General features: G+C 48.7%; 1 protein-coding gene across 6 annotated transcripts; it reads left to right on the forward strand.

Moving 5' to 3' along the window:
- The first annotated feature begins 25,327 nt into the window (after positions 1-25,327).
- On the forward strand, positions 25,328-103,245 carry LOC139235030 (solute carrier family 23 member 2-like). Of its 6 annotated transcripts, XM_070866123.1 has the most exons (16): positions 25,328-25,422; positions 27,530-27,832; positions 55,095-55,193; positions 57,401-57,508; positions 65,130-65,287; positions 67,159-67,247; positions 70,479-70,546; positions 73,045-73,226; positions 75,355-75,475; positions 77,093-77,249; positions 80,164-80,311; positions 82,845-82,950; positions 88,517-88,646; positions 91,218-91,355; positions 93,199-93,294; positions 96,502-99,581. In XM_070866123.1, the coding sequence occupies exons 2-16, from the start codon at positions 27,725-27,727 to the stop codon at positions 96,729-96,731; spliced, it is 1,938 nt and encodes a 645-aa protein (XP_070722224.1). In that variant the 5' UTR covers positions 25,328-25,422; positions 27,530-27,724; the 3' UTR covers positions 96,732-99,581. The 6 variants fall into 6 exon arrangements, with proteins under 6 accessions (XP_070722224.1, XP_070722229.1, XP_070722228.1 ...); XM_070866128.1 differs by lacking the exons at positions 93,199-93,294; positions 96,502-99,581 and adding an exon at positions 101,689-103,245; XM_070866127.1 differs by lacking the exon at positions 91,218-91,355.
- Positions 103,246-144,179: the final 40,934 nt, after the last annotated feature.

Here is a 144,179-nt window from a genome sequence, read left to right on the forward strand (position 1 = left end):
GCTGCTCTGGATTGTCCCAGGCAATGGTCCCGCACTTTTGGGAAGGAGCTGGTTAGCTGAGATGAACTGGAATGGGGGGATATGCACACAATGTCATCTGTGGAGCGAAGCTCGTGCTCTCAAGTCTTACAACAATTTGAGTCACTATTCCAACGTGGTGTAGGGACGTTCAAAGGTACCAAAGTAGTGATACGCATCACCCCAGATGCCAGACAAGTGCACCACAAAACCAGAGCGGTGCCGTATGTGATGTGGGAGAAAATTGTGAGTGAATTGGACCATTTGCTGAGAGAGGGCATCATCTCGCCTGTTGAATTCAGCGACTGGGCGAGCCCCATCGTTTCCGTCCTAAAAGCGGATGGTTCTGTCAGGATCTGTGGCGACTACAAGGCCACCATCAATCGGGTGTCCCTACAAGACCAATACCCGCTCCCGAGAGCAGAGGATCTTTTCGCCACGCTGGCAGGTGACAAGCTGTTCACCAAGTTGGACCTCACTTCATCCTATACGACCCAGGAACTGGCCGACGAATCTAAACTACTGACCACCATCACCACACACAAGGGACTGTTCGTTTATAACAGGTGCCCGTTTGATATTCGATCAGCGGCCGCGATTTTTCAAAGAAACATGGAAAGCCTGCTCAAATCCATTCCTGGAACAATCGTATTTCAGGACGACATCCTCATCACGGGTTGTGACACTGAGGAACATCTCCACAACCGGGAGGAGGTACTACGCCGACTGGACCGGGTAGGCCTGCGACTCAAGAAGTCTAAATGTATGTTTTTGGCTCCTGAGGTTGAGTTCCTGGGCAGGAGAGTTGCTGCAGATGGGATTCGGCCCACCGAATCCAAAACAGAGGCGATTCGACGAGCGCCCAGGCCCGGCAACACATCGGAGTTGCGTACATTTCTGGGACTCTTGAACTATTTCGGGAACTTTCTGCCGAACTTAAGCACGTTGTTGGAGCTGCTTCACGTGCTCCTGCGTAAGGGTTGTGATTGGTTTTGGGGGGACTGTCAAGAATGGGTTTTCAATCGGGCGCGGAACCTACTTTGTTCAAATAAGTTATTGACCCTGTACGACCCCTGTAAGAAATTGGTTCTGACATGTGATGCATCGTCCTATGGGGTCGGGTGCGTGTTTCAGCAGGGTAACGCCGAGGGCCAGCTACAACCTGTGGCTTATGCCTCCAGGTCGCTCTCTCAAGCTGAACGGGGATATGGGATGGTTGAGAAGGAGGCACTCGCATGTATCTATGGTGTAAAAAAAATGCATCAGTACCTTTTTGGCAGGAGGTTCGAATTAGAAACGGATCACAAACCGTTAACATCCCTGTTGTTAGACAGCAAGGCTGTCAATGCCAACGCGTCAGCCTGCATACAGCGATGGGCTCTCACGCTGGCTGCTTATGACTACTCCATCCGGCACCGGCCTGGCACCGGAAATTGCGCTGACGCGCCTAGCAGGCTTCCACTGACCACCACCGAGGGGGCAGCGGAACAAAGCACTGAGATGGTCATAGCCGTTGATGTCTTTAACAGCGCAGACTCCCCCATCACAGCCCGCCAGATCAAAATCTGGACAAACAGAGACCCCCTCCTATCTCTGATTAAGAAATGTGTCCTGACTGGGGATTGGGCGCCTGCACACGGAGCATGCCTTGAGGAGGTCAGACCGTTTCACAGGCAGGTGGATGAGCTCTCCATCCAAGCTGACTGCCTACTATGGGGCAGCCGGGTAGTCATGCCCCAGAGGGGCAGGGAGGCATTCATCAGGGAACTCCACAGTGAGCATCCTGGCAACGTTCTGATGAAGGCCATTGCCCGGTCACATGTTTGATGGCCGGGAATTGATTCAGACCTCGAACACTCTGTTCGCAGGTGCACGACGTGTGCCCAGCTGGGTAATGCCCCCAGGGAGGCCCCACTCAGTCCATGGCCCTGGCCCACCAGGCCATGGTCACGTATTCATGTAGATTACGCGGGCCTGTTCATGGGAAAAATGTTCCTCATTGTGGTAGATGCATACTCGAAATGGATCGAGTGCATCATTTTGAATTCATGCCGATATCCACCACTGTGGAGAGTCTATGTGCGGTCTTTGCAACCCACGGCTTGCCGGACATCCTTGAGGGCGATAATGACCCATGTTTCACAAGCTACGAATTCCGGGAGTTCATGTAGGGCAATGGCATCAACCACGTCAGGACAGCACCATTCAAGCCAGCCTCCAATGGCCAGGCGGAACGTGCGGTCCAAATCATTAAACAAGGCATGCTCAGGATTCAAGGACCCTCCCTTCAATGCCACCTATCCCGCCTCCTGCTGGCCTATCGGTCCCGCCCGCTGAGCTACTTATGAAATGAACACTCAAAACTCAGTTGTCCCTCATTCACCCAGTCCTGACCGACATAGTTGAGGGCAAGCGCCAGTCCCAAAACGAGTACCATGACCGAAACTCAAGGGAGAGATGTATAGAAATAAATGACTCCGTATTTGTCCTCAATCACGCCCAAATGGCTTGAGGGTACTGTAATAGACAAAGAGGGGAACAGGGTCATTGTGGTTAAACTTAACAATGGGCAGGTATGCCGTAAGCATCTGGACCAAGTGAAAAAAAAGGTTCAGCATAGACACTGAGGAACCCGAGGAAGATCATGAGATAGGGCTCACACCACCACCAGTGAACGAGCAACAAGAACATTCAGCAGCATGCACAGTCGCGGCAATCAGCCCGGACAGGCCGGAATCACCACAGGTGACAGACACTCACGCCAATGTTCAACAACCAGAGCACCAACTGCAGCGCTCCATGAGGGTGCGTAGACCACCTGAAAGACTTAACCTGTGATCTCGGGGGGGAGATGATGTCATGTATTTAACCTCTATGTAACACCACTGCAATACTGTATATACTTAAGCACACCTTGACCACGGGGGGTGAACTTGTGTGAGACACTCCTTACCTGGTCATCCAGGTGTATAAAGGGGGGTCCCATGCAGGGTCATCACCTCTTGGCCCTGTGAATAAAGGTTCAGGTCATAGAGTGACCTTGTCCATAAAATGTGCCTCATGTGGGTTTTGTGCCATTGAGTAAGGACTTTACAGTGTGTGTCTCAAGCAGCCACGGAAATCGAAGCAAGCTGCCTTTGTGAAATGTTCTCAGTAACTTTCATACTGGGTTTGTTTAGTATGAATGTTTAAATAAAAGACCCGATCCTGCCTTTACTACAACTGAGTGTGTGCAGGTAATTCGACATTAAAAGCAACGAAGTGAAAAATAGCGAGACAGTCGTTTACAACATCCAGATGATGCTCAAACATCGCACCACTACACCTACGCCACGAATATGCCGTCTCCAGAGAATACAACCGCTACACCAGCAAAGACATGCCGATCCAGGCCGACTTGAACAACCTACCACCAACCCGTCTCGGATCGAGAAGCCATTTTGGACCGTCGCCAAAGCCCTTCAGCGATCTCCCCTCGGCCTTGATGACCAACGGCGAAATGCTTGGAAGAACTGCGACATACGGAATGGATTCCTTATAGAGGAACCCACAGTACAACCTGAAGGATCAAACCTTCCTCGCAAACAGAACCGGTCATGGTCGATGCTGCCACCTTCTCCATTGGTGGAAGATTAAAGCCTCCCCATCATGCAACTCTGGAGATCCTAATCAGACCCTGGAGCGTATCAGGACATAAGAATTAGGAGCAGGAGTAGACCATTCTGTCCCTCGAGTCTGCTCTGCCATTCAATTAGATCATGGCTGATCTACTACCTCAACTGAGGTGGACAGAGAACTCCCCTGCTCTTCTTCAAAATAATGCCCTGGGATCTTTTACATTCACCTGAGATAGCAGACGGGGCCTCAGTTTAATGTCTTATCTGAAAGACGGTATCGCCAACAGTGCAGCACTCCCTCAGCACTGCACTGGAGTGTCAGCCTAGATTTCTGTGCTCAAGTCTGTCTCTGCAGTGGGACTTGAACCCACAGCCTTCTGACTCAGGGGTGAGAGTGCTACCCACTGAGCCACAGCTGACACGTACTGATAGAGCAGCCAGCTTATTAATAGCTTGATTGGTCTGGCATGCGGACAATGTGGCCAAAGCAAGCGCTCTACTCAGAACTCCTTCACGGCAAACAAGCCAAAGGTGGGCAGAGGAAACGTTACAAGGGCACCCTCAAAGCTTCCCTGATAAAGTGCAACATCCCCACCGACACCTGGGAATCCCTGGCCAAAGACCGCCCTAAGTGGAGGAAGTGCATCCAGGAGGGCGCTGAGCACCTCGAGTCTCATCGCCGAGAGCGTGCAGAAATCAAGCGCAGGCAGCGGAAAGAGCATGCGGCAAACCAGTCCCACCCACCCCTTCCCTCAACCACTGTCTGATCCACCTGTGACAGGGACTGTGGTTTTCGTATTGGACTGTTCACCCACCTAAGGACTCATTTCAAGAGTGGAAGAAGTCTTTCTCGATGCCGAGGGACTGCCTATGATGATGAGCTTGATTGGACTGGTCATTGAAAAGTTCGGCAGCTCACCTGGGCGTGAGGTGGGTTTTCAGCAAAGTTCAATATCAATGCTGTTCCTGCAGAAATGTCATGTGATTCTGCACTAAGGTGTCAGCTGTGACTCAGTGGGTCAGAAGGTTGTTGGTTTCAGTCCCACTCTGGGGACTTGAGCACAAAAAAATCTAGGCTGACACTCCCTGTGTCGTGCTGAGGGAGCGCTGCATTGTCAGAGGTGCTGTCTTCCGGATGAGACATTAAACCGAGGCCCCATCTGCTCTCTCGGGTGGTAAAATATCCAATGGCAATATTTCGAAGAAGGGTAGGGGAGTTATCCCCGGTGTCCTAGGGCCAATATTTACCTGTCAATCAACATAACAATAAAACAGATTATCTGGTCATGATCACATTGCTGTTTGTGGGAGCTTGCTGTGCGCAAATTGGCTGCCGCGTTTCCCACATTACAAGAGTGACGACACTCCAAAAGTACTTCATTGGCTGTAAAGCACTTTGAGACATCCGGTGATCATGAAAGGCGCTATATAAATGCAAGTCTTTCTTTTTAATGGTGTGTATTTGCTCCGAGACAGGTTTAACTGTTGCTGACGCCTGTTTGACAATCGTACATTGTTGTGCCCAGAGCACAGCCAGGATTTAATTACAGGGTGATTTCATGTTGACATTTAACACACCCAGCAGCTTCTGATTTGACCGATGGGTTTTATTCTTCCAACAAAAGCATTTCTGGGCTCCGAGCACACCTTTCAATCAGCTCGGGCTGAAAAGCATTGCCAGTATGAGTGACACTGCCACACAGAGCACAAGCTACCAGGGCCAAGCCCAGGTGATGGCTGCAACTTTACAGGTGGATGTTATGTTGATCTAAGATAGCCATTTCCTTTTTCAGGCCTCGGCCAGTTTTCCCTGTTAAACCTTGGCTGCGGTGGCCCTTCAGGTTGCCAACACAAAGCATCACCTGTTCACAGTCCACACGACCACAGGTACGCCAAGTGCCACTTTGTTGAATGCTTTTGGTTAAGCTGGGGGAAATCTGCCTACATTACATTTCGATTTGACATGACATAATGGCCCTGAAATTCCGATAGAGCTCCTCCCGCGGGCAAACGAAAGAAAAAGAGAAAAAAGATGCGCACTTACCTATTGCTGCTGCGCCCGTTGGAACTTCTGAGCCGAGGCCTTTGGTGACTGCGCGTCACAGCACGTGCATGTAGGGACATGCGCAGGCCTGGATCTGAAGACAACAGCCAATCAGGTGAAGTATAGATTCTCATTCATAGTAATAGGAGTTCCATAAGTCCATGAGACATCCCCCACCCCCCAAACACCCAAAACACAATAAAAAATAGAAAATAAACTACATATTTAACATTCATTTAAATTAAAGTTGTTATAAAAAAAAATATTTTTCCGACTTTTTAAAACGTTTTTTAATTAAGCCTTAAAATAAACTTACCGTAGCGGGGAGGGTTTTAAAACAATAAAATGTGTTTTTATAACTTTATTTTAAAATGTTTTTATGTATTTTTAAAGACTTGGGCCTGTAAAAGTAGGCTATACACCCGCTTTTTCAGGCGCAAGATTTTAAAGGATATTTGCAGGGTAAGATATTCGTAAATATCGGAAATCTTGCCCTGCAAGTGTCCTCTCTCCCAATATGCATTCGATCTGTCAAGCCAGAATCTTGACAGATCGGAAAAGCCGGTTTTCAGTGCATGCACATTGCACAAACTAATCGGTGAGCACCTCAAACCGGCGAGCAGCATACACATGGCCCGACACAGATTCTATACCCAACGTCGTGAAGGACAGAGCATACCGGACTTTGTTGCGGACCTCCAGTGTTTTGCCAGTCTCTGTAAGTTCACAGACGCCCGCAGGGGGGGAGATATTAAGGGATTTCTTTATTGAGGGCATCGGTCATGCGGGGATTTTCCGAAAGTTAATTGAGACCAAGGACTTGAATTTGGAAGCGGCAGCGTTGATGGCTCGGACTTTCATGGCGGGGTAGGAGGAAACCAGAATAATATACGCGTGCAATTCTGCCTCCAATGCGGCGGGGGATCAGGGAGTCAATATCATAAACGCGACTCAGAGCCCTGCAGGCAGGGAAGGGCAGTTCGACACACCCCAGGCAGCAATAGACTCCAGAGCAGGTTTTCAACAGAGACAATGGCAATCTGAACAGACATTTACGCCATCACAGTGGACAATGCGGTCCGGGATGGGGCCATTGACATCCACTAACAGGGTACTCAAGGGCAGTCAAAGGGACAATCAGCGAGGAATGCCGGGTCATAGCTCCTTTGTTCACAACAATGGGAATCTCAGCTCATGCTGGAGGTGTGGGGACAAACACTCTGCCAGGACTTGCAGGTTTCAACAATTTTGTCTGCAGAAATTGCAACCTCAGTGGCCATTTAGCTTGAATGTGCAGGAAACCTGTAACCAGGCTAATTTACGAGGCGGATGGACCAGAAGAGGGGTCTGTGATGCAGGATGACTCTTGGGGCAAATCAATGGACGCTGAAGTTCAGCGGGTTCATGTGGCAAACATTCACAGCTCATGTACCAATGATGATGAAAGTTTTATTAAACGGCATCCCTGTACGCATGGAGCTGGACACGGGGGCCAGCCAGTCACTCATGAGCATTCAACAATTCAAAAAGCTATAGCCACACTAAGCCAGTAGACCCAAACTAGAACGCATTGAGACACAACTACAGACGTATACCAAATAAATTTGGGAAGGAGCTGGTTAGCTGAGATGAACTGGAAATGGGGGGATATGCACACAATGTCATCTGTGGAGCGAAGCTCGTGCTCTCAAGTCTTACAACAATTTGAGTCACTATTCCAACGTGGTGTCGGGACGTTCAAAGGTACCAAAGTAGTGATACGCATCACCCCAGATGCCAGACAAGTGCACCACAAAGCCAGAGCGGTGCCATATGTGATGTGGGAGAAAATTGAGAGTGAATTGGACCATTTGCTGAGAGAGGGCATCATCTCGCCTGTTGAATTCAGCGACTGGGCGAGCCCCATCGTTTCCGTCCTAAAAGCGGATGGCTCTGTCAGGATCTGTGGCGACTACAAGGCCACTATCAATCGGGTGTCCCTACAAGACCAATACCCGCTCCCGAGAGCAGAGGATCTTTTCGCCACACTGGCTTTCGGCAAGCTGTTCACCAAGTTGGACCTCACTTCAGCCTATATGACCCAAGAAACTGGCCGACGAATCTAAACTACTGACCACCATCACCACGCACAAGGGACTGTTCGTTTACAACAGGTGCCCGTTTGATATTCGATCAGCGGCCACGATTTTTCAAAGAAACATGGAAAGCCTGCTCAAATCCATTCCTGGAACAATCGTATTTCAGGACGACATCCTCATCACGGGTTGTGACACTGAGGAACATCTCCACAACCGGGAGGAGGTGCTACGCCGACTGGACCGGGTAGGCCTGCGACTCAAGAAGTCTAAATGTATGTTTTTGGCTCCTGAGGTTGAGTTCCTGGGCAGGAGGGTTGCTGCACATGGGATTCGGCCCACCGAATCCAAAACAGAGGCGATTCGACGAGCGCCCAGGCCCGGCAACACATCGGAGTTACGTACATTTCTGGGACTCTTGAACTATTTCGGGAACTTTCTGCCGAACTTAAGCACGTTGTTGGAGCTGCTTCACGTGCTCCTGCGTAAGGGTTGTGATTGGTTTTGGGGGGACTGTCAAGAATGGGCTTTCAATCGGGCGCGGAACCTACTTTGTTCAAATAAGTTATTGACCCTGTACGACCCCTGTAAGAAATTGGTTCTGACATGTGATGCATCGTCCTATGGGGTCGGGTGCGTGTTTCAGCAGAGTAATGCTGAGGGTCAACTACAACCTGTGGCTTATGCCTCCAGGTCGCTCTCTCAAGCTGAACGGGGATATGGGATGGTTGAGAAGGAGGCACTCGCATGTATCTATGGTGTAAAAAAAATGCATCAGTACCTTTTTGGCAGGAGGTTCGAATTAGAAACGGATCACAAACCGTTAACATCCCTGTTGTTAGACAGCAAGGCTGTCAATGCCAACGCGTCAGCCTGCATACAGCGATGGGCTCTCACGCTGGCTGCTTATGACTACTCCATCCGGCACCGGCCTGGCACCGGAAATTGCGCTGACGCGCCTAGCAGGCTTCCACTGACCACCACCGAGGGGGCAGCGGAACAAAGCACTGAGATGGTCATAGCCGTTGATGTCTTTAACAGCGCAGACTCCCCCATCACAGCCCGCCAGATCAAAATCTGGACAAACAGAGACTCCCTCCTATCTCTGATTAAGAAATGTGTCCTGACTGGGGATTGGGCGCCTGCACACGGAGCATGCCTTGAGGAGGTCAGACCGTTTCACAGGCAGGTGGATGAGCTCTCCATCCAAGCTGACTGCCTACTATGGGGCAGCCGGGTAGTCATGCCCCAGAGGGGCAGGGAGGCATTCATCAGGGAACTCCACAGTGAGCATCCTGGCAACGTTCTGATGAAGGCCATTGCCCGGTCACATGTTTGATGGCCGGGAATTGATTCAGACCTCGAACACTCTGTTCGCAGGTGCACGACGTGTGCCCAGCTGGGTAATGCCCCCAGGGAGGCCCCACTCAGTCCATGGCCCTGGCCCACCAGGCCATGGTCACGTATTCATGTAGATTACGCGGGCCTGTTCATGGGAAAAATGTTCCTCATTGTGGTAGATGCATACTCGAAATGGATCGAGTGCATCATTTTGAATTCATGCCGATATCCACCACTGTGGAGAGTCTATGTGCGGTCTTTGCAACCCACGGCTTGCCGGACATCCTTGAGGGCGATAATGGCCCATGTTTCACAAGCTACGAATTCCGGGAGTTCATGTAGGGCAATGGCATCAACCACGTCAGGACAGCACCATTCAAGCCAGCCTCCAATGGCCAGGCGGAACGTGCGGTCCAAATCATTAAACAAGGCATGCTCAGGATTCAAGGACCCTCCCTTCAATGCCACCTATCTCGCCTCCTGCTGGCCTATCGGTCCCGCCCGCTGAGCTACTTATGAAATGAACACTCAAAACTCAGTTGTCCCTCATTCACCCAGACCTGACCGACATAGTTGAGGGCAAGCGCCAGTCCCAAAACGAGTACCATGACCGAAACTCAAGGGGGAGATGTATAGAAATAAATGACTCCGTATTTGTCCTCAATCACGCCCAAATGGCTTGAGGGTACTGTAATAGACAAAGAGGGGAACAGGGTCATTGTGGTTAAACTTAACAATGGGCAGGTATGCCGTAAGCATCTGGACCAAGTGGAAAAAAAAGGTTCAGCATAGACACTGAGGAACCCGAGGAAGATCATGAGATAGGGCTCACACCACCACCAGTGAACGAGCAACAAGAACATTCAGCAGCATGCACAGTCGCGGCAATCAGCCCGGACAGGCCGGAATCACCACAGGTGACAGACACTCACGCCAATGTTCAACAACCAGAGCACCAACTGCAGCGCTCCACGAGGGTGCGTAGACCACCTGAAAGACTTAACCTGTGATCTCGGGGGGGAGATGATGTCATGTATTTAACCTCTATGTAACACCACTGCAATACTGTATATACTTAAGCACACCTTGACCACGGGGGGTGAACTTGTGGGAGACACTCCTTACCTGGTCATCCAGGTGTATAAAGGGGGGTCCCATGCAGGGTCATCACCTCTTGGCCCTGTGAATAAAGGTTCAGGTCATAGAGTGACCTTGTCCATAGAATGTGCTTCATGTGGGTTTTGTGCCATTGAGTAAGGACTTTACAGTGTGTGTCTCAAGCAGCCACGGAAATCGAAGCAAGCTGCCTTTGTGAAGTGTTCTCAGTAACTTTCATACTGGGTTTGTTTAGTATGAATGTTTAAATAAAAGACCCGATCCTGCCTTTACTACAACTGAGTGTGTGCAGGTAATTCGACATTAAAAGCAACGAAGTGAAAAATAGCGAGACAGTCGTTTACAACATCCAGATGATGCTCAAACATCGCACCACTACACCTACGCCGCGAATATGCCGTCTCCAGAGAATACAACCGCTACACCAGCAAAGACATGCCGATCCAGGCCGACTTGAACAACCTACCACCAACCCGTCTCGGATCGAGAAGCCATTTTGGAACGTCGCCAAAGCCCTTCAGCGATCTCCCCTCGGCCTTGATGACCAACGGCGAAATGCTTGGAAGAACTGCGACATACGGAATGGATTCCTTATAGAGGAACCCACAGTACAACCTGAAGGATCAAACCTTCCTCGCAAACAGAACCGGTCATGGTCGATGCTGCCACCTTCTCCATTGGTGGAAGATTAAAGCCTCCCCATCATGCAACTCTGGAGATCCTAATCAGACCCTGGAGCGTATCAGGACATAAGAATTAGGAGCAGGAGTAGACCATTCTGTCCCTCGAGTCTGCTCTGCCATTCAATTAGATCATGGCTGATCTACTACCTCAACTGAGGTGGACAGAGAACTCCCCTGCTCTTCTTCAAAATAATGCCCTGGGATCTTTTACATTCATCTGAGAGAGCAGACGGGGCCTCAGTTTAATGTCTTATCTGAAAGACGGTATCGCCAACAGTGCAGCACTCCCTCAGCACTGCACTGGAGTGTCAGCCTAGATTTCTGTGCTCAAGTCTGTCTCTGCAGTGGGACTTGAACCCACAGCCTTCTGACTCAGGGATGAGAGTGCTACCCACTGAGCCACAGCTGACACGTACTGATAGAGCAGCCAGCTTATTAATAGCTTGATTGGTCTGGCATGCGGACAATGTGGCCAAAGCAAGCGCTCTACTCAGAACTCCTTCACGGCAAACAAGCCAAAGGTGGGCAGAGGAAACGTTACAAGGGCACCCTCAAAGCTTCCCTGATAAAGTGCAACATCCTCACCGACACCTGGGAATCCCTGGCCAAAGACCGCCCTAAGTGGAGGAAGTGCATCCAGGAAGGCGCTGAGCACCTCGAGTCTCATCGCCGAGAGCGTGCAGAAATCAAGCGCAGGCAGCGGAAAGAGCATGCGGCAAACCAGTCCCACCCACCCCTTCGCTCAACCACTGTCTGATCCACCTGTGACAGGGACTGTGGTTTTCGTATTGGACTGTTCACCCACCTAAGGACTCATTTCAAGAGTGGAAGCAAGTCTTTCTCGATGCTGAGGGACTGCCTATGATGATGAGCTTGATTGGACTGGTCATTGAAAAGTTCGGCAGCTCACCTGGGCGTGAGGTGGGTTTTCAGCAAAGTTCAATATCAATGCTGTTCCTGCAGAAATGTCATGTGATTCTGCACTAAGGTGTCAGCTGTGACTCAGTGGGTCAGAAGGTTGTTGGTTTCAGTCCCACTCCGGGGACTTGAGCACAAAAAAATCTAGGCTGACACTCCCTGTGTCGTGCTGAGGGAGCGCTGCATTGTCAGAGGTGCTGTCTTCCGGATGAGACATTAAACCGAGGCACCATCTGCTCTCTCGGGTGGTAAAATATCCAATGGCAATATTTCGAAGAAGGGTAGGGGAGTTATCCCCGGTGTCCTAGGGCCAATATTTACCTGTCAATCAACATAACAATAAAACAGATTATCTGGTCATGATCACATTGCTGTTTGTGGGAGCTTGCTGTGCGCAAATTGGCTGCCGCGTTTCCCACATTACAAGAGTGACGACACTCCAAAAGTACTTCATTGGCTGTAAAGCACTTTGAGACATCCGGTGATCATGAAAGGCGCTATATAAATGCAAGTCTTTCTTTTTAATGGTGTGTATTTGCTCCGAGACAGGTTTAACTGTTGCTGACGCCTGTTTGACAATCGTACATTGTTGTGCCCAGAGCACAGCCAGGATTTAATTACAGGGTGATTTCATGTTGGCACTTAACACACCCAGCAGCTTCTGATTTGACCGATGGGTTTTATTCTTCCAACAAAAGCATTTCTGGGCTCCGAGCACACCTTTCAATCAGCTCGGGCTGAAAAGCATTGCCAGTATGAGTGACACTGCCACACAGAGCACAAGCTACCAGGGCCAAGCCCAGGTGATGGCTGCACCTTTACAGGTGGATGTTATGTTGATCTAAGATAGCCATTTCCTTTTTCAGGCCTCGGCCAGTTTTCCCTGTTAAACCTTGGCTGCGGTGGCCCTTCAGGTTGCCAACACAAAGCATCACCTGTTCACAGTCCACACGACCACAGGTACGCCAAGTGCCACTTTGTTGAATGCTTTTGGTTAAGCTGGGGGAAATCTGCCTACATTACATTTCGATTTGACATGACATAATGGCCCTGAAATTCCGATAGAGCTCCTCCCGCGGGCAAACGAAAGAAAAAGAGAAAAAAGATGCGCACTTACCTATTGCTGCTGCGCCCGTTGGAACTTCTGAGCCTAGGCCTTTGGTGACTGCGCGTCACAGCACGTGCATGTAGGGACATGCGCAGACCGGGATCTGAAGACAACAGCCAATCAGGTGAAGTATAGATTCTCATTCATAGTAATAGGAGTTCCATAAGTCCATGAGACATCCCCCACCCCCCAAACACCCAAAACACAATAAAAAATAGAAAATAAACTACATATTTAACATTCATTTAAATTAAAGTTGTTGTAAAAAAATATATTTTTCCGACTTTTTAAAACGTTTTTTAATTAAGCCTTAAAATAAACTTACCGTAGCGGGGAGGGTTTTAAAACAATAAAATGTGTTTTTATAACTTTATTTTAAAATGTTTTTATGTATTTTTAAAGACTTGGGCCTGTAAAAGTAGGCTATACACCCGCTTTTTCAGGCGCAAGATTTTAAAGGATATTTGCAGGGTAAGATATTCGTAAATATCGGAAATCTTGCCCTGCAAGTGTCCTCTCTCCCAATATGCATTCGATCTGTCAAGCCAGAATCTTGACAGATCGGAAAAGCCGGTTTTCAGTGCATGCACATTGCGTGCTGAAAACCAGCTTTTCCGATGCCTTCCCAGGTCCGTAGAAACTTCGTACGGGCCCGGGACATCGGAATTTCAGGGTCAGTATAACCGGTCCACACCAGCCTCCTCTCACCTCTCCTCTCTAACTCCATCAGCATGACCTGTTTCTTTTTGCCCTTGTGTTTATTGAGCTTCCCCGTAAATGCAACAATACTATTCGCATCAACCACTCCCTGTGATCGTGAGTTCCACATTCTCACCACTCTCTGGGTAAAGATATTTCTCCTGCATTCCCTCTTGGATTTATGACGATCTTATATTTATGTTCCCCTAGTTCTGGTCTCCTCCACAAGTGGAAACATCTTCTCTACCTCTACCCGATCAAATCCTTTTATAATGTTAAAGACCTCTATCCGATCATCCCTCGGCCTTCTCTTTTACAGAGAACAAAGAAGCAAACCTGTTCAATCTTACCCGATCGATATAACCTATTAGTTCTGCTATCATCCTCGTGAATCTTTTCTGCCCTTTCACCACTGCCTCTACAACTATTTTTAGTAGAACATTAATTAAAGGGGCACTAAACCAATAAATGAACAAGTTAAACTTTAGACGTTACGTGGTTCAAATTAAAATTTGGTTGCCAGGAGTGATGATGCACTCCAGTCCCTCCAGCGTCCACCTCTCGCGGAAGGCCACGAGCATACCGGTGGACACCGCGTGCTCCATCTCCAGGGACACCCTGGCTCGGATGTAACCACAAAAGAGAGGCAGGCAGTCGGGCTGAATGACCCCCTTGACCGCCCACTGCCTGGACCGGCTGATGGCCCCCTTGGCCATGCCCAGGAGCAGACCTATGAGGAGGCCTTCCGACCTGCCCGCTCCCGTCTGCACAGGGTGCCCAAAGATCAGGAGCGTGAGACTGAAGTGCAACCAGAATTTGAGGAGCAGCCCCTTCAAATAATGGAAGAGGGGCTGCAACCTCGCACACCACATAACCACCGACTCTTCCAGACCACAGAAATTGCAAGTGGCCTGGGAGTCCATGAACCCACTTAAAAACCGATTGCTGGGACTGCCCCATGCAACACCCTCGAGGCCAAGTCCCCAATAAATAAAGGGAGGACTCCCGCGTAGAGAGCACTCCATTGGGAACCCCCGCCTTATCTGGACGGCAAGATGGTGCGCTGTGGCGTGTCCAGATGGCAGATGGCCACTGGCTCTACATCCTTTCACTGACAACATGGAGACCAGAACATTGGCAGCAGTTTATGAGCACAACAAGCAGTGAGAAACATAATGTGTGCACCTGTGAGGATGCTCAGGTGGACCACCAGCTCTGTGGTTTATAGAGCTGGTGGTCCACTGGTACGCTCGCGGCCTTCCGCAAGAGGTGGGCACCAGAGGGACTGGAGTGCATCATCACCCCCGGCAACCAAATTTTAATTTGATCATTAATGTTTATAGTTTGATTTGTCTATGTTTATCAGTTTTAGTGCCTCCCCCCCCTCCCCCCGTTTTAGCCGGGGGCACTTGTATAATTTGTGTTTTTAGTGCCCTCAAAAAAAGCAAAAAAAACCAAGGGGGCACTTGTTTGAAAATGTTTGGAGTGTGCCCCCCACCCCCGCCTTTAACCAGGGGGCACTTGATTAAAGTGCTCAACTAAAATAGTTGTAGAGCTGGTGGGGCATGGCCAAGGGGCCATCAGCCGGCCCAGGCAGCGGGCGGTCGAGGGGGTCATTCAGCCCGACTGCCTGCCGCTCTTTCATGCTTACATTCGAGTCAGGGTGTCCCTGGAGATGGAGCACGCGGTGTTCACCGGTACGCTCGTGGCCTTCCGCGAGAGGTGGGCGCCGGAGGGACTGGAGTGCATCGTCACCCCCGGCAACCAAATTGTAATTTGATCACTAATGTTTAAAGTTTAATTTGTCCATGTTTGTTGGTTTTAGTGCCCCCCGCCCACCCTTGTAGCCAGGGGTCACTTGTATAATTTGTGTTTTTAGTAACAGGGGGGTACTTGTTTGAAAGTATTGGGAGTGTGCCCCACCTTTAACCAGGGGGCACTTGATTAAAATGCACAACTAAAATATTTGTAGAGCTGGTGCCGTGGCCTTCTGTGAGAGGTGGGCGCCGGAGGGACGGGAGTACATCATCACCCCCGGCAACCAAAGTTTCATTTGATTTTAATTTCCGTAAAAATTTAATTTGAAATTTGTGGGTGCGAGTGCCCTTGCCAAAAGGGGGTGCTTGATTTTACGTTCTACTTAAAATAGTTGTAGAGCTGTTGATTAGTGAGTGGCTTAGCCAGTCACGTGATGTTCACAAGAGCCAATAAAACCCCAGCCAGTTGGCTTCGGGGGATCCACGATGAGGCAGGTGGTTGTGAGCCTGGTGGAGGAACTGGTAATGTGTAGTGTGATTGTTAAACCTTTGCTAATAAATCAACTAGTTCTTAATAGTAATGTGCAGCTATGAATTCTTAAGCAAATAACCCATGAAGCAAATACATTACAATCATTAAAGAGAGAACTTGCATTTCTGTAGTGCCTGACACGTCTTCAGGACGTCCCAAAGCACTTCGCAGGCAGTGAAGTATGTTTTAAAGGGCAGTGGCTGTTGTAACGTAGGAAACGTGGCAGCCAATTTGAGGACAGCAAGATCGAACAAACAGCGGATAGTTTGTTTTTAATGATGTTCATAGTGAAGCTGATCCACAGGATACAGATGTGTTGGTGTCCCATGAGGTGGGAGCATAATCCCTGTCTTGTTTTAATCTGTCGGTAATGTAACCTAATCTCAGGGCTGCAGAACAAATTGGACCCATGTAATTTATGTTGTGCAACTTCATTTAACAACAACAACAACTGGTTCTGTTGCACAGGAGGGCAGGAAAAAGAGTGGGAGAGCGATAGTGATAGGGGATTCAATTGTAAGGGGAATAGATAGGCATTTCTGCAGCCGCAACCGAGACTCCAGGATGATATGTTGCCTCCCTGGTGCAAGGGTCAAGGATGTCTCTGAGCGGGTGCAGGACATTCTAAAAAGGGAGGGAGAACAGCCAGTTGTCGTGGTGCACATTGGTACCAACGACATAGGTAAAAAAAGGGATGAGGTCCTACGAGACGAATTTAAGGAGCTAGGAGCTAAATTAAAAAATAGGACCTCAAAAGTAGTAATCTCGGGATTGCTACCAGTGCCACGTGCTAGTCAGAGTAGGAATCGCAGGATAGCTCAGATAAATACGTGGCTTGAGCAGTGGTGCAGCAGGGAGGGATTCAAATTCCTGGAGCATTGGAACAGGTTCTGAGGGAGGTGGGACCAGTACAAACCGGACGGTCTGCACCTGGGCAGGACCGGAACCAATGTCCTAGGGGGAGTGTTTGCTAGTGCTGTTGGGGAGGAGATAAACTAATATGGCAGGGGGATGGGAACCAATGCAGGGAGACAGAGGGAAACAAAAAGGAGACAAAAGCAAAAGGCAGAAAGGAGATGAGTAAAGGTGGAGGGCAGAGAAACCCAAGGCAAAAAACAAAAAGGGCCACTGAATATAAAGGGGCTGCAGGAGGGGTCAAAACTAAAAATCATGGTTTAAAAACTAGGATTAAAACACTCTACCTAAATGCACGCAGCATTCGAAATAAAGTAAATGAGTTGATGGCACAAATCATTACAAATGGGTATGATTTGGTGGCCATCACAGAAACATGGTTGCAGGGTGGCCAAGACTGGGAATTAAACATACAGGGGTATCGGACGATTCGGAAAGATAGACAAGAAGGGAAAGGAGGTGGGGTAGCTCTGTTAATAAAGGATGATATCAGGGCAGTTGTGAGAGACGATATTGGCTCGAATGAACAAAATGTTGAATCATTGTGGGTGGAGATTAGAGATAGTAAGGGGAAAAAGTCACTGGTGGGCGTAGTTTATAGGCCCACAAATAATAACTTCACGGTGGGCGGTGGGGCGGGCAATAATCAAGGGAATAATGGAGGCATGTGAGAAAGGAACGGCAGTAATCATGGGGGATTTTAACCTTCATATCGATTGGTCAACTCAAATCGCACGGGGTAGCCTGGAGGAGGAATTCATAGAATGCATACGGGATTGTTTCTTAGAACAATATGTAACAGAACCTACAAGGGAGCAAGCTATCTTAGATAAGGTCCTGTGCAATGAGACAGGAAAAATAAACGATCTCCTAGTAAAAGATCCTCTCGGAATGAGTGATCGCAGTATGGTTGAATTTGTAATACAGATTGAGGGTGAGGAAGTTGTGTCAGAAAGGAGCGTACTATGCTTAAACAAAGGGGACTACAGTGGGATGAGGGCAGAGTTGGCTAAAGTAGACTGGAAACACAGACTAAACGGTGGCACAATTGAACAATAGTGGAGGACTTTTAAGGAGCTCTTTCATAGTGCGCAACAAAAATATATTCCAGTGTAAAAGAAGGGGGGTAAGAGAAGGGATAACCAGCCGTGGATAACCAAGGAAATAAAGGAGAGTATCAAATCAAAGACCAATGCGTATAAGGTGGCCAAGGTTAGTGGGAAACTAGAGGATTGGGAAAATTTTAAACAACAGCAAAGAATGACTAAAAAAGCAATAAAGAAAAGAAAGATAGATTACGAAGGTAAACTTGCGCAAAACATAAAAACAGATAGTAAAAGCTTTTACAGATATATAAAACGGAAAAGAGTGACTAAAGTAAATGTTGGTCCCTTAGAAGATGAGAAGGGGGATTTAATAATGGGAAATGTGGAAATGGCTGAGACCTTAAACAATTATTTTGCTTTGGTCTTCACAGTGGAAGACACAAAAACCATGCCAAAAATTGCTGGTCACAGGAATGTGGGAAGGGAGGACCTTGAGACAATCACTATCACTAGGGAGGTAGTGCTGGACAGGCTAATGGGACTCAAGGTAGACAAGTCCCCTGGTCCTGATGACATGCATCCCAGGGTATTAAAAGAGATGGCGGAAGTTATAGCAGATGCATTCGTTATAATCTACCAAAATTCTCTGGACTCTGGGGAGGTACCAGCGGATTGGAAAGCAGCTAATGTAACGCCTCTGTTTAAAAAAAGGGGCAGACAAAAGGCAGGTAACTATAGGCCGGTTAGTTTAACATCTTAGTGGGGAAAATGCTTGAAACTATCATTAAGGAAGAAATAGCGGGACATCTAGATAGGAATATTGCAATCAAGCAGATGCAGCATGGATTCATGAAGGGGAAATCATGTTTAACTAATTTACTGGAATTCTTTGAGGATATAACAAGCATGGTGGATAGAGGTGTACCGATGGATGTGGTGTATTTAGATTTCCAAAAGGCATTCGATAAGGTGCCACACAAAAGGTTACTGCAGAAGATAAAGGTACGCGGAGTCAGAGCAAATGTATTAGCATGGATAGAGAATTGGCTGGCGAACAGAAAGCAGAGAGTCGGGATAAATGGGTCCTTTTCAGGTTGGAAATCGGTGGTTAGTGGTGTACCACAGGGACCGGTGCTGGGACCACAACTGTTTACAATATACATAGATGACCTGGAAGAGGGGACAGAGTGTAGTGTAACAAAATTTGCTGATGACACAAAGATTAGTGGGAAAGCGGATTGTGTAGAGGACACAGAGAGGCTGCAAAGAGATTTGGATAGGTTAAGCGAATGGGCTAAGGTTTGGCAGATGGAATACAATGTCGGAAAGTGTGAGGTCATCCACCTTGGGAAAAAAAAACTGTAAAAAGGAATATTATTTGAATGGGGAGAAATTACAACATGCTGAGGTGCAGAGGGACCTGGGGGTCCTTGTGCATGAATCCCAAAAAGTTAGTTTGCAGGTGCAGCAGATAATCAGGAAGGCGAATGGAATGTTGGCCTTCATTGTGAGAGGGATGGAGTTCAAAAGCAGGGAGGTCCTGCTGCAACTATATAGGGCATTGGTAAGGCCGCACCTGGAGTACTGCGTGCAGTTTTGTTCACCTTACTTAAGGAAGGATATACTAGCTTTGGAGGGGGTACAGAGACTATTCACTAGGCTGATTCCGGAGATGAGGGGGTTACCTTATGATGATAGATTGAGTAGACTGGGTCTTTACTCGTTGGAGTTCAGAAGGATGAGGGGTGATCTTAGAGAAACATTTAAAATAATGAAAGGGATAGACAAGATAGAGGCAGAGAGGTTGTTTCCACTGGTCGGGGAGACTAGAACTAGGGGGCACAACCTCAAAATACGGGGAAGTCAATTTAAAACCGAGTTGAGAAGGAATTTATTCTCCCAGAGGGTTGTGAATTTGTGGAATTCTCTGCCCAAGGAAGCAGTTGAGGCTAGCTCATTGAATGTATTCAAGTCACAGATAGATAGATTTTTAACCAATAAGGGAATTAAGGGTTATGGGGAACGGGCGGTTAAGTGGAGCTGAGTCCACGGCCAGATCAGCCATGATCTTATTGAATGGCGGAGCAGGCTCGAGGGGCTAGATGGCCTACTCCTGTTCCTAATTCTTATGTTCTTATGTTCTTATGTACAACAACTTGCATTTATATAGCGCCTTTAACGTAGTGAAACGTCCCAAAGCGCTTCACAGGAGTATTATGAGACAAAAGATTTGACACCGAGCCGCATAAGGAGAAATTAGGGCAGGAAAGAGGTAGGCTTTAAGGAGCATCTTAAAGGAGGAATGAGAAGCGGAGGGGTTTAGGCAGGGAGTTCCAGAACTTGGGGCCCAGGCAGCTGAAGGCACAGCCACCAATGTTGGAGCAATTCTAATCAGGGATGCTCAAGAGGGCAGAATTAGAGGAGCGCAGACATCTCTGCGGGGTGGGGAGGGGTGGGGGTTGGGAGGGATGCTAGAGGAGATTACAGAGATAGGGAGGGCCGAAGCCATGGAGGGATTTGTAAAGAAGGATGAAAATTTTGAAATCGAGGCGTTGTTTAACCGGGAGCCAAAGTAGGTCAGCGAGCACAGGGGGTGATGGGTGAACGGGACTTGGTGCGAGTTAGAACAGCTGAGATTTGGATAAGCTCAAGTTTACGTGGGGTAGAATGTGGGAGGCCAGCCAGGAGTGCGTTGGAGTGGTCAGGTCTAGAATTAAGAGGCACTGTTTTAGGTTGACAATGTCCGGCAGACCTTAATTCCATTTTCTTTTTTACAATTTTGAAGAATTAATTCCTGGGATGTGGGCATCGCTGGCGAGGCTGGCATTTATTGGCCATCCCTAACTGCCCTTGAGAAGGTGGTGGTGAGCCGTCGCCTTGAACCGCTGCAGTCCGTATGGTGTTATTTATAGGTTCAGCGGCCCCCGGCCTGTGAGCACCATTGGAGCAAACCAGGGAGCAGAAGGAGCAGCGTGGCAGCATAACACTCCAGGGAGCAGCACGTGCTGGAGTAGGGAAGCAACGGCAGCGAAGAGGGATGTCACCAAGGTCCAGGTCGGTGATTGGAGCGTGGGCAGGTACAGCAGGAGCGGCGAGGTCAGGGCGAAGGAGCAGCGAGAGATTGCAGAGCGATGTGATTGGGGCCCAGGAGAGGTGTGAGTTCGGGGTCAGAAGAGGCGAGGGCCCAGAGTCAGCATGGATTTATAAAGGGGAAGTCATGTTTGACAAATTTGCTGGAATTCTTTGAGGATGTAACAAACAGGGTGGATAAAGGGGAACCAGTGGATGTAGTGTATTTGGACTTCCAGAAGGCATTTGACAAGGTGCCACATAAAAGGTTACTGCTCAAGATAAAATTTCACGGGGTTGGGGGTAATATATTAGCATGGTTAGAGGATTGGCTAACGAACAGAAAACAGAGAGTCGGGATAAATGGTTCATTCTTGGGTTGGCAATCAGTAACTGGTGGACTGCCGCAGGGATCAGTTCTGGGACCCCTACTATTTACAATCTATCTATATTAACGACTTGGAGGAAGGGACCGAGTGTAATGTAGCCAAGTTTGCTGACGATACAAAGATGGGAGGAAAAGCAATGTGTGAGGAGGACACAAAAAATCTGCAAAAGGATATAGACAGGCTAAGTGAATGGGCAAAAATTTGGCAGATGGAATATAATGTTGGAAAGTGTGAGGTCATGCATGTTAGCAGAAAAAAATCAAAGAGCAAGTTATTATTTAAATGGAGAAAGATTGCAAAGTGCTGGGGGTACTTGTGCATGAAACACACAAGGTTAGTATGCAGGTGCAGCAAGTGATCAGGAAAGCAAATGGTATCTTGGCCTTTATTGCAAAGGGGATGGAGTATAAAAGCAGGGAAGTCATGCTACAATTGTACAGGGTATTGGTGAGACCACACCTGGAATACTGTGTGCAGTTTTGGTTTCCAAATTTACGAAAGGACATACTTGCTTTAGAGGCAGTTCAGAGAAGGTTCACAAGGTTGATTCCAGAGATGAGGGGTTTACTTATGAGGAAAGATTGAGTAGGTTGGGCCTCTATTCATTGGAATTCAGAAGAATGAGAGGTGATCTTATCGAAACAGACAAGATTATGAGGGGGCTTGACAAGGTGAATGCAGAGAGGATGTTTCCACTGATGGGGGAGACTAGAACTAGAGGGCATAATCTTAGAATAAGGAGCCGCCCATTTAAAACTGAGATGAGGAGAAATTTCTTCTCTCAGAAGCTTGTAAATCTGTGGAATTCGCTGCCTCAGAGAGCTATGGAAGCTGGGACATTGAATAAATTTAAGACAGAAAAAGACAGTTTCTTAAACGATAAGGGAATAAGAGATTATGGAGAGCGGACAGTGAAGTGGACCTGAGTCCATGATCAAATCAGCCATGATCGTATTAAATGGCGGAGCAGGCTTGAGGGGCCGTATGGCCTACTCCTGCTCCTATTTCTTATTTTCTTATGTTCTTATGATCACACTGCGATATCTATGTGCACTCGGTCCATGCAGCAGAACTGGTCTCGTCATCTTGGTTAATACTTGCCACTGGATTAAGACCTAGCTCTGTCAAGTCCGTGTGGTGGCTGGCGTGCAACGGCCACCACACGTTAAAAAAATCCAAGCACAAGCATCTTCCACCCTTCAAGATTTAGTTCGGGACCTGGAATTTTAGGTCCTTCATTGAAACACCTGTGAACTTTTTGACGTGGAAGCAAGTCATCCTCGATTCGAGGGACTGCCTATGATGATGAGTTATTCGTAGGGGTTTCAATGGCTTGCTAGGCCAGTGGTGAAGAAAATCGCAGCGAAAGACTTTTGAGCATCACATCCATAGGACATCAATGAAGTGAAAATGAAAGAGCAGTTCTCCTTCTCCAATAATGAATGTTTTGCCAGGCAGTATCCCTTTAATAGGATATGACCCATAACCCATCAATCAATAGCAGTGAAGCATGACCAATTACTTCTGATTTACAACTGACTAATGGCTAATTTGTGAAAAGATTTTCTCTCCAGTTGCCATGGAAACACCTGAAATGAAGGCATGGCCTGAGACCCAACAGGGAGGGGGAGAAAAGACCTGGAAGGAAAAAAGACTTACATTTATCGAGTGCCTTTCACAACCACCGCACATCTCAAAGCGCTTTACAGCCAATGAAGTTCTTTTTTGAGTGCAGTCACTGTTGTAATGTGGGAAACGTGGCAGCCAATTTGCACACAGCAAGCTCCCACAAACAGCAATGTGATAATGACTGGATAATCTGTTTTTAGTGATGTTGATTGTGGGATAAATATTAGCCCCAGGACACCAGGGATAACTCCCCTGCTCTTCTTTGAAATAGTGCCATGGGATCTTTCACGTGCACATGAGAGGCCAGACAGGGCCTTGTTTTAATGTCTCATCCGAAAGACGGCACCTCCGACAGTACAGCACTCCCTTGGCACTGCACTGGGAGTGTCAGCCTAGATTTTTGTGCTCAAGTCCCTGGAGTGGGAGGAGGCTCGTGTGGAGCATCAACACCGACATGGACCTGTTGGGGCAAATGGCCTGTTTCTGTGCTGTCAATACTATACTAATAAGTAAGGTTTGACAGTGTGGCAGCAGTGGTACAGCCACAATGGAGGGCTCTGTACACAAGAGTCCACCCTTTATCTATTGGGGACTTGGCTTGGAGAGTATTGCATGTAGAAGTCCCGTCCAATAAGGTTTAAAGTCGGTTCAAGGCCTCCCGGGGCACTTGCATTTTTGTGCGGCCTGGAGGAGTCCGTGCTCTATGTATATTTACAGTGCGTGAGGTTCCAGCCCCTCTTCCACTTTTATGACGATGCAGCTCCTTGACCTTTGTCTGCACTTCAGTCCCACGCTCCTGATCTTTGAACACCCGGTGCGGAGGGGAGCGGGCAGGTCAGAAGGCCTTCTCATGGGACTGGCCAAGCTGGTCATTAACATCCAGGTAGAGGGTAGTCGAGGGGGTTGTTCGGCCCAGATGCCCACCTCTCTTCCGTGGTTACATTTGCGCCCAGATGTCCCTGGAGATGGAGCACGCGGTGTCTACCTGTACGCTCACAGCCTTCTGCGACAGGTGGACACTGGAGGGACTGGAGTGCATCATCACCCCCGGAGAATAGAATTCTATTTTAATTAGCTATATTTTTCCTTTTATTTTTTGGTTAAGTCACAGTCCTTATTGGTGCTGCCTCTTGGGTCTTTGAATACAGTTAAAGTGCAGATAGACAGATTTTTGAATGATAAGGGAGTCACGGGTTATGGAGAGCGGGCAGGGAAGTGGAGTTGAGACCAAGATCAGATACGATCTTATTGAATGGCAGAGCAGGCTCGAGGAGCCAAATGTCCGACTCCTGCTCCTATTTCTTACGTTCAGACGGGGACCTTGGTTTAACGTCCCATCCAAAAGACAGCATTTCCAACAGCGCAGCACTCCCTCAGCACTGCAGTGGGAGCATCAGTGTAGATTTTATGCACTCAAGTCCCTGGAGTGGGATTTGAACCGCACAACCTTCAGGCTCAGAGGTGAGGGTGCTGCCCACTGAGCCACTAGCTGACATGGAAGTCAGTACTTGTAACTTATTTGTTAAGCTAACTTTAAAGAAAATACTCTTGGCTAGGGGTTTTGAATATCGGAGCAGGGAGGTCTTACTGCAGTTGTACAGGGCCTTGGTGAGGCCTCACTTGGAATATTGTGTTCAGTTTTGGTCTCCTAATCTGAGGGAGTGCAGCGAAGGTTCACCAGACTGATTCCCGGGATGGCTGGACTGACATATAAGGAGAGACTGGATCGACTGGACCTTTTTCACTGGAGTTTAGAAGGATGAGAGGGGATCTCATAGAAAAATATAAAATTCTGACGGGACTGGATAGGTTAGATGTAGGAAGACTGTTCTCGATGTTGGGGAAGTCCAGAACCAGGGTACACAGTCTAAGGATAAGGGGTAGGCCATTTAGGACTGAGATGAGGAGAAACTTCTTCACTCAAAGAGTTATTAACCTGTGGAATTATCTACCGCAGAGAGTTGTTGAGGCCAGTTCATTGGATATATTCAAGAGGGAGTTAGATATGGCCCTTACGGCTAAAGGGGTCAAGGGGTATGGAGAGAAAGTGGGAAAGGGGTACTGAGGTGAATGATCAGCCATGATCTTATTGAATGGTGGTGCAGGCTCGAAGGGCCGAATGGCCTACTCCTGCGCCTTGTTTCTATGTTTCTAAATATTTTTTGTTCGTTTACAGTCTTTTTTTTGTTGAAAAAGAGGGCACATCTTTGAATTGGAGTCAGTACAACAACACCCAGCAAAGGACTACAGGGGGCAGTTCCAGCCAAAAAAAAAGGAAGAGAGCTGCTAAGCCATTGGTGGAGGTTTTTTTTGTTACTGTTATATACGAGTGACGGGAGGCGGAATGGGCGATTCCTTCCGGTATTGGGGATGGCGGCAGTGTGTTGAGCTTGTGTCGGTGGAAACAGAGTTTCCTATTGCAGGACTGGAAGCTGGCGGCGGAGCGAGAGAGGCCTCGCTGCCCAGGTAACAAGTCGCGGGCACAGACACAGCGACGCTCAGGCAATACAATGTGGTTCAGTGCACATTGTCAGAGAGAGAGAGAGAGAGAGAGAGCGCGCGCACGCACATGCATGCAAGAGAAAGCGGGCTGATGCCTTGTTATTGCGGTGCACATTGTTGGGTTATTTTTGAACTCTCTCTCAGACTGCAAGTGATCAGGTCAGTTTCCAGCCAGCGTTGGGCCGCCTTTCTGATTTAAAATAATCGTTTCATTGAATAGAGAGGGCTGGGAAGGAGGGAAATAGATATTTTGGGGGGGAGGGAGGTGGAAACTTTGTTAGATCTAGGGGGTTTGCAGAGCGATTGAGTCGCAGAAAAATTGGCAGTGATTTTTGTTTTATTGCAAGGGCAAGGTGGATTCTGACAAGTTTTTCTTGTCTCGGTCTGGAGTTTTATTGAACCACACGCGTTTTTTTTTTGAGCGGGGGAGGGGGGAAGCGATTTGTAGCCGAAAACCGATGGGTGCCTGGCTGGGAAAGTGTTAATACAACTGATTTACTGCCAACTGGTTAAAATGCGGAGTGGCAATGCGTGATAATGATGGAGAGGGAGGGGGGGGGAGAGAGAGAGGACAATGGCAGACAAGACGCTGACCTTCCACTCTCTCTCTCTCAATTCTTCCCATTCATTGGTGCTCCCTCTGCGTCAGCCCCGAGATGTGAGTGCAGGCGGCCTGTTGTCGCTAAATTTGTCTTCCCCCCAGAAAGAATATATCTCTGGCGGCGGCTTCTGGTGCCGAGTGTGCATTTATTTTTGTGTTTTTTTTTAAACTTTATTTTTCTAGTATGGCGGCTACCCGTTCAGAATGAGCCCCTGTGACACTTGTGGTGATGTAGATCATTAGGCAACACACACATAGCAAGGGTGGCATATAGCAAGTATCTGTCTCCTCTCTATACCCAGGCTCCCATTTTTTAAAACATTTCCACCTCTGCATCGCTTATCGGTTGTTCCTGGTTTGGGAGAGGCACATGGAAAAAGGTGGGGAATCATAGCTCATTCCGCCCCCCACCCCCCCACCCCCACGACTGATCCCCAAATGGTGCAAAGGACACCCCCCCCCCCCCCCCTCCCACACACCGCCTTACCAAGCGGTTTCAAATTCGCAACCGTAGGGAGCTCTTTGTGTAACGCTATTGTATCATTGTTGTCTAACAATACTGTATCCTTGTTGCATAAGCAACATTGTACGGTGTCTGATCTCGCCAGTATCCATTTGAATGGAATTTCAGCAAGGATGGCGTTACTGGCAAATCGGCTTGGTAAAATGTTGCCTCTTGAGAATTTTTAGTTCTGACATGGGGGATCTGACTGCATGCATTGGGGAGGGAGAGGGGAGGGGGGCATTGAAAGCAGTGTGAAGACACATCACTGCCCCCCCCCCCCTCCCCATAGAAACATAGAAAATTGAAGCAGTAGTAGGCCATTCGGCCCTTTGAGCCTGCACTGCCATTCAATATGATCATGGCTGATCCTCTCTCATCACCATATTCCTGCTTATTCCCCATACCCCCTGATATATTTTTTTGTCTAGAAATCTATCTATCTCCCTCTTAAATATATTCAGTCACTTGGCTGCCACAGTCTTTTGTGGTAGAGAATTCCACAGGTTCACCATCCTGAGTGAAAAAATTTCTCCTCATCTTGGTCCTAAATTTCCTACCCTGTATCCTGAGAATGTGACCTTGTTCTAGACTTCCCATCCAGGGGAAACATCCTCCCCACATCCAGTCTATCCAACCCCGTCAGAATTTTATATGTTTCAATGAGATCCCTTCTTTCTTCTAAACTCCAGTGAATGCAGGCCTAGTTGACCCAATCTTTCCTCATATGACAGTCCTGCCATCCCAGGAATCAGTCTGGTGAACCTTTACTGCACTCTCTATGTCAACTATATCCTTTCTTGGGTAAGGAGACCAAAACTGCACACAATACTCCAGGTGTGATCTCACCAAGGCTCTGTATAACTGTACCAAGGCCCTGTATAACATCCCATGGGTCAATTTCATGCTGGGGCTGGTTCTGGAGTAAAAAATATATATATGTGTGTGTATTTTAATTTTGTTTCCAGTTGGAGGTCACCCACACGTCAAAAGCTGCAGTTCACAATGGGCATGTGTCTCTGAACAGTGTGTGACTGTTTTCGTTATGTGGGCCAGTGTGTGAGACCCCTGGTGAATACGCCATCGCCCGCTCCGCCGGCAGGAATTGGGGTCACCTGACTGTTTGCTCACGTTAATTTTGGTCCCCCTCCTCCTGTGAACTGATGGGAATCGGCAAGAACACCATATCCAAGTCCGCCATGGAGTCCAGCAGCACCTCCGACAACAAGTATGATGATGAAAAGCACTCGGCCACTTTCTTCCCAATTCCGGTAAGTAACAACAACATCAGCCTGCATTTATATAGTGCCTTTTAATGCAGTAAGACCTCCCAAAGCACGAGCCATGTAAGGAGCTATTGGGGCAAGTGGCTGTAATGTATTTGCTTCATGGGTTCTTTGCTTAAGAATTCATAGCAACATATTGCTATTAAGAACTTGGTTTATTAGGAAATGGTTTAACAATCACACTACATATTACCAGTTCATCCACCAGGCTCACAACCACCTGCCTCATCGTGGACACCCTGAACCCAACTGGCTGGGGTTTTATTGAGTCTTGTGAACATCACATGACTGGCTAAGCCACTCCCAACTCAACAGCTTGACAAACCTGTGAGCATACTCACTGGTGCATATATTAGTGATCAAAAGCTTGGTCAGGGAGGGGGTTCCAGAGCTTGGGGTCCAGGCATCTGATGGCACGGCCATCAGTGGTGGAGCGATTAGAATCTGGGATGCTCATGACGCCAGAATTTGAGGAGTGCAGAGATCTCTGAGGGTTGTAGGGCTGGAGGAGGTTACAGAGATAGGGAGGGACGAGGCCATGGAGGGATTTGAAAACAAACATTAGGACTTCCATCTTGTTTCCTCATTCATCTGGTTCCTTGCTTGGGATAGGGTTGGAAGGATGTCCCCTTTGCACAAGGTCAACGATGGAGGGGTGGGAGAAAGTATGGGCCATTTCCTTCCCCCTCTCCCTAATCCCATCATTTTTATTATTCATTCGTGGGATGTGGGTGTCGTTGGCAAGGCCAGCATTTATTGCCCTTGAAGATGGCGGTGAGCTGCCTTATTGAACCGCTGTAGTCTGTGTGGTGATGGTGTTCCCACAGTGCTGTCAGGGAGGGAGTCCCAAGATTTTGACCCAGCGACGATGAAGGAATGGCTTACATATTTCCAAGTCAGGATGGTGTGTGTAACTTGAAGAGGAACATTCAGGTGATGGTGTTCCCTTGCGCCTGCTGCCCTTGTCCTTCTAGGCTCAGTGCCACTCCCAGTCTGTCTGCTCAACTAGCAGTGAGGGTCTCATTGAATCTTGCAACACAGAAGAAGGCCATTTGACCCCTTTTGAAAGAGCTGTCCGATTAGTCCCACACCCCAGCTTTTCCCCCATAACCCTGCAAATGAGTCCTCATCAAGTCCATGTCCAAGTGCCTTTGAAAGTTCTTCTGGATTCTGATTCCAGCACGTGCTCAGATAGTGCCTTCCAGATCTCAGCAGCCCTCCTGTGTGAAGACATTTCTCCTCATTTCCCCTCTAGTTCTTTTGCCAATTATTTTAAATCCATGACCTCTGGTTGCCAACCCATGAACCAGAGGAAACCATTCCTCTCGATGGGCTCTATCAAAATCTCATATCACTTTGAATGCCTCTATTGGGTCTCCTGTTAACCTTCTCTGCTCGAAGGAGAACAATCCTAGCTTCCCAAATCTCTCCACATATCTTATCTTGTCTTGTTTTACTTCTAGCTTCTTAAATTAGGCTTTATCTGTGCCCTGCTTCCACTGAATCTTTGAGTTTTGTGGAAATTAGGTCGGTGGTGTAGCCTATTTAATTTTAGTATTTCATGTTTTTGCTTTTCTTATCAGCGAGGGCTGTGCATAAATCCTTTGCGTTGCCAAACAGCCCAGCTGTCCCTCATCCAGTCTGTGTGTGTCTCTCTGTTCCTCGCTCTCCCGAAACTGCTGATTCATAATGTGGCTCAAGTTTGCCATCTTTTACATCTCGATGCTTCCTGGGCTGTTCGGCTCTGGGGGCATCGTTTCTGTCACAGCTCCTCTATCTGGGGTGTGGTCCCGGCTTGTGATTTACCTCCTGTCTCTCTCAATAGGCCTCTCACTGCCACCCTGCCTGAGATCAACTAACTAAACACAGGCCAGGTATCAAATCTGAGTCCATGCTGTTCTGTGAGGCTCAGGACCATGCAGTAGGAGGCAATTACTGTGCTTGTAATTTTATTTTATTACTTATTGCTGCAGGTGTCTTCTCCAGATTTCCATGAAATGTGGGTTATAATGTGCTGATTCATATTTCAAATTGGACAGAGCAATAATTCACAGCTGCTGTTTTTGTTAATTAAAGGGGGAGAGTTTCAAAATATATATTTTAAGAAATACAATTAAATCAACATGTAATTTATCAGTGTGTTGGTCACTGGTCGCATTTACCATTTTTATGAATATTTCTGTATATTAACTTGTGAAACAGCAACTGTATTTATATAGTGCCTTTTTAATGAAGTGAAATGTCCCAAGGTGCTTCACAGGAGTATTGAGATTTTTAAAAATTAACACCAAGCCACAGAAGTAGAAATGAGCACAGGTGACCAAAAGCTCAGGCAAAGAATAGATTTTAAGGAGTGTCTTGGAAGAGAGAGAGGTGGAGAGGTGGAGAGGTTTAGGGAGGGAGTTCGAGCTTGGGGCCCAGGCACAGAATGCACGCCCACCAATGGTTGAGCGATTTTTATAATTGGGGATGCTGAATAGGGCACAATTAGAGGAGCGCAGACATCTCGTTTTGGGGGGGTGGTGAGGGGTTGGAGGAGATTAGAGATAGGCAGGGGCGAGGCCATGGAGGGATTTGAAAATAAGGATGAGAATTTTGACATTGTTTAACCGGGAGGCAATGTACGTCAGCAAGCACCGGGGGTGATGTGTGAGCGGGACTTAGTGCGAGTTAGGACATGGGCAACCGAGTTCCGGATCGCCTCTAGTTTACGTATACAAGGGCCAAGAGGTTCCCTCCAGACTCTCTGCCATTAAGCTGATTTCATTTCCCATGTGCCCGAACCATCTCTTCCTGCCCACCTCCTGGGAGAGGCCAAGGATTGCAGTCCTGCTGCCGATCCAGGGACCCTTGGCAACAGCTGTTCACACATCTGGATTTGAGAAGGTTAATGCATGCAAGAATTAGCTGTTGCGTTTTCCACATTTGCCAACAGCGACTGCATTTCAAAAAGTACTTCATTGGCTGTAATGCGCTTTTGGGATGTCCTGAGGTTGAGAACGGTGCTATGGCAATGCAAGTCTTTGCTTTCAAGATGCAGCATTTGAGAAGGGTTTAGTGTAATCTACACAGCGGGGAATGGATGATAATGTCTTGATCCCTTCATAATTAGCGAGTCACTGGGCTTATCAATGGTACACACACCAATCTCTCCACGTGACATATGCTGGTTCCTTGCTTTTTCTAGTATCTTGTGATGTGCTATCACTAGTATTTCAAGTAAGTAATTTGGCTATTTTTGTATAAACCATTGTATGCAATATATGAATCCAGTTTTTCCAGTGTTGCTGCCTTGCCACCTCTCGTGAGCACCAAAAGTATGAAGATAAAGTGAGTTGCTTATTTTCCTCCCCCGCCCCCGCCAGCTATTTATTTCTCATGCAGGTGACAGGTAGCGTGCTAGTTATTGGCTATCAACCGAATGTCCGCCACATGCAGAAACCCATCACCTCAAACCAGCTTCTGAGAAATTGCTGTCTGGCTCATTACGGAGTGCCCATTCTCTTCCCCATAAGAACAAGCCCCACTTGTATATATTTGAGATGCTAGCTTTGGGCCCCTCGACCGTTGGGTGGGAAGGGACATCAGCAGGGTTTTCTACCCCCGAGTTACTCATTCTCTGAGTTAATATCCCTTAGCCAACATGACTGAAACAGATTATCTGGTCATGATCACATTGCTGTTTGTGGGCGCTTGCCGTGCACAAATTAGCTGCCGCGTTTCCCACATTACAACAGTGACGACATGTCCCATAGCACTTCATTGGCTGTAAAATGCTTTGGGACACCCTCAGGTTGTGAGAGGTGCTATAGAAATGCAAGTTCTTTTCATTCTTTCTTTCAGTGTAATGGTGGCAGTGTGACCCAGAAACAAAGAGAAAGAAAAGAAAAATAAAGACTTGCATTTATATAGCACCTTTCACTCTGGGTGTAAGAGTGTGGGGGTCGTAAAAGATCCTATGGCACTATTTTGAAGAAGAGCAGAGGAGTTGGTCCCTGGTGTCCTGGGACCAATATTTACCTCTCCATCAAAAATAGATTATCTGGTCATTATCACATTGCTGTTTGTGGGAGCTTGCTGTGCACAAATTGGCTGCCGTGTTTCCCACATTACAACACTGACTACACACCCAAAGGTTGGCTGTAAAACGCTTTGGGATATCCTGAGGTTGTGAAAGGTGCTATATAATTGCAAGCCCTCCCTCCCTTTCTTTCATCTTTCATGTTAATTTCAGAACCGTGAAAATAACGCCGTTGAACAAAAATGTGGTAAATGGATTTCAATGTAATCAAATGTGAAGTCATCCACTTTGGACCTAAAAAGGATAGAACAGGGTACTTTCTAAATGGTAAAATGCTAAAAACAGCAGTGGTCCAATGAGACTTGGGAATCCAGGTACAAAGATCATCAAAATGTCAGGAACAGGTACAGAAAATAATTTAAAAAGCTAATGGAATGCTGGCCTTTATATCCAGAGGATTAGAATATGAGGGGGTTGAAGTTATGCTGCAGCTGTACAAAGCCCTGGTTAGACCACACCTGGAGCACTGAGCAGTTCTGGGCTCCACACCTTAGGGAGGATATATTGGCTTTGGAGGGAGTGCAGCGTAGGTTTACCAGAATGATACCCGGACTCCAAGGGTTAAGTTACGACGTGAGATTGCACAATTTAGGGCTGTACTCCATAGAATTTAGAAGGTGAAGGGATGATCTGATCGAAGTGTTCAGAATATTAAGGGAAACTGACTGGGTAGATAGAGAGAAACTATTTCTGCTGGTTGGGGGTTCTAGGACCAGGGGGCACAGTCTAAACATTAGAGCCAGGCCATTTGGAACTGAAATCAGGAACCACTTCTACACACAAAGGGTGGTAGAAGTTTGGAACTCTCTTCTGCAAAAGGCAATTGATGCTGGATCAGTTAACTTTAAATCGCCGATTGATAGCTTTTTGTTAACCAAAGGTATTAAGGGACATGGGGCAAAGGCGGGTATGTGGAGTTAGATCGCAGATCAGCCATGATCTCATTGAATGATGGCACTGGCTCGAGGGGCTGAATGGCCGCCTCCTGTTCTTGTGTTGAATTAACCCATCTGTGTAGTATTTAAGCTCAGCTTACTGTTGCTTTGCGTGCTGTTCCTTGCCTGTGTTCCAACTCTCACCGAGTCCCGGTCACCCATCACCCCTGTGCTCGCTGACCTACATTGTCTCCTGGTTAAGCAACGCCTCAATTTCAAAATTCTCATCCTTATTTTGAAATCCCTCCTTGGCCTTGGCCTCGCCCCTCTATCTCTGAAATCTCCACCAGCCCCAAAACCCCTACCCACCCCCGAGATGTCTGCGCTCCTCTAATTCTGCCCTCTTGAGCATCCCTGATTATAATTGCTCAACCATTGGTGGCTGTGCTTTCTGTTGCTGTTAGATCGCTTAATTTCCAATGAAATACGAACTCCGATTGTAGTTTTAATGTCACTTTATTTTTGGCAACAGTAAGAAGCTCTTGGCTTTAAGCCAGGTCTTTGTCCTTCTGCGACCACATGGTCAAAATGGCTGTACTTATACCTGGATCAATTTACAGAAAAGAACTCGCCTTCTTTGACCTTATTGGCTCAATTAATAGTCTTTTAATTGGCTCGCTACCCAAAGGTCCTAAAATGCCAAGTTGATTGATGACTTAATGCAACATGCTCCCACTCGCGTAGCATCTCTGACTTGGTGTCTGTGAATTTTCACAGCCTGTCAAAATGCAGCCTGTTTGAATTCTCTATCAATCCCCTCTTTGATTCTTTCACAAACTGAATCATAAAACATCAGGTATCACTGGTTAAACATTCTACAAAATAATTTCATACATGTTAATAGAGTTTCCTTCTAAAATTTGTTGATGTGTTTCGCCACATGTCCGGACTAGTAGCTTCCACACAAATTTACACCAACCCGAGTTCCATCGTGGCCACAATGGAAGTCTGGTTTTAGTAGGTTAATTAACCTTATTCCAATTTAATCCAAATCAATATCTTAATTCAACCAGTAAACAACCTTCCCTTAAGCATAACATACCCCTGTGCCACGTACAGACAGTCTGCTGGGACCTGCAAGGTGTCTCACATGCGTACAGCAGCTACAGCCGCCTGGTCGCAACAACATTTAATCAATAGAAAAGTAAAATAATTACAACAAATAGAATTAAACCTTCCACCAATGAAGTTCCTATTGAACCTAGCCATTCAGTGGCTCCGCTCCACAAAGTGAACGATGGGGGTTGCTACCTCCTTTTGGATATGCTCCGCTAAGTGGGTAATTTCTTCGGAGCTATCTGGGATATATGTGCAACACTCAGTTCCGAGTAGGGTGCAAGTACCTCCCTTTTCAGCCAGGATGTAATCAAGGGCCAGTCTATTCTGTAGGGCTACTGTGTGGATTGCTACCATTTCTGCATTGATTTTAACTAGGGCCTCTGAGGTATCATTGGCTACCCGTTCCACAACGGATGCCATGTTAATGGATTCCCTTGCCAGTCTGGCGGTCCCATACCTGGGGATCAGAATGGCAAAGAACCTCTCTGTTTCTGTGATAGCTGTCTTAGGACGGTGTAAATGTTCCAACAGTGACTTTATATGATGCATATAAGGCACAATGTAGGCTAAATAGCAGGATCCCGTCCAATTCTGGGGCAGCCAAGGGTAGGCCTTGTGGCCACACACCCAATAGGTGCCATTATAGGCAATGAATGTTAGCTGTTTCTTTGTCAGCAACACTCCGGGGCCTGTCCAGGCTTTTCCATCTGTTTTATTCAGAATCCCTGTTACGTTTAAAAATTCCCACATCGGCCCAGTTTGGACGGTTCCGTGGCTTGATTATATTATAATTCCGGGAGCAGTTACTATACCCCATATTTTGGCCTCCTTTGATGTTTCTAATCAGACAAACCCATTCCCGTTGTATTAGTGATAACAAAAAATGGGGGCCGTTTGGAATTATTGTAGCACGGTTGGTATCCCCCTTCAAAGGTAGTCAGATTGTAACCTGCTGACTTCCATTTACGTGCCCAGTTTTCCGTATCCTGAAACGCAATGCTTGTTTTGTTTTGATTAATTATCCACTCAGCCATTTCCGAGATATTCAAGGGAACTGGTCTCAAGGGAATCCCTCCCTTTGAGTGAATAGGAATATGCGCACACACCCAAGAAATGTTACCTTGTTTGGCATAAATGTATGACATATATATATATAAAAAGGTATTTACATGTAATTCCCTTGCTACCCTACTATTTCCTTTTGGTGCAGAGGGTCGGCTAGTAAGAAGTAGGCCTATGCCTAGAATACCTACAATCAATAATACAGTAAATGTATACATTTTCGCAAAAATTAATTGTCCTTATTATTTCAGCTTCAGTTACGGGTGCTCGTTTAACGTGTGAAGCGTGGATCCAGGCTTTCTTTCCTTGGACTTTAACAACTGCCTGGGTGGTCAATAACACTTGATAAGGTCCCTCCCACTTGGCACCCAAAGGTTCTTTATGCAATTTTTTCACATACACCCAGACTCCCGGGATGATGTCGTGTCCTCCTTCGGGTGGATTACCCCAAGCTGCCGATACCTGTCGGGAAATAGAACTAATAGCATTGGTTAAGTTCTGACAGTATGATAACAAAAGTGTCACTCAATGGGCCCAAGTTTCCACATGATTCGCGCCTGATTTTTAGGAGCAACTGGTGGAGAACGGACTATTTTAGAAATCGCAATTCTCCACATTTTTTTTTCTGCAGTTCTAGTCGGGTAGAACAGTTCTAGTTTAGAACAGAATTTTTTCTTCAAAAGGGGGCGTGTCCGGCCACTGACTCCTGATTTGAAAGTTTCTACAGTGAAAACGTACTCCAAACTAAAGTAGAATGGAGCCAGTGAAGATTTTTGTAGAACTGAAAAAACCTGTTCTACACATTAAAAAATCAGGCGCAGGTTACAAATTAGGCGTCCAGAACGAGGTGGTGGGGGGGGGGGAAGGGAACTCATAAAATTTGACAATAAATCCTTATTTATACTTATACAAATATTATACAAATAAATCCAACCTGAATAAACATTTATAAGCCAAGAAAAGATTAAATAAACCATCTTCCTACCTGTGTGAAAGTGCTTCAGCCAGGGAGAATTCTGCAGCCGTTCGTGTCGCTGAGCGGGAAGGGAAGGGAGAGGTAGGAAGGGAGAGGTCAGATCGGATCCAGTCGGGGGGGGTGGGGGGCGGCGGGGGGGGGGGGGGGCGGTGGCGGGGGGGGGGGGGCGGGGGTCGGGGAACAGGAACTCGGGTTGGGTCAGTCGGGGGGGGGGGGAAGCGGGTGTCTGGTCTGGTGGGGGGGAGAAAAAGCGGGGGTCGGGTCTTGTCAGGGGTGTGGAGCAGGAGCTGGCCGTGGGAGGAGCCTTATTCACGCAGCCCCAGTGAGGCCATTCAGCCAGGGCTAGGGACTGCGTGCTTCGGGCCCCTCCCACACAGTTCAGCGCCTGGAGCTACTGCACTTGCGTGCCGACTGTAGTGCGCATGTGCAGAGGTCCCGGCACTGTTTTCAGCGCAGGGACCTGGCTCCGCCCCCTCCGCCCCCCCCCCCCCCCCCCCCCCCACAGCTCGTGCTGGCTGCGCCGAGGGCCAGAGGACCTGTAAGTAGGTGGAGAATACCGAGGATTTGTTTAGGCGCGAAAAACGGGCGCCCAGCTCGGAGGGGCGCCCGTTTTTTTTCTTGTGGAAACTTGGGCCCATTAAGTGAACATCAGCTTTCCTTAAATCAATAGTTCCTGGCAGCGACATGGGTCTTCCTGTTATAATCTCAAATGGGCTTAGACCTGTAGTTCTGTTTGGGGTTGCCCAAATGCTACATAGCGCTATTGGTAGTGCCTGGGTCCATGATGTTCCTTCTTGGTGATATTTGGCAAGTTGTTGTTTCAGAGTTCGATTCATTCGTTCTACTTGTCCTGATGATTGTGGATGATAAGGACAGTGTAAATCCCACGTAATGTTCAGTAACCTACAGACTTCTTGGCAGACAGCACCTGTGAAGTGTGTTCCCTGATCTGAGTCAATGCTACTCTGGACTCCCCATCGGGGAATGCAATCCTTACACAAGACCTTTGCAGTGTGATTGGCTGTGTGTCCTTCTGTTTCTTTTAAAATCTCCACGCAGTCATGCTCTTCACATTCTCCCCCCTCTTGCTCCCTCGATTCTGACATCGGGAGCATAGTTGCGGGATTAACCGGGCTGGCCTGGACGATATGGAGATTAGGAGCTTCCAAAACTGCTGTCCAGCAGGTCCATCTAGCTGCCGTCACCTGAGACATTCTATTCATAGACAGCAAAGCATGTACGGTGTGGGGACACTTGACAATCAGCTTTTGGTCGAGGACTAGACCCGCAGTGATCATTACCGCTCGACATGTAGCGTCCATAGCCCTTAGGCAGCTTCCCCATCCAAGGGCTACCACATCCAGTTTTGCCGAATAATAGCCAATAGGTCTTTGCCGATCCCCATGTTCTTGTGTCAGTATAGCTGTCATATATCCTTCTTTCTCATGGACAAACAGGGTAAATGGCTTACCACTGTCGGGGATTCCCAGAGCCGGTGCCGAACACACAGCCTTTTTCAAACTCAGGAAGGCCTCTTGCTGTTCCTTAGTGAGGGTGGTGGCTTCTTTAGAGGCACGGTTCTCCTTTAAAATATCACACAGCAAGCTGTGTGAAGGAGTCAATCCAATTTCTGTTAAAGTTACACAATCCCAAAAAAGACCTTAGTTCCTGAATAGTGGTGTGTGTTTTAGCAGCCCGAATGGCTGCAGTTCTATCCTGGGTAAGTTCTCTTTCCTTGTGAAATCTTTTGTCCCAGGTCTACAGCCTCTTCTTGGGATATTTGTGCTTTGTCGATGCTGGCTTTATGTCCTTTCAGCCGAAGGTGGTCCAGCAAAGCTCGTGAATCTTGTTCATGCTGGTCTTCCGTGTTTGAAGCAAGCAGGATATCGTCTACATATTGGATGACTGTGGATGACGGGAGGTAATTCTCGCAAATGGCTTTGTAAAGCCATGTAGAATACCGTAGGGCTGTTGTGGAAACCCTGCGGTAACCGGGTCCAAGTATACTGTTGTCCTTGGACCGTGAAAGCAAACCACTGTCGAACCTCCGGTGCCAGAGGCACCGACCAAAATCCATTGGCCATATCTATAACCGAGAAATATTTATGTTCCGGTTTGAGGGCATTAAAAATAGTGGAGGGATCTGCGACCAAAGGAGATTTTTGATCAATACACTGGTTAGCTTTCCTATAATCGACAGTCAAACGCCAAGTCTCATTAGATTTCTATACCGGCCACACTGAGCTATTGGAGGAGCTATGCGTTTTAATAAGCACCCCTTGTTTCTCCAATTGCTGAATAACCGGTAAGATTCCCGCGATGGCAGTTGGACTGATGGGATACTGTTTAGTGCATGGAGGCTTGGTCCCAGTAAATGACGCAGGCTCCATCTGGAGTAGGCCACAATCGTTCTTATCTTTAGCCCATATCAGGTGTTCCTTCAATTCTTCTTTCTTCAAAGTTCTAATTGACCATGTCACCCGACCATCCTCGAAATGCAACGATGAATCTATTTGGATTAGAACGTCCATTCCCAAAAGGGGTTGATCTACTGGGCCTATCCAGACTGGTGTTGTTGGTTCATGTGGACCCAGCCCTATAAGTACTGGTGTTGTCCTTTTTTATTTCCATTTTATGGCCCCCAACTCCATAGGCTGTACGTGCTCTACCATCCAACGGCAAAAAGTCTCCATATTGTAGGGGTAAGCATGTTAATTCTGCCCCTGTGTCTAAAAGACAGTCCACATCCTTATCGCCCGCCCTCTGTTATATATAGCCCATCTCCCCTCTGTTGTATTAGTGCGAGGAGGGGGGCCAGGGTGGGCTCTAATCGTTTTTTGCTATCCCAAGTAACTCCTTCTGTTGTTGTATTGTCAGTCGCTCAAATGCTTCTATGAGGTCGTTATCTTGTGACAAGCCTGGTTTGTTGGTTGAATTGTATCCCTGGCTGCGTCCTCTTCCCCAGCCACGACCTTTCTGTTTTGCCCTGCACGTCTTGGCCCAGTGACCTTCCTTCCCACAATAATGACATTTTCCGGGTAATTTTCCTAATGACTGTTTATTGGAATCCTGGGATTTCCATCCCATAGCCTGTACAGCTCGGACTTTAGCTCCCATATCCCGATCTAATTGGTTACATCGATCCACTAATGCTGCAAAGGTAGTTCCTCTACCCTCCCAGTCCGGTAACACTACCTTAAGCATTTTGGACAGTTCTGGCTTTAGACCTGCCACGAAAGCTGCTTTCAGGGGTCCAAACACTTGTTCATCCATTTCCTCATCTGTATTATTCATACCTGAATGTTCTAGCCACATGCATCTAAACCGCTCGTCATACTCCAGGACCTCCTCTGTTCCTTTCTGTTGGCAGGCTGCAATTTCTCCCCAGTCTGTCTTAGCTGGACTGAAGGCTTGCAGCCAATGTTTAATCACCTCCCATCCTGCGTCTAATTCTTGCTCATCCTGCCCCAAAGCTGCTTCTACCTTGTCGTGCAATTTTCTTCCCTGTGTTTTTGGAACCATTATGGTCAAAATTTGCACTCCGTCCCAGGGATGCAGTTGATATATATTTCTTAAGTGGTCCAATTGGTCCCACGTTTTCACTCCCCCTTTCTTTGGATTGGGCAATTCCTTGGACCATTTATCAATTTTTTTCTGGGTCTGCCAGATCATGAACTAAGTATTTTTCGTACACCCTTTTCCTCGTTTTTTTGGTTCCGCCCTCATCCGCAGTCTCCTGATTTGACTACAACTCGTCTTTTTTTTAAACTGGGCAAAGCGCAACCCCAGTTCTTCATCCTCTGACCCTGTATCGTCGGAGGATTCAGAATTCGTATCTATTCCTCGGGTTTGCGCTTTTAATTTATCCAAACATGGGTACCCTGGAAATTGACCGATACAGTTTCGTTTTCCTATTACTGTCTCTTGACCTAATGATTTTTCCATTCTTTAATTTCACCTTTTAAGATCTTTAACTTCCGCTTCCAGCTTTTCAAGTTCAAGCTTTTTCTGTCGCAGCTGCGCACAAACGGCTTGCAATTGATCCTTTGTACTGGTCAGTTCTCGATCATGTTGGGAACACATAATTTCATTCCGGTTTTGGATCTTTCCCATAACGGCTAGGGACCATCTAGTTCGCTCTTTATTTTTCATACGGGTCGTTTTTCCCAGACCCTTTTAATCTCGTCCAAGGACCATTGTCCTTTGGAGGTTCTGTACTTTTGTTCGATCTTAATACAGGTATTAGATTAATTGAATTGTTGCTCTATGCATTCTTTCAACTGTTCGAGAATTAAATCTAGCGAAACTTCAGGTGGTGCTTGCCCACCTTTTACAGTTGTAGGCAATTCTTTGCTCTTATCTCCTGCTGCCATAATACTGATTTCTTTACTGGGGTCTCGAGTCGTAGGCTTTCTAGCCGATCAATAGGTCGGTGATTATTTAACTAACACACCGCCGAAGTTTAGACGTCTATGGGACCTCGAGCCGACTACCAACCGGAGGGTTCGCAAACCGGAGGCTTTTGGAATCGCGTAGAAGGAGAGGCGAATTTAGACTTTTGACCGAGGACTTTTATAAAGAGGAGTCCTTACCTCAGTCTGTAGGTCCGATGTCCAAAATTCAGTTTCTTTCCTCAGCGATCGTGTTTGTGACGCCAAAATTGTTAGATCTCTTAATTTCCAATGAAATACGAACTCCGATTGTAGTTTTAATGTCACTTTATTTTTGGCAACAGTAAGAAGCTCTTGGCTTTAAGCCAGGTTTTTGTCGTTCTGAGACCACATGGTCAAAATGGCTGTACTTATACCTGGATCAATTTACAGAAAAGAACTCTCCTCCTTTGATCTTATTGGCTCAATTAATAGTCTTTTAACCTTTTAATTGGCTCACGACCCAAAGGTCCTAAAATATCAAGTTGATTGATGACTTAATGCAACATGCTCCCACTCACGTAGCATCTCTGACTTGGTGTCTGTGAATTTTCACAACCTGTCTAAATGCAGCCTGTTTGCATTCTCTATCAGTTGCCGAGGCCCCAAGCTCTGGAACTCCCTGCCTAAACCTCTCTACCTCTCATTCCTCCTTTAAGGAACTCCTTAAAACCTACCTCTGAGCAAGCTTTTGGTCACCTGCCCTAATTTCTCCTTATGTGGCTTGGCATCAAATTTTTTGTCTCAATACTCCTGTGAACATCTTGGGATGCTTCACTACGTTAAAGGGGCTATATAAATACAAGTTGTTGTTGTTGTTGCACTATTTACTGGTTGAAACATAGAAACATAGAAAATAGATGCAGGAGCAAGCCATTCGGACCTTTGAGCCTGCACCACCATTCAATATGATCATGGCTGATCATGCAACTTCAGTACATTTTCTCCATACCGTTTGATCCCTTTTAGCCGTAAGGGCCACATCCAACTCCCTTTTGAATATATCTAACGAACTGCCCTCAAACAACTTTTTGTGATAGAGAATTCCACAAGTTCACAATTCTCTATGATGAAGTTTCTCCTCATCTCGGTCCTAAATGGCTTACCCCATATCCTTAGACTGTGACCCCTGGTTCTGGACTTCCCCAACATCGGGAACATTCTTCCTGCATCTAACCTGTCCAATCCTGTCAGAATTTTATGTTTCTAAGAGATCCCCTCTCATTCCTGGAGAGAAAGCAGGAAAGGGATACTGAGGTGAATGATCAGCCATGATCTTATTGAATGGTGGTGCAGGCTCGAAGGGCCGAATGGCCTACTCCTGCACCTATTTTCTATGTTTCTTCTAAATTCCAGTGAATATAAGCCGAGTCGATCCAGTTTTTCTTCATATGTCAGTCCTGCCATCCTAGGAATCAGTTTGGTGAACCTTTGCTGCACTCCCTCAATAGCAAGAATGTCCTTCCTCAGATTAGGAGACCAAAACTGCACACACTATTCAAGGTGTGGCCTCACCAAGGCCCTGTACAACTGCAGTAAGACCTCCCTGCTCCTATACTCAAATCCTCTCGTTATGAAGGCCAACATGCCATTTGCCGCCTTCACTGCTGTACCTGCATGCCAACTTTCAATGACTGATGTACTGAATCTAACGAGTCATCATGTGTGTGCAATTTCCTTGCTTCCCTCCCATCTTGCTTTTCCAATCCCTGGCAGATCTGCTAAGATGCACAATCACCTAACCTTGGCAGCAAGCCCCACATTAAATGCTGATAGTATTGCGCAGTTAAGGTGTGTTGCGCTGCCTGCCCAAGAGCAGGGATGGGTCGGCTCAGTCACTGATTGCAAGAACGTAGTGGTTGTAAAAATTCACATGGCCACTTTATCGAAGAGCAGGGGAGTTCTCCCTGGTGCCGTAACAGGTAGGGCCTACGCTCTTTGGAGTTTAGAAGAATGAGAGGTGATCTTATTGAAATGTATAAGATTCTGAGGGGGTTTGACCGGGTAGGTGCAGAGAGGATGTTTCCCCTCGTCGGGAAATCTAGAACTTGGAGGCATAATTTCAAAATAATGGGTCGCCCATTTAAGCCGGAGATGAGGAGGGACTTCTTCTCTGAGGGTTGTGAATCTGTGGAATTCTCTGCCCCAGAGAGCTGTGGAGGCTGGAATGTTGAATATATTTAAGGTGGAGGTAGACAGATATTTAAATGATAAGGGAGTCAAGAGTTATGGGGAGCGGGCAGGGAAGTGGAATAGAGGCCAAGATTAGATCAGCCATGATCTCATTGAATGGCTGAGCAGGCTCGAAGCGCCTTATAGCCGACTCCTGCTCTTATTTCATATGTTTATCCTTCAATCAACATCACTAAAACAGATTATCTGGTCATTATCACATTGCTGTTTGTGGGAGCTTGCTGTGTGCAAATTGGCTGCTGCGTTTCCCACATTACAACAGTGACTACACTCCAAAAGTACTTCATTGGCTATAAAGCCCTTTGGGATATCCTGAGGTCGTGAAAGGTACTATATAAAGGCAAGTCTTTTTCCAATAAGGTCATGGCTGATTTCTGACCTAACTCCAAATACCTACCTTCGCCCCCACAGCCCTTCATACCTTTGGTTAATAAAGAGCGGGGGTTGCAATGGAAAGGAAATGGAATCTTATCTGCTGCGCTGCAGAAACCTGGGCTGTGATAGTTTATTAACCATCAGTAAAGACTTAATGGTTCCCTTGTGAATAAAGGCATCACTTAGGACCCTGGCTGTCATCGCTTAAGCAGCGCCTGCAATCTATGGATTTTTAAAAATCACATTCTGCTCCTCACCATTGGGGGGGAAAAAAAACACATTTTACATAATTTTGCTGTTCACTTTTAAAAAAAAAAAAAAATATATATATATATATTTAATTCAGTAACGAGCTCATCATAAAAACATAAATAGGAGTAGGCCATTTGACCCCCTCGCGTCTGCTCTGCCATTCAATAAGATCATGGCTGATCTGATCCTGGTCTTAACACTTCCCTGCCCACTCCCCATAACCCTTGACTCCCTTATTGTTCAAGAATCTGTCTATCTCTGGCCTTGAATATATTCAGTGATCCAGCCTCCATAGCTCTCTGCGGCAGAGAATTCCACAAATTCATAACCCTCTGAGAGAAGTCGTCCCTCCTCATCTCCGGCTTAACTGGGCGACCCTTATTCTGAAACTGTGTTCCCTAGTTCTAGATTCCCTCACGAAGGGAAACATCCTTTCTGTGTCTACCCTGTCCAGCCCCCTCAGATTCTTAGACGTTTCAATAAGATCCCCTCTCATTCTTCTAAACTCCAATGAGTATAGGCTCAACCTCTTCATAAGGCAATCCCTTCATCTCAGGAATCAACCTCGTGAACCTTCTCTGAACAGCCTCCAATGCAAGTATATCCCTCCTTAAATGAGACCAAAACTGTACGCAGCACCCCAGGTGTGGTCTCGCCAATGACCTGTATAACTGTAGCAGGACTTCCCTGCTCTGAATACTCCCCCTTGCAATAAAGGCCAACATTCCATTTGCTCCTGTTCCCTTTGGAGAATGTTCAAGGTGACTGATTGGATTTTGGCAGTTAAAGGAAACGTTGTCAAATTTATAGCCTTCAGATTGAACCAACTCGCGGTAGCTGGGTTAAGAGGGACTGGAGAAGGCAGCTGAAGCCTGCCCGGGACAATGTGATACCACTCATGGCCAATAGCAGTAAATACAGAAGGGTTCAAGGGACAACGTGATGCTTTGTGGAGCGAAGAAATGAGGGATGAGACAAGAAGGGTGTAGCTGGATAATCCATCAATGAGAGAGCAACACTGAGAACAGATCCTTGAATAAAAAAAATTCAAGTTTGGCCCAATTGCAACCAGGTGCCTCCAGCAATGTGGAAAAATATCACGAGGAAAAAAAAGCTAGGAATTCAAGCAATCTTGTCCCGTTCAGTTCATTTGTACCTGGACTTGGGTACTTTGGTAACCATTTATTTACAAAAAGGATTAATAATTAATTCAGCAGTGTAGGCAGCTTGCTGATATTGGCATGGAGTACTGCATATGGTTTTGATCTCCTTATTTAAGCAGGGATATACTTGCATTGGAGGCAGTTCAGAGAAGGTTGACGAGATTGATTCCTGAGATGAGGGGGTTGACGCATGAAGAAAGGTTGAGCAGGTTGGGCCTGTACTCATTGGCGTTTAGATGAATGAGAGGTGATCTTATTGAAACTTAGCTGGTCAGGGTAGATGCAGAGAATATGTATCCCCTCCTGGAGGAATCCAGAATAAGGGGTAGCCCAATTTTTCTCGGTCGTGAATCTGTGGAATTCTCTCCCCCAGAGAGCTGTGGCGGCTGGGTCATTGAATATATTTAAGGTGGAGATAGACAGATTGTTGAACGATAAGGAATTAGAGAGTTATGGGGAGCGGGCAGGGAAGTGGAGTTGAGTCCATGATCAGACCAGCCGTGATCTTATTAAATGGCGGGGCAGGCTGGAGGGGCCGAATGGCCGACTCCTATTATTATGTTCTTATGTATGCAACTTGTGTTGCCCACGAGGCAAAAGTTTGAATGACTGGTCGATCAAAAGTTGGGTCCAGTGCTTGCTGCTTGTGATTGCAGTGCTTTTATGTGTCCTTGATGTCAGTACCTTACAGGACACGTGACCCTTGTAGATATTGAGGACCTTGATCAGCAAGGTGTTGCAATTTTTGGAGCACTTTTACTCTTGAGCAGTCCCATGGTGCTTGTATGTTTGAGCAACACTACCCAGCGATGAGGTTAAGATCTTGATTGATGTGAGAAGGCGGGGTCTGTAGAATTTGTTGTCGACTCGCCCAACAGCATAAAAAAACCTATTCTCTGGACTTTCATCTCATTGCCGTGTGGGATCTTTCTGTGCGCAAAATTGTCTGCTGCGATTCCGGCATTGCAACAGTAACCACAATTCAAAAGCCCTTGATTGACTGTGAAGTGCTTTGGGACGTTCTGAGATTGTGAAAGGCACTTCCGTAAATGCAAGTTTCTTTTTTCTCTTTAAAAAGGTCACTCCAGGCCACCGGTCTGTTGGATGTTACGGGATTAGATTTCCGCAGGGTTCCCCCCCCCCCCCCCCCCCCGATCAGGGGTTTCCGCGGATCCTCGGCTGTACTGGATGAGAAGGCATTTTCGCCAGTTGAATATCGGTCCCCGCCACAAATTCCGTTCACTAACCACCGAATGTGTCCCTCTCCCCAACTTCCATCTGAGGCTGAACCAGACTGTGTGCAACCTCGGTGTCATATTTGACCCTGAAATGAGCTTTCGACCACATATCCGCAGCATAACTAAGACCGACTATTTCCACCTCTGTAACATCGCCCGTCTCTGCCCCTGCCTCAGCTCATCCGCTGCTGAAGTCCTCATCCATGCCTTTGTTACCTCTCTACTTGACTTTTCCAACGCACTCCTGGCTGGCCTCCCACATTCTACCCGACGTAAACTGGAGGTGATCCAAAACTTGGCTGCCCGTGTCCTAACTCGCACCGAGTCCTGCTCAACCATCACCCCCTGTGCTCACTGACCTACATTGGCTCCCGGTTAGCAACGCCTCAAGTTAAAAATTCTCATCCTTGTTTTCAAATCCCTCCATGGCCTTGCCCCTCCCTATCTCTGATCTCCTCTAGTGCCGCAACCCCCCAAGAGCCCTGCGCTTCTCTAATTCTGCCCTCTTGCGCATCACTGATTATAATCACTCAACCATTGGTGGCCACGCCTTCTGTTACCTTGGCCCAAAGCTCTGGAACTCTCTGCCTAAACCTCTCCGCCCCTCTATCTCTCTTTCCTCCTTCAAGATGCTCCTTAAAATCTACCTCTTTGAACAAAGTTTTGGTCCCCTGTGCTAACTTCTTATGCAGCTCGGTGACATTTTTTTGTCTCCGAATACTCAGGTGAAGCGCCTTGGGACATTTCACTACATTTAAAGGGGCTATATAAATATAAGTTCAGAACATAAGAAATAGGAGCAGGAGTCGGCCATTTGGCCCCTCAACCCTGCTCCGCAATTCAATAAGATCATGGCTGATCTGATCATGGACTCGGCTCCACTTCCCTGTCCGATCCCCATAATGCTTCACTCCCTTATCGTTCAAAAATTTGTCTATCTCCGCCTTAAATATATTCAATGACCCAGCCTCCACAGCTCTCTGGAGCAGAAAATTCCACAGATTTTTAACCCTCTGAGGGAAGAAATTCCTCCTCCTCCGTTTTAAATGGGCGACCCCTTATTCTGAAACTATGCCCCCTAGTTCTAGCTTCCCCCACGAGGGGGAACATCCTCTCTGCATCTTAACCTGTCAAGCCCCCTCAGAATCTTGTACATTTTAATAAGATCCCCCCTCGTTCTTCTAAAATCCAATGAGTTAGGCCCAACCTGTCTTAAGACAACCCCTTCATCTCCAGTTGTTATACTTGTGGCAGGCAGTTAGTTGCGAGAACTCGGTGCGGAAATGAATAGTGCGTGTGTTCAAACTGGCTCTGGAGGGCTGCAGTTCAGGACGTTCTGTCGCTGTCCATATCAGCTAAATTCTATTCCTTGTTGGCCCCTCCACACAATTTTGTCACTGTTCCACATTATCAGATTTAAGGGCTGAGCCAGAGTGTTAACTGGGAAGTCAGCACTCTGTTAATCACATGCTTACTATACATTACTCGATCTGTGCCAATGAATTAGCGCTGTGTGTTGGCCTCTGTTGTGAAAACACTTGCTTTTCTGATCTTTGCCCTGATTCTTTCTCCATTGTTGATTGCATATCTTGATTGCAGTTGAATTCCAGTTGACCATGCAGATTCTTTTACTGCAAAGGATACACAGTCTGTGTGTAAAATACGTCCAGAAACCCATGGGTGTAGGTAGCGAGCACGATGAATTAAAGAGAGAATATTTCAGGATGTCCCAAAGCTTTGGAAGTGTAGTCCCTGTTGTAATGTAGGAAATGCAGCCAATTAGCGCACAACAAGGTCCCACAAACAGCAATGTGATATTGACCAGATAAGTGCTGTTTTTTTTTTAAGCGATTAGGCTTGAGGGATAAATATTGGCCATAGCAGTGGGAGAGAACTCCTCCCTGCTCTTTGAAATAGTGCCACGAGATCTTTTACTGCCGACACTAGGTGGCTGAAGTGAGCTATGATGCATTTCCCAATACCGACATTGTTTATTTTTTTTAAAAAAGTGCTCTGTTTTTCCAGAGTTCAGGGGTCATACATGGCCTGGTACTTGGCCATATATCATCATCATAGTCAGTCCCTCGAAATAATAGAGGAAGACTTGCTTCCACTCTCAAATTGAGTTCGTAGGTGACTGAACAGTCCAATATGAGAACCACAGACTCTGCCACAGATGGGTCAGACAGTCGTTGAGGGAAAGGGTGGGTGGGACAGGTTTGCTGCACGCTCTTTCCGCTGCCTGCGCTTGTTTTCTGCATGTTCTAGACGATGTGACTCGAGATGCTCGGCGCCCTCCCGGATGCACTTCCTCCACTTGGGATGGTCTTTGGCCAGGGACTCCCAGGTGTCAGTGGGGATGTTGCACTTTATCACAGAGGCTTTTGAGGGTGTTCTTGTAACGTTTCCTCTGCCCACCTTTGGCTCGCATGCCATGTAGGAGTTCCGAGTAGAGTGCTTGCTTTGGGAGTCTTGTGTCAGGCATGCCCAGCAGAGCTGGTTGAGTGTGGTCAGTGCTTCGATGCTGGGGATGTTGGCTTGGTTGAGGACGCTATTGTTAGTGCATCTGTCCTCCCAGGGGATTGCATTGGAGGCAGTTCAGAGAGGATTCACTCGGTTGATTCATCAGATGAGGAGGTTGTCTTGAAGGCAGGTTGGGCCTGTATTCATGAAGGATGAGAGGTGATCTTATTGAAACGTATAGGCTGGACAGGGTAGATGCTGAGAGGCTGTTTCCCCTCGCGGCGGGGGGGGGGGGGGGGAGAGGAATCTAAAACTAGGAGGCATAGTTTTAGAATAAGGGGTCGCCCATTTAAATCTGAGATGAGGAGGAATTTCTTCTCTCGGCAGGCTGTAAATCTTTGGAATTCTCTACCCCAGAGGGCTGTGGAAGCTGAGTCTTTGAGTGTATTCAAGGCAGAGATCGATAGATTTTTGAATGTTAAGGGAATCCAGGGATATGGGGATAGTGCGGGCAAGTGGAGTTGGGGTAGAAGGTCAACCAGGATCGAGGGGCCAAATGGACTGTTCCTGCTCCTAATTATGTTCTTTTACCCAGCACTGCTTGTTTTTTTGGGTTTGCGAAAGTGTTAGAGATGATCACGGAAACAATAACTGATGTCCTCTGTTTCTCTTTCAATGCCTCCTGTATCAGTAGCCCCAGGCTTGAGGGTGCTGCCTGTGATGCTCTCGAGCTGGCCATTGTCAAGCAAAGGAGCCGCTCCAGGAGAGTCTCCATGACCCTCCCGTGATGTGACGTGGCTGCTGTTCCTCATTTGGCACTGCCGCGCCCCGTAGCACGACTAAACTGGGGAGCTCTTGGGAGGAGAGCGTGATTGTGACGATGTGTCCCCAACACCAGGGGCAGTTCAAACTTGCCCTCTGGATTTAGTGGAGTGAAAGCCTCATTGTACCAACTCCATGAGGCCGAGTTGACTATTAGTTGCATTTCACAGATCACTCTTCTGAAGTCCCAGGTGTAATGTTTTTTGCTTCATGGATTCTTTGCTAAAGAATTCACAGCAACACATTGCTAATAAATCAACTAGTTCTTCATAGCAAAGGTTTAACAATTACACTACACGTTCATCCTTCCTCTTCTCCTTCTTCTCATAGGCGGTCCCTTGAATTGAGGATGACTTGCTTCCACACCAAAAAGGGATGAGTTCACAGGTGTTTCAATGAAAGACCTAATATTCCAGGTCACGAACTACATCCTGAAGGGTGGAAGATGCTTGTGCGTGGATTTTTATTAACGTGTGATGGCTGTTGCACACCAGCCACCGCACAGGCTTGACAGAGCTAGGTCTTGGTCCACTGGCAAGGATTAATCAAGACGACTGAAGACCAGCTCTGCTGCACAGACCTAGTGCGCGCACACATCGCAGTGTGGGCTGGGCCCGTGCTGCCCCTGGGCCCTCGCCGCTTCTGGGTCCGGAACTTCTCCTCTCCCGGTTCCCGATCACATCGCTTGACAATCTCTCGCCACTCCTGCGCCTTGACCTCGCCGCTCCTGCAGTACCTGCTCATGCTCCAATCACCGACCTGGACCTTGGTGATGTCCAATCCAGTCGCCCTCTTCACTGCTGTCACCCTCCTGCACCAGCTTGTGCTGCTCCCTGAAGTGGTATACATAAGAACATAAGAATTAGGAACAGGAGTAGGCCATCTAGCCCCTCGAGCCTGCTCCACCATTCAACAAGATCATGGCTGATCTGGCCGTGGACTCAGCTCCACTTACCTGCCCGCTGCCCATAACCCTTAATTCCCTTATTGGTTAAAAATCTATCTATCTGTGACTTGAATATATTCAATGAGCTAGCCTCAACTGCTTCCTTGGGCAGAGAATTCCACAGATTCACAACCCTCTGGGAGAAGAAATTCCTTCTCAACTCTGTTTTAAATTGGCTCCCCTGTATTTTGAGGCTGTGCCCCCTAGTTCTAGTCTCCCTGACCAGTGGAAACAACCTCTCTGCCTCTATCTTGTCTATCCCTTTCATTATTTTAAATGTTTCTATAAGATCACTCCTCATCCTTCTGAACTCCAACGAGTAAAGACCCAGTCTACTCAATCTATCATAAGGTAACCCCCTCATCTCCGGAATCAGCCTAGTGAATCGTCTCTGTACCCCCTCCAAAGCTAGTATATCCTTCCTTAAGTAAGGTGACCAAAACTGCACGCAGTACTCCAGGTGCGGCCTCACCAATATCCTATGCAGTTGCAGCAGGACCTCCCTGCTTTTGTACTCCATCCCTCTCGTAATGAAGGCCAACATTCCATTTGCCTTCCTGATTACCTGTTTCACCTGCAAACTAACTTTTTGGGATTCATGCACAAGGGCCCCCAGGTCCCTCTGCACCGCAGCATGTTGTAATTTCTGCCCATTCAAATAATATTCCCTTTTACTGTTTTTTTTTTTTTTTTCCCCCAAGTTGGATGACCTCACGCTTTCCGACATTGTATTCCATCTGCCAAACCTTAGCCCATTTGCTTAACCTATCTAAATCTCTTTGCAACCTCTCTGTGTCCTCTACACAACCTGCTTTCCCACTAATCTTTGTGTCATCTGCAAATTTTGTTACACTACACTTTGCCCCCTCTTTCAGGTCATCTATGTATATTGTAAACAGTTGTGGTCCCAGCACCGATCCCTGTGGCACACCATTAACCACCGATTTCCAACCCGAGAAGGACCCATTTATCCCGACTCTCTGCTTTCTGTTAGCCAGCCAATTCTCTGTCCATGCTAATACATTTCCACTGACTCTGCGTATCTTTATCTTCGGCAGTAACCTTTTATGTGGCACCTTATCGAATGCCTTTTGAAAATCTAAATACACTACATCCATCGGTACACCTCTATCCACCATGCTCGTTATATCCTCAAAGAATTCCAGTAATTTAGTTAAACATTATTTCCTCTTCATGAATCCATGCTGCATCTGCTTGATTGCACTATTCCTATCTAGAGGTCCCGCTATTTCTTTAATAGTTTCAAGCATTTTCCCCACTACAGATGTTAAACTAACCGGCCTATAGTTACCTGCCTTTTGTATGCCCCCTTTTTTAAACCGAGGCGTTACATTAGCTGCTTTCCAATCCGCTGGTACCTCCCCAGAGTCCAGAGAATTTTGGTAAATTATAACGAATGCATCTGCTATAACTTCCGCCATCTCTTAATACCCTGGGATGCATTTCATCAGGACCAGGAGACTTGTCTACCTTGAGTCCCATTAGCCTGTCCAGCGCAACCCCCCGAGTGATAGTGATTGTCTCAAGGTCCTCCCTTCCCACATTCCTGTGACCAGCAATTTATGGCATGGTTTCTGTGTCTTCCACTGTGAAATAATTGTTTAAGGTCTCAGCCAGTTCCACATTTCCCATTATTAAATCCCCCTTCTCATCTTCTAAGGGACCAACATTTACTTTAGTCACTCTTTTCCGTTTTATATATGTGTAAAAGCTTTTACTATCTGTTTTTATGTTTTGCGCAAGTTTACCTTCGTAATCTATCTTTCCTTTCTTTATTGCTTTCTTAGTCATTCTTTGCTGTCGTTTAAAATTTTCCCAATCTTCTATTTTCCCACTAACCTTGGCCACCTTATACGCATTGGTTTTTAATTTGATACTCTCCTTTATTTCCTTGGTTATCCACGGCTGGTTATCTCTTCTCTTACCGCCCTTCTTTTTCACTGGAATATATTTTTGTTGAGCACTATGAAAGAGCTCCTTAAAAGTCCTCCACTGTTCCTCAATTGTGCCACCGTTTAGTCTGTGTTTCCAGTCTACTTTAGCCAACTCTGCCCTCATCCCACTGTAGTCCCCTTTGTTTAAGCATAGTACGCTCGTTTGAGACACTACTTCCTCACCCTCAATCTGTGTTACAAATTCAACCATACTGTGATCACTCATTCCAAGAGGATCTTTTACTAGGAGATTGTTTATTATTCCTGTCTCATTACACAGGACCAGATCTAAGATAGCTTGCTCCCTTGTAGGTTCTGTAACATACTGTTCTAAGAAACAATCGTGTATGCATTCTATAAATTCCTCCTCCAGGCTACCCAGTGTGATTTGATTTGACCAATCGATATGTAGGTTAAAATCCCCCATGATTACTGCTGTTCCTTTTTCACATGCCTCCATTATTCCCTTGATTATTGCCCGCCCCACTGTGAAGTTATTATTTGGGGGCATATAAACTATGCCCACCAGTGACTCTTTTCCCCTTACTATCTCTAATCTCCACCCACAATGATTCAACATTTTGTTCATTCGAGCCAATATCATCTCTCTCAACTGCCCTGATATCATCCTTTATTAACAGAGCTACCCCACCTCCTTTCCCTTCTTGTCTATCTTTCCGAATCGTCCGACACCCCTGTATGTTTAATTCCCAGTCTTGGCCCCCCTGCAACCATGTTTCTGTAAAGGCCACCAAATCATACCCATTTGTAATGATTTGTGCCGTCAACTTTATTTACTTTATTTCGAATGCTGCGTGCGTTAGGTACTAGTTTTAGTACTAGTTTTTTAAACCATGATATTTAGTTTTGACCCCTCCTGCAGCCCCTTTACATTCAGTGGCCCTTTTTGTTTTTTTCCTTGGGTTTCTCTGCCCTCCACTTTTACTCATCTCCTTTCTGTCTTTTGCTTTTGTCTCCTTTTTTGTTTCCCCTCTGTCTCCCTGCATTGGTTCCAATCCCCCTGCCATATTAGCTTAACTCCTCCCGCCATATTATGCCGCCTCGCTACCCCGAGGCCGTTCGCCTTTCATCTGCCAGGCTCACAGCCATCTGCCTCAACGTGGATCCCCTAAACCCAACTGGCTGGGGTTTTATTGAGTCTTGTGAACATCACGTGACTGGCTAAGCCACTCTGAATTCAACAGCTCTGCAACTATTTGCAAAACTTTTAAAATCAAGTGCCCCTTTTGTAAGTACACCCAAACCCACAAATTAAACATTAAAGGGAACCTTGTCAAATCAAATTAATTTAAAACTTTGTTCCCTGATGCACTCCAGTCCCTCCGGCTCTCACTTCTCGCCGAAGGCTGCGAGTGTACTGGTGGACACTGTGTGCTCCATCTCCAGGGACACCCTGGCGTGAACATAGCCACAGAAGAGAGGCAGGCAGTGGGGCTGAATGATCCCCTCAACCGCCTGCTGCCTGGACTGGTTGATAGCCAGCTTGGCCAGGCCCAGCAGCAGTCCTACGAGGAGGCCCTTCGACCTGCCCGCTCCCCTCAACACAGAGTGCTCAAAGATCAGGAGCTTGGGACTGAAGTGCAACCAGAAATCGAGGAGCAGCCTAAGCAGCTCTACAAATCTGTGTGTGCTCTCGGGTGTATACATTCCAGCAGTCACACAGGAGCGGTAAGTGTATTGCATGTGTACTTGGGAGGACAAACCCCATTCCTGATCATGATCAGATATATATTTTTCAAGGTGATAATTGGCAGTACTAATTTCTCAAAGAATTTCCACTGTTGAATGAACCCTTTCCAATGACGTGTATTTTTTCTGATAGTAACTTCCACCAATGCCCTGCTTGTAGACCAGCATCAGTTTTCAAGAAGAGATTTTGAACAGACTACGCCTAGATTCTCTGGAGTTTAGAAGAATAAGAGTTGATCTCCTTGAAACTTAAAGTCATTAAGGTGCTTGACAGAGTAGATGCAGGGAGGATGTTTCCCCGGGCTGGGGAGTCTAGAACCAGGGGTCACAGTCTCAGAATAAGGGGTCGGCCATATAGAGCCGATGTGGAGAAGTTTCTTCACTTGGAGAGTGGTGAATCTTTGGGATTCTCTACCCTAGAGGGCTGTGGAGGTTCAGTCGTTGAGTATAGTCAAGGCGGAGATCGATAGATTTTTGGACATTAAGGGAATCAAGAGATATAGGGGCTGAAATTCAGGCGCACCTACCATTTCTTACCCATTTTTACCGCTGTATGGGAAGAGGTCGATATTCAGGTCTTTGTCGTTTTTTTTTTTTACAAGACCGGAAGTCGGTCATAATGGGGTCGGAAGTGCGGCAGTAACTGCTGGTGAGGGCGGAAGTTGGAGCGATGCCGCGTCTCCGCCGCTGTTGCTCAGCGACGGAGCGGTGGTGACATCACTGCGCATGTGCGTCCCCCACATCTCTCCCCTCATTTAAAGGGGAGAGAATCGGTGATTCTGTAGGTTGGGCCACCAGGGAGGGTTTTGGCCGGGCCAACAGCCTGGCACCCAAGAGGCAATAATTGGCCGGCTGATCGGGAAGTCGGCCGGCAAAGAAAAAACATGGCGACCGTGCGGCTTCCCGTTGAAGGGCCGCCGCGCTGCCCTGCCGCACATGCACAAACCAAGGTGCACTGACAGAAAAAGCTGTCGGGGGGGGGGGGGGGCAGGGGCACCGCGTGGCAGAGCAAAGATTTTTGCAGCTAAATTTGGGGCATGTTGCGATGGAGGTGCGCGAGAGCAGCGGTGCGCGCTTTGATGACTCGCTCGCAGCCATCAGCATTAGCGGGGCGGAAATTGGGACAGGCCAGAAAAATCCCCGAGCTGAATTTGGGTCGTGGCGGCCAGCGGACTGCATGGGGTACCGGGCCTTGTCCAGACCCCCGCATTTCAGCCCTGTGGGGATCGGGCGGGAAAGTGGAGTTGAGGTCGATGATCGACCATGATCTGATTGAATGGCGGAGCAGGTTCGAGGGGCTGAATGGCTGACTGCTGCTCCTATTTCTTCGGTTCTTACGATGGTGGGCAGCAACTGTGTACCCTCCTCTCTTTGCCTGAGGTGGCGGGGACGGGGGGGGAATGCGGGTTCCTTGTGGATGGCTGCGGCTATCTCGGTTGCAAGATGTTGGAGGGATATCTGTCGGAGATTGGTTCTCGGCTCGCCCTGGGTTGGTCCTGGATGGCCAGTTGCTTTTTGGCTATACCACGGCAGCAAAACCATTCTGACTGTGTGTGTGTCTCCTGTTGGTTCTCCTCCCCTCCCCAGGTGGTGATGAATGGAACCGTTCCAGCCAGCGGTGAGCAGGATACGGAGGTCACCGAGCTGATGTCGGTTTATGCCAAAGAGAGCAGCGTGGCAGAGAAGGTAAGAGGCGGTGCCCTGAAGGGCTCGATGCTGTCATTGTTCCACCACAGCACTACCGCGCAGGACTCGTACAGAAGGATAAAGAAAGACTTGCATTTATATAGCACCTTTCACGACCACCAGCATCGCTTTACAGCCAATGAAGTACTTTTGGAGTGTAGTCACTGTTGTAATGTGGGAAATCCTGCAGCCAATTTGCGCACAGCAAGCTCCTACAAACAGCAATGTGACAATGACCAGGTCATCTGTTTTAGTGATGTTGATTGAGGGATAAATATTGGCAGGAAAACCGGCGAGAACTCCCCTGCTCTTTGATTATCTGGTGATTATCACATCGCTGTTTGTGGGAGCTTGCTGTGTGCAAGTTGGCTGCTGCGTTTCCCACGTTACAACAGGGACTACACTGCAAAAAGTACTTCATCAGCTGTAAAGTGCTTTGAGACGTCCGTTGGTTGTGAAAGGTGGTTATAAATGCAAGTCTTTCTAAGTGCTGCTGTGGCCTGCTGTGTTTGGCTTTATCTACCCACACTTTCACTTTGAAGGAATTGAGTTTTCGAATGCTTCCCCCCCCCTGCATCCCCCCCCCTCCCACAAATCTTTCTTCATTCATGCCCAATTGTTCCATCTCTTCTTCAATCACTTTTGTGGGAATGTTTTGAGTGGTCTTCAGTGGTTCCTTTGAGGCCCAGAGGTTAGGCCGCTCACTGCCTGGTATGAGTAGGTGCAGTGTGCACAGCTTAGGACCACGATTCGCATACTTCAACAGGCCCTGACCCTGTCTCGGGTGGCCAGACCGACTGCCCGTTTACAGACAAGTCCTGAAAATTGCCTCAGGGAGGCCTTGGGCTGTTCGCGGTTCCTACTGCCCCTTTTTCAGGCACTTGAAAGTCACTCACCCCCCCCCCCCCCCCCCCGCAACTGAGTCACAACAGCAGCGGGTTTCCTGGGTGTTCAGAGCTCTTCAGTGACCACCTCCACGTGGGCCGAGGCTGGGTGTGTCGGCAGGCTATTTCGCAATGGGGGGACTTCGCATTTGAGACCCCTTCTGTTCCTGACGGCCGTGAGTGAGAGCGTCGCAGCAGGAATCTCTGGCAAGTGTCAACAGGAACCTTGGCTGGTGTCCCCCTCCCCTTTCCCAATCCAGGAGATCCAAGGCCTGTCCAAGGAAGGTGCAACGTACCTGGTCTCGAGCTCAGCACCATAGTGCCTGTGCCCAATGAGCTATTAGGAGGAAGCCTCCAGTTGACTATCCTAAAGCTGGTTTTGAATGCTTACCATATCCACCAATTCTATACTTCCCGATTTTAATCGCTCCACCATTGGCGGCCGTGCCTTTAGCTTGTGAGGCCCCAAGCTCTGAAATTCCCTCCCTAAAGCGCTCTTTCCTCTTTTACAACGCTCCTTAAAATCTAACCTTTTTTTCTGACTTAATATTTCCTTATGTGGCTTGGTGTCAAATTTTGTTTAATACTCCTGTGAAGCGCCTTGGGCCATATTACTATCTTAAAGGTGTTGTATAAAAGCAAGTTGTTATATCATGTTACCTCCCCTCCCTTGCATGCTCCCCTCGCTACTGTTTTTGGGATGTTTAACTTCAAACATTGCCAATCGCCAAGCAAACCTTGTCAGATCGATGTCCTGTGCGGAGGAAAAAAGGGAGAGTGGAAATGTTGCGTGTCCAAACAGTGTGAGGATAAGCATTTGGTTACGGTTTAGTGGAAATACTGTAACTCTTTGTTGCTCAGTCAAAAGTCGCTCCAATACGCCATGGCCTCCAGGAACTGCATAGTCATAGCAACCGGTCTAAGGCCTTGTCTTTCAGTAAACTCTCAAAGGCCAAGGTCTGGAATTTTTTTCTTCCTTTTTAAGTCAATAAAATCCTTTATTTATTTTTCTCCTCTGGTGTAAATGTGTTTTGGAAAGGGCCAAATTCTCCACACCTCCCTCCTCCCCCACCTTTCTAGTACCAGTTCTCAGCCCCCCCCCCCACCCCAGTGCCATTCTGGGATTGCGATAGGTCAGACTTGTAATACAGAGCTCCCCCTAGTGGACTACTGTGGTAATGCGACTACTGATGTATATTACAAAAACAGGGTCATGGTCACATGATGACATGTTCCTGTCGAGTGTGTGTGTGTGTTTATGATGTAAAGAAGATATTGCAGGATTCAATGCTCATTCCTGATGATCCATTCTGTTTCTTGCAGTGTTCCTTATCTGATGTCTCTGAGAACACTGATTCCCAGAGGATGGACATGATCTATACCATTGAGGATGTCCCCCCCTGGTATCTCTGCATATTTCTGGGCTTGCAGGTAAGTTGAAAAGAAATCTCTTCCCTTGGTAATTCACCTGGGAGCTGGGGTGGATCATAATTCTGAGGTTGAATTCGGCTCTGTCTTTGGCGTTTGACTGCTATGGGCACTGGCCTTCCCACAGCTCGGAGATAAATTCTCCATCGCCGCTCCGAGTGAATTCTGGAGGTTCTACACTCTATTCCGGTGCTGGTGTCACTGTGGGTGGCAGTGACCGAGGGGGCTGCCATTGGCTCCAAAGCGTAGGGGGGGGAAATTGGCCAGGGTGCCTACTCCTGATCACCGGTCGGCAAGCCCCAACTGGAAGTGGCAGTGTGTGGCGGTAAGGCGAGGATCGCGTCGAGCTTTGCTGCGATGTCTTTCATGGTTAAATAGCTGGCTAGAGGGAGAGGGTGATATTCCTCTTGGGCGGCGGCAGCCTCCCGTTGCGCATGCCCCACCCGATTTATCTTTCCCACGGGAGCGGATGGGAATAAAAGTCAGGCGGGTGTGCAAAAAAAAAAAGGGCAGCGGGGTCCATACTGCGCAGTCGCCCCAGTCGAATAGCACCTGCTCATTGTGTGCCTGAGCTCGTGCAGGGGCAATGGCCGCTTGGGCACGGGCAGTTGTTGAAGAGCACAACCGGCAGAACAATGTCCCACGATGCCAGCTGTCTTCAGGAGATATTAGGGCTGGGATGGAAATTTAGCAGAGAGTGACAGAAAGAAGAGAGGCTGTTCTATTTTCTGGTCAAAGTGGTCTATTTACTTGGTTGGTTGATTAGACAACCCATTCCACTGAGTGGTGCTGTCATTGGCTCCCCAAGAAGGGTTGGTAACCACGGCGATGAGAAGCCTGCACCACAAGGCCGCAGCCTTGTTCTTGGCCGAAATGCGGGACGGCAACAGGGATTGAAAATTCTTTCAAATCGGTGAGAGAAATGTTCCATTAATAGTTCGCAGTGCAGACCAGGGTGAAAGGAAGATTTAGGGGAGTGGGGGAGAAGGATGACCAGAGATCGAGCTGTGATTTTATGGCCGTACCATTGTCAGTGGCGATATCCATGAAGCTCCACAGTTATGACTGGACGTACAGCATAGCGCGGAGGTGGTCAGATGGAACCGGGACCAAAAAATAATGCGCAATTTGCTGAGTAGCAAACCGGTCAGGCCGAAATGAGGAGAGCAAAGGCTGATTGGCAGCGAGTGACTGCGTTTGCTTTGCTGATGTTTGCTCCCGGCGTATCAATCTTAACTTGCTCGCTGTGTCAGTGATTTAATGTATAACCGGGGCTCACCAGACAGGGAGTCCAAGCACATCCGACATGTTGTAAATACACAGTGACTCGGAGGTGGGGGTGGGGGGGAAATATAAAAATATAACAGACGGGCTGATGTTTCGGATGCTGGCCTGTCGTCTGATCGAAGATAAGATCCATTCCTCGCTGTACAAAACCAATGGGCCACAGCTCTGCATTTCCAACAGCCTCTGTGTTTGTTTTTGTTGAAGACTTTCAGCGCTTGTTTCATTTCTATCCATATTTAAACAGGAAGGGTTGGTTTATAAGGATCCTCCTTAATTTCCCTGGGAGTTGAGTGTCAATGCGACCGCCCCCCCCCACCGCCCTGTGTGTGGGACTAACATGAGATTGGGCATCCCGTCCTCTCTGGGAATTCTGATAATGAGTGGGACTCTGTCCATTCGCTGGGACTAACCCGGAATTGGGAATCTCTCTCTAATCCCTGAGACTAATCTAGAATTGGGAATAACCTGGGATTGGCAGCATGTCCATTCCCTGGGACTATCCCAGGATTGGGAATCTCTCCATTTCCTGGGACTAACCCTGGATTGGGAGTTGGTCCATTCCTTGGAATCAACCTGGAAATGGGACTATCCCAGGATTGGGAGTCCGTCCATTCCCTGGAACTATCCCAGGATTGGGAGTCCGTCCATTCCCTGGGACTAACGCTGGATTTGGAATCTCTCCATTCCCTGGGACTATCGGCCCATGTGTGGGGACGGTGGTGGAAATGGGAAAGCTCTGTGGCAGATTGTCGGGTTGGTGCCTGGTGAACTCCCCTCCCACGCGCAACAATCCAATGCCTTTGTTGTGAGGTGGCTCAGTAATCTTTGCTGATTACAACGATCTGGCTCAAAGCAATCTCGCTGCGCCTGAACACTATCATTAACACTGCAGTGCGAACCTCAGTCATGCCTGGTTAATGTAGCCCTGCCCGTGCGAAGTTACGAACTGCACAGGATAAGCAAAGGATATATATTTCAACTGAACGAGACTGGCTTTATTTTCTCCCCTTGCAAGTCATTATTCTTAATTGCATTGCCCGCTCTCCTTGAATTTCTCCTGCTCATCAGTCTTCTGACTGATTCTGAGCATTTTATTTCCTGACAGTAAGCAACTTTTTTATTCGTTCCTGGGATGTGGGTGTCGCTGGCAAGGCCGGCATTTATTGCCCGTCCCTAATTGCCCCTTGAGAAGGTGGTGGTGAGCCGCCTTGAACCGCTGCAGTCCGTGTGGTGAAGGTGCTCCCACAGTGCTGTTGGGAAGGGAGTTCCAGGATTTTGACCCAGCGCCGATTGAAGGAATGGCTGATATATTTCCAAGTCGGGATGATGTGTGACTTGGAGGGGAACGAGAACGTGGAGCTGGTGGTGTTCCCATGCGCCTGCTGCCCTTGTCCTTCTAGGTGGTAGAGGTCGTGGGTTTGGGAGGCGCTGCCGAACAAGCCTTGGCAAGTTGCTGCAGTGCATCTTGTGGATGGCGCACACTGCAGCCACGGTGCGCTGGTGGTGTCGGAGTGAATGTTTGAGGTGGTGCGTGGGGTGCCAATCAAGCGGGCTGCTTTATCCTGGATGGTGTCAGGCTTCTTTCAGGCAAGTGCCTCATATTATTGGCATTTCCATGCGCTCTGTTTCCCAGTTCCATTTCACCTCGTACGCCCTGAAGCAGCTGAAATGGGGTTGGCCGTGAGCTGTAAGCAAGTCAGCTGGCCCCTGAGCCCACCCTAGCCGAGTGAGGGGAGGGGAGAAAAGCCCAAATCTGCGCTCCAGGCCAGAAAACCCTTGCTGGAAAGTGGCCTGATGTGAGCATTGGCTGGGGACAGAGATGCGCCTGGGACTAAGTCAAAGAGGGGGTCACATTCTCGGGATAAGGGGTTGGCCATGTGGGACTGATGAGGAGGAATGTCTTCACTCAGAGGGTGGTGAATCTTTGGAATTCTCTACCCCAGAGGGCTGTGGGGGCTCAAGACTGGGGGAGAGAGATTTTTAGGCACTAAGAGGATTGAGCAATGTAGAGAGGGTGGGAAAGTCGGAAACCGAGGATCAGCGATGATATTGAATGGCGGAGCAGGCTTGAGGGGCCGACTCCTACTCCTGTTATCTTCTAAAACATGAATGGTTCCTTGGCCAGGATATTGGAGGGAAGCCAGTGATGCCCTCGCATGCATTGGTATCTTTGGAGGGGAAAGGGTAACCTGTGGTACACCTACGAACATCTGAACAGGAAAAGACCCTCTGCTCCATTCAGTCTGTTGGAACGTGATTATAATAGCTTGTATAATCACAATGTATACACTCACCACCCCACCCAAAACCATCTCCTGGGAGAGGTGAAACAACAGATTTGCAAAGCCAGGCCAATTTTGTGGGGGAAATCTGGGAAATTCCTCTCCAACCCATCTAGGTGATCAAAACTCATCCAGGAGATCCAAGGAATTAGGAACGCAAGTGGAATGTTGGCCTTTATTGCAAGGGGGATGGAGTATAAAAGCAGGGAAGTCCTGCTACAACTGTACTGAGTATTGGTGAGGCCACACCTGGAGTACTGTGTACAGTTCTAGTCTCCTTATTTAAGGAGGGATATACTTGTAATGAAGGCAGTTCAGCGAAGGTTCACGATGTTGATAGCTGAGATGAAGGAGTTGTCTTATGAAGAAAGGTTGGGCCTATACTCATTGGAGTTTAGAAGAATGAGAGGTGATCTTATTGAAACATAGATTCTGAGGGGGTTTGATAGGGTAGGGGCTGAGAGGTGTTTCTCCTCGTGGGGGAATCTAGAACTAGGGGGCATAGTTTCAGAATAAGGGGTTGCCCATTTAAAACACACATGAGGAGGAATTTCTTCTGAGGGTGGTGAATCTTTGGAATTCTCTCCCCCAGAAAGCTGTGGAGGCTGGGTCATTGAATATATTTAAGGTGGAGATAGACAGATTTTTGACCGATAGGAGAGTCGAGGGTTCTGGGGAGCGGACGGGGAAGTGGAGTTGAGGCCAAGATCAGATCAACCAAGATCTTATTGAATGGCGGAGCAGGCTCGAGGGGCCAAATGGCCGACTCCTGCTCCTATTCTGTTCTTATCACTCTGGTCTTAAATTGCTTGCAGTACCTCCTGTTAGTCAGCGGTGATCTCCCCTGCCCCCCACCCCCCCACCAACCTCAGCCAGAAACCGGTCCAGCTCTCGTTTGAAGGAATTCAGTGAATGGGCGACCCACGAGATGGCCGGCTGGCCTAGAGCTCCGCGATTCTCTGGGGAAACTAACCCCTTGCTTGACGCCTGCACGTATCCACCACAACTCTGTCACCCGAGGGGGTTTAGCCGTAAAACCTGCTCAGGCCTATTGCTGCCGTGCTTTCCTTAAGTCATAAAATGCTGGGAATAATCCGGTGGGGGGAGGTGGGAGAGAAGGGGTGCTCGCTGCCCGTATGCGGTTTCGAACGCCCCAGCAGGGCCCCGTGGTCTCTAGGAGCGTGGGTCTATTGTCGAGGTTGGAGCGGAGCGTTCAGTGTGGTCGCTGGGCCCAAGGGTGAAGCTGTTCCTATCGCTTGGCTGCCTTCACAACTTTGACTGTTCACTGTGACCCGCTTTGGAACAACATTACTTCTTCCTTCCATGCGATCCCGGGGGAGGAGCTTGTTTCGCTGCCCACCTGGCTGTTTATTCACAGTGAGGCGGGGGGAGAAACAGCACAATGGCAGTGGCTGACAGGAATTTGAAAAGCAAGGGTTTCACAAGGTTTATTGTTTCTAACAACAACGCTTTTGTTTACTTGACTGATCTTCCTGTTATGAACTTTCTGTCCCCCGCTCTCCCGGCTCTGGTCTTTTCCTGAAATCATAGCCTTTAACGACCTGGCTTTCACAGAATCCAGGAGCCTTTCAAGGCTGTTTGCTTCAGCCTTCCCTGAGAGCGGCAACATTTATTGGCATGTGTCCACAGGCTGCAAAAGGCTAAATGAGCAGGCCTGTCTCCAAGCTATTGTTCCAACTGGCTGACCCGACCAAATAGCGAAGGACTTCTCGGTCCTCCTTTTTTAAAGGGAGTCTTGGGGGCTGAGAAGTCAATTGGGACATTGTCGCATGTTGCCATGGCGACCCGAGCCTCCGACACTTTTGCTGACTTTTTGGGGGGCGCGGTGGGATTATTCCCAGCATTTTATGACTTGAGGAAAGCACGGCAGCGATAGGCCTGAGCAGGTTTGCAGAAGATTCTGCCACGCACATCACTACCACTTCCGTCTGACAGCAAAACCTTATAACTGGTTGAAGCACTGACCACACTTGATCAGCTCCGCTGGGCGGGCCACATTGTCCGCCTGCCAGACACGAGACACCAAAAAGCAAACTCTCCTTCACGGCAAACGAGCCAAAGGTGGACAGAGGAAACGTTACAGGGACACACTCAAAGCCTCCCTGATAAAATGCAGCATCCCCATCGACACCTGAGAGTCCCTGGCCAAAGACCGCCCTAAGTGGAGGAAGAGCATCTGGGAGGGTGCTGAGCACCTCGAGTCTCGTCGCCGAGTGCATGCAGAAATCAAGCGCAGGCAGCAGAAAGAGCGTGCAGCAAACCAGTCCCACCCTCCCTTGCCCTCAACGACTATCTGTCCCACCTGTGACTGGGACTGTTGTTCTCGTATTGGACTGTTCAGCCACCTAAGAACTCATTTTAAGAGTGGAAGCAAGTCTTCCTCGATTCCGAGGGGACTGACTGATGATGATAACGGGCTGTCTAGTTTGGATCTCCGTTCTGAGATACCGAGTGGAGAAATGAGGTGCTTCCCGCTATAGATCTCGGTGGGCGGGTTGGTCTGACGTGTTCCATGGTGTGGGTCGCCCCGTGCAGATTCAGCCGAGCACTGTCCACTATCATCGAGGCAGGTCCAGGCAAATCCACAACTGCTGTAACACAATCCAGCTTTCTTACCATCCTCCAGTGGCCAAGGCTCATTGGCTGCTGGTAGAAACCCCCCCCCACCCCACTACTTAGCCACCTCTCTGGCCTCTATCCCCTGTGGCCATCATTCACGTACGAAGTAAATAGTGGGAGGATATTTAACCGAGGGGAGCATCCCTTTGGAGCCCAGTCCTTCCCACAGCGGTCGGCAGCAGGGACCTTGGCCTCACCTGGAATATTGTGTTCAGTTTTGGTCTCCTAATCTGAGGAAGGATGTTCTTGCTATTGAGGGAGTGCAGCGAAGGTTCGCCAGACTGATTCCAGGGATGGCTAGAGTGACATATATGAGGAGAGACTGGATCGACTGGGCCTGTATTCACTGGAGTTTAGAAGAATGAGAGGGGATCTCATAGAAACATATAAAATTCTGACGGGATTGGACAGGTTAGATGCAGGAAGAATATTCTCGATGTTGGGGAAGTCCAGAACTGGGACACAGTCTAAGGATAAGGGGTAAGCCAATTAGGACTGAGATGAGGAGAAACTTCTTCACTGAGTTGTTAACCTGTGGCATTTCCTGCCACAGAGTTGATGAAAGTTCGTTGGATATATTCAAGAGGGAGTTGGATGCGGACCTTACGGCTAAAGGGATCAAAGGGTATGGAGAGAAAGCAGGAATGGGGTACTGATGTGAATGATCAGCCATGATCTTATTGAATGGTGGAGCAGGCTCGAGGGGCCGAATGGCCTACTACTGCTCCAAATTCTTACGTTCTTGTAGATCATAGAAAGAGTTGGGAACAGGAGTAGGCCATTTGGCCCCTCGAGCCTGCGCCGCCATTCAGTGAGATCACAGCTGATCTTCGACCTCAACTCCACTTTTCTGCACTATCCCCATATCCCTTGATTCCCTTAATATTCAAAAATCTATTGGTCTCCATCTTGAATATACTCGAGCCTCCACAGCTCTCTGGGGTAGAGAATTCCAAAGAATTTTGTATGCTTCAATGAGATCACCTCTCATTCTTCTCCCCAGCCAGAGGAAACATCCTCCCTGCATCTACCCTATTTGTGATCCATAGGTAGATGCAGGGAGGATGTTCCCTTTGGCTTGGGTGGTTGAGAACCAGGGGTCACAGTCTCAGAGTAAGGGGTCGGCCATTTAGGACTGAGATGAGGAAACACTTCTTTGCTCAGAGGGTGGTGAATCTTTGGAATTCTCTACCCCGTGGAAGGGCAGTCGAGGTGCTTGCCTGGTGATGCCAGCCAGCGCCATGCGTGGCAGCAGCTGACACTGGTTTTCAAATGGCCCCCTACCCCCATCCCCATCCCTCCCAGTATATGTGTCTTGTGCGAACACTAAAGAAGCTTTGCTCTGCAATCATTGGGGGCCATGTTGTTCTGTGATGTGACTGGTCTGATCTCCACTTTTCTTCCCCTGTTTACAGCACTACCTGACGTGTTTCAGTGGCACCATTGCTGTGCCCTTCCTGCTGGTGGATGCCATGTGCGTTGGCTTCGACCAATGGGCCACCAGCCAGCTGATCGGGACCATCTTCTTCTGCGTGGGCTTGACAACACTGCTGCAGAGCACCTTGGGATGCAGGTAGTTATCCACTGAGCGGGAACCTCGTCACCACTAAATTAGGCCAACCCCCTCATCATAGTCAGTCCCTCGGAATCGAGGAAGACTTGCTTCCACTCTTAGCGTGAGTTCTTAGGTGGCTGAACAGTCCAATACGAGAGCCACAGTCTCTGTCACAGGTGGGGCAGATAGTTGTTGAGGAAAGGGGTGGGTGTGACAGGTTTGCCGCACGCTCCTTCTGCCTGCGCTTGGTTTCTGCGTGCTCTCGGCGACGACACTTGAGGTGCTCAGCACCCTCCCGGATGCACTTCCTCCACTTAGGGCAGTCTTTGGCCAGGGACTCCCAGGTGTTAGTGGGGATGTTGCACTTTATCAAGGAGGCTTTGAGGAGGTCCTAGGCCAACCAACGCACTGCTGACAACCCATCAAACCTACAGCCGGCCACGTTGCCCGAGGGCCATGTTTCCCTACATTACAACAGTACTTCATTGGCTGTGAAGCTCTTTTGCGATGTCATGAAGTCGTGAAAGGCGCTATATGAATGTGCCAATCCTTTCTTTTTCTGGAGTTACATTATCATCGTAGGCGGTCCCTCGAAGTGAGGATGACTTGCTTCGACGCCAAAAAAGGATGAGTTCGCAGGTGTTTCAATGAAGGACCTAATATTCCAGCTCCCGCACTACATGTTGAAGGGTGGAAGATGCCTGTGCGTGGATTTTTTTAACGTGTGGCGGCCATTGCGCACCAGCCACCACACGGGCTTGACAGAGCTAGGTCTTGGTCCAGTGGCAAGGGTTAACCAAGACAACTGGAGATCTGCTCTGTTACATTCCATTACATTAACACACGGGAGGGGGAGGGAAACTGGCTGGAATTTATTGCCCTTCCCTTTTTTAATATGTTCCTGGGATGTGGGCTTCGCTGGCATGCCTTGAGAAGGTGGTGGTGAGCTGCCGCCTTGAATCGCTGCAGTCCGTGTGGTGAAGATGCTCCCACAGTGCTATTAGGGAGGGAGTTCCAGGATTTTGAGCCAGCGACCATGAAGGAACGGCCGATTATATTTCCAAGTTGGGACGATGTGTGACTTTGGAGGGGAACGTGGAGGTGGTGGTGCTCCCATACACCTGCTGCCCTTGTCCTTCTAGGCGGTGGAGGTCACTGGTGCAACTAACTTGTGCAACATTGGGTGAAATCTAAATGCCGGATTTGTTTTAAGCTGAAAAAGGATGAGTTGGAAAAAAGTGGCTTTCCCTCCCCCTCAGTGCGTCAGCAAGGAGACACTGGCTAGGTTTCTCACCATCATTGGAGGCCTCAATTGCTCGTGTCTCCCGTGCTGGGCATTCTATGCTGACACTGCGTCAAACAGCTGCTGGCAGCTGGCTGTTGTGAGCGATGACGTAGCAGATTAGAAAGAAAGACTTGCATTTATATAGCGCCTTTCACGACCACCGGACATCTGCAAGCGCCTTACAGCCAATGAAGCAGTTTTGGAGTGTAGTCACTGTTGTAATGTGGGAAACATGGCAGCCAATTTGCGCACAGCAAGCTCCCACAAACATCAATTTGATAATGACCAGATAATCTATTTTTTTTTTTTAGTGATGTTCTTTGAAATAGTGGCCGTGGGATCTTTTACATCCACCTGAGAGGGCAGACGGGGCCTCGGTTTAACGTCTCATCTGAAAGATGGCACCTCCAATAGTGCAGCGTTCCCTCAGCACTGCACTGGGAGTGTCGGCCTAGATTTATGTGCTCAAGTGGGACTCGAACCCACAACCTTCTGACTCAGGCGGGAGTGCTGCCCACTGAGCCACAGCTGACACTGTGCTAAAGCCAGGGGAAGAATCTTCGAGTGTGTATTCCTCATACAATAACTCCTTTGTGTCCCTCAGACTGCCCTTGTTTCAGGCCAGTGCCTTTGCTTTCTTGGCTCCAGCTCGGGCGATCCTGGCCCTGGAGAAGTGGAAGTGCAATAACACAGGTAGGAAGCATCCTTTCTCTCCAGCATGCGCTGGTTACGATCAGAACAATCTAGGGATGGCACAAGAACCTTAGATGGTCTCCTTATCTGAGGCTCTGGCTGCAACACAACAGCTGGATCTACATTGTGAAGTGGAATGGTCTCCAGACCTTCAACTACACAATGATGATAAAAACGTGTTGGCCATGTGCTCAACTTAAGCGTTGCAAGGTTCTGAGATGGAACTTCCAAGAGGATTTACACTTGCGTTCGATTTTGTTTCCTCTGGAATCCTGTTAAAAGCTGTAGTGGGGAAAAGGTTCGCCTCTGCCTCTGTGCCTGATGTTTTCAGGAATTTCTCTGCCTCTCTCTTTCACTAAAGGAATCAAATTGTTGAGCGATTGTCAAGTTACTGAGGTGCGGCATTCTCAACTGGATGCTTCAGCCTGTGTGTGGTGCCAGCAATAACTGCAAACAACATCTGTCCGGAACTTGTGTGGAGAGCGTTGGGTGGTTTGATTTGTGTACAGAGCAGCGTCTCTTTGCAACTCGCTGATCAGCCTGAAAATACTGAAACATCTGTGTGGGTTTTGGTGCCATGGTTGAAAGGGCCTAGAGCCGAGGTCCAAGCTGCATGGAATTGTACCCTTCTGCTCTTCACAGTCGGCAAGTGTTTGGGAATATTCTGCACTGAGCGTCTCTGGGACCACCCCCAGTTGACGACGCGCCATTGGCAGCTGTCGGACCAATCTGAAGCCCACCCCTTGTGGCTGATGCTGCAAGCCTGGCTGAGGGAGGCACCGGTGGGTTGTATTGATGGGGAAGGTTGCCGTGAATTGCCCCGAACGGGATAACCATGTGTCCAGTGCCGTATTGCGACTTCCCAAATTGCCTTTTGGGCAGAAGCCCAATCTTAAACTTTTAAACTCAACTGCAATATTCTGGTTGAAGGATTCTATGAGACTCTGTATTCCAATTCCTGCTGAGCTGCTGTACAATAGCTAATTCATGTCCCTTTGTTGCTGTTACCGATCCATCAGGGAACTTGTTGACAGGATTTGGCACCAACTGAGGTTAAAAATGAGAGAGGTTAATTGGGATTACTTTTGCATTTCTGTTTTGACTGGTATCAAGAATTGAGTAAAAGTCTGCAACCTGATCTCAGGATCCGGAAGATATTAGAAGAGCGTGGTGTGTGGGGCCAATCATGGTCTTATCTCATCCAAGGATTGAGAGTCATAAGAGCTTGTAGCTGGGAGCCTGTAGAATACCTGTTGCTGATCCAACATCCAGTATAACGTCCCTGCCTCTCTTTTACTATTGTCATCTCGTCCCACCTACTGTGGGCAGTGATTGTCACTGGGACCCGGTTACGATTCCAAGGCACTGGCCAACTCTCCAGGTAGCGGGACCGTTCTTTATCTGTAAACAGTGAGTGTTGGCGGGTGATCGAGGGGGCTGGCTCCCTGCCTGATTTATCCCGTGTTGGTCCCACACATACACACTCGTTTCACCCAGGGAGGAGTCTTGAGACCAGTCAAGATCCTGGTGAATGTCACTCTCTCCCTTCTTCCTTTCCCCGGCCCCCAAATCCTCACCAACTCCAGGAGAGTTGGCGCCACCAGCCAACTCCGAGTGGGAGCCAACCTCGGACCTTGTGTTGGTGTACATGTCCCGGTGGCCCCAGACTACTGGAGAGCTGTTGCATGTTCCTGTCCTCTCCTGAACCACGCAATGCAGCTGTATTGCACTGTTCAAAACGCACTGGAGGTTCGAATTTTCTCTGGGGAGGGGAAGAATGTTTTTTTTTCAATCTCTTCCTACACCCCCACTTCTGTGTTTCAAACCCTCCACACTGTAAGCACACACTCAAAGGAACTGGACTCCTCCATTCACCACTTGAAGGAGGGAAAGCATTGATTTGCCTATGGCCATTCCAGGGCTCTAGTTAGTTCCTATTAGTTTTTTTTTGTCCCTTCCCGGATGTGTCACCACCATTACTCTCAGGCGGGTCATAAGAACATAATAGGAGCAGGAGTCAGCCATTTGGCCCCTCAAGCCTGCTCCGCCATTCAATGAAATCATGGCTGATCTGACCTTGGTCTCAACTCCACGTCCTTGCTCACTCCCCATAACCCTTGACTCCCTTATCGTTCAAAAATCTGTATCTCCACCTTAAATATATTGAATTCCACAGATTTGCAACTCAAGAAATTCTTCCTCGTCTCCATTTTAAATGGGCAACCTCTTATTCTGAAACGATGCCCCCTAGTTCTAGATTCTCCCACAAGGGGAAGCATCCACTCTGCATCTACCCTGTCAAGCCCCCTCAGAATCTTGTATGTCTCAATAAGATCAGCTCTCATTCTTCTGAATAGAAGCCAAAAGCCTACTCAACCTTTCTTCATAAGACAACCCCTTTATCTCTGGAATCGACCTCGTGAACCTTCTCTGAACTGCCTCCAATGCAAGTTTATCCCTCCAGGTGTGATGTCACCAACGCCCTGTACAGTTGGAGCAGGACTTCCCTCCTGGCCCCCTCACCGCTGATGCTGCCGTACGTAGGTTGGTGATGGGTGCTGGCACTGCCCGAGTCATGCAGTGTCGACGTCCCATCTTGGGTCTCGTTCCCCGGCTGTTTGTAGTCGGCACGGCAACGGAGCCCAGTGTTTTGGGCCCAGGTGCCCGTTGGCCGGTCCCGGATGGAGCAGTCGGTCCATGCGGTTCAGGGCGGAGCGAGGCTCGATGCTGCGCAGAGCAGCCCTGGCTGATGACCAATGCAATTCCGACGGGGAGGCCCTTGCCGCCGTGAGGGGTCGCAGGTCACTGATCCTGGCAGTGGATGATGAGCAACATGAGCCGATCCACTGTTGCTGCTCATTTCTCGCTCCTTCATCCTAGCTCCCAAACCCCATTGATGGATCCATGGGCATTTTATTAAATCTCAGCGGGTCGGGCAGCATCTGTGGCAAGAAACCGAGTTAAGGTTTTGGGTCTGTGACCCTTTGTCAGAACCAGGAAAGTTCGAGATGCAACAGGAAAGAACAAAATCTGTTCCATCTGGAACTTTTCTGACAGGTCATCGACCCGAAACGTTAACTCTGCTTTCTCACCACAGATGCTGCTTGACCTGCTGAGATTTTCAGCATTCTCAGTTTCATTTCAGATTCCAGCATTTGCAGCATTTTGCTTTGGCATTTTACTAAAGCTATTTCAACTGTTTTTTTTTTTACCCATATCCTTTGTTTTTAGATATCTCCTTTACAAATAGTTCAGAAATGGTGGACACGTCACATGTTTGGCACCCCAGGATACGAGAGGTAACGTTCCACAAGAGTTGATCTTTCTGCTTGTTGTTCGTGGTTCCTTTCTGAGCCGAGCCCTTCCTCGGCCCTTTGGAGGATAAGTCTTGCCTCTTGATAAGTCGCGGCCTTTTCGAGTGAGTACGGGAGAGACGCAGGAGCCTGGGTTATAGGCCTAAATGTTCGATGTTGCTGGGAGAGCTGAGACTTACAACTCTTGAGGTGACATTTAAACACTTCGGGTTGTATTCCCTTGAATTTAGAAGGTTAAGGGGTGATTTGATCGAAGTTTTCACGATATTAAGCGGAACGGATAGGGTAGATAGAGAAACTATTTTCACTGGTTGAGGAGTCTGGGACTAGGGGGCATAGTCTAAAAATTCAGGCGTGTGATAGGAAGCACTTCTACATACAAAAGGTGGTAGAAGTTTGGAAAACTCTTTTGCAAATGGAAATTGATGCTAGATCATTTGTTAAATCTGAGATTGATAGATTTTTGTTAACCAAAGGTATTGAGGAATATGGGCCAAAGGTGGGTATATGGAGTTGGGTCACAGATCAGCCATGGTCTCCTTTTAAAGGTGGAACTGGTTGGAGGGGCTCCATGGTCTACTTGTGTTCCTATTAGCTGGTGAGGTTGTCCTCCATGGTGGCCATTACAAGCCACAAGTACTTTCATCTCGACTTCTGCAGGTATACAGCCCTGGCAATGGGGGCATGTTCCATTAGTGGATACGGTAGTATTGTGGTTATGTTACTGGACTAGTAATCCAGGGGGCTGGATTAATGATCCAGAGACACGAGTTCAAATCCCACCACGGCAGCTGGGGAATTTAAATTCAAAATAATTCAATAAATCTGGAATTAAAGAAAAGAAGCTTGTATCAGTAATGGTGACTGTTGTAAAAACCCATCTGGTTCACTAATGTCATGTAGGGAAGGAAATCTGCTGTCCTTGCCCGGTCTGGCCTATATGTGAGTCCAGACCCACAGCAACTCTTAACTGCCCTCTGAAATGGCCCAGCGAGACACTCAGTTGTACTCAAGAAAGCGGCTCACCGCCATCTTCGCGAGGGCAATTGGGGATGCTGTGAATGGGAAGAAAACAAAATGCCAGTGGGTGATGACTTTTGGTGCAGTCTGTTATAAAGTGGTATTGGTGGACTTGCACGCCTTTCAAAACCTCAGGATATCCCAAAGTACTTTTCAGGAAACTAGCCAGCCAATTTGGGCACAGTAAGCTCTCTCAAACCGCCACGTGATAACCACATGATCTGTGTCTTTAATGATGTTGGTTGAGGGATAAATTTTAGTCAGGTCACCGGAGATAACTCTCCTGCTCTTCTTCGAGTAGGATCATGCAAGCGCATCTGAGAGCAGACGGGGCCTCTGTTTAAAGTCTCGTCTGAAAGACGGCACCTCTGACAGGTCGACGTCCCCTCAGCACTGCACTGGGAGTGTCAGCCTAAATGATGTGCTCAAGTCTCTGGAGTGGTACTCGAACCCACGGCCTTCTGACTCCGAGGGCCAGCCACTGAACCAGGGCTGGTGGTGGTGCATTTTCCCACTGTGGGAAGAAATTCCACTGAATGTGTGCTAACTGCCCTCTATCCAAATGAAGACTGGTGGTGGGGGGGGGGGGGGGGGAGGGAACAATAAGTGGTAACAACCACCCGGGTTCAGAGATGGGAAATAGGGTTTGCCCCAGTGGGTGATCAATGAGGAGGTCGAGGAAGTCTAGCTTAATGGAATAGGGCTTGATCCCAGCCTATTCAGTGTAAGAGCTCAAACACATGCTTTCTCTCCCCTCCCACTCTCTCGAAAAGCATGTGAGCTTGAAACCTGAACTGCATTCCTCACCCTTTCAGCTTATTTAGCAGTAACTCCTTCCAATAAAGCACACACCTAACCTTGTTAGAGATTTTTGTGCCGAGCTCTGTGTTTTTATGCAGTGTCAGCGATGCAATATCTTCAGTGTGTTTTGAAAGTGCAGAGAATATTTGGTTATGTTCTGCTCAGTTTCAAGGGTGCACATTGGCTATCTGGAGACTGATTGGGGTGAGGGGGGAGAAACAGAGCAAAGCCAGGTCCCAGAGCCAACCAGGAAACAGCAGGTGGACTCCCCTGAGCCAACTCAAGCTCTGCAAATCCGGGTACTGGTGCCAAGAAGCAAAGATATCTCTCCAGTGAAGCTCGCAGTACAGATGGAGGCCATTCAGCCCAATATGTCTGTGCCGGCTACCTGCATATTTTCAGTTTAAGTTTGTGAGGTTGTTCCACTCCCAGCTTGTCGACAGCCCAGGAAGGAAAAGGCAGTTTGTGGGCCCATCAAAGTTCATCCCAACTCTCCTAGTCTAGCGTCCAACTGCATGTTGAAAGGCCCCTGTCTCTTCTCGTGGCCTGCGGTGGCCCCCCTCCATGTTCCCGCTGGAGCTTTTCACCGTCTCTGCGGGATAGATGCGACAGGCGACCTTTTGGGTCAGTGGAGTGACTTCAAATGTTTTTCTTCTGCGCAGATCCAGGGGGCGATAATCATGTCTTCGCTCATTGAGGTGATCATTGGGTTCATGGGTCTGCCTGGAATTCTTCTCCGCTACATTGGTCCACTTACCATCACCCCAACGGTGGCTCTGATTGGCCTGTCTGGTTACCAGGCAGCGGGGGAGCGAGCTGGAAAACACTGGGGCATTGCAATGCTGTAAGTGCTGCCGCCTTTCTTTCACACTCTCTCATTTTGTAATCTGCAAAGAGAAAATGTTGTGTGGCGGCGGGGGAAAACACGGGCATCCGAGGTCACCGATCTATTCCTGGCCCTTTGCTGATGTCAGCTCTCGGGTGGAATCACCACAGTTGACCTTGGGGCTGACTCTGGCCCAGGGAGATGGAAAATCATCTGACTAATATTCCGGTCATCATTGCTGAGAACTCATGTGGGTGTTACACAAGGACATGAAGCCTTGTGATATCTCTCTGGGTGGGGGGGAGGAGGAATTAACCCGTTGCTCACCCAGGTGTCTCGTGACGGTTGAGGGCTTGGGTGAGTCACCAGCCGGGTGGGGCGGTGCTCCGTTTGAGTCAACAGGAAGAGGAAGTGATGACAACTGCTTGCATTTATATAGCGCCTTGAACGTAGTAAAGTGTACCACGGCACCTAACCAGAATTAGGAGCAGGCCATTCAGCCCCTCGAGCTTGCTCCGCCTTTCAATGAGATCATGGCTGAACTTCGACCTCAACACTTTCCTGCACTATCCCCATATCCCTTAATTCCCTTAATATCCAAAAATCTATCGAACTCTGTCTTGAATATGCGCAAAGACTGAACTTCCATCGCCCTCTGGGGTAGAGAATTTCAAAAATTCAACACCCTCTGAGTGAAGAAATTTCTCCTCCATCTCAGTCCAAAATGTCCGACCCCTGGTTCTAGACTCCCCAACCAGAGGAAACATCCTCACTGCATCTACCCTGTTGAGCACCTTAAGAATTTTAAATGATTCAGTGAGATCACCTCTCATTCTTCTAAACTCTAGAGAATATAGGCCTAGTCTACTCAATCTCTCCTCATCGGACAATTTGCCCCCCCCGCCCCCCTCTCAATCCCAGAAATCAGTCTGGTGAATCTCCGTTGCACTCCCTCTATGGCAAGTATATCTTCCTTGGGTAAGGAGACCAAAACTGCACACAGTACTCCAGGTGCATTCTCACCAGGGCCCTATATAATTGCAGGAAGACTTTACACTTTAAAACAATAGCACAGGGGCGTTATCAAACAAAATTTGCCACTGAGCCACGTAAAGGAATATTGGGAGAGATGACCAAAGCTTGGTCAAAGAGGAATTGGGGAAGATCTATGTAAGTAACTTAAACTTGATAACCATCTCAACTCATCTCAGGATGAATTTGACTCTTATTTCTTAATCCTTTGGGCCAAGTCCAGTCAAATATGCAGAAAGCAATTGTTTTTTTTAAAAAAAACCTCTTCAATCAGTCGGTAATGGGTTTGAGAACCGGTGCGGGTTCTGCCGGTGCTGAGTGGCGTGAGGTGCAGGGGTGGGGACATCAGCAGACTGAGACTCCAATCTCCAGGGTGGCCCTGATGGCTGACTGACTTCTGCAGTCTCGCCAAAAGCATCCAAAGTCCTTGGGTTTAACGCAAATCTGTCCATTATTGACTTGGAGATGCAGCCAAGTCTTTGAATCTTGTGTTATAACGTGTCATAATTATAATGTATGCTCACAGGTTTGCAGAGCTGTTGCTCACCCTGTGCACAGGGGAGCGGGCAGATCCGAGGGCCTCCTCTTAGGACTGCTCCTGGCATGGCCAAGAGTGCCATCAGCCGGTCCAGGCAGCGGGCAGTCGAGGGGGTCGTTCAGCCCGACTGCCTGCCTCTCTTCCGCGCTTGCATCCGAGCCAGGGTGTCCCTGGAGATGGAGCACGCGGTGTCCACCGGTACGCTCGCGGCCTTCCGTGAGAGGTGGGTGCCGGAGGGAGGAGTGCATCATACCCCCGGCAACCAAATTTTAGTTTGATCTATTTAACATCAAAAGTTTAAATGGTTGGTTTTAGTGCCCCTTTAATAAGGGGGCACTTGATTTATAGTTTCAACTTAAAATAGTTGTTAGAGCTATTGAATTGGGAGTGGCTTAGCCAGTCACGTGATGTTCACAAGCCTCAAAACCCCAGCCAGTTGGATTCTGGGGATAAGGCAGATGGAAGGGTGATCATTGGAATGTTGACCAGTTATGCTGGGGATAGTCTTGGAAGCAGGGAAAGGGACATTTGGCCCCAAAATTCTGCCCTCCTTTAAACTGCCCATTTCTTTTCTAGGACCATATTCTTGGTGCTATTTTTCTCACAGTATGCACGGAACGTCAAGCTCCCGCTCCCGGTTTATAAATACAAGAAGGGATGGACGGCCTACAGGTTGCAGCTCTTCAAAATGTTCCCGGTAAGGAGCCGCTGCCCGGGAGGGAATACTGTGTCGTCTCAACCGCAGGGAGTTATGGGATGTGTGGTTACACGGCTCAGCTCCTCTGGGTTTCCTGTCGCCGCCTCATAATTTGGGATATGCTGTCGGCTCAAATATTGAAAAGAAAAGCGAAAAGCTTTGCATTGAAAGAAAAGGAAGACTTGCATTTATATAGCACCTTTCACGACCACCAGACGCCCCAAAGTTCTTTACAGCCAATGGAGTACTTTTCGGAGTGCAGTCGCTGTTGTAATGTGGGAAACGTGGCAGCCAATTTGCGCACAGCAAGCTCCCACAAACAGCAATGTGATCGTGGCCAGATGATCTGTTTTTAGTGATGTTGATTGAGGGACAACTGTTGGGCAGGGCACCGGGGAGAACTCTGCTTTTGTTCGAGTTAGTGTCGCAGGATCTTTTATGTCCACCTGTGAGAGCGGACGGAACCTTGGGTAACGTCTTATCTGAAAGACAGCCCCTCCGACAGTGCTGCGCTCCCCAAGCACCTTTCTGCAGTGCCAACCTACAGCACCTTATCACATCTCTCTGAAACGTCACGTGTTTCACCTACAATGGACGGCATTGAAGAGCAGTGACTGTTGTCACGTAGGCAAATGCAGCAGCCGTTTTGCGCACAGTAAGATTCCACAAAAGGCGATTTATATTGAGTGAGCAGTTGATGTACTCTTGGAGGTACTTGTTGAGGGTGGAATACTGACCAGGACACACAGCGGGAGAGCTCCCTGCTCCTTGTTGGAGTCGCGCCGTGGGATCTTTCGTGTCCACTTGAACGGGCAAGACGAGATTTGGTTGAATGTGTTGGGGAGGGAAGCCACTCTGACAGTGTGGCACTCCCTCAGGACTGCACTGGAGCACAAGTCCGGATTCGGTGCAGAAGTCTTGGGGAGCTGGGCGTGAACACCAGTCGAGGCCTGCGCCCTGTTGCGGAAGGACGTCAATTCGTTTCCCCGCCCACAGCCCCACGTTATTTGGAGGAACTCCAATCTGGGCCCCCGGTAAAATCACGGGCCCCAAATTTCCCAACCGGGCGTGGGGAAAGTGTGGAGAATCCAAGGGGAAGAGTCCGCTCTGTGGTTATCTCATTGGCCACCTATTTGGCATTAGGAAAGTCATGCTGACATCAAGGAAATGGTGACTGCAGGAGCAAGGGAGAAAATGCTAATTGGTGAGAAAAATGGGTGGGAGAAATTTCAACAGAAGCTATATTTCCTCCCCATTTTCAGTGTGCTGCGATAAGTGGACGTAAAAGATCCCATGGCGCTATTTCGAAGAGCAGGGGAGTTATCCCTGGTGTCCTGTCCAATATCTATCCCTCAATCAACATTAAAAAAAAAGATTATCTGGTCATTATCACTTTGCTGTTTGTGGGAGCTTGCTGTGCGTAAATTAGCTGCTGCATGTCCCACATTACAACAGTGACTACACTCCAAAAGTACTTCATTGGCTGTAAAGCGCTGTGAGGCATCTGGTGGTCGCAAAAGGCGCTATTATAAATGCACGTCTTTCTTTAATCACGTTTCTTCTCACACTGATGTCTGATTTGCCCCAATTTCGTTCACGCTGGATTTGTTCCTGCAGATTATTTTGGCCATCTTGGTGTCGTGGCTGCTGTGCTTCATCTTCACGGTGACGGACGTGTTCCCGCCAGACAGCGAGCAGTATGGGTACTATGCTCGCACTGACGCAAGGAAAGGCGTCCTGTCTGTGGCTCCGTGGTTCAAAGTTCCTTACCCCTGTAAGTATGCCTTGCGTTCTGTACTAATGTGCACCCTTGGGCTGAAACCAGAAAGGGGGTCGGGGGGGGGAGGGGGAGGAGCAGTGATCGCTATCGTGGGTGCGTGGGGTCAGTGTAACGTATTTGCTTCATTGGTTCTTTGCTGAAGAAATTCATAGCAACACGTTGCTATTCAGAACGAGTTGGTTTATCAGCGAAAGGTTTAATAATCACACTACACATTACCAGGCTCGACCACCTGCCTCATCGAGGACCCCCTAAACCCAACTGGCTGGGGTTTTATTGAGTCTTGTGAACATCACGTGACTGGCTAAGCCACTCCCAACTCAACAGCTCTACCACTATTTTTAGCTGAAACTATAAATCAAGTGCCTACTTATTAAAGGGGCACTAAAACTGACAACTTAAACAAATTAAATGTTTAACATTAGTGGATCAAATTTAAATTTGGTTGCCGGGGGTGATGATGCACTCCAGTCCTTGCAGCGCCCACCTTTCTCGGAAGGCCGCGAGCGTACTGGTGGACACTGCGTGCACCATCTCCAGGGACACCCTGGCTCGGATGTAACCATGGAAGAGAGGCAGGCAGTCGGGCTGAATGGCCCCCTCGACTGCCCGCTGCCTGGAACGGGTGATGGCCTCCTTGGCCATGCCCAGGAGCAGTCCTACAAGGACGCCTTCCGACCTGCCCGCTCCGCTCCGCACAGGGTGCCCATAGATCAGGAGCGTGGGACTGAAGTGCAACCAGAATTTGAGGCGCAGCCCCTTCAAATAATGGAAGAGGGCTGCAGTCTCAAACATTGAACATGTATGTGGAACATAGACTCCTCCAGAGTCCAGAAATTGCAGGCGGCCTGGGAGTCTGTGAGCCGACTTAAAAACCGATTGCATGGGATTGCTCTGTGCAACACCCTCCAGGACATGTCCTCAATAAATAGAGGGAGGGTGCCCGTGTAGAGAGCACGCCATTGGGGACCCCCGCCTCCTCCGGATGGCAAGATGGTGTGCCATTGCATGTCCGGACGACATCAACAACTCTACCAACTTGTGAGCATACATCACAGGCAGAAACTCTCGGGTTTGATCCTCAGTCAGTGCTGTGCTAGTTGGTCTCACTGGGCCACTGTGCGTGTCCTCTGTTCCATGCCAAAAGAAAGAACTTTAATTTCTATAGCACCTTTCACAGCCTCGGGGAGTCCGAAAGCGCTTTGTGGTATTTTTGAAGTGTCAATTAACTTTTGTCATTTCAGGGAAATGGCAGCCAATTTGTGCCCAGCAAGGTCCTACAAATTGCAGAGAGATAACGGCCAGATAATCTGCTTTAGTGATGTTGGTTGAAGGATAAATGTGGGCCAGAAGTCAAACTGGCATTGAGCATCATGGGTGGGGTAGGGGAGGAGATTAGAGATGGGAGATGTGAGGCCATGTAATGATTTGAAAACCAGGATGAGAATTTTGAAATCGAGGTGTTGCTTAACCTGGAGCCAATGTAGGTCAGGGAGCACAGGGGGTGATGGGTGAGTGGGATCTTGGTGTGAGTTAGGACACGGGCAGATGAGTTTTGAATTACCTCTAGTTTACGTAGGGTAGAATGTGGGAGACCAGCCAGGAGTGCATTGGAATAATCAAGTCTAGAGGTAACAAAGGCATGGATAAGGGTTTCAGCAGCGGATGAGCTGAGGCAGGGGCGGAGACTGACGATTTATATATTCTGTTCTGTTCTGTTCTAATTCCACCATGACTTTTCTGAATGGCAGGCAGTGACTAGTGGGGTACCGCAAGGTTCTGTGCTGGGGCCCCAGCTGTTTACATTGTACATTAATGATTTAGACGAGGGGATTAAATGTAGTATCTCCAAATTTGCGGATGACACTAAGTTGGGTGGCAGTGTGAGCTGCGAGGAGGATGCTATGAGGCTGCAAAGTGACTTGGATAGGTTAGGTGAGTGGGCAAATGCATGGCAGATGAAGTATAATGTGGATAAATGTGAGGTTATCCACTTTGGTGGTAAAAACAGAGAGACAGACTTATCTGAATGGTGACAGATTAGGAAAAGGGGAGGTGCAATGAGACCTGGGTGTCATGGTACATCAGTCATTGAAGGTTAGCATGCAGGTACAGCAGGTGGTTAAGAAAGCAAATGGCATGTTGGCCTTCATAGCGAGGGGATTTGAGTACAGGGGCAGGGAGGTGTTGCTACAGTTGTGCAGGGCCATGGTGAGGCCACACCTGGAGTATTGTGTACAGTTTTGGTCTCCTAACTTGAGAAAGGACATTCTTGCTATTGAGGGAGTGCAGTGAAGATTCACCAGACTATTCCTGGGATGGTGGGACTGACCTATCAAAGACTGGATCAACTGGGCTTGTATTCACTGGAGTTCAGAAGAATGAGAGGGGACCTCATAGAAATGTTTAAAATTCTGAAGGGTTTCGACAGGTTAGATGCAGGAAGAATGTTCCCAATGTTGGGGAAGTCCAGAACCAGGGGTCACAGTCTAAGGATAAGGGGTAAGCCATTTAGGACCGAGATAAGGAGAAACTTCTTCACCCAGAGAGTGGTGAACCTATGGAATTCTCTACCACACAAAGTAGTTGAGGCCAATTCACTAAATATATTCAAAAGGGAGTTAGATGAAGTCCTTACTACTCGGGGGATCAAGGGATATGGCGAGAAAGCAGGAAGGGGGTACTGAAATTGCATGTTCAGCCATGAACTCATTAAATAGCGGTGCAGGCTAGAAGGCCTACTCCTGCACCTATTTTCTATGTTTCTATATAATTTGAGTACAATGATAAAACAGTCGGTGTATGAAGGCTTTGTGCACGATATAGATTTGTGTTACTGTAGGACGTGATATTGAAAAGTCGAAGCCACGAACAGCACTGACTGCCTGCTTTGCTCTTGCCTCCACAGGCCAGTGGGGTTTACCAACAGTGTCGGCAGCGGGCGTGATCGGAATGCTGAGTGCTGTGGTCGCCAGTATTATCGAGTCCATCGGCGATTATTATGCCTGTGCCAGGCTGTCCTGTGCTCCACCCCCGCCCGTTCACGCAATCAACAGGTACGGAAATCCAGCCAATCCCTGCAGGTGTGGGTTTGCTCCTAGCTGTGTCTCTCTCCTTTATGCTCTTGCTCTCTTTTTTTTTTCTTTCCCTTTCTCTTTCGGTGCATCCCTTCCTCTTATGCGCCCTCGCGCGCCCCCATCGCCATATGTCTTTCATATGTCTTTTTTTTTTTTCCTTTGCTCACTCTTTCTCTCTACCTCTTCCTTTTTCTCCCTCACTCTCTTCTCTTCCACCCTCCCCTCTCCCCAACTAGGCAATGTTTCTCATTCTCTCCTGTGTCGCTCTCTGTCTGGGTGTATCTGTCACCCAGTCTTTTATGTCCTTGTAATTGGGCACATAGTGTCAGTGCCTTAAATTGAAAATGTTGCATTAGTTGCCCGTGGCGCTGATGACTTGAAATAACTCCCCTTTCTCTGCCCGTAAAGCACACATTGTCTTTGGCAGGTTGCTCGGTTGCCATGACATCACCTTGCTGATGCGGCTTTGTAATTCAATGAAGATCTTCGGGAAGCATCTTTAGTGCGCTCTGCGCATTGATCAACACCGCAGGCCTGAGGTGGAAGTGCGTGAGCAGTGACTGATCTTTCCTGCTAAAACCAGATTGTCTGGTTCTGGTCACCACATTACAGGAAAGATCTGATTGCACAAGAGAGGATGCGGAGGAAATTTACGAGAATATTGCCTGGACTGGAGAATTTTAGCTATGAGGAAAGACTGGATAGACTGGGGTTGCTTTCTTTGAAACACAGGAGGCTGAGGCGAGACCTGATTGAGGTGTGTAAAATTGTGAAGGGCTGAGAGGGGTTCTTCCTATCCACTCTATTTCCCTTGGCACAAAAAGCAAGGGGCCTAATACTGTGGAACCCCACTGGAAACAGCCTTCCAGTCACACAAATAACCATCAACTATTACCCTTTGCTTCCTGTCACTGAGCCAATTTTGGATCCAACTTGGATCAAGCTGTCACACAGCTCATCAGTTCTTTTTGATCATTGTGGTTTTGCCTGTGTTCCCTGCTACCCCATAACTCATGGGGGTCTCATTATCAGCGTTGCGGCCTGGGCAGTAACTGGCAGAGCGCAGTGGCCCACCCTTGTAGACGTCCGCTCGCTTTTGAGTCAATTGAATTCAATGGAACAAGAATCGGGCGCGTTCTATCTCGGGAAGCCCAGGTTCCAGAAGAACATAAGAAATAGGAGCAGGAGTCGGCCATATGGCCCCTCGAGCCTGCTCCGCCATTTAATACAATCATGGTTGATCCGATCATGGACTTGGGTCCACTTCCCTGCCCGCTCCCCATAGCCCCTTAATTCCTTATCGGTTAAGAAACCGTCTGTCTCTGTCTTAAATTTATTTAATGTCCCGGCTTCCACAGCTCTGAGGCAGCGAATTGCACAGATTTACAACCCTCAGAAGAAATTCCTTCTTATCTCCGTTTTAAATGGGTGGCCCCTTATTCTAAGATTATGCCCCCGAGTTCTAGTCTCCCCCATTAGTAGAAATATCCTCTCTACATCCATCTTGTCAAGCCCCCCTCATAATCTTATACGTTTCGATAAGATCACCTCTCATTCTTCTGAATTCCAATGAGTAGAGGCCCAACCTTTCTTCACCAGTGAAAGAAAGCCAGACTTGCATTTCTATAGCGCCTTTCACAACCAAGTCTCCAACTGCTTTACAGCCAATGAAGTACTTTTGCATTGGAGTCACTGTTGTAATGTGGGAAACGCGGCAGCCAATTTGCACACAACAAGCTCTCACAAACAGCAATGTGATAATGACCAGATCATTTGCTTTTGTATGTTGATTGAGGGATAAATATTGGCCCCAGGACACCGGGAATAACTCCCCTGCTCTTCTTCGAAATAGTGCCATGGGATCTTTTACATCCACCTGAGAGCAGACGGGGCCTCGGTATAACGTCTCATCCGAATGATGGCACCTCCGACAGTGCAACGTTCCCTCAGCACTGCACTGCGTGTGTCCGCCTGGATTGATGTGCTCAGGCCCCTGCAGTGGGACGTGAACCCACAACCTTCTGACTCGAGGCGAGGGTGCTGACACTGTTGAAGAACCTCCGGCCCAGCAGTGGGTCAGTGCAACCGAGCCATGAAAGCCGGGCCTGTCCTTGGGTCAATCGGGTCCTGCATCCTCATTTGAGGGGGGTGGGGGGCGTGCAGAGGTGAAGGTTATAATTCACCTCTGCTACACCCGGGATCGGACGGAAACGGTGGATTCAACCTCGGGTTCTTGCTCCGATTGTTAATCAGCAATTCTTGTGGGAAAAGGCACGGATCTTAACGGAGGACCTGATCGGGCTCGGTGGCAATTTCTATCGCAGTCAAATGACCTAGGCCACTTGGGTTGGAGGTGCCAATGGGACCAGTACCCCAGTATTAATCAGCACCTTTTTTAGGACAGATGTGGGGGGAAGGGGAGGGAAATGTCTTTTTTTTTTTTTTCCCCCCCCCCCCCCCCCAATATCCAAGCGGCTGTGATCGTTTACCTTCGGTATTTCTTTGTTTGAAGGGGCATCATGATTGAGGGTCTGTCCTGTGTCCTGGATGGACTGTTCGGCACGGGGAATGGGTCAACATCCTCCAGCCCCAACATCGGAGTGCTGGGAATCACAAAGGTAGGTCTGGTACTTGCTGGGAGACTGCTGTTTACGATGACTGAGCCCCCTTTAATTGAACTTGTTCAAATGCTTCTTTGTAAAGTGGAGTGTCCCTTTAATTACGTAGGATAGACAGGACTGGAACAGGCCATTCGGCCCAACCAGTCCATGCCAACGTTTCTAGAAACATAGAAAATAGGTGCAGGAGTAGGCCATTCGGCCCTTCGAGCCTGCACTGCCATTCAAAGAGTTTATGGCTGAACATGCAACTTCAGTACCCCACTCCACTCGAGCCTCCTCCTGCCTGTCCTCATCTAAATCTATCCGCATAACCCTCTATTCCCTTTGCCCTCATGCTTTTCTAGCCTCTCCTTAAATGCATCAATACTATTTGCTTCAACCACTCCGTGATAGTGAGTTCCACATTCTCCCCACTCTCTGGGTAAAGATGTTTCTACTGGATTTCTTGGTGACTATCTTATATTGATGGCCTCTGGTTATGCTCTTCCCCACAAGTGGAAACATTCTCTCTCTATCCACTCCAGCAAAATCTTTCATAATTTTAAAGACCTCTATTAGGTCACCCCTCAGCTTTTTTTCAAGAGAAAAGAGACCCAGCCTGTTCATCCTTTCCTGATATGTATACCCTCGCATTTCTGGTATCATCCCTGTAAATCTTCTCTGCACCCTCTCCAGTGTCTCGATATCCTTTATAATATGGTGACCAGTATTGTACACCGTATTGTCTAACTGATGTTTGATACTGTGGTTCAACTGTAGAATCATCCCCAATAGTTCCTCCAGAAGCGATTGAGTATTGAATCCCGTGCGCGCCACCTTTGGGCGCCACTTTGTCTTCGGTGTCGTGTCGTTCTGTATTTGAGTCGCCCCTCTTCGACCTCAACTCCACTTTCCTACCCGATCGCCATATCCCTTGATTCCCCTCAAGACCGCAAATTCTATCTATCTCGGCCTTGACTACAACAGTGACGACACTCTTAAGTACTTCATTGACTGACTGTAAAGGTGGACGTAAAAGGCACTACATAAATGCAAGTCGTCGTCTTCTTGAATATATTTTCAGAGACTCTGCAGAGAATTCCAAAGATTCACCACCCTCTGAGTGAAGAAATTCCTCCTCCATCTCAGTCCTAAATGGCCGACCGCTTTAACCTGAGGCACTGCCCCTGAGTTCGAGACAGGGGAGACAACCTCCCCGCATCCAGTTTATCCAACCCCGTCAGAATTTTGTACGTTTCAATGAGATCCCCTCTCATTCTTCTAAACTCGAGGGAATACAGGCCAAGTCGACCCAATCTCTCCTCATGCGATAGTCCTGCCAGGGGAATGTCTTGTTTGGCAATCATTTCAAGTTGGAAATTGGTCATGTTTTTTTTTTAAAGTTCCCTGCTTATTATCCTCTTCGGTTTTGTTTAATCCTGTGTTTTTAAAAAAAAAACAACTCTGTTTTGCTCCATCATGACCGAGCAGTCAAAGTGAAGTTGTTGTCCCAGAGGTCCCTCGGAGGCATGCAAGAGTAACACAAGGGTGGTGCTGACTGGAGAAATACCACCAATGATGTCTCCAAGATCGTACAAATCCCCTGGGAGAATAGACGCACCAACGTTGGCGTCCTCGACCAGGCCAACATCCCCAGCATTGAAGCACTGACCCCACACTATCAGCTCCACTGGGCAGGCCACATTGTTCACATGCCAGACATGAGACTCCCAAAGCAAGCACTCTACTCTGAACTCCTTCACGGCAAACGAGCCAAAGGTGGGCAGAGGAGACGTTTCAAGGACACCCTCAAAGTCTCCCTGATAAAGTACAACATCCCCAACGACATCTGGGAGTCCCTGGCCAAAGAGCGCCCCAAGTGGAGGAAGTGCATCCAGGAGGGCGCTGAGAACCTCGAGTCTTGTAGCCGAGAGCATGCAGAAACCAAACGCAGGCAGCAGAAGGAGCGGGCGGCAAACCAGACTCCCCACCCACCCTTTCCTTCAACGACTATCTGTCCCACCTGTGATGGGGACTGTGGCTCTCGTATTGAACTGTTCAGCCACCTAAGGACTCATTCTAAGAGTGGAAGCAAGTCTTCCTCGATTCAGAGTGCCTGCCTATGATGATAGCTGTCTGTCATTCTGGCCTGCTTCATTTGGGGCAGGTCCCAAGCCCTGCAGAGTCCCATAGCCACTTGATCACCATTGAGCTGGCGATCCAACCTGCTGTGCTGCCAGGTCGTGAAGTCCTGGACTTGGCCACCGGTTGAGTGTGTGACTGACCATCCACTCTAGGATGTCCCGAAACTCCTCCTCCTCCTCCTCATGTTTCTCCCCATTGGCTAACCGATGGCCTGCCAACCTGTACCATAGCGTGCAGAGGTGCCCCTCGCCGTCAATAGGCTAGATTCTCTGAAGGGTTGTGAATAATCTGTCTTATCTCCAACAGATCCGATAGACTCCTTCCTCTCTGGTCATTTAACACCCACTCCCCTCCTGCCCTAACATGGGATGGAATGATCTGCCCACTTCAGCCCTCTGAGGAACCTTGGCACTATTTCTGCACCAATGTCCAAAACCCAAGGAGATCTTGGGAGATAATAAACAGAGGAGATACTCTGGCAATCCCAGGATTCATAAGACCATAAGAACATAGGAGCAGGAGTAGGCCATACGGCGCCGCGAGCCTGCTCTGTCATTTAATATGACCATGGCTGATCCGATCATGGACTCAGCTCCCCTTTCCTGCCACTCCCCATAACCCCTTAATCCCTTGTCGGTTTAGAAGTTATCTATCTCTGTCTTAAATTTATTCAATGCCCCAGCTTCCACAGCTCTCTGAGGCAGCGAATTCCACAGATTTACAACCCTCAGAAGAAATTCCTTCTCATCTCAGTTTTAAATAGGCGGCCCCTTATTCTAAGATTATGCCCCCTAGTTCTAGTCTCCCCTATCAGTGGAAACATCCTCTGCATCCACCCTGTCAAGCCCCTTCATAATCTTATACGTTTCGATAAGATAACCTCTGATTCATTTCGCAAGCAGTAGCCAGTACTCAGGGATGGTGGACATCTTGAAAATTCCCTCCGCTTGGGATCCGCGTGTTGTCAGCTGGGAGAAACTCATTACCCAACAGTGAAACCTGTCTAAACTCTCAAAACACAGACACTCAGAGGCTGATTTAATGGACATGGTTGAACATACAAGAGGCATCGTGAAACCACGGTTACGAACAATGGAGAACCTTCAAGGCACCAAGCACCTTTTTACAACGCAAAATGTATTCAGTGGTTCTGGTTGGGAATGGGAGATCTTTACCCAGCATCCATAGCGGTAGAGAAACCACTCTATCTTGAGCATTGATGGCTCGCATGGCTCTCTGTCCCAGGGATAGTTAGTTGGATAGGATAGTGGTTATGTTACTGGAATAGTAATCCAGAGGCCTGGATTAATCCGGCGACATGACTTAAAATCCCATTATGGCAGCTGAGGGAATTTAAATTCAATTAATTAAATAAAAGCTGAAATTTAAAAAAAAAAAAATTAAAAATTCCAATATTGGTAATGGTGGCTATGAAACTACCGGGTTGTTATAAAAATCCTTCGGGTTTGCTAATGTCTGTTTTAGGAAAGGAAATCTGCCGCCCTTACCCGGTCTGGCCTCTATGACTCCAGACCACAGCATTGTGGTTGACTCTTAACTGTTCTCTGAAATGGCGGCTCACCACCACCTTCTCCAGGGCAATTGGGGATGGCCAATAAATGCCAGCCTCCCCAGCGACACCCACATCCTAAAAACGAATAATTTAAAAGAGTGGTTTCTCGACCATTCTGGATGATGGATAAAGAAATGCCCATTGTGCTGAACATTTTTACAGTGTACACGCACCACTTTTATAAAAAAAAAATAAGGACACTTGCAAACGAAAGACGGATGATGCCAGCTCCTGAGGTGTCCATACCGCAGGGAATCGGATACGGCCAGGGTGATCACCAGGACTAGTTTCGATCGCCTGGATGAATCGGAGAGGAATTTTCCCAGATTTTTTTTTGTTCCCCCAATTAGCCTGGGTTTTTATCTTTTTGCCTCTCCCAGGAGATCACATGGCTCCCGTTGGGGTGGAGTGCAGAATGTTTTAGTAAAGAGTGTCGCAGTTGTGTGGGTTGGGCTGGGTGCTCTTTACCTTTCCTCCATTGTTCATTGTTCATGGGTTTATATGTAACCTCCAGGAGCTGCTGACCGAGGGCCGTGCGGCTCTTTGTCGGCCGGCGTGAACACAAAGCGCAGAAGGGGGCCATTTCGGCCCAGTCAATTTCTATGTTCCATAGTGTACAGGTTTTACTGTATATTGGAACATGTCTCCTTTAGTGAGTTTAGACCTCTGGTCCTTGGCTCATTATTTATTCATTATTGGTGTCGCTGTCTGTAATGTGAGAACCTGAGGGTATGCTCACAGGTTTGTAGAGCTGTTGAGGACTTGGCCTGGAGGGTATTGCACGGGGCAGTTCTGTGCAATCGTTTTTTAAGTCTGTTCACGGACTCCCAGGCTGCCTGTGATTTCTGTGGTCTGGAAGAGTCCGTGTTCCATGTTTATATGGAATGTGTGAGGTTGCAGCCCCTGTTCCAATATTTGAAGGGGCTGCTCCTCAAACTCTGGTTGCACTTCAGTCCCACGCTCCTGATCTTTGGGCAGACTGCGTGAAGGGGAGCGGGCAGGTGGGAAGGCCCCCCCCCCCCCCCCCCTCGTAGGACTGCTCCTTGGTATGGCTAAGTGGGCCATCAGCCGGTCCAGGCAGCAGGGGGTCGTTTAGCCCGACTGCCTGCTTCTCTTCCGCTGTTACATCTGAGCCAGGGTGTCCCTGGAGATGGAGCACGCGGTGTCCACCGGTACGCTCGCGGTCTTCCGTGAGACGTGGGCACCGGAGGGACTGGAGTGCATCATCACCCCCAGAAACTACACTGTGATTTTGATTTTCTCAAACATTTTTGTTTAGTTTAGCTTCTAGTTGTTGTGCCCCTTTAACAAGGGGGGCACATGGTTTAATTGTATAATTTAAAATAGTTGTAGAGCTGTTGAGCTGGGAGTGGCTGAGCCAGTCACGTGATGTTCGCAAGACTCAATAAAACCCCAGCCAGTTGGGTTTGGGGGATCCACGATGAGGCAGGTGGTTGTGAGCCTGGTGGATGAACTGGTAATGTGCAGTGTGATAGACCTTTGCTAATAAACCAACTAGTTCTTAATAGCAATGTATTGCTATGCATTCTTAAGCATAGAACCTATGAAGCAAATCCATTAGTGTCCCTATCCCAAACCATTGCCAACCAGGAGCTGCAGTCTTTCCATCGAAACCAATGGTTAGCTGCTGGGGAGCGGCACCAGACTTTTGAGGAATAGGCTTCCAAATCGGGGTTTGCCATTGATCACAGGCACGAGGGGCCGAATGACCGCCTCCTGTGCTGCATCGCTCTATCTCCTGGGGTTTTTTTAGGACACTGTGGCTCCTTGGAGTTTGCACGGTTGGTGAAAGCGCTCTTCACTACTGACGCCGCGCTGATAATCTTCTTTCCTTTGGTTTCCCAGGTGGGCAGCAGGAGGGTCATCCAATATGGAGCTGCAATGATGCTTCTGCTAGGGACGGTTGGAAAATTCAGCGCACTCTTTGCATCGCTCCCGGACCCAGTTCTTGGAGCCCTGTTTTGCACTTTATTTGGTACGTTGGGTGCTATAGTTCGTCTCAGTAATAGAGCTCCCCCTAGTGGACTACTGCTTCACCTAGTGGACTGCTGATGTACTGCAACTACTGGTGTAAATACAATAAGGGTCATGTGGCAAGGTCACATGATTAGTTTCTGAGAGCCATCCTGTCGAGTGTGTTTATCAGTCATGTAGAAAGAATATATCACAATCTCTGCGAGCTGTCTTCTGATCATAGAATCCATAGAAGTTTACAGCACGGAAGGAGGTCATTTCAGCCCATCGTGTCTGTCGGTTGACCAAGAGCTACCCAGCCTAATCCCACTTTCCCGCTCTTGGTCTGTAGCCCTGTAGGTTACGGCTCTTCAAGTGCACATCCAAGTATTTTTTAAATGTGGTGAGGCTTTCTGCCTCTACCAGCCTTTCAGGCAGTGAGTTCCAGACCCCCACCACACTCTGGCTAAAGAAATTTCCCCTCATATATCTCCTCTATACTTTTCCCCCCTAATTACTTTGTCTATGCCCCCTGATTGTTGACCCCCCCCCCCCCCGCCAAGGAAAACCGGTCCGTCCTATCCACTCTATCCAGGCCCCTCATAATTTTATACACCTCAATCAGGTCTCCCCTCGGCCCCCTCTGTTCCAAAGAAAATCAACCCAGCATCCCTCCAATCTTTGCTCATAGCCGGGGGTGAAGGTCTGCCATCGAGGGCTAGTGGCTCAGCTCGTATCCCACATGTTGGGAAGTACTGAGACTTACCATTGCAAGACTGAGATTTTGCGAATGTATGTTACAGCGTCAGTAGACCAAGTGTCAGTAATACCCAGCACCATGCTACGGAGGCAGGTAGTGACTTGCATCAAGGGCAATAGAAGGCAGATAATGATCTGTGTAATATAGCTCCCCCGCAGTGGACTACTGCTCTACCCAGTGGACAACTGATGTAATGCAACTACTGATGTATAATAATAAAGGTTCATGTGACAGTCGCATGATAGTTGCAGCCATCTCGTATTAGTGATGTTGTAAGAATATATTGCACCCTGTATTTAGGACAGTAGAAGGCAGGTAATGATCTGTATTGACTTAATTGTACAGCAAGTAATTAGGAAGGCAAATTGAATGTTGGCCTTTATTGCAAGGGAACATAAAAATAGGGAAGTCCTGCTCTAATTGTACAGGATATTGGTGAGACCACACCTGGAGTACTGTGTACAGTTTTGGTTTCCTTATTTAAGGAGGGATATATTTGCATTGGAAGCAGTTAAGAGAATGTTCACGAGGTTGGTTCCTGAGATGAAGTGGTTGCCATATGAAGAAAGGTTGGGCCTGTACTCATTGGAGTTTGGAAGAATGAGGTGTGATCTTATTGAAATGTCGAAGATTCTGAGGGGGCTTGACAGGATAGATGCAGAGAGGATGTTTCCCCCCGTGGGGGAATCTAGAACTAAGGGGCATAGTTTCAGAATAAGGGGTTGCCCATTTAAAACGGAAATGAGGAGGAATTTCTTCTGAGAGTTGTGAATCTTTGAAATTCTCTGCCCCAGAAAGCTGAGGAGGCTGGGTCATTGAATATATTCAAGGTCAGAGATAGATAGATTCTTAAGCTATTGGGGAGTCAAGGCTTATGGGGAGCGGGCAGGGAAAGTGGAGTTGAGGCCAAGATCAGATCTGCCATGATCATCTTGAATTGAATTGTGGAGCAGGCACGAGGGGCCAAATGCCCTGCTCCTGCTCCTATTTCCTATGTTGTGTCTTTAAGGCAATAGAAGGCAGGCAGTGGCCAACGAGGCAGAAATTCAGTCAAGTGATTGTGATGTAAGTAACCAATTAAAACCCAGTGATTGTTACGTGTGAGATTGTGTCAGCTCAGTGCTGGATTGTGCGTGCTTTGTGAGGCATAGCTTATTAGGTTTTTCCTTAAACTGATGAATGGAGACGGATGGAATAGCCAAGGTACTGGCTGGGTGGTACATGTTGTGATTTAACCGTAACGTCAGCATCTCCATTCCGTCCTAATCGATCTTTGGGCCCAGTTGGTCGAGATTTTGCTTCTGGGTCAGAAGGTTGTGGTCTGAGCCCAATGCCAGAAGGTTGAGTTTGTGATCTAGGCTGACACGGCAGAGAGGTACTGAGGGAGGGCTGCAGTGTCGGTGGGGCGGTACTAAGGGAGGGCTGCAGTGTCGGTGGGGCAGTACTGAGGGGGCGCCGCACTGTCGGAGGGGTGGTACTGGGGGAGCGCCACACCGCTGAGGTTCTATCCTTCAGGTGAAATATGGGACCAAGGGCTGGTCTGGTGGTTTTGGTGATTCAGGTGGACATTCAAGATCCCACTGCATCAGCTGAAGGCGATCAGGAAGGCCTCCTGGTGTTCTGGGCAACATTGCTCTCGACAAACCCCAGCAAAAACCGATGCCCTTGTACATTGCTGCTGGTGGGATCTTGCTGAGTGCTAATGGCTGCCACGTTTGCCGATATAGAAACAATCGCTGCACGTTCAAAAAGTGGCTCATTATTGGAGAGGTTTTGATGTGAGGCCTTTGTGTCAATTGTTTTTGTGATGGTCTGTTCCACCTCTCCCCATAGGGATGATTACAGCTGTCGGATTGTCCAACCTTCAGTTTGTTGACCTCAATTCATCTCGGAATCTCTTTGTTCTCGGATTTTCCATCTTCTTCGGACTAATGCTGCCCAGTTACTTGAAACAGAACCCTCTGGTCACAGGTAGGTGCTGCATTCTGTAGTTGCTGCGCGTTGTACAGTCGACTCGTGAGCCAGGTATAGATCGGGGCCAGTGCAGGGCTCCCAGGGACTCCCAATCCCATCCCACCCCACAACATTTCCCTGCCTATCAATCCGGCACATACGATGGGCCGAATGACTGCCCCCTGTGCTGTGAAGTAACCTGTAATCCCACTTTCCAGCTCTGTAGGTTACGGCACTTCAAGTCCACATCCAAAAACTTACTAAATGTGGTGAGGGTTTCTGCCTCTACCGCCCTTTCAGGCAGTGAGTTCCAGACCCCCACCACTCTGGGTGAAGAAATTGCTCCTCAACCTTCCCCCATCTTCCCCCCCCCCCCCCCCCCCCCAATTACTTTAAATGTATGCTCCTTGGTTGTTGACTCCTCTGCTAGGGGAAATAGGTCCTTCCTATCCACTCTATCTAGGGCTTGACAGGGTAGCTATAGATAGGATGTTTCCCTGGCTGGGGAGTCTAGAACTAGAAGTCACAGTCTCAGAATGAGGGGTTGTCCATTTAGGATAATTTTATACACCTCCAATAACGTCTCCTCTGTTCCAAAGAAAACAGACCCAGCCTATCCAATCTTTCCTCATAGCTAAAATTCTCCAGTCCAGGCAACAATCTCGGAAATCTCCTCTGCACCCTCTCCTGTGCAATCACATCTTTCCTGTAATGGTTTGTTCTCCATTTTAACAGAGCTGGGAACCAATTAAAAATATCCAGGCGAGTGCTGACATTAAAACAGAGCGTAGATGTTTGCCACCGAAGGGTTGAGGGCAGTGGGCTCATCCTGTGTGTGTGTGTGTGTGTGTGTGTGTGTGTGTGTGTGTGTTTTGCTCGTTCTCTGAAATACTTGGGTTTGTTTTTGTAGTGCCTATCCGATCAGGAACCAAGGTCATCATTTTGGCTGTGGGTGGCGGGGCCATCTAGCCTCCTCCGCTGTTAACTTGCCTTTTGCACGTCTAGTTTTTAACCTTTGTTGCATGGCCAGTTGCTGACCGTGCGAGCGGATAACAGTACAGGGAGGGGAAACTGGACATTGAGTACAAGTGTAAAGACCTTTTCTTGCAATTATATAGGGTCCTGGTGAGATTGCACCTGGAGTATTGTGCACAGTTTGGTCTCCTTACCCAAGGAAGGATATACTTGCCATAGTGGGAGTGCAACCAAGGTTCACCAGACTGATTCCTGGGGGAGGGGGGAAGAAAGAGTGTCCTATGAGGAGAGGTTGAGTAGACTAGGCCTAGATTCTTGAGGTGGGTGAAGGTGCGGCGAATGAGGGCCCGGGGCAACACGGACCAGCCCACACTGCGATGTGTGAGCACACTAGGTCCATGCAGCAGAGCAGGTCTCCAGTCGTCCTGGTTCAACCCTTACCACTGGATAAAGACCTAGCTCTGTCAAGCCTGTGTGGTCACCACACGTTAAAAAAATCCACACACAGCCATGTTCCGCCCCCTCAATTGGAGTTCAGGACTGGAACATCGGGTCCTTCATTGAAACATCTGTGAACTCTCGTGGAAGCAAGTCATCCTCGTTCGAGGGACCGCCTGTGATGAGAGTTTAGAGGAATGGGAAGTGATCTTATTGAAACATTCAACATTCTTCCAGGGCTTGAGGGTGGATGCAGGGAGGATGTTTCCCCTGACTGAGTCTAGAACCAGGGGTCACCGTCTTGGAATAAGGGGTCGGCCATTTAAGACTGAGATGAGGAGAAATTTCTTCACTCGGTGGTGAATCTTTGGAATTGGAGGCTCAGTCGCTCGCTCGCTCTCGCTCGCTCACCATCTTGACAGGTTCTCTCGTTGTGTTTACCACGCAGGTATTTCTGAAGTTGACCAAGTGTTGAACGTTCTGCTAACGACGGCCATGTTTGTGGGAGGCTGTGTGGCCTTCATCCTGGACAACACTATCCCAGGTGGGTCTGAAGGTCCAGCCAGTCACGTTGATCGCCGGGTGTCCGCACTGCCGACCTCGACAACGCGTCCTGGTCAGATTGGCCGTCGCGGCACCCCACCCTCGCTGCTGCCCGGCTCCTAAATCTCCCTCGCGGGATTTTATTGCTTGCAGCAACTTTCTCCCTTTGCCGCAAGTCTACAGAGCAGAAAGAAGTCCCTCGGTCCAACTGCTCTCCGCACCAGCCTCCTCCCACCCTCGAAACGTGTAAGATTATGAGGGGGCTTGACAAGGTGGATGCAGAGAGGATGTTTCCACTGATGGGGGAGACTAGAACTAGGGGGCATAATCTTAGAATAAGGGGCCGCCCATTTAAAACTGAGATGAGGAGAAATTTATTTTGAGGGTTGTAAATCTGTAGAATTCGCTGCCACAGAGCTGTGGAAGCTGGGACATTGAATAAATTTAAGACACAGATAGACAGTTTCTTAAACGATAAGGGAATAAGGGGTTATGGGGCGCAGGCAGGGAAGTGGACCTGAGTCCATGATCGGATCAGCCAAGATCATATTAAATGGTGGAGCAGGCTTGAGGGGCCCTACTGCTCCTATTTCATGTTCCTCTGACCCCATCAACATAACCCTCTCTTCCCTTCTCCCTCATGTGTTTATCTGGCTTCCCCTGAAATGCATCGATACTATTCGCCTCAACCACTCCCTGTGATAGCGAGTTCCACATTCTCACCACTCTGAGTGAAGAAGTTTCTCCTGAATTCTCTCTTCATTACTATCTTATATTGATGGCCTCCAGTTTTGGTCTCCCCCAACAAGTGTACAGTTCCCTGCTGGAGAGAGCAGCGAGCTGGTACCCTGCCAGGGTCTGCACCATAACTGGCCCAGTGTGGATCATCGTGCCCGTGCCAGCTCTTTGCAAGAGCTACCCAATTATTCCTGCTCCCCCACTCTTTGCCCACAGCCCTGCACATGCTCCCTTTTCACTGTCAGCTGTGGCTCAGTGGGCAGCACTCTCGCCTCTGAGTTGGAAGGTTGTGGGTTCAAGTCCCACCCCAGGAACTTTTGAGCGCACAAGTCTAGGCTGACACTCCCCAGTGCGGTGCTGAGGGAGTGCTGCACTGTCGGAGTTGCTGTCTTTCGAATGAGACGCTAAACCGAGGACCTGTCTGCGCTCTCGGGTGCATGTAAAAGATCCCACGGCACTATTTCGAAGAAGAGCAGGGGAGTTATCCCTGTGGGGGTGGGGGGAAATGCTGAAGCCCCTGGCATCCCCGGTGCCCCGCGTTGGGCGAACCCGTGACTCAAAGTCCCACACTGCACGCCGCCGTTTGCACGGGGTGTTGTGTTCAGGAGGCGCGCGGGGCGGTAACCTGACCAATTCACCCCCCTCGCTGCTGTTTCCACAGCGCCTTTACATAGAATCAAAGAAATTTACAGCACGGAAGGAGGCCATTTCGGCCCATCGTGTCCGCGCCGGCCGATCAAGAGCGACTCGGTCTACTCCCACTTTTCAGCTCTGGGTCAGTAGCCCTGAAGGTTACGGCACTTCAAGTGTATATCCAAGCACTTTTTAAATGTGGTGAGGGTTTCTGCCTCTACCACCCTTTCAGGCAGTGAGTTCCAGACCCCCACCACCCTCTGTCCCCTCAAATCTCCTCTAAACCTCCTACCAATTACTTTAAGTCTATGCCCTCTTGGTTTGGACCCCTTTGCTAAGGAAAAAGGTCCTTCCCATCCACTCTCTCAACACTCATAATTTTATACACCTCAAAACATCACTCCCTTCGAGATGTCCCAAAGTGCAGAGGGCAGACGGGGCCTCGGTTTAACGTCTCATTCAAAAGTCTGGCTGAAGGGAGGCCATTCTGAGCGATGCAGTGGGCGACTATAAATTCAGGACCCCGGGCCTCACCTTGCAGGGTTTCAAGAGAAGCGCGAGTGGCTCGCTCTGCTCCGCTGCTCTTTGCAATTTGCAGTCATTTCGGTCATAATTTCCCATAATGAGCCTGATTTAGGAATTGTTGACGGGACCCGCTGTACGAGCTCGATTTTCCAGCTCTGCCCTGAGCTGCGTGCGGCAATTAACCAGAACATCATGTTAATGGAAGGAGCAGAGCCGAGCTGGCACTGCTTATCCGTCCCACTGCCTTCTCTCCAGTGACTCCATCCTCTGCACCCGAAGAATGCGGCGTGAATGTGAAACCCAACCGAGAAAGTTCAGTGGGACCTGGGTGGCACAGTGGGTTAGTCACATGCTCCTCCACCTTTTGGGGCCCGTGCCGGCAGCCTAGACTGAACAAATAAACCAAGAGCTTGCATTTATATAGCGCCTTTTAACGTAGTAAAACGTCCCAAGGCATTGCCCAATAGCGTTATCAAACAGAATTTGACACCGAGACACAAGGCGATGCGGGGACCAAAAGCTTGGTCAAAGAGGTAGGTTTTAAGGAGTGTCTCTTAAAGGAGGAAGGCGAGGTGGGAATTTCGGAGCTTGGGGCCCAGGCAACTGAAGGCACGGCCACCAATGGTGGAGCGATTTTAGAATCGGGGATGCTCAGGAGGGCAAATTGGAGGAGCGCAGAGACCTTGCGGGATTGTGGGGCTGGAGGAGATTAGAGATGGGGAGGGGCAAGGCCCTGGAGCGATTTGTAAATAAGAATGAGCATTTTTGAAATCTGTGTTGCTTAACGGGGAGCCAATGTAGGTCAGCGAGCACAGGGATGATGGGTGAGCGGGACTTGATGCGAGTTAGGACACAGGGCAGCTGAGTTGAGGATCATCTCCAGTTTATGTAGGGTAGAATGTGGGAGGCCAGCCAGGAGTGTGTTGGAATAATCAAGTCTAGCGGTAACAAAGCCATGGATGAGGGTTTCAGTGGCGGATGGGCTGAGGCAGGGGCGGAGACGTGCGATATTATGGAGGTGGAAATAGGCGGTCTTGACTATGCTGCGGCTATGTGGTTGAAACCTCATTTCAGGGTCAGATATGGTGCCAAGGTTGTGAACAGTGTGGTTCAGCCGCAGACAGGAGTTGAGGAGAGGGATGGAGTCAGTGGCTAGGGAACGGAGTTTGTGGCGGGGACCGAAGACAATGGCTTCGCTCGTCCCAATATTCAATTGGAGAAAACGTCTGCTCATCCAGAACTGGATGTCGGACAAGGTATCGGTGGACATGGGTAGACTGCTCTGACCCCTCTCCTTTTCCGTTCATGACAGGAACCACTGAAGAGAGGGGCCTTCTCAAGTGGAAGGCCGGATTGGCGGGGGGCAAGTCTTCGGACATCAAAGAGACCTACAACTTGCCCTTTGGCATGAAGTTCTTGGAGAGATACAAGTGTTTCAGCTACTTGCCCATCAGCCCGACCTTCACTGGATTCGCCTGGGACATGTGCCGGGAGAAGAGCGGCAGCCGGAGGCGGGAGCAGGATCCAGAGTCGACCGTATAGCATGTCGCGAGCCACGTCGTCCGCTGTAGTCGTAGGACTCCTTTCCCGCTGTTGCGTACGCGCCCTGGATGATGCGGGAGGGAGGGAAAGAGATTCTGTGTTGTCTCACTCCACCCTTCCCTCCCCCTCTCAGCAAAAGATTTTTACCACCTTTGTCGTTTGGAAGCCTTTGGTTGGACAAGCTCGACAAGATGGCGTCTCGTGTCGCAACACGTGGGAACCTTCGCGCGTCCGTTCCGCATCCAACTCATCGTCTGCAGCGCCAAATCGGCGCAGGAAATCCTGGCCCCGCAGTCGGGACACTGCACAAACTCGGGGCAACCCCCCCCCCCCCCCTTTTTATTTCTGTTGAGCAGATTTGAGGAGATGGGGGTGGGTGGGGGGAACATTTTGCATCGGAACAACCCTCTGAGCAAGCCAATGGCCACCGTCTTGCAGAATCATAGAAGTTTACAGCGCGGAAGGAGGCCATTTCGGCCCATCGTGTCTACGCCGGCCGACAAAGAGCCATCCAGCCTAATCCCACTTTCCAGCTGTCGGTCCGTAGCCCTGTAGATCACGGCACTTCAGGTGCACATCCAAGTATTGACGTGTTTGTCGGTGGAGGGCAAGGATCCTGTGTGGGGCGGGGGATGTGTGAGTGTGAGTGTGAGTGTGAGTGTGAGTGTGAGTGTGAGTGTGAGTGTTTTTCTCTCTTCCCCCTCTCTCAATTGTGGCTTGCTGGGAATAAAAGGAAAGTCACGGGTGAGTAAAGGCCATTCAGCCCATCGAGTCTGTCCCCCTGATGCTCCGACTCGCCCAGCGCCCACTCCCCAACCCCATCCCCCAATTTTGTTTTGGATCGCTCCCAGACCGTACCTGGGAGATCATTTCAAACTTTAACAACCCTTTCATCTCTTGACTTTTTCTTCCCTGGGATCCGCCTTGTTCCATTGGCCTGAATGCCCCTCTCTCCAATAAGCCATTTTACACTCGACATACCTCAGCGAGGTCCATGTTTAAACTACTTTCCAGAGTCCAGAGCCCAGCGCTTAAGCTTGACCCCTCTTTCCTCGTAGCTGGTTCATTTCACCTCAATCTTGTTGCTTTTCTCTGCCCCCTCCCCAGTGCGTGTACCTTGCCATGTTCAGGTGAGGTGGTGATCTGACCACAACGCCCATGTCCACATACTATCCACTGCGGGCTCTGACAGGCAGTCAGTTTATTGCTCCAATTCCGTCTCCACAATGTTTTAACACTGAAAGTGCTCAACTCTACTGTCACTCCCAGGTTCTTCTGGTAGTGCCCCTGTCTCTTCGCCCTCGCCCCCCGCCACCTCCCTGTGTTGTATATTTATCTTGCCTATTCGTCCTCCCAATGCTTCTGCATACGTAATGATCAGATTTAACTTGCCATTTTATCTGCCCAATCATACAGCAGACCTGAATGCTCCTGTCAAACTGACAGCATCCTCCACCCTGTGACTGCACTCCCAAATTGGGGTCATTGGCAAATTTAAGAATATAAGAAATAGGAGCAGGAGTCGGCCCTGCAGCCCCTCGAGTCTGCTCTGCCATTCAATCAGATCATGGCTGATCATCGACCTCAACTCCACTTTCCCGCCCGATCCCTTGATTCCCCTAGACTCCAAAAATCTATCTATCCCAGCCTTTGAATATATTCAGAGACTCAGCATCCACAGCACTCTGGGGCAGAGAATTCCAAAGGTTTACCACCCTCGGAGAGAAGAAATTCCTCCTCGTCTCTGTCTTAAATGGCCGGCCCCTTATCCTGAGACGATGCCCCCTAGTTCTAGACTCTCCAGCCTGGGGGAAACGACCTCTCAGCATCTACCCTGTCAATCCCCTTCAGAATCTTGTATGTTTCAATGAGATCACCTCTCATTCTTCTAAACTCCAGAGAGTATAGGTCCATTCTACACAATCTCTCATCATAGGACAACCCTCTCATCCCAGGACTCAATCTAGTGAACCTCTGTTGTACCGCCTCCAAGGCAAGTATGTCCTTCCTGGGAGAAAGAGACCAAAACTGTGCACAGTATTCCAGGTGTGGTCACTCAATTTAACAAGCCTAAGCTTGGTTTCACTCCCAGATCTTTGAATTAAGAAGGGAGGGTGTGAGGCACTCTGACTGATGCAATGGCTCTCACATCTGCTCTCAATTTGCACTCTTCTGATTTTATTTTTATTATCCAACTCCCAGGCCTTGCATTCTACCCCCACCCCGCGTCCCACGGACTGAAGCACTCTGGTGGGACTTTTAAAAGTCCAAGCGAGGCGAATTCCTTGGCGTCTATTTTATTTATAACTACCTCAGAAGTAGACCCCGCGTTTTGTCCATTGGGACCGTTCCCTCTCCCGAACCCTGCGTGACCCACGGGCTTGGCGAAGGAGGGGCAGAGTTCAATGGTTCCTCGTCGACCGGTCTGGTGGCTTTGTCGCTGGAAGAACGAAACCACTGCGTTAACGACCAGTGCTTTTTTTGGGAGTGCGCTGCCCGTTCAGATTTCTGCGGGTTTTTCCTGTTCCTGAGCCAGCGCGCAGCCTGCGTGGGACCTCCAGTCCGCTGCTCAACAGGAACATCCCCCAAACCCCAAACGCTGTGGGGAAGTTCCGCCCCATGCCGGCGCTCGGGAGCAGAGCAAGCCAAAGGTGACCGTGACCCGCATCTCATTATTCGGGCGGAGGGGTTGAATTGGATGTTTGATTGTTGGCGGCCGTGCAGTGAAAGGGCGCTCCTGAGTGGCCAAAAGCATTGGGACTTGGTTTAATCTCCCGGCATTTACATTCCTCGTTGAACAGGCAAGGCGGCGAGGGCTTGTGTGTTGTTGCCGGCTGTCAACTGGAAGTGGAAAGCTATTTGGGGGGGGGGGGGGGGGGGGGAACGTACCTTAACTCCCTCTTTCACCCCCCCCCCCCCCCCCCCACACCCACTCTCTGGTCAACGCGACAGGAATTTGAGCGAGTTGGGACTGTTTTGCGCGAGCACCGTGTACTCGTGCCCCAATCGCGAAGCGTTGCAAGCCTTCGACCAAAACAGTAACTCCTCAGTGCGTTTCCGCAGAGTGGGTGTTGCGGAGGGGTGGGGGGTGCATTTGCCGGGGGGGGGGGGAAATCCTGTGGGTTTCTCTGGCGCGGGGGAGGCGCGAATGTCCGTCTCGTGTCACGCCTGTCTTCCCCAGTCAATCAGGATGTGGGGCTGCGGGCCAGCACTGCGTTCCGTGACGGGTTTTGGGGGGGAATTTCCTGATTGTTTTTTCAACTTTACGATGCACCTTAATCCTCAAAGGGTGGCGTTTCTCAGTATCACCCGCCCGTGCTGTCGCTGCGTGGCCCTGCCCCTTTTTGCCGATAGATTCGGCGAAAATGTCGTCTTAAAACGAGCCATACCCCTCCCCCCGACTTCCCTTTGAGGGGAGTGGCAATATCCTCCCACTCCAAGTGTCGAGTTGCAAAATGGGCGTGCGCTTGGCTTGGCCCCAGGGTTGCCCCCCCGCCCACCAGCATCTCCCGCTTGTGCAGGGGTGGAAGCTTGAGGTGCTGTTGATCAGGGAGGGGGTTTGCCAGCTACGCACAGGTGCCCTGGCCTTGGACCCAACACCAGGTTGACCAGCAACATTGGTGAGGGCAGGTTGGCCTTGTTGCACAGTACCTAGGGGTGAGGGTGGGGGGGGGGGGGGAACGGGGCAAGGCCTCGACGCTCTGGGCCTATCTGGGAAAGGTCCAGCCTTTGGGGCTTCCCTGGATGTCGAGTGGGTCAGGTGGTACCCACGTCCTGAAACGGCACCGAACCGGACCAGGAAATGCCCCGCGTTCCCCCATTCCCGGCTCTGCCGAGATTTGGAGGTGGCGCGGCCCTCCCGCCCCCGGGCTGGGTCAAAATCAACGCGAGCCGCCCATCCCCAGCATTCTCGGGTGAGCGAGGCCACAATTGGGCTCCTCCGCGATGTCCCCACAGCCGAATAGTTGGATGGGTTAGTGAGAGGTGGGACCAATGTCAGTTGCTCAGTAATTAAATCAGTATCACCCCTCATGATACGGAGAACGGTGCTGAAGGTGAAACACTGACCCTGTTGGTGTTACAGGGCAGATGTTGTTTTAACCTGAACACAAATCTGCCAGCAGGCTTGTCTTACAATCCAAAACAGTGGCTTCACATGGTCAGTCCACACCTACATTCCTCTTTAATCAGTGTGTTAAACCTGCTTTTTAAAAAAATATATATATTCATCCCTGCAGTTTATTATTAATGTTTTGTATCTCTTCATCCTGTCAGTGCTGCTGGGGGGTGGGGGGGGGGTGTTGTGGGGACAGTCTTGGCCCAGTCCGCTTTGAGGTCTGTTCACAAGAGGCATGACTGGAAGCAAAACATGCCAGCTTGGAAACCTTGGCGGGGTAGGGGGGAGTGTCAGGCAGCAGTAGTAACCTTGAGCCACAGGGGACCGGGACATTTCACACACAAAACACTCGGTTGTCGTATGATGTTTTGTTTTTTGTCTGTTTTTATTATTGCATCTCGTGATCTTGCCCTGCAGTATCTGAAACTGGCACCTTTTTTGTGTGTGTGAGGTGGGGGGGTGTGGTGTGGTGTGGGGGAAGAAGGAATGAATCAATCTCCCCCTCCCCTTCATTTTTTCTAACAGTGGCAGGGTGGTGGTGCGAGCTAACTAGCCAGACAGGGGCTCGTTCATGCGGGCCAGTGATCTCTGTTTGCTGCCTCAGAGCTGTGGAAGCTGGGACACTAAATTTAAGACCGAAATAGACAGTTTCTTAAACGATAAGGGGATCAGGGGTTATGGGGAGCGGGTAGGGAAGTTGAGCCGAGTCCATGATCTGATCAGCCATGATCTTATTGAATGGCGCAGAAGGCTAGAGGGGCCATAATGGCCCACTCCTGCTCCCAATATGTTCTTGTGTACATCTGCTGTATTTAAAAAAAAAAAATGATTCATTCACAGGGTGTGGGCGTTGCTGGCAAGGCTGGCATTTATTGCGCATCTCTAATTGCCCCTTGAGAAGGTGGTGGTGAACCGCTGCAGTCCGTGTGGTGTAGGTGCTCCTGCAGTGTTAGTATTTTCACCCAGCGACAATGAAGTGGTGTGTGATGCGGAGGGGAAGTTGGGATGCGTTGCTGAAAGAAGCCTTGGCGAGTTGTTGCAGTGTATCTTGTAGATGGTGCACACTGCAGCCACGATGCGCCGGTGGTGAATGTTGAAGGTGGTGGACCGGGTGCCGATCAAGCAGGCTGCTTGTGTCCTGGATGCAGCAGTTATCACTGCAAACACAATCGATGGAATGATCTGTGCCCGCATCGGACAAGCTTCAGTGCATCTGCGCTCGAACCAGAACCAGGACGGAGTGAGGACTTCTCCCCCTTGCCGTATCACGGTTGCATCAACACGAGTTGCTCCGCCCTGCCATTTGTCCCACCACTCTGGCTGAGTGTGCTCCTGATCCACTCCTGCTTGTTCCCCCCAAAAGCTGAGAAAGTAATCTGCAATTACTCCCCTGGCCCAGATAGCATAAAGGATTGTGTTTTTTTTAAAACATTCTCTAGAACGGAGAATGTTTCCGGCCATTTTAGCGACCACTGCGGTGGCCCCCAAAATCACTGCGGTCAAGCAACGGCCTGTTGTGATTGGATACGATACGACGGGACGTAACGCAGGCGTTGAACTGGAAACGGTTCAGCTTGGCATTGGTTGCGGTAACAACCCTGCCCCTCCCCCACTTTTTTAAGAAGCAGCTTTGATCTTTTGAGAACAAAACCAGCTTAAAAGACGTAGCCCTGAAAAGGACCCAGTGCAAATACTCAGTCTTGATCATGGGCAGCTCCAAAAAATTTTAATGCACCTCCACTCCCACTTCCTGGGGATCGTCTGTACAGAGCAAGGCTGGGCAAAATATAGTCGGCAAGCCTGACCTTATGGGTGGGGTAGAAAATAGAGAGAAGGTAGTCAGACAGGACCCTTTAATTGGGAGGCAGCAAGTCCGACTGTTGACAGTGTATCCTCCCCTCCACCGCAGTCCAACACCCGAGCGGCAGGTAGGAGGTAGATTTGGGGTATGGGATCTTGCTGTGCTTCGCTCGGCTACTGATTGACGGGTAGGTGCCAGTTTCAGGCAGCCACATTGCAGTATTTATAGTCTAGCAGTCGATGTCTGCTCTCGGTAACACTGCGTCGTCTCCAATATCTGGAAGGGTGATGATGAATCGTTTTTGATGCTGTTCAAAGCTCTCCTTGTACGTTGCCAGTGTTTTGTCATTAAGCAATCTTTGTGTTTCAGCTTTGTAGCCCTGTACTCCAGATCAGCATGTAGAAATACAGAAGAGGTTCAATTGTATTTTTCTAACATTGCATCATGTGAAATCTGATGTGTGAAATCTATTTAAATGCTCGTAATGTCTTTGCAAGACATTTACAGGGACCGTTGTAGCACCATATCTGTTAACCTTCTCATTCCAAGTTTCTTCAGTAATTAAAAAAAAATAAAAACAAATCTGCAGTAAGTAAACTTGGTAATTAAATTGTTTGCACCATGTCCTTCATTTCTTTCCAATCCTTGTTTTTGTATCTTGGTTAACATTCCTGGTACTAGTGCCAATGTGTGTGTACTTGGTCCATGCAGCAGGGCTGGTCTCTAGTCGTCTTGCATCCCCTTGCCACTTGACCAAGACCGTGCTCCGTTAACCCCGTGTGGTGGCTGGTGTGCACTGGCCACCCCACATTAAATATTCACGCACAGGCATCTTCCACCCTTTTAAAATGAAGTTCGGGACCTGGCATCAAGCACCTGAGAACTCATTTTAGTGTTGAAGCAAGTCATCCTTGATCCCAGAAAAGGCCAAGAGGAGAACTGATTAGAGGTGTTCATAATCATGAAGGGTTTAGATCGAGTAATTAAAGGGAAGCAGTTTCCAATGGCGGAAAGGTAAAGAACCAGAGGGCACAGGTTTAAGGTAATCGGCAAAAGAAGCAGAGTGCCATGAGGAATAACCTTTTCATGCAGCGAATGGTTGAAATTTGGAATGTACTGTCTGATGGGGTGGGGGCAACATTCAATAATAGCCTTTAAAAGGGAGAAGAAATGGATTTGGGGAAAGAGCGGGGTTCACTGGATTGCTCTTTGAAAGAGCCGACGGGTTGATGGGCTGAATGGCCTCCTCCTGTGCCGTGCTATTCTATACATCAGTGGCTGTCTTCCCCCTGCTGGCTCAGTGGGTAAGCACTGTTGTGGGCTGATGCCCCTGCAGATAAAGATGGCCAGGGTTAGCTAATCTCAACCACGGAGGGTGGTGGGGCAATGCCCATACGATAGAAAGAACTTGCATTTCTATAGCGCCTTTCACAATCTCAGGATGTCCCAAAGTGCTTTGCGGCCAATGAAGTACTTCTGAAGTGCGGTCATTGCTGTAATATGGGGAACACGGCAATTGATTTGCGCACAGCAAGCTCCCACAAACAGCAATGTGGTCATGACCAGATAATCTGTTTTAGGTGTTGGTTAAGGGATTAATAGTGGTCAGGATTTTCCTGCTGTTGGTTGAAATAGTGGCCGTGGGCTCTTTTGCATCCACCTGAGAGCAGACTGGAGCCTTGGTTTAACGTCTCATCTGAAAGACGGCACTCTCTCAGCCCTGCACTGGGAGTGGTAGCCTGGATTATGTCCTTGAGTCCCAAGAGTGGGACTTGAACCCACGACTTTCTGACTCTGAGGCAAGAGAGTGCTACCTACTGAACCACGGCTAATGCAATAGGCTAGGACGGGGAGTAAATCGGCCAGCATTCATACTTTGCCTCGTGAACCCTTCATTGTGCTGCATACAAGGTTTGACTCGATCCTCCAGCCTCATGGTTAAGTAGATTGTGGACACTTACTAGTCAATGATGGCAGCTGGGAGCATCAACGTGTGTGAAGGTTCAGTGCGAACAGGAGTAGGTCATTCAGCCCCTCGAGCCTGTTCCTCCATTCAGTGAGATCATGGCTGATCTGTGACCTAACTCCATATACCTGCCTTTGGCCCGTATCCCTTTGGTTAACAAAAAAATCAATCGCCGATTTGAAATTAACAATTGATCTGGCATCAACTGCTGTTTGCGGAAGACAGTTCCAAATTTCTACCACCTTTTGTATGTAGAAGTGTTTCCTAATTTCACTCCTGAAAGGCCTGGCTGTAATTTTTAGACGATGCACACCCTAGTCTTAGAGTGTTTCTGCTGGTTGGTGATTCTAACTGCTCCCCTTTTAATATCATGATCAGATCACCCTTCAACCTTCTGACAGGATGGGGCTTGGCTGTTACACCGGCCTGTCTTGGCCTACACAGGAGCAATACGCAATGTAACAAAGAGTAGCTATGGTATAGTATTTCTGAGAGTCAAAACCTTCAGAACAGGGGCGGGGGAAGTTGTGAATATGACCCCTCCAAAGTGTGGAACTGGCAGAATCACATTTGCTGCAAAAGCAAATTACTGCAGATGTTGGAAATCTGAAATTAAAAACAGAAATTGCTGGAAATATGCAGCAGTGGGGAGAGAGAGAGAGAGAGAGAGAGAGACAAGAGTTAACGTTTCAGAACTGGAAAAAGTTTGAGATGTAACGAACGGGTTTTTAAGCAAGTGCAGGGGCAGAGAAAGTGGGGGGGGGGCGTAGGGGAGGAGAGGAGAGGAAAGAACAAAAGGAAAGGTCTGTGAAAGGGTGGGAGGCAGGAGAGATTAGAAACAAAAGGGACGATGATGTGAGGCAAAAGGTGATGGTAATGGGACAAGTTAAGGAACAAAAGATGGGTCTAGATAGGGTGTGAATGAAGATGGCACAATCAACGGGAAGAGGAAGAAAAGAAAAACAAAATATAGCGGTAAAAGTCTGAAATTGTTGAACGCGATGTTGAATCCAGAAGGCTGTAAAGTGCAAAAACGAAAGATGAGGTGCTGTACCTCGAGCTTGCGTTGAGCTTCATTGGAACAGTGTAGGAGGCCGAGGACGGAGAGGTCAGAGTGGGAGTGGAGGGGAATTAAAGTGACAGGTGACTGGAAGCTCAGGGTCACGCTTACAGACTGAACGGAGGTGTTCCACAAAGCGGTCACCCAATCTGCGTTTGGTCTCCCCAATGTAGAGGAGACCACATTGTGAGCAGCGAATACAGTACACTAAACTGAAAGAAGTACAAGTAAATCGCTGTTTTCCCTAGAATCAGATTTGCTGCCTGTTACACCAAGCGCCAGATATCCAGTTCTTTTGAAGGCAATTGCCCTCTGTATTGCAAGGCCGTGCATGTCTAATTTGACAGAAATTCTGTTTTGGATGGAATTAGGAGTTTTATCGGGAGGACTGCATGGAAAGGTCACGCGGGTTGATGGCAGTAAAGCCAGCTTCAACATCCTGATGGCCGTGACCTTCAACATGTACTAACTCTCCTGTGATAAGTGGGCCTTTGAACCAAAGCAGCAAAAAGGCACAAGGAGCCAACATGTCTTCCTTGCTAATCGCTCTGAGAATGATCTTACACCAACCAGTAAAAGTTCTTTGATGCCAGTGTCGTGGTTTCAAGGAATTGGATTATGTGTGTGGTTTGGCACCAGTCCATGTCAAACAAAGCTGGGATTTATGATGAAAGATTTGGATTTTCAAAAGTACCTTGTCATTATCTATCAAAAGGCTTCACAAGCAATGGATTTTGAAGTGTAATATATGTAGGAAATGCTGAAAGCGCACCTACAGCCATCGGCTGTACTAAACCAGGATTATTCTCTGTTCTTCAAGTAGTCTCGTGGGATCTTCAAGGTCCATCTGAAGAAGCAGCCGGGGACTTAGTACAGGGTCTGCAGGACGTAACACTCTTAGCTCTGCGCTGGAATGTCCCAGATAATCTGCTTCGGCCCTCTAGTGTTTGCACTTATATTGCGCCTTTAATGTCATGAAACATCCCAAGGCGCTTCACAGGAGTATTATAAATTATTTGACACTGAGCCTCATAAGTAGAAATTAGCACAGGTGCCCAAATGCTTGGTGAAAGAGGCAGGTTTTAAGGAGCATTTAAGACAGAGATAGAGAGTTTCTTCACCAATAAGGGAGTCGAGGGTTATGGGGAATGGGCAGGGAAGTGGACCTGAGTCCATGATCAGATCAGCCATGATCGTATTAAATGGCGGAGCAGGCTCGAGGGGCTGTATGGCCTACTCCTGCTCATATTTCTTATGTTCTTATGAAGGAGGAAAGAGAGATAGAGAGGGAGTTCCAGAGCTTGGGGCCCAGGCAACAGAAGGCATAACCACCAATGGTTGGAACAATTATAATCAGGGATGCCCAAGAGGGCAGAATTAGAGGAGCGCAGAGATCTCAGACAAGCCAGCAAGGTCCCTGGGACAGATGTGCTGGGGCAGCGACAGAGGTCCTATAAAGAACCAGAGGCGACACGAGGAAACTTTTTTTTTTACACAGCGAGTTGTTGCGATCTGGAATGCGCTGCTTGAAAGGGCGGTGGGAGCAGATTGAATAGTAACATTGGATAAATACTTGATGAGAAAAAAAATTACAGAGCTATGGGGAAAGAGCAGGGGAGTGGGATTATTTGGCTAGCTCTACCAAAGGGCTGGCCCAGGCATGATGGGCTGAATGGCCTCCTTGTGCACTGTATTATTGTATCATTCTATCTGTGGGGCAGTAGGATTGGTTCTGAATTGCTCGAGCAATGAGCCAGCACAAACAAGAGGGGCTGATGGCCGCCTTCTGGTCTTTCGGATGAGACGTTAAACCAAGGCCCCGTCTGCCCTCTCTCAGGTGGGCCGTAAAAGATCCCAGGGCCTCTACTTTGAAGAAGAGCTGGGAGGAGTTATCCACGATGTACTGGGGCCAATATTTATCCCTCGATCAACATCACTAAAAACAGATTATCTGGTCATTGCTGTTTGTGGGAGCTTGCTGTGCACAAATTGGCTGCCGCATTTCTCCCATTACAACAGTGACTACACTCCAAAAGTAATTCATTGGCTGTAAAGCGCTTTGAGACGTCCGGTGGTCGTGAAAGGCGCTATATAAATCCAAGTCATTCTTTCTGATTACAGTTGTATGGGTTCGACTCCAGTGGGTCAAGCAGCAGAAATTAATTCATACCAAATTCCAGATGGTATAATCTGCGAGGAAGTCATGAGTTTGTACAGGCATGCGGAGGGCCTGAATTCATTTAACATTTGTTGCATTTGAACTCGATGCCTTGCTGTTTTCAATAAAATGTTCAATAAACGATTCCAGTGAAGGTTTTGAGCGGATTAGTTCCAATACACTGAGTTTTAGGCTCTTCGATCCCAGCAGGTGCAAGAAAGGATTTAGTGATTGCAAAGGGATCTGTGACGTCCCGGTAGACGTGAAGTCCAGAATCAAGCCAAATCTTTTGCTAATCGCCTTAAACCTCTGTATTTTCTACAGCTTCAAACCTTGATCCCGCTTCCCCTTCAAAGAATGCTCTTTGTCAGCAATATGTTGGCAACAAGTTCGGGCATGAATCATTGCCACTGCCTCCCCTCTTCTCCTTGTAAAATTATTCAGCTTTTTCAAAAAATATGATGGAAATCTCATCATTGTCCAGATTGGCTTGACCCAGACCTCATCTGAGCTGAACAGCATCTCATCTTTCGTTTAGGCACTTTACAGCCTTCTGGACTCAACATCGAGTTCAACAATATCAGACCATAACCTCAGCTCATATTTGTTCCCATTCCTCCGCAACACCCCCCCCCCATTTTTATTTTTCTCTCTGTTTCCCACTGGTAATTATTCCATCATTCACACCCTATCTAGACTCATCTTTTGTTTCCTAACTTGTGCCGTTACCATCTCACTTTGGCCCTTCGTCTCTTTCGTCTCTCAAATCTTGCCTGCCTTCCACCCGATCACAGACCTTCCCCTTTTTTATTCTTTCCTCCCACTCCCCCTTTCGGTGCTCCTTCAGGACCTTTTCGAATGATTCCCAGTTCTGACAAAGGGTCACAGACCCGAAATGTTAACTCTGTTTCTCTCTCCACGGATGCTGCCCGACCCGCTGAGTATTTCCAGCATTTTTCTGTTTTTAATTTCTGTTTCCAGCATCCGCAGTGTTTTGCTTTCGTGTTAACCTGAGCCGGAGACTTCTGTTTCCCGAGGCTCTCCGCAGGGTATATTTTATCACCATAGGGACTGTCTGCTGTGGTAAAATAACCCTCGCCTTTTTCTAACTAGATTTGTGTTCCCATTTATAGATTGTTTATTCCCATTGAAAGGCTAATCTTCCCCAAAATGAGTGGATGACCTTTAATTAAAGATGTTTATGGCCATTGCCTGCTTGCAGCTTATTTAATAGAATGTGTTGTAAGTGCCCTCAATCGTACATGAGCCACTGTGCTCAAGAGGATTAACACGCCAGACTGACAATTAACTTTTGTGCCACTGAACCTGACAACAACAACCTGTATTTATATAGTGCCTTTAACATAATAAGACCTTCCAAGGCACTTCACAGCAGTGTTATAATACAAAACAAATAAATTTGGCACCAAGCCACATAAGAAGAAATTAGGGCAGGTGATCAAAAGCTTGTTCAAAGAGGGAGGTTTCAAGGAATGCCTTGAAGGAGGAAAGAGAGATGAAGAGGTTTAGGGAGGGGGTTCCAGAGTTTAGGGTGCAGGCAACAGAAGGCACGGCCACCGATGGTTGAGCAATTATAATCGGGGATGCTCAAGAAGGCAGAATTAGAGGAGTGCAGACATCTTAGACAAGCCAGCAAGGTCTGTGGGTCAAATCCTCAGTCTGTGCTGGGCAACGGCAGAGGTCCTATGTAGGGTTACATCAGATATACGGCACAGAAACAGGCCATTCGGCCCAACCAGTCTATGCTGGCGTTTATGCTCCACTCGAGCCTCCCGTCTTTCCTTATCTACATCTATCAGCATAACTCTCTATTCCCTTCTCCCTCATATGCTTCTCCAGCCTCCCCTTAAATGCATCGATACTATTCGCCTCAACCACTCCCTGTGGTAGCGAGTTCCACATTCTCACCACTCTCTGGGCAAAAAAGTTTCTTCTGAATTCCCGATTGGATTTCTTGGTGACTATCTTATATTGCTGGCCTCTAGTTATGCTCTTCCTCACAAGTGGAAACATTCTCTCTGTATCCACTCTATCAAAACCTTTCATAATTTTAAAGACCTCTATTAGGTCACCCCTCAGCCTTCTTTTTTCAAGAGAAAAGAGACCCAGCCTGTTCATCCTTTCCTTATATGTATACCCTCGCACCCTGTAAATCCTCTCTGCACCCTCCCCAGTGCCTCAATATCCTTTTTAATAATATGGCGACCAGAACTGTACGCAGTACTCGAGGTGAGGTCTAACCAAGGTTCGATACAAGTTTAGTATAACTTTCCTACTTTTCAATTACATACCTCTAGAAATAAACCCGAGTATCTGGTTTGCTTTTTTAATCCAAAAAAAGAATCACTGCCTACTGGAGAAGATGGGAGGGAAATCAAATTGAATATAAGAGAAAATATCTGTTGCTTCTTACACCAGAAGTGCCTCTTTTCTTTCCTGCCAAAAATTGGCAAATGTCCTCATTTCTCAGCCTCTTGATAGGCATATCTCCCTATTTCCGGGCCAGGCCGCCGCGCGTTGCTCCCTCGAATGGCCCCGGCCTCCTGATGGTCTTGCAGGCCGGGACCCTAGCCTGCAAGATCATCAGCAGGCCGGGGCCGTTAGAGGGAGCACCGTGCTGCGGCATGCCACTTCAGGGTGCAGCGCGTGCTGCTTCAGGAGGGCGACGGCTGTGAAGAGGCCGACTGGATTTGACGTCACCCAAATCCAGGTCGCTGACTGCAGTGCGGGCAGGTACAGCAGGAGCGGCGAGGTGAGCGCGAAGGAGCGGCAAGAGTTCGTAGAGGGATGTGATCGGAGCCCAGGAGAGGCGAGGGCCCAGGGGCAGCACGGGCCCAGCCCACACTGCGATATGTGCGCGCACTGGGTGCACGCAGCAGGGCTGGCCTCTAGTCATCTTGGTTAATCCTTGCCACTGGACCAAGACCTAGCTCTGTCAAGCCCGTGTGGTGGCTGGTGTGCAACGGCCACTACACATTAAAAACATCCACACACAGGCATCTTCCACCCTTCAAGATGTAGTTCGGGATCCGGAATATTCGGTCCTTCATTGAAACACTTGTGAACTCATCCCTTTTTGGCATGGAAGCAAGTCATCCTCGCCTATGATGACATCTCCCCATCTATGTACCGGCAAGGCTGAGAGCTTAAGCTGAATGCACCGCTCACGTGCAATTCATTACTATAACTTCTTTACACCTGGAAATCTGGGTAGAGTTCTGTTAGCATTCGCCCTTCCTCCTACCTCAGAGTATGCACTTGATGGTGGATTATAAGGAACAGACTTTATTGATCTACAGTGATGGACCTAACTGTATACAGAGAGAGCAGATTTTAGGTTTCGGTATCCTTCAAGCCCTCCAAAGAAATGTTGAAAGCCATACTTCTTTGTACACCATCCTTAGCCTCTATCAAAGGGACGTACCACAGAGAAGGGGTGGCGAAATTTCCCCGCGACTTGTTTGGGGCGCACAATTTGAATGAAATGATTATTTAGCGCCCGATGAGATGGGCCGCGAAATATCGCTGAATTGGGATCTTTGTCTGAAACAATATGTGCTGGGCAGTATCGGAGGTGTGATGCGCCTCCGTGGAGTGGTAGTGAAGTGTTAGCGGGGCAGGAGCGGGGCGCTGATCACGTCACACCGTCGCTCCGCTTCTTTCCTGGTGTCTACTGTGCCACCAGGGAGGGTTTCGGCCGGGTCAGCGGCCCGGTACCCAAGAGGGGGCTGAACCAGCTGCCGCCATTGTCGGGCCGACGGCGAAGTTGTCCGACAAAAAAAAAAGATGCCAGCCGCGGCGCAAGGCCCTCCCCGTTAAGGGCGGGCGCGGGCACCCCTCCCAGCCTCGCGTCTCACAAAGCTGTTGTTGGCATCGCCCCACTCCAATCGCGCGTCCCGCTGGATCATTTCCCCCTGCGGGGTGCAAAGGGGTCGGCATCACGCCAATGACATCATCGCCGTTTGCGCCCCCGCACCCGGGGGGGGGGGGGAGGGGGCAAAACCCGTTTGCATCGGCGGCATCCCGGGGGCAATTCCGGGCGCGTCGCCTCCATCGCCCGTCCACGAGCGAGAAATCGTTAGCGCCTCGTTAGCACCTCATGGCGGCTATAATAAGGGCAATTTCAGCCCCAAGACCTCATGACGAATTTGTTCCCAAATCCTTTGAAGACAGTCTATTCATGTAAACATTTGTAGTTGTTTACTCCTAAGCTGCTTCCCTCAAATAAGACTTGCTGTTGTAACTGTTCTTAACCTCTCTGAAGAACAGGATTTATTAACCATTATTTATCTGTTGACACTCGCTCCCGCTCTTCCCAGCAGGAACCTTGTCTTCTCCTGGAAGAGGCACAAAATACAATGGCACTAACCAGGGGAAAGAATACCCTGGAAAATTCCTCTCTGACCCCCGTCAGGTGACAGAAAGCAGTCCAGACGATCGCACGGTCCATGCATTGGTCAACTGTTAATCCATGTACGCATGGTGCAATCTCTGGCCTCAGCCAGGAGCCTGTACAGTGGCACATTGACGGCATAATGCATGGAGATCGTGAGGGAGCCCAACACAGCTGAGACTGAGGTGCCGCTGGCCATTTACTATCCCAGTGATAAGTCGAATCGAAGCCATTGAGAGATGCCCATCTGACCTCGATTATGAAATATTCCTCTCTGCTGCACAAGGAATGTGCAATGGTGGTAAACATTGGTGGTAAGTGACCCAATTAAGGTGGAAGTTGTGGCTCATTCTGTCATGTTAACAGGTAATGTTCCCTGATGATTTTTGCTGCCGAGAAGCTTGTAGATTGCTGGACTTGACTTAATGACGATGATGATACCTGATTGTCAGCACTTAACACCACACAACCTGTGTGAGTGCCTCCGGCCACAAACCTCCTTTGGACGAGGATGGGATTTGTGATCTGTCTCCAGCTCAAATTTCCTGCCAAACAGGTACTGGGGCATTTTCTTTACCGCATATACACATGCGAGCTCCTCCTTTTCTACCATCCCGTAGCCCCTTTCTGCCTGGGACAGACTCCTGGAGGCATAAGCTACCGGCTGTAACTGACCCTTGGCATTGACATGCCGCAACACACACCCGACACCATAGGACGACGCATCGCACGTTAACACAAGTTTCTTACATGGGTCATATCGCATTAACAGATTGTTGGAACATAACAAATTGCGTGCTCTATTAAAAGCCCTTTCCTGGCTGTCCCCCCAGACTCATTCGCGACCTTTGCGTAGGAGCACGTGTAGAGGCTCTAGCAGCGTGCTCAATTTGGAAGAAAGTTACCAAAATAGTTCAGGAGCCCCAGGAATGAACGCAGCTCCGTCGTGTTACGGGGTCTGGGTGCTCTCTGGATCGCTTCCGTCTTGGACGCAGTAGGGTTGATCCCGTCTGCTGCTACCCTCATCCCCAGGAATTCTACCTCTGGAGCTAGGAAGACGCACTTCGCCTTTTTCAGTCGCACCCCCCTACCCGGTCCAGTCTGCGTAGCACCTCCTCCAGGTTTTGGGGGTGTTCTTCAGGATCGTAACCCATAATGAGGATATCGTCCTGAAAAACAACCGAACCTGGAATCGACTTGAGGAGGCTTTCTATATTTCGTTGGAAGATCGCGCCGGCCGAGCGAATCCCGAATGGACATCTGTTGTACTCAAACAATCCCTTGTGTGTCGTGATGGTGGTCAGCTTCTTCGACTCACTTGCCAGCTCCTGGGTCATGTAAGCTGAGGTCAGGTCCAATTTTGAAAAAAGTTTGCCAACGGATAGCGTCGCAAAGAGGTCCTCCGCTCTCGGTAGCGGGTACTGGTCTTGGAGTGACACCCGATTGATGGTGGCCTTGTAATCGCCACATATCCTGACCGACCCATCCGCCTTGAGCACCGGCACAATTAGGCTCGCCCAGTCACTGAATTCGACTGGCGAGATGATGCCTTCTCTCAGCAGGCGGTCCAATTCGCCTTCTATCTTTTCCCACATCACGTACGGCACCGCTCTGGCCTTGTGGTGTAGTGACCTGGCGTCCGGGTTTATGTGAATCACTACCTTGGCCCCCATGAAAGTGCCAATGCCGGGTTGAAATAATGAGTCAAATTTGTCCAGGATCTGTGAGGATGATACTCGTTCCACAGAGGAAATTGCATTGACATCGCCCCATTTCCAGTTCATGACAGCAAGCCAACTCCTCCCCAGTAGTGCGGGACCGTCCCCTGGGACAATCCAGAGTGGTAGTCTGTTCTCCGAATCTTTGTGGATCACGACTACCGTGGCGCTGCCTAGCATCGGAATGATCTGCTTTGTGTAAGTCCGTAGCTGTGCGTCAATCGGCGTTAATTTTAGCCTCCTGGCCTTGGAAGCCCACAACTTTTCGAACTGTTTGATACCCATCAGGGACTGGCTGGCCCCTGTGTCTAGCTCCATTGATACTGGGATGCCATTGAGGAGCACTTTCATCATTATCAGTGGCGTCCTGGTGTATGAACTGTATACGTGCTCCATATGAACTCGCTGAACTTCAGCTTCCAGCGATTTCCCCCAGCATTTCTGCAATTTCTGCAGGTATTTTGCTCACCTCTGCAAACTCCGGTTGAGTGTGTGCCTCCACGCCTCCAGCATGAGCTGCTGTTTGAAACAAAAGGTCCCTTGCCAGTCAATCGTCCCTGACTGCCCCTGTTATTGTCCTTGAGTGCACCATTAACAGGTGTTGATGGTCCCATTACTGGCCGCATTGTCGCTTGCAATGGCATGAATCGCTGTTCAGCTTGCCATTGTCTCTGTCAAACTCCCCCTCTGGGTTCGACTCGATGTTGGGGCATGCCCGACTGCCCTTGTCTGCCTGGAGAACTGTGTGCTGCTTTAACAATGTTGAATCTCTGTCCCAACCATTCCTTAACACAGTACCTCTCGTCTGTTCTGCTCGTGGCCATGCTCGCGTCGTTTAAATCCCAGTTTCTTGTCGCCATTGATATGTCCTTACTATACAGTATAAATGCACACGAGGCCCATGCTTGAGGGAAGGTCAGTCTGTGACCTGTCCTTTATTTCATAGCACTCCAGTGATGGAAGTGGGTGGAGCTTCCCCTTTTATATCTGAAGGTCTCGGTTAGGAGTGTCTCCCATAAGTTCACCACCTAGTGGTCAGTGTTCTCACAGTGTACAGCTTAGGTCAGATTATACATGGGTTACAATGCTGGTTGAATACATGACAGACAGTGCCTCCGGACACAAGCCTGAATGTAAACCTCCCCTCCGATTCTCAGACTCCCAGGGGGAAAAATTCGGCACTGCCTCTGTTGCGGTGTTATCCCGGGCGGAGCGGTAAATGTTGCAACGGTGAATGGATTGCGTCTGCTGCCACAACATTCATCAGCTGGGCCCTGAGTTTGGAGCGGGGCGCTAAGGGAGATGTTCCACACCACTTTTACTGCACTAAGCCGACTGAGCACGTGAATATCCCGAGCTAAACAGCCGGCCTCGGAGCGCCATGAGAGAGGCCACAAGCGGGTGGGCTACTGGGAAAAAAACACCAAAAGCATTCCCAATACGTAAATTGCAAAAAATTCGGCTGCAAAAAACAATCATATTTACCTGAGGTCGGCATTACTTACCTCAGTGCGGCCACGACAGCTCGGAACGCCCGCTTCCATGAGCGGTCCCACCAGGGGGCGCTACGGGTCGGGCGGCCGCACAAAATCAAGCGGGTGTCGCAACCAGGGGCGTTGCACACCGGCTCGCCACATCCCGGGCCGTAATGCTCCACGCCCCCCTTGAAACCGGCCCCGCATATCACGGGCGGGGCGCTGGAAGCTGGCCACCCGCAAGGCAATGCTTACTGCCCCCATTATCGCCCCTCCAGAGCGCTAACAGGGGTGGCAGATGATCGAAAATCCAGCCCACAGAGTCTGGCTTTTATTTGTTGGGTTTTCTGGAGCGGGCTGACATGGGCCAGATTTACTTTTTGCCTCCTTTTGATTAAAAAAAGATTTGGGAGTTGAGGAGGGATTTATCGGCCGTGAGAAGGTGGTGGTGGTTGGGGGGGGTTTCCTCCTAAGCCGTTGCCCTCCTGTCCTGTCCTTGTGGTGACGGTGCTTACACCCGGTTGTACAGGCCCCTTGCTTGGGGCACGGTGGGAAGGGAGGGTGGTGCCAGTTACCTGCCAATGCCAGTCCCAAAGCAGGTGGCAAACAGCAACATGAACCAGGGATATCGTGCCCCATCAGAAGGGTGGTATCATTCTCCCATTCACCCATCACCCCCTGTGCTCGCTGACCCACATTAGCTCCCGCTTAAGCAACGCCTCGATTTTTGAAATTCTCACCCTCTTCTTCAAATCCTCCCATGGCCTCCCCCCTCCGTATCGCTCTAATCTTCTCCAGCCCTATAATCATTCGAGACCTCTGCGCTCCGCTTATTCTGGGTTTTTGAACATCCCCAATTTTAAATGCTCCACCATTGGAGGCCGTGCCTTCAGCTGCCTGGGCCCCAAGCTCTGGAATTCCCTCCCTAAACCTCTCTGCCTCTCCATCTCTTTCTCCTCCTTTAAGACACTCCCTAAAACCTACCTTTTCGACCACACTCCCCTCTGACTCAGAAGGTTGTGGGTTCAAATCCCACTCCACAGACTGAAGCACATAAATCTCGGCTGACACTCCAGGGCAGCGCTGAGAGAGCGCCGCACTGCCGGAGGGGCAGCGCTGAGGGAGTGCCGCACTGCCGGAGGCGCCATCCATTGGTACTGTTTGCGAAATGAAGTGGAGACGACTGCATTGAGCTGTGGCGTTAAATTGTTTTTCTATAGATGGAGTCCTTACTACTAGGGGAATCAAGGGGTATGGTGAGAAAGCAGGAATGGGGTACTGAAGTTGCATGTTCAGCCATGAACTCATTGAATGGCGGTGCAGGCTAGAAGGGCCGAATGGCCTACTCCTGCACCTATTTTCTATGTTTCTATGTTTCTAAACTTTTGTTCACCTGCCCTAATATCAACTTACATGGCTCGGTGTCAAATTTTGGTTATTTTGCGATAACGCTCCTGTGAAGCACTTTGGTGCATTTTATAACATTAAAGGTGCTATATAAATATACGTTGTTGTTGTTATATAAATGCAAGTTCTTCCTTAAGGGGCATGCACTCCACCAGGGCCTCTACTCATTGGAATTCAGAGGAATGAGAGGTGATCTTATCGAAACATATAAAATTATGAGGGGGCTTGACAAGGTAGATGCAGAGAGGCTGTTTCCACTGATGGGGGAGACTAGAACTAGGGAGCATAATCTTAGAATAAGGGGCCGCCCATTTAAAGCTGAGATGAGGAGGAATTTCTTCTCTCAGAGGGTTATAAATCTGTGGAATCCGCTGCCTCAGAGAGCTGTGGAAGCCGGGACATTGAATACATTTAAGACAGAGATAGACAGTTTCTTAACCGATAAGGGAATAAGGGGTTATGGGAAGCGTGTAGGGAAGTGGACCTGAGTCCATGATCGGATCAGCCATGATTGTATTAAATGGCGGAGCAGGCTCGAAGGGCCGCATGGCCTACTTTGCTCCTATTTCTTACGTTCTTATGTAAGCAGTGGTTTAGGCCTAAACATCCAAACAAAATATGGCTAACTGTCAGGAGTGGCCATGTTTTATTTAGGCCACCGTTGAAGAAAAAAAGACTTGCATTTATATCGCGCCTTTCACGACCAGACATGATAGGCCGAGTGTCCTCCTTCTGTGCTGAAAATATCTATCATTTCTCTGAGAATCAACTCCACATGACCTGGTTGCCTGTCCCAGTCCACTTTCCACATGTTGCTGCCCCTTTGCCAGCTCCGATCTGCGATTTGTACAGTCACGCTAGAAGTACAATGTGTGAGCAAGCTTTCTCCGTAATGAGCCATCAGAATGGATGGTTTGCATTTACACAGCACCTCAGGACATTGCAGCCAATGCTGTTGTTAAGTGGACATGCAGAGCAGCACAGCAAGCTCCCACAAACAGCGATGAGACCCCATGAGGTCTGAATGTTGGCTGGAGAATTCCCGGCCCTTCCTCGTATAGATGCCATGGGATCTTCGAGCGAGGAACGGGTGGCCTTTCCTGGGAGATCTTCGTTGTCCCTTTCAAAGCGGCATTTTCATGACGAGAAGAGTTTCTTGAAGGAACTCTCCCAGTGGACAAGTGGTCCGTTGGGGTAGACATTTAGGCAGTGGGTAAATGTAACGATAGTGGCAATTTAGGCTCCTCCGTGTTGTCTTGTTTGAAGTGGGGCCTCCAGGCATGATTGTAATGAGAGACTCAAGTGGCCAAGAGACAACAGTTGGTTAAACAGCCTCTCGTCTGTAAATGATTGTCCCAGTGGATGGATTGAGGGTAAATAGTCAGTGGAAATGAGGAGCTCTCTGTCAGTCAGTGAGTAATTGAGCATTTAGTCTCTTTACAGCGTGCGTGTACTGCAAATGTCAAGGAGTGAATCCTTGCGGAAGATTTACCAACTTATGTCATAAAAATAAAACCAGCGGATTTGAAAGTGGAGCCCTCGTCATCCGATAGTTCACAGGGAGGCGGAGGGGGGGAGGAGCAGGAATGAACGCTTCAGCCCTTCAGCATAATGGTGTCAGCTGTGGCTCAGTGGACAGCACACTCGCCTCTGAGTCAGGAGGTCGTGTTGTTCAAGCCCCGCTCCTGGAACTTCAGCACATAAATCTAGGCTGACACTCCTGGTGCTGTGCTAAGGAGTGCTGCCCTGTCGGAGGTGCTGTCTTTCGGATGAGACGTTAAACCGAGGCCCCATCTGCTCTCTCAGGTGGATGTAAAAGATCCTGTGGCACTATTTTGAAGAAGAGCAGGGATAGTTATCCCCGGTGTCCTGGGGCTAATATTTATCCCTCAATCACAGAATATCTGGTCATTATCACATTGCTGTTTGTGGGAGCATGCTGTGCACAAGTCGGCTGCCGCATTTCCCACATTACAACAGTGACTACACTCCAACAGTACTTCATTGGCTGTAAAGCACTTTGAGACGTCTAATGGTGGTGAAAGGCGCTATATAAATGCACGTCTTTCTATCTTTATGAGCTCAAGTCTCCGGAGGGGGACTTGGACCCTTGTCCGTCTGACCCGGAGGTGAGGTCCAGCTAACATGTGTGGTCAGTGCACGCACAAACTCTGAAGTAAAGCGTGTTAAATGGGAATAGTGTTGCCTCTGTATACTGGCTGGTCATCCACAGTTAGGTACAAGTCCATGATAGGCCCACATAGTGCAACATTGGGTCGGAAGCAGTAAAGCATATTACTGTCGTTTGTTTGCATATATTATCGTCTAGTGGCTCCACAGAAACAGCCCCGTCACCAACACTCCATATTTTATTAACGAATTATTGATTTTACATCATTATTGTAATGAATGTGACTCATGGGCTTAGAGGGGAGAGAGTGAGATCAGGATTCTGGGTGAGGCCCCTGTTAGGTGATTGCAGATTTCAACATCAATCTGTCATCATCATCATAGGCGGTCCCTCGAACGAGGATGACTTGCTTCCACGCCAAAAGGGATGAGTTTGCAGATGTTTCAATGAAAGACCCGATATTCCAGTCCTGAACTCCAATTGAAGGCTGGAAGATGCCTGTGCGTGGATTTTTTTAACGTGTGGTGACCGTTGCACACCAGCCACCACACGGGCTTGACCGAGTTAGGTCTTGGTCCAGTGGCAAGGGTAAATCGGGACTACTGGAGACCAGCTCTGCAGCACGGACCTAGTGCGCATACACATATCGCAGTGTGGGCTGGCCCAAGCTGTGCCTGGGCCCTCGCCTCTCCTGGGCCCCGAACCCCCATTTGCCGCACCTCCGCCACAATCTCTCACCGCTCCTCCACACCAAACATGTAGACTGCATTTTACAGCAGAAGCCAGCAGAAAGCCATGTGCTAAACCTTGCTTTCGGACCCTATGGAAGTCTCTCAAATCATGTTTCGTTAAAAAGGGGGAGAAGTTATGCTGCAGTTGTACAAAACCCTGGTTAGACCACACCTGGAGCACTGTGAGCCGTTCTGGGCACCACATCTTAAGAAGGATATATTGGCCTTGAAGGGAGTGCAGCGTAGGTTTACCAGAATGATATCCGGACGTCAAGAGTTAAATTACGAGGAGAGATTACAGAATTTTGTGTTGTACTCCCTATAATTTAGAAGGTTAAGGGGTGATCTGATTGGAGTTTTCAGGATATTAAGGGGAACAGATAGGGTAGATAGAGAGAAACTATTCCCGCTGCTTGGGCAGTCTAGGAATAGCGGGGCAGAGTCTAAAAATTAGAGCCAGACCTTTTAGGAGTGAAAGGGTGGTAGAAATTTGGAACTCTCTTCAGCAAACAGCAATTGATGCTGGGTCAATTGTTAATTTTAAATCCACATTAATAGCTTTTTGTTAACCAAAGATATTAAGGGATATGGGCCAAAGGTGAGTATATGGAGTTAGATCGCAGATCAGCCATGATCTATTGAATGGCGGAAGAGGCTCCAGGGGCTGAATGGCCTCCTCTTGTTCCTATGTTCTTAAAAATGGTATAATTCACCATCAAAATTCAGAAACAAATTCATTTTTGTTCCCAGAGAAAGGAATAATGTGATATCTTCTGTACAACCTCACAAACATAGGAGCAGCGCGCCTCCCATCATAAAGTTGCCATTCAGGAGCTGAAGTGAGCTGTAACAATGAGATTGACAAGCTCCAGCGGGACAGGCAAGCTGTTGAGGATCGAGGTGCGATTGATCGATGCCGCTGGATAGATTGTTCCAGAAATACATTCAGTCATTTCCAAACTTGCGTTCCCTACAGTGTCGGCTGTGCTCATCTAATTGGGTGACATCGGAAGCAAAATAGAACAAGCCACCTTCCCTGCTGAATAAACAGGAATAGCATATGGTTTCCACAATAAGCACGGTGAGTTGTTCTTTCGCGTTCTAATGGAATTGACGGAACTGCTTCTAAAAATACTCTGCCTGTCACGTAGCGAACAGCAGGCTCATGGATGACACACACACACTGGAACAAGCTGCTCCCAACGCTTTGAGTGTTTACAAGTTATTTAATCACAAAATTTGAAACGTACAAAACTCTTACAGGGTAGATGCAGGGAGGATGTTTCCCCCCCTGGCTGGGGAGTCTAGAACTAGGGGTCACACAGTCTCAGGATAAGGGGTCAGCCATTTAGGACTGAGATGAGGAGAATGTTCTTCACTCAGAGGGTGGTGAATCTTTGGGCTTCTCTACCCCAGAGGGCTGTGGAGGCTCAGTTGTTGAGCATATTGAAGACAGAGATCGATAGATTTTTGGATATTAAGGGAATCAAGGGATATGGGGATTGGGCGGGAAAGTGGAGTTGAGGTAGAAGATCAGCCACGATCTATTGAATGGCAGAGCAGGCTCGAGGGGCCGAATGGCCTGCTCCTGTTCCTATTTCTTAAAGGGTTCCATTCTCACAGTGCTTGTATCAGCGTGTTGGACGGATGCAAGTTTGATGGCTCTTTTATTCTTGTTCTCTCTCGTCCTCTCCTGAACACACCAACTCTTGCTGGGAGATAATTGTAATAGCCCCCCCCACTCCAGGCCCAGGGTTGTCTAAGCGACAGTCATGGACCATATCTGACCCTTGAACCTTAACCTTGCTGCCCACCAAACCTCAGCAACTCAGACCTATTTACACTTACATTCCCCCTTCGCTGCCGTTTCCTGTTTGAAATTCATGGGCTTGGGGGATTTGGAGAGGGCTGTTGCCTTATTGATGGACAGATCCGAAATCAGAAGGAGGAACTTGCATTTATATAACAACAACAACAACAACTTGTATTTATCATAGGCAGTCCCTCGGAATCGAGGAAGACTTGCTTCCACTCCTGAAGTGAGTTCTTTGGTGGCTGAACAGTCCAATATGAGAGCCACAGACTCTGTCACAGGTGGGACAGATAGTCGTTGAGGGAAGGGGAGGGTGGGACTGGTTCGCCGCACGCTCTTGCCGCTGCTGCGCTTGATTTCTCCATGCTCTCGCCGTTGAGACTCAAGGTGCCCTCTCGGATGCACTTTCTGCACTTAGGGCGGTCGTTGGCCAGGGACTCCCAGGTGTCAGTGGGGATGTTGCACTTTATCAGGGAGGCTTTGAGGGTGTCCTTGTAACGTTTCCTTTGGCTCGTTTGCCATGAAGAAGCTCCAAGTAGAGCACTTGCTTTGGGAGTCTCGTGTCTGGCATGCAGACTATGTGGCCTGCCCAGCGGAGCTGATCGAGTGTGGTCAGTGCTTCAATGCTGGGGATGTTGGCCTGAATGAGGATGCTGATGTTGGTGTGCCTGTCCTTCCAGGGGATTTATAGAATCTTGCGGAGACATCTTTGGTGATATTTCTCCAGCAATTTGAGGTGTCTACTGTAAATGGTCCATGTCTCTGAGCCATACAGGAGGGCAGGTATTACTACAGCCCTGTAGACCATGAGCTTGGTGGAAGTTTGGAGGACCTGGTCTTCAAACACTCTTTTCCTCAGGTGGCCGAAGGTTGCACTGGCACACTGGAGGCGCTGTTGAATCTCGTTGTTGATGCCTGCTCTTGTTGATAGGAGGCTCCCGAGATATGGGAAGTGGTCCACCGTGTCCAGGGCCGCGCCGTGGATCTTGATGACTGGGGGGCAGTGCTGTGTGGTGAGGACATGCTGGCGGAGGACCTTCGTCTTACGGATGTTTAGCGTAAGGCCCATGTTTTCGTACGCCTCAGCAAATACGTCGACTATGTTCTGGAGTTCAGCCTCAGAATGTGCGCAGACGCAGGCATCATCCGCGTACTGTAGCTCGACAACAGAGGTTAGGGGGGTCTTGGATCTGGCCTGGAGACGGTGCAGGTTGAACAGGTTCCCACTGGTTCTGTAGTTTAGTTCCATTCCAGCGGGGAGCTTGTTGACTGTGAGGTGGAGCATGGCGGCGAGAAAGATTGAGAAGAGCGTTGGGGCGATGACGCAGCCCTGTTTGACCCCAGTCCAGACTTGTATTTATATAGCGCCTTTAACATAATGAAGCGTCCCAAGGCGCTTCACAGGAGTATCATGAGAAAAAAATGTTTGCCACCGAGCCGCATAAGTGGAAATTGGGGCAGGTAACCAAAAGCTTGGTCAAAGAGGTAGATTTTAAGGAGAGTCTTAAAGGAGGAAACAGAGGTGGAGAGGTGGAGAGGTTTAGACAGAGAGTTCCAGAGCTTGGGCCCAGACAGTTGAAGACACGGCCACTGATGATTGGGCGATTATAATCAGGGATGCTCAAGAGGGCAGAAGTTGAGGAGCGTTGACATCTCAGGGGGAGGTGGGGGGGGGGGGAGGGTGCTGCTGTGGGGCTGGAGGAGATTACAGAGATAGGGAGGGGCGAGGGCAATGGAGGGATTTGAAAATAAGGATGAGAATTTTGAAATCGAGGCGTTGCTTAACCGGGAGCCACTGTAGGTCAGTGAGCACAGGGGTGATGGGTGAGCGGGCTTGGTGCGAGTTAGGACACGGGCAGCTGAGTTTTAGATCACCTCCAGTTTACATTGGGTAGAATGTGGGAGGCCAGCCAGGAGTGCGTTGGAATATTTTATTCTGCCTGGTGAAATATTTTTAAACCTACTTTGTGAGAGGATTTTATTCTGCAGTGAGTTTTCAAACACATTCTACCCTTCTGACTGGATGGTGTCTGCCAGCTGATCCACAGTTAATCTTCATTGAGGAGACTGTTCGCAACCTTGGTGTCATATTTGACCCAGAAATGAGCTTTCGACCACATGTCCACAGAATAACCAAGACCTATTTTCACCTCTGTAACATCGCCCGTCTCTGCCCTTGCCTCAGCTCATCCGCTGCTGAAACCCTCATCCATGCCTTTGTTACCTCTCGACTTGACTATTCCAGCGCACCCCTGGCTGGCCTCCCATATTGTACCCCATGTAAACTAGAGGTGATCCAAAACTTGGCTGCCCTGTATTGTAACTCGCATCAAAGTCCCGCTCGCCCATCATCCCCTGTGCTCGCTGACCTACACTGGCTCCTGGTTAAGCAATGCCTCGATTTCAAAATTCTCATCCTTATTTTCCAATCCTTCCATGGCTTCGCCCCTCCCTATCTCTGTAACTTCCTCCAACACCCCTGCCCCCCCACCCCGGGATGTCTGTGCTCCTCTAATTCTGCCCTCTTGAGCTTCCCTGATTATAATCGCTCAACCATTGGTGGCCGTGCCTTCAGCTGCCTGTACCCCAAGCTCTGGAACTCCCTCTCTAAACCTCTCCGCCTCTCATTCCTCCTTTAAGACGCTCCTTAAAACCTACCCCTTTGACCAAGCTCTTGGTCACCTGCCCTAATTTCTCTTTATGTGGCTAAGTGTCAATTTTTTTGTCTCATAATACTCCTGTGAAGCGCCTTGGGACGTTTCACTACGTTCAAGGTGCTATATAAATACAAGTTGTTGTTGTTGTTGTTGCTGAAGTGTTCCATTAATTGAGCAGCTGAAATGAATTGTGATAATTTATGCGGCACTGGTGAAGCTAGTTCAGGAGCACTGTGTTCAGTCTTGTTAATCCCATCCCAAGAAAGATTGACATGCATTGGGAAAGCCGGAGGGGCAGGAAACTAGGAAAATTTCTGTTACAAAGAGATCCTCGGGTGACAGAACGTCCTGTTTTTCTGCGGCATTGAGACAAAATGAGAGGTAAAATGTGGACACTGAGCACAGCAATCAAGGACACAGCTACAAAATTCATAGCCTTGACCAAGATTACCGATTACTTACCCCACAGCATCATTAAAAGTAGCTAATTTTGTGCCAATTGACACCTTTGGTGTCAGCTGTGCCTCAGTGGGCAGCACCCTCGCTTCTGAGTCAGAAGGTTGTGGGTTCAAGTCCCATTCCAGAGACTTGAGCACAACATCTAGGTTGACACTCCCAGTGCAGTGCTGAGGGAGCGCTGCACTGTCGGAGGTGCCATCTTTCGGATGAGACATTAAACCATAGCCCCGTCTGCTCTCTCAGGTGGATGTAAAAGATCCCATGGCACCATTTCGAAGGAGAACAGGGGGAGTTATCCCCAGTGTCCTGACCAATATATTTTTCCCTCAATCAACACATCAACACAATAAAAACAGATTATTTGGTCATTATCACATTGTTGTTTGTGAGAGCTTGCTGTGTGCAAATTGGCTGCCATGTTTCCCACATTACAACAGTGACTACACTCCAAAAATACTTCCTTGGCTGTAAAGCGCTTGAGATGTCTGGTGGTCGTGAAAGGCGCTATATAAATCCAAGTTTTTCTTTCTTTTAAACAGTGACTTGTTTTGGTAATTACCCTTGTCTGGGTAATCAGGAAATGGCCCTCTGTCACTGTGTTGGAAAGCCCTTTGACCTCTGGAGAAGTGATTGAGTAGTTTAGGCCTATATTCCCTGGAGTTTAGAAGAATGGGAGGTGATTTCATTGAAACATACAAAATTCTTACAGGGCTTGACAGGGTAGACGCGGGGAGGATGTTTCCCCTGGTTGGGGAGTCTAGAACCAGGGGTCACAGTCTCAGAATAAGGGATTGGCCATTTGGGACTGGGATGGGAAGGAATATCTTCACTCAGAGGGCGCAGACACGATGGGCCGAAATGGCCTCCTTCCGTGCTGTAAATTTCTATGATTCTAAGGTGGTGAGTCTTTGGAATTGTCTGCCCCAGAGGGCTGTGGAGGCTCAGTCGTTGAGTATATTTAAGACAAAGATCGATAGATTTTTGAATATCAAGGGATATGGGGATAGTGCAGGAAAATGAAGTTGAGGTCGAAGATCAGCTATGGTCTCATTAAATGGTGGAGCAGGCTCGAGGGGCCGAATGGCCTGCTCCTGCTCCTAATTCTTATGCTCTTGCATCTGTTTGTGAAGCATTGGGGCTGTCTAGCTTTTGTGACAGAGTTTGCTGAGCCATAAAGGTTCCAAATGAGGCAGGCCCAATTAGTCAGATGTTTGTTTAAGTCAAGCAAGAAGTGAGGTTGTGTAGTTTAGTTCATTATTTTTATATTGTTGCACAGAAATAAGTTGAATTGATGGAACTAAGTGAATTTGATTAACCATTACACTGTCTGGTCTGCTTACTGTGGAATAAGTCAGCATAATGTTTCAAACAAAGCCTTGGCTCAGTTCAACTACGGAGAGATTGAAAAAAGATACGTATAAAAGGTCTGGTTCAACAAGAACAATTTGTATTTATATAGCTCCTCTAATGTAGTAAAATTTCCGAGAGCGCTTCACAGGAGCATTAGCAATCAAAATGAGACACTGAGCATCTTAACAACAACAACTTGTATTTATATAGCATCTTTAACATAGTGAAACGTCCCGAGGCGCTTCACAGGAGCATTATGAGATTTAAAAAATTGACACCATTCCACAGAAGTAGAAATTAGCACAGGTGACCAAAAGGGTAGTCAAAGAGGTAGATTTTAAGGAGCGTCTTGAAGGAGGAAAGAGAGTTGGAGTGGTTTAGTCAGGGAGTTCCAGAGCTTGGGGCCCAGGCAACAGAAGGCATGGCCACCAATGGTTGAGTGATTATAATCAGGGAGGCTCAAGAGAGCAGTATTAGAGGAGTGTGGATATCTGGGTGGAGGTGGGAGGACGGGGGGGGGGGGGCGGTTGTGGGGCTGGAGGAGATTACAGAGATAGGGAGGGACGAGGACATGGAGGGATATGAAAATAAGGATGGAATTTTGAAATCAGGAGATATTAGGACAGGTGACCAAAAGCTTGGTCAAAGAGGTAGGTTTTAAGGAGCGTCTTAAAGAAGGAGTGAGGTGGAGAGATTTAGGGAGGGAATTCCTCGACTTAGGGCCTAGGCAACTGAAGACATGGCAACCAATGGAGAAGCGAAGAAAATCGAGGATGCGCACAAGGCCAGAATTGGAGCCGCTTGGAGCCTTCAGGTTGCAGGCTGGAGGAGGTTACAGAGATGGGGAGGGGGCGAGGCCATGGAAGGATTTGAAAACAAGGATGTGAAATTTGAAGTTGAGGCGTTGCCGGACTGGGAGCCAATGTAGGCCAGCGAACACAGGTGGTGAATGAGACTCGGTGTGAGTTAGGAAATGGAGCAGAGTTTTAGATGAGGTCAAATTTATCTCGAGTGGAAGGTGGAAGAACGTCCAGGAGAGTGTTGGTATAGTCAAATCTTGAGGTAACATAAGAGCATAAGAACATAAGAATTAGGAGCTAGAGTCGACCATTCGGCCCCTCAAGCCTGCTCCACAATTCAATAAGATCATGGCCGATCTTCTACCTCAACTCCACTTTCCGGCACAGTCCCCATATCCCTTGCTTCCCTTAATATCCAAAAATCTATCGACCTCTGTCTTGAATATACTCAACGACAGAGCCTCCACAGCCCTCTGGGGTAGAGAATTCCAAAGATTCACAACCCTCTAAGTGAAGAAGTTCAGAAACATAGAAACATAGAAAATAGGTGCAGGAGTAGGCCATTCGGCCCTTCTAGCCTGCACCGCCATTCAATGAGTTCATGGCTGAACATGCAACTTCAGTACCCCATTCCTGCTTTCTCACCATACCCCTTGATTCCCCTAGTAGTAAGGACTTCATCTAACTCCTTTTTGAATATATTTAGTGAATTGGCCTCAACAACTTTCTGTGGTAGAGAATTCCACAGGTTCACCACTCTCTGGGTGAAGAAATTCCTCCTCATCTCGGTCCTAAATGGCTTCCCCCTTATCCTTAGACTGTGTCCCCTGGTTCTGGACTTCCCCAACATTGGGAACATTCTTCCTGCATCTAACCTGTCTAACCCCGTCAGAATTTTAAACGTTTCTATGAGGTCCCCTCTCATTCTTCTGAACTCCAGTGAATACAAGCCCAGTTGATCCAGTCTTTCTTGATAGGTCAGTCCCGCCATCCCGGGAATCAGTCTGGTGAACTTTCGCTGCACTCCCTCAATAGCAAGAATGTCCTTCCTCAAGTTAGGAGACTCATCTCAGTCCTAAATGGCCAACCCCTTATTTTGAGACTGTGACCCCTGGTTCTCGACCACCCAGCCAAAGGGAACATCCTCCCTGCATCTACCTATGGATGAGGGTTCACAGGTGATTTCACTCTATGGTACTTCACCTAAGTTGCCTCTATGCTCGTGTTAACCTTGACGACGAGGCTGTCAATATAGACAGGCCTGACTGAGGCTGTCTGCAGTTGAGATATCCAGACATGTGCCTCTCTGGAAGGAATGGTCGGCCAACGATCAGGTAAGAAGCCTGGAAAATGTTCCTTTCCCTACCCAGAGGCAGTGGTTCAAATGGTGGCATCCCTGATACCAGCCCAATCAAGATCAGAAAATGCCACCCACTGGGAATGAGGCCTGGGACCTTCTTGGTCAGTCTGACTCAACCAGTCACTGAACAACCTGACTCAGTCAAGGGAGGGAAATCTTTGCATCTTTCTTCAATAAAGTGATTCAGTATCGGTTCAACAACAGAACTCCTTGACATTTCCTGCCATTTGTGATTTCAATGGCAGTTCCTGTCCATTTAGTTGCATTGTATTCTGGAGTACCGCACCTGGAGTACTGCCTACAGTTTTGGTCTCCTTATTTAAAGGAGGGATATACTTGCATTGGGGGCAGCTCAGAGAAGGTTCACTAGGTTGATTCCTGAGATGAAGGGGTTGTCTTATGAAGAAAGTTGAGCAGGTTGGGCCTGTACTCATTGGAGTTTAGAAGAATGAGAGGTGATCTTAATGAAATGTATTAGATTCTGAGGGGGCTGGACAGGGTAGATGCAGAGAGGATGTTTCCCCTCGTGGGTGAATCTGGAGCTAGGGGGCATAGTTTCAGAATAAGGGGTCGGCCATTTAAAGCGGAAATGAGGAGGAATTTCTTCTCTCAGAGGGTCGTGAATCTGTGGAATTCTCTTCCCAGAGAGCTGGGTCATTGAATATATTTAAGGTGGAGATAGACAGATTCTTGAATGATAAGGGAGTCAAGGTTTATGGAGAGTGGGCAGAGAAGTGAAGTTGAGGCCAAGATCAGATCAGCCATGATCTTATTGAATGGTGGAGCAGGCTTGAGAGGCCAAATGGCTGACTCCTGCTCCTCTATTTCTTATGTTCTTATTCTCTTTTTAATTTGTTCATCCGAGCCAAACCTTCAGCTCACCCCTGCTATCTGCAGTCAAGACTCTAGAGTGGGTCTTGAACCCACAACCTTCTGACTCAGGGGAACGAGTGCTACCCACTGAGATACAGCTGACACAGTGAAAGTGACTCCGCCTTTAGCACCATAGAAAATAGGTGCAGGAGTAGGCCATTCGGCCCTTCGAGCCTGCACCACCATTCAATATGATCATGGCTGATCATGCAACTTCAGTACCCCATTGCTGCTTTCTCTCCATACCCCTTGATTCCTTTAGCCGTAAGGGCCACATCTAACTCCATTTTCAATATATCTAACGAACTGGCCTCAACAACTTTCTGTGGTACAGAATTCCACAGGTTCACAATTCTCTGAGTGAAGAAGTTTCTCCTTATCACAGTCCTAAATGGCTGACTCCTTACCCTTCGACTGTGACCCCTGGTTCTGGACTTTCCCAACATCAGGAACATTCTTCCTGCATCTAACCTGTCCAGTCCCGTCAGAATTTGATATGTTTCTATGAGATCCCCTCTTATTCTTCTAAATTCCAGTGAATATAAGCCTAGTCGATCCAGTCTTTCTTCATATATCAGTCCTGCCATCCCGGGAATCAGCCTGGTGAACCTTCGCTGCACTCCCTCAATAGCAAGAATGTCCTTCCTCAGATTAGGAGACCAAAACTGCACACAATACTCAAGGTATGGTCTCACCAAGGCCCTGTACAACTGCAGTAAGACCTCCCTGCTCCTATACACAAATCCTCTCGCTATGAAGGCCAGCATGCCATTTGCTTTCTTTACTGCTTGCTGCACCTGCAGACTATCAGGCCCTAGGGATTTATCAAATGTAAGAAGTGAAAGTTTGTGAAGTAATTCTGCTTCTTCTTACTGATTGGAATGGCGCCCGATTTAGTCTTGGCTGATCCTGGGGGATGAGCACTGGAAGCTTTGAACAAGCTGGGCCCTTTTGCTGGGTTTGAAAGTGCTGTTATGAATACGGACAAGGCAATGTAAGAGAGATGCAATTGTGTTCTTACATATCTGGCCTGGAGTCCAGTCTTCTGACTCCAGATGAATGTTATCAAATGGGTTGCGATACCGAACCACACTGTCATGTGATGTTAGAAGAAAGGCTTACATTTATATAGCGCCTTTCATGACCACCGGACATCTCCAAGCACGTTACAGCCAATGAAGTACTTTCGGAGTGTCGTCACTGTTGTAATGCGGGAGACGCGGTAGCCAATTTGCGCACAGCAAGCTCCCACGAACAGCAACGTGATAATGACCAGAAAATCTGTTCTTTAATGATGTTGATTGAGGGATAAATATTGGCCCCAGGACACCGGGGATAACTTCCCCCCTGCTCTTCTTGGAAATAGTGCCATGGGATCTTTTACGTTCACCTGAGAGAACAGCGTCGGTTTAACGTCTCATCCGAAATACAGTTGGGAAGAAGAATGCGTACTTAGGGCTTCCACGGTGGGTGGGCACAGAACGGCCACCCATGGCTGCGTGTGGGCCTCCCAGCACCCAGTAACAGAGTTGCAATGGTAGAAGCTTGGTCGGTTGAAGCATGGGTTAGTTGCAGAGTGCCTCTCCTGCAACCCCAACATATAGAGCATCCCCCGCGCTCTTTCCCCCCCCACCCCACCCCCAGTATATCCGTGACATTCCCAGCCCCCAAATTAGCTATCCATGTGGCCTTTTGGTTTCACGTAAGACTGGGCAACGTTATGCTGTGAACGCAAAGCCCACCCAGGCTTTGCTGACAACGTTCCAGTATCGGAACTTTGTCAAGACTTTGCAGATGTCAGAATCACAAAAATGTGAAAGGGGGAGTAAGAACTTGCATTTATGTCGCGCCTTCTCAGGACGTCCCAAAGCGCTTTACAGCCGCTGAAGTACTTCAGCGGAGTCGTCACTGTTGCAATGTAGGAAACACGTCAACCAATTTGTGCACAGCAAGCTCCCACAAACAGCACTGAGATAAATGGCCAGATAAGCTGTGGCACTGAGCATAGGTACAAAATACAAATTGATTACCAAAGTGGAAGACGTTATTGCTTTGCCTTTATGTGGTATACATGCGCACACGCACACACACTAAACAGATGGCAACAATTGCATTGAATTACTGGGACAGTAATAAGACACTCGGCAGAGGATGTGCTTGGTTGCATCGCAGTTCGTGCCCGAGGCTCGCACTGGATTGGCCAGCTGGAGGCCACGGATGATTCAGCAATTAGCTTGACGCAGTTCCAAGTCACCTGGATGTGACTCGGGCGGATAATGTTCCAGAGGCTGCTGCCTATTGATTATCACCATGGTAACTTCGATAGGATTAAAAGCAAGCCGCGTTGACACGGTGGGTGGGTGTGGGTGAGTGCCACTGAGAGTTTGCTACAAGGGACTAGATTAAGCCTCTTATTGTTTCGAACAGCGTCTACTCGAATATTTTTTTCCAGTCTTCATGTTGCGAGGTATTTGGGGCCGTTTGAGGAGAAAGACTTGGATTTATATAGCGCCTTTCACATCCACCGGACGTCCCAAAGCGCTTTACAGCCAATGATGAACTTTTAGAAGTGCGATCACCGTTGTAATGAGGGAAATGCGGCAGCCAATTTGCGCACAGCAAGCTTCCACAAATAGCAATGTGGTAATGATCAGATAATCTGTTTTTTTTGTAATGTTGATTGAGGGATAAATATTGGCCCCAGGACACCGGCGATAACTCCCCTGCTCTTCTGCGAAATAGTGCCACGGGATCTTTTACGTCCGCCTGAGTGGGCAGATGGGGCCTCGGTTTTAACGTCTCATCTGAAAGACGGCACCTCCAATAGTGCAGCACTCCCGCAGCACTGCACTGGAGTGTTAGCCTGGATTTATGAGCTCAAGTCCCTGGAGTGGGTCTTGAACCCACAATCTTCTGGCTCAGCGGTGAGGGTGCTGCCCACTGAGCCACAGCTGACACTACACATGAGGGTGGACAGGGGGGGTGGGAATGCTGGCTGTCCCTTGGGACCCTATTTTGAGCAATGCGTCTGCTATTTTATGTTTAAGGAATCTCTGCCATGACTTAATAAAGCACCTGAAGGGAATTTAAAAGAAAGATTAACTCCAGAACATTAGCTGGCAGGATTGCTCTCTCTATCTGAGTGATTTCTCAGCCAAGCTAAGTAGTATATTGATTTTCCTGCCAAAAGACTGTCTTCCATTTTAATTTGAGCCGAGAAAATCAGTATCCATTCCAGTAATGTTTTTGCTTCATGTATTTGCTTAAGAATTCATAGCAACACATTGCTATTAAGAACTCGTTGGTTTATTAGCAAAGGTTTAACAATCACACCACACATTACCAGTTCATCCACCAGGCTCACAACCACCTGCCTCATCGTGGATCCCCCGAATCCAACTGGCTGGGGTTTTATGGAGTCTTGTTCACTAGTCGATTCACTAGGCTGATTCCGGAGATGACGGGGTTACCTTATGATGATAGATTGAGCAGACTGGGTCTTTACTCGTTGGAGTTCAGAAGGATGAGAGGTGATCATATAGAAACATTTAAAATCATGAAAGGGATAGACAAGATAGAGGCAGAAAGGTTGTTTCCACTGGTAGGGGAGACTAGAACTAGGGGGCACAGCCTCAAAATACGGGAGAGCCAATTTAAAATCGAGTTGAGAAGGAATTTCTTCTCCCAGAGGGTTGTGAATCTGTGGAATTCTCTGTCCAAGGAAGCAGTTGAGGCTAGCTCATTGAATGTATTCAAGTAACAGATAGATAGATTTTTAACCAATAAGGGAATTAAGGGTTACGGGGAGAGAGCGGGTAAGTGGAGCTGAGTCCACGGCCAGATCAGCCATGATCTTATTGAATGGCGGAGCAGGCTCAAGGGGCGAGATGACCTACTCCTGTTCCTAATTCTTATGTTCTTATGTTGTGAACATCACATGACTGGCTAAGCCTCTCCCAACTCAACAGCTCCACAACTATTTTAATTGTAACTTTAAAAGAGCCCAAGCTGAGATTTGAACTTCAGATCACTAGTTCACATTGATCAGATCACAGGTAACGTTACCACGACACCAACACATCTGACACTCAACAACAGCTCTACAACTCTTTCTGGTTGGAAACAAAATAAACATTAAATCAAGTGCCCCCCGATCTGGGGGACACTCCAAACACTTTTCAACTGCCCTTTTTTGTGTTCACCACCTAGTGGTCAGTGTTCTCACAGTGTACAACTTATGTCAGTTTATACATGGGTTATAATGCTGGCTGAATACATGACATCACCTACCCCCACAAAGTCTTATTGGGATCACAGGTTGAGTCTCTCTGGTGGTTTACGCTCCCTTGTAGAGCGCCTGAGTTGGGGCTCCGGTTGTTGGGCGCTGGCCTGAGTGTCCGCTGTTTGCGGTGCCTCAGGCCTGTCCGGACTGCCCACAGTGACTGGGCTCTCCTCCCTTTGGTTCCGGTGTTCGGTCACCTGTGGAGGAGTGAACTCTATATCGTGTTCTTCCTCTGCTTCTTCTTGGGGTTGCTGAACCTCCTTTTTGTTTGATCCACATGTTTGCGGCAGATTTGTCCATTGGTAAGTTTAACTACCAGAATCCTATTTCCCTCTTTGGCAACCACAGTGCTTGCGAGCCATTTGGGCCCTGCAGCGTAGTTGAGGACAAAAACAGGGTCATTTACATCAATACATCGCGCCCTCGCATTCCTGTCAAGGTAGTCATATTGTGACTGGCGTCTGCTCTCGACAATTTCTTTCATGGTGGGGTGTATAAGGGATAACCGGGTTTTGAGCGTCCTTTTCATTAGCAGCTCTGCGGGTGGAACCCCTGTGAGCGAGTGTGGTCGGGATCTGTAGGCCAACAAGAGGCGTGATAAGCGGCATTGTAGGGAACTCCCTTGGATTCTGAGCATCCCCTGTTTGATTATCTGTACTGCTCATTCTGCCTGGCCGTTTGAGGCTGGCTTGAACGGTGCCGTTCTAACATGGTTAATTCCTTGCCTGCCATGAAGTCCTGGAATTCAGTGCTTGTGAAGCACGGCCATTGTTGCTGACCAAGATGTCCGGTAGACCGTGGGCGGCGAACATTGCCCGTAGACTTTCTACCGTGGCAGAGGATGTGCTTTAATTTAAAATGTCACACTCGATCCATTTGGAGTAGGCGTCTATTACAACCAAAAACATTTTTCCCATGAAAGGACCTGCGTAGTCCACATGAATGCGTGACCAAGGCTTGGCGGGCCATGGCCAGGGGCTAAGGGGGGCTTCCCTGGGTGCATTGCCCAGCTGGGCACACGTGTTGCACATGCGAACACAAAGTTCCAGATCTGCATCTATCCCTGGCCACCAAACGTGTGACCTGGCAATTGCCTTCATCGTGACAATGCCCGGGTGCTCATTGTGGAGTTCTCTGATGAACACCTCTCTGCCCATCTGGGGCATGACTACGCGGTTTCCCCACAGTAGGCAATCAGCCTGAATCGAGAGTTCATCCTTGCGCCTGTGAAATGGTTTAAATTTCTCAGGGCATGCCCTGTACGTGGCTGCCCAGTCCCCATTCAGGACACATTTCTTGACTAGAGACAATAGCGGTTCTCTATTTGTCCAGACTTTAATCTGATGGGCTGTCACGGGTGAGCCTTCACTTCTGAAAGCTTCAACAGCCATAACCATCTCAGCAGCATGCTCGGTAGCCCCCTCAGTGGTGGCTAGTGGGAGCCTGCTGAGTGCATTGGCGCAGTTTTCAGTGCCCGGTCTGTGCTGAATTGTGTAGTCATAAGCGGCTAACGTGAGTGCCCACCTCTGTATGCGGGACGATGCGTTTGCATTTATGGCCTTGTTGTCAGCCAAAAGGGATGGTAGGGGTTTGTGACCTGTCTCCATTTCAAATGTCCTGCCAAACAGGTACTGGTGCATTTTCTTTACCGCATATACACATGCGAATGCCTCCTTTTCTACCATCCCGTAACCCCTTTCTGCCTGGGACAGACTTCTGGAGGCATAAGCTACCGGCTGTAACTGACCCTTGGCATTGACATGCTGCAACACACACCCGACACCATAGGACGACGCATCGCACGTTAACACAAGTTTCTTACATGGGTCATATAGCGTTAACAGATTGTTGGAACATAACAAATTGCGTGCTCTATTAAAAGCCCTTTCCTGGCTGTGCCCCCAGACCCATTCGCGACCTTTGCACGTGTAGCGGCTCGAGCAGCGTGCTCAATTTGGGAAGAAAGTTACCAAAATAGTTCAGGAGCCCTAGGAATGAATGCAGCTCCGTCGTGTTACGGGGTCTGGGTGCTCTCTGGATCGTTTCCGTCTTGGACGCAGTAGGGCTGATCCCGTCTGCTGCTACCCTCATCCCCAGGAATTCTACCTCTGGAGCTAGGAAGACACACTTCGCCTTTTTCAGTCGTAGCCCTACCCGGTCCAGTCTGCGTTGTGGAGGTGTTCTTCAGTATTGTAACCTGTGATGAGGATGTCGTCCTGAAAAACCACTGTCCCTGGAATCGACTTGAGGAGGCTTTCCATATTTCATTGGAAGATCGCGGCGGCCGAGCGAATCCCGAACGGACATCTGTTGTACTCAAACAACCCCTTGTGTGTCGTGATGGTGGTCAGCTTCTTCGACTCACTCGCCAGCTCCTGGGTTATGTAAGCTGAGGTCAGATCCAATTTTGAAAAAGTTTGCCAACGGATAGCGTCGCAAAGAGGTCCTCCGCTCTTGGTAGCGGGTACTGGTCTTGGAGTGACACCCGATTGATGGTGGCCTTGTAGTCGCCACATATCCTGACCGTCCCATCCGCCTTGAGCACTGGCACAATCGGGCTCGCCCAGTCACCGAATTCGACTGGCGAGATGATGCCTTCCCTCAGCAGGCGGTCCAATTTGCCTTCTACCTTTTCCCGCATCACGTATGGCACCGCTCTGGCCTTGTGGTGTACTGGCCTGGCGTCCGGGTTTATGTGAATCACTATCTTGGCCCCCATGAAAGTGCCAATGCCGGGTTGAAATAATGAGTCAAATTTGTCCAGGATCTGTGAGCATGATACTCGCTCCACAGAAGAAATTGCATTGACATCGCCCCATTTCCAGTTCATGACAGCAAGCCAACTCCTCCCCAGTAGTGCGGGACCGTCTCCCGAGACAACCCAGAGTGGCAACCTGTTCTCCGAATCTTTGTGGGTCACGACTACCGTGGTGCTGCCTAGCACCAGAATTATCTCCTTTTTGTATGTCCGTAGCTGTGCATCAATCGGCGATAATTTTGGCCTCCTGGCCTTGGACGCCCACAACTTTTCGAACTGTTTGATAACCATAAGGGCTGGCTGGCCCCTGTGTCTAGCTCCATTGATACTGGGATGCCATTGAGGAGCACTTTCATCATTATCGGTGACGTCCTGGTGTATGAACTGTATATGTGCTCCACATGAACTCGCTGAACATCAGCTTCCATCGATTTCCCCCAGCGTTCAAATCTACAATTTCTGCAGGTATTTTGCTCATCTCTGCAAACTCCGGCTGAGTGTGTGCCTCCATGCCTCCAGCATGAGCTGTTGTTTGAAACAAAAGGTCCCTTGCCAGTCGATCATCCCTGACTGCCCCTGTTATTGCCCTTGAGTGCGCCATTAACAGGTGTTGATGGCCCCATTACTGGCCGCATTGTCCCTTGCAATGGCGTGAATCGCCTCTGGGTTCGACTACATGTTGGGGCATGCCCGATTGTCCTTGTCTGCCTGGAGAACTGTGTGCTGCTTTAACAATGTTGAATCTCTGTCCCAACCATTCCTTAACACAGTACCTCTCGTCTGTTCTGCTCGTGGCCATGCTCGCTTGGTTTAAATCCCAGTTTCTCGTCATCATTGATACGTCCTTACTGTACAGTATAAATGCACACGAGGCCCATGCTTGAGAGAAGGTCAGTCTGTGACCTGTCTTTTATTCAATAGCACTCAAGTGATGGAAGTGGGTGGAGCTTCCCCTTTTATATCTGAAAGTCTAGGTTAGGAGTGTCTCCCACAAGTTTACCACCTAGTGGTCATTGTCCTCACAGTGTACAAATCAGGTCAGATTATACATGGGTTACAATACTGGTTGAATATATGACACAGACCCTGATGAGTTCCTGGTAAAAGACAGGCAGCCCCTGGACAGCGGTCCTGACGCCCCCCAAGCTCACAAACAGGAGCTGCGTGTCGTAGTTGAGGCCGTGCTGCTGGCGGAAGAAATACGTCACCAGCGCACGCCACCTAGGAGGGGGCTCAACGTAAAGGTATCTCTGCAGGGTCTGAAGACGGAAAGTCGCTAGCTGGGCGCTGACGCACACCAACGACTGACCGCCCTCCCTAAGCGGGAGACGACTCAAGACCACGGCAGAGACCAGTGCTTCCTGTTGTTCCAGAAGAAGTCCACCAGCTTCTTCTGTATCTTGGCGACAAACGCAGGGGGAAGGGTCAAAGTGACCAGCCGGTACCACAGCATAGCGGCCACCAGCTGGTTTATGACTAGCGCTCGACCCCTGTAGGACAGCACTTGGAGCAGTCCTGTCCAGCGCCCTAGGTGAGCGGCGACCTTGGCCTCCAGCTCTTGCCAGTTCGCCAGCCAGGCTTCCTCGTCGGGCTAAGGTAGACTCCCAGATAGAGGAGATGGGTCGTGCTCCAGGCAAAAGGCCTGAGCTCCTCCGGCAGGGAGTCCACCCGCCACTGACCCACCAGGAGTCCGGAACATTTCTCCCAGTTGATCCTGGCGGAGGATGCGGCTGACAACAGCTCTACAACTCTTTTAGAGACAAAATAAAACATTTAAATCAAGTAACCCCCAATCTGGGGGGCCACTCCAAACATTTTCCAATGCCCTTTTTTGATTTTTTTTTTTTTGTTGGTATTTTTGTAGTTTTCTTGGGGGCATTAAAATCATATATTTTACAAGTGCCCCCTATAAAAGGGGAGGGGGACACTAAAAACCCAGCAATTAAAACAAATTAAATCTTAAAACATATAAAGTCAAATTAAAATTTGGTTGCCGGGGGTGACAATGCACTCCAGTCCCTCCGGCGCCCACCTCTCGCGGAAGGCCACGAGCGTACCGGTGGACACCGCGTGCTCCATCTCTAAGGACACCCTACCCGGATGTAGGCACGGAAGAGAGGCAGGCAGTCAGGCTGAACGACCCCCTCGACCACCCGCTGCCTGGACCGGCTGATGGCACCCTTGGCCGTGCCCAGGAGCAGTCCTACGATGAGGCCCTCGGACCTACCCGCTCCCCTCCGCACAGGGTGCCCAAAGATCAGGAGTGTGGGACTGAAGTGCAGCCAGAAATTGAGGAGCAGCCCCTTTAAATAATGAAACAGGGGCTGCAACCTCGCACACTCCATAAAAACATGGAACATGGACTCTTCCAGACCGCAGAAATTGCAGGCGGCCTGGGAGCCCATGAACCGACTTAAAAATTTATTGCACGGGACTGCTCCGTGCACCACTCTCCAGGCCAAGTCCCCGATAAATAATGGGCGGACTCCCGCGTAGAGTGCACTCCATCGGGGACCCCTGCTTCCTCCGGACGTGGCGTGTCCGGACGGCAGACGAGGATGGCAAGGTTGAGAGTGTTCAGGAGCAGCCCGTACAGGAAACCCCTCCGCGCAGAACTGAAAGGCACGGAGGGGATTTCCCCGAGGCGGCTCAAGTTGTGAGGCGCTGGCTCCCGAGGGAGGTTCCGGGGTTTGGCGCCAATGAGCAATTTCGTCCAGACGGGGGTCAGTTCGGACGGGATCTTCCCACATGCTTGAGCCTCCTCGACACACCTAACGGAGTCAGGGCCCGTAGCTGTTTTTAGCGACTCGATGGCATCGGCCGCGCGGCCGATTTAGGCGCCGCGCCAGCGTGTCTGGCGCCATCCAGCCTGCTCCTCCGCCATCGAGCAGGTCCCTGACCCTGGTTACCTCGCCAGCCACAGCCCTCTCGTCCGACTGCCACCTAAAACCTCGGTCGTGGAGGTACGGATTCCCGAGCAGCGGCTCCTGCAGGACAGCCGCCAATCCAGCCGGTGGAGAGCTGCGCTTGGTGGAGACTTTGTTCCAGACCCTGGTGAGTTCCTTGTAAAAGACAGGCAGCTCCTGGACGGCGGTCCTGATGCCCCCCAAGTTCACAAACAGGAGCTGCGTGTCGTAGTTGAGGCCGTGCTACTGGCGGAAGAAATACGTCGCCAGCGCACGCCACTTAGGAGGGGGCTCAACGTAAAGGTATCTCTGCAGGATCTGAAGACGGAAAGTCGCTAGCTGGGTGCTGACGCACACCAACGACTGACCGCCCTCCCTAAGCGGGAGACTCAAAACCGCGGCAGGGACCCAGTGCTTCCTGTTGTTCCAGAAGAAGTCCACCAGCTTCTTCTGTATCTTGGCGACAAACGCAGGGGGAGGGGCCAAAGTGACCAGCCGGTACCACAGCATAGCGGCCACCAGCTGGTTTATGACTAGCGCTCGACCCCTGTAGGACAGCACTTGGAGCAGTCCTGTCCAGCGTCCTAGGTGAGCGGCGACCTTGGCCTCCAGCTCTTGCCAGTTTGCCGGCCAGGCTTCCTCGTCGGGGCTAAGGTAGACTCCCAGATAGAGGAGATGGGTCGTGCTCCAGGCAAAAGGCCTGAGCTCCTCCGGCAGGGAGTCCACCCGCCACTGACCCACCAGGAGTCCGGAACATTTCTCCCAGTTGATCCTGGCGGAGGATGCGGCTGACAACAGCTCTACAAATCTGTGAGCATCCTCACAGGTGCGCTCATTACAATTCCTTCATTCCTCCCCTCGGAATTTTGTGCTGTAGATGCCCGAAGAACGTTATGTACAAATGTACAAATCTCTCCCCTCAACTATTTTTCTTTTACGATCTCAGGTGCTCAGCAAGGTGCTGTCTAAATGCCAAGTGCTCTCCGGGTCGTAGTTTATATATTTGTCATTACACAGAAAATCCACGCTGAGGTGGGTCAATGAAAGTCCATTCCATTCATTCCGCTGTTGCATTGCAAAGATGCCTTTAACAGCCTTCGACTATCAACCGTGTATCCAGCTGTAATAGACAGTTCCACCTGGTGGACTAAAGATGTAATACAACTACTGATGTAAATAATGAAGGATCATGCGGCAAGGTCACATGATGAAAGTGAGGAACCATCTTGTGTAGTGTGTTTGTTAGTTATGCCGTAAGAATATATCACACCAGCGACTACCTGCAATAATCCCCATGGTTTCACCAAGCGCAACTGGCTGGACTGAGCCATGGGTGATCTCTTGCCCTGTGCTCGCTGACCTGCAGTGGCTCCCGGTTCAGCAACGCCTCGATTTCAAAATTCTCAGCCTTATTTACAAATCCGTCCATGGCCTCGTCCCTCTCTATCTCTGTAATCTCCTCCAACAGCATCCCCCCTCCCCCCACCCCCACCCCGAGATGTCTGCGCTCCTCTAATTCTGCCCCCCTGAGCATCTCTGATTATAATCGCTCAACCATTGGTTGCCGTGCCTTCAGCTGCCTAAGCACCAAGCTCTGGAACTCTCTGCCTAAACCTCTCTGCCTCTCTACCTCTTTTTCATCCTTCAAGATGCTCCTCAAATCCTACCTTTTTGACCAAGCTTTTTGTCACCTTCCCTGATTTCTCCTTATGTGGCTCGGTGTCAAATTTTTAATCAGAAAATCCTCCAGTGTGGCGCCTTGCGACCTTTACTACGTGAATCATATAAATCATAGAAATTTACAGCACGGAAGGAGGCCATTTTGGCCCATCGTGTCTGCGCGGCCGACGAAGAGCTATCCAGCCTAATCCCAGTTTCCTGCTCTTGGTCTTCCCCTCCAAACCTCCTACCAATTCATTTAAATCTATGCCCCCTGGTTGTTGACCCCTCTGCTAAAGGAAATAGGTCCTTCCTACCCACTCTATCCAGGCCCCTTATAATTTTATACACCTCAATTAAGACTCCCCTCAGCCTCCTCTGTTCCAAAGAAAATAAACCCAGCCTCTTTCCTCACAGCTAAAATTCTCCAGTCCGGACAATATCCTCGTAAATCTCCTCTGTACCCAGACAGGGTAGACGCAGAGAGGATGTTTCCCCTCGTGGGGGAATCTAGAACTAGGGGGCAGAGTTTCAGAATAAGTGGTCGCCCATTTAAAATGGAAATTTTCTCTCAGCGGGGCATGAATCTTTGAAATCCTCTGGCCCAGAGAGCTGTGGAGGCTGGGTCATTGAATAGATTTAAGGTGGAGATAGACAGATTTTTGAGCAATGAGGGATTGAAGGGTTATGGGCAGCGGGCGGGGAAGTGGAGCTGAGGCCAGGATCAGATCAGCCACGATCATATTGAATGGCGGAGCAGGCTCAAGGGGCCGAATGGCTTCCTCCTGCTCCTATTTCTTATGTTGTTAAGAATGAATCATCAGGAAATGACAAGCGGGGAGGGCTTTAACCGACTGTCTGAGGATTTCAATAAAAAAGGCAGCATTAGCTGTGAGTAATTGAGATTACAAGCGAACTGTAGGAATTCAGTGATAAAGTATGAGCAGCAGTGAAGATCCAGAGAAAGATTATATACAGGAGGGGTGTTTCTCAATAGCAGAGGGACCTACCGACCTTTGGAATGTGCTGTCGGAAAGGAATGTGCAGAGTGAGAAAATGTTAAGGTGAGGAAAAGAGAGCGGTGTTAAGTTTCAAGATGAGATAACTTACATGGAATCACCGAAAGTTTTACAGCACAGAAAGAGGCCATTCAGCTCAACAGGTCCAGGCTGGTGTTTATGCTCCACTTGAGCATCCTGTTATGTATTTAACCCCTTATAACCTGCATCACACCTGACCACCAGAGGGCCTACCAGTTGGAGTCCCAAGGGATCCCAGCATCCCTTGGGAGCACAGTATATAAGCAGGCCACCCATGAGGTACCTGCACTCTGGAACCTTAATAAAGGAGCAAAGGTCACAATTGCTCATTGCACACAGTACTCAGTCTGACCATTTATTATAAGTGTAACACATCCTCCCAGTTTATTAACTTCACCTTCCCCCCGCTCCCCCACCCCCCCCACCCCCATATCAACATATCCTTCTATTCCTTTCCTACTCACGTACTTATCTAACTTCCCCTTAACTTGCTTTGTTCAGTGTTTAGGGAAAAAGATATGATAATTATCATCTCCGTATGTCTGCAGACAAAAGAGGGAGGCAAGTAAGTGCTGTGGTTACACAGGACTGCATCGGATATACAACACAGAAACAGGCCATTCAGCCCAACCAGCCCAGACCGCCGTTTATGCTCCACTTGAGTGGGCTATTAGAGTGGGTGGTATTGTTTTGACCTCCTGCTTTACACCCTGCCTGATGTCGCTCTCCGACGACGACAAAAATCAAGCAGGGTCTTTCACAGGGCGGCTGATCGTGGAACAAGCTCGAAGATCTAAATGGCCTCCACCTGTTCCCACATTCCTGGGAGTAGAAATTGCCCATTTTGTACCCCCTTGCCGAAGTCGAATGTTCCAGCAAGTGGAGCAACTCTCGACTTCGCCACACTGAGGCTGTCAGACAGGAGGAAGAGTGCGTCAGGCGGTGTACTTGGGATTCAAAAGGAATAACAATCCCAGAATAGAAGATATTGAAAAAAATGAGAACAGGTGAGAATGGAGGGAACAAAGCTGAAGACTCAATTTGTCCTGACCCAGCAAAGGGGAGAAAGAACAGGCCTCAAAAAGGTTTAACCTAAAGCACAAAAAATATAGGCCCTGAATTTCTGGCCTTGTCTTGATATCCCACCAGAGAAATGGTACAAACTGCAGAGAGGCTAAATCAGAGCAGCAGCAAATGGAGATAGCTGGAGGAAGCCTTAGATCCTCAAATTAGAGAATGCTGAGACAACAGGAGGTTCTGCCGGCCTGTGTTCATCTAGGACCCATTTCAGAACCTCCTCTGACCACCTTCCATCTTTTTCCTGCCTCAAATCCACAAGATGTCTCCCCTTTACCGTTCGAACCTGTTGACCAACTCGTTTCCCGCCACGTCTTCTCACGATAGCTCACTGTTCCTCACCCTAACCTTTCCTCAATCTGCACATTCCTTTCTGCCACGGCACATTCTGCATCAAGGCAATTTTCTTCCAAATATTGCTTTTTTCTTTTCAAGCCTGGATAATTCAGCAAACAGATATTCTTTTGGCCCTCCCTTCGCCTTACAGCAGACCAAAATGTTTCCACTTGTGGGGAAAAGGAAAACTACAGGCCATCAATACAAGGCAGTCACCAAGAAACCCAATAGGGAATTCAGAAGAAACTTGTTTTACTAACTGAGTCATCAAAGGAACTTTGAAATTTTGGAGACTAGGTAAGGAGACCAGTTACGAAGGAAGGATATACTTGCCATTGAGGGAATGCAACGAAGGTTCAACAGACTGATTCCTGGGATGGGGGGATTGTCCTATGAGGAGATATTGAGTAGTCTAGGCCTATAGTCTCTAGAGTTTAGAAGAATGAGAGGTGATTCATTGAAACAAACAAAACTCTTACAGGGCTCGACAGGATAGATGCAGGGAGAATGTTTCCTCTGACTGGGGGGTCTAGAACCAGGGGTCACAGTCTCAGAATAAGAGGTTGGCCATTTAAGATTGAGATGAGGAGAAACTTCTTTACTCAGAAGGTGGTGAATCTTTGGAATTCTGTACCCCCGAAGGTTGTCGAGGCTCAGTCGTTGAGTATATTCAAGACAGAGATCGATTGATTTTTGGATATTAAGGGAATCAAGGGATATGGAGATTGGGCGGGAAAGTGGAGTTCATCAACAATGATCTCATTGAATGGCAGTGCAGGCTTGTGGGGCCAAATGGCCTACTCCTGTTCCTAATTCTTATGTTCTTTCTGAAATAATTATTTTTAAACATGAATTTCATAAATCAATCCTGGAAAATCAACCATTCAGGTGGTTCTGCTGACGTCTGCACAAGTGTTTTGAGTAATGAGACTCTGTGTAATCACTGTAACAGTATTTGCTGAAGGCTCTCATTAACTCCATGATGTCGTCACGGTTACTCGGGGAGCACCGAGTTCTCCAATTGGCCAATGGATCCAGGGTCCGTTCTTCTTTATGTCTGCAAATCCCACAAACAACAGTTGCGTCTTATTCTCTGCTGG

The sequence above is a fragment of the Pristiophorus japonicus genome, chromosome 22 (genome assembly GCF_044704955.1).
Source record: "Pristiophorus japonicus isolate sPriJap1 chromosome 22, sPriJap1.hap1, whole genome shotgun sequence".
NCBI classification, from domain to species: domain Eukaryota; kingdom Metazoa; phylum Chordata; class Chondrichthyes; family Pristiophoridae; genus Pristiophorus; species Pristiophorus japonicus.

Coding starts and splice junctions, on each gene's coding strand:
- LOC139235030 (XM_070866123.1), top strand. CDS start 27,725: ATGGGAATCGGCAAGAACACCATATCCAAGTCCGCCATGGAGTCCAGC. Junction 55,194..57,400: donor AGAGCAGCGTGGCAGAGAAG/GTAAGAGGCGGT, acceptor TGTTTCTTGCAG/TGTTCCTTATCTGATGTCTC. Junction 70,547..73,044: donor GGCACCCCAGGATACGAGAG/GTAACGTTCCAC, acceptor TCTTCTGCGCAG/ATCCAGGGGGCGATAATCAT.